At 38.9% G+C, this 144,179-nt stretch overlaps 3 protein-coding genes across 5 annotated transcripts; 2 read left to right on the top strand and 1 right to left on the bottom strand.

The window, feature by feature from the left end:
* The first annotated feature begins 43,897 nt into the window (after positions 1–43,897).
* On the top strand, positions 43,898–100,546 carry fam110b (family with sequence similarity 110 member B). Of its 2 annotated transcripts, none has more exons than XM_076293401.1 (2): positions 43,898–43,984; positions 96,997–100,546. In XM_076293401.1, the coding sequence occupies exon 2, from the start codon at positions 97,414–97,416 to the stop codon at positions 98,665–98,667; it is 1,254 nt and encodes a 417-aa protein (XP_076149516.1). In that variant the 5' UTR covers positions 43,898–43,984; positions 96,997–97,413; the 3' UTR covers positions 98,668–100,546. The 2 variants fall into 2 exon arrangements, with proteins under 2 accessions (XP_076149516.1, XP_076149517.1); XM_076293402.1 differs by lacking the exon at positions 43,898–43,984 and adding an exon at positions 92,486–93,024.
* LOC143134957 (zinc finger BED domain-containing protein 4-like) lies at positions 58,017–59,096 on the bottom strand. Its single transcript, XM_076295694.1, has one exon. It carries the CDS (start codon positions 59,094–59,096, stop codon positions 58,017–58,019), a length of 1,080 nt encoding a protein of 359 aa, XP_076151809.1.
* An 11,288-nt stretch (positions 100,547–111,834) lies between the features above and the next one.
* cyp7a1 (cytochrome P450, family 7, subfamily A, polypeptide 1) lies at positions 111,835–142,691 on the top strand. 2 transcript variants are annotated; one of them, XM_076293400.1, is made up of 6 exons: positions 111,835–112,196; positions 139,832–140,072; positions 140,367–140,974; positions 141,297–141,427; positions 141,745–141,923; positions 142,032–142,691. In XM_076293400.1, exons 1-6 carry the CDS (start codon positions 112,177–112,179, stop codon positions 142,332–142,334), a joined length of 1,482 nt encoding a protein of 493 aa, XP_076149515.1. In that variant the 5' UTR covers positions 111,835–112,176; the 3' UTR covers positions 142,335–142,691. The 2 variants fall into 2 exon arrangements, with proteins under 2 accessions (XP_076149515.1, XP_076149514.1); XM_076293399.1 differs by lacking the exon at positions 111,835–112,196 and adding an exon at positions 139,307–139,386.
* The last annotated feature ends 1,488 nt before the right edge of the window (positions 142,692–144,179 follow it).

The following is a 144,179-nucleotide window of genomic DNA, read 5'->3' as shown; positions in this document are numbered from 1 at the left end:
ATTGATCCCCAGGGGAAATTCAAGCAGTTCAAGGTAAGCAGGTGGGAGAGCAGATGATTGTGTTTGCACAGGCCCCTTGCCATCTTCGTCCAGCTTAATGTTTGCCGAAGTTTTGAGTGTTTGTTGAGGTCCAAGTTTATGCAGAGAGCTGTGGTGTTTATCGCGAACGGTGTGAGCTAGGCCTAGCGTACATAGCGTGAGAAGCTGAGCATCGTGTACGCCACTGTTTATGTCTCCCGTTTCATAGTTTCAAAGCTTACTGCGTTGTGTGCATCATATCGGTGTGCGGGTGGATTATATTATGGTGAGGCCCATCGGGCACTAGAGGGAACCTTATTGCAGTAGGTCTACGTGTTGTAATTGTTTGGGAGCTTGTTGCTGTGTGTGCTACATTGTCTGACCGAATGTTGTTACGATTTGATGTGTCTCTGAATAAATTGTTTATATTTCTATAACCTTTTATATCCTGTCTCCGGCTTCGATAATAATAATAATAATACCTTGGACTTATATAGCGCCTTTCATGGTACCCAAGGTCGCTTTACAACACATGGATGGGGCGACCTCACTAGTAACCACCACCAATGTGTAGCACCCACCTGGGTGATGCACGGCAGCCATTATGCGCCAGAACGCTCACCACACACCAGCTTGAGGTGGAGAGTGAGGGAGTGAATGAGCCAATTACAGTGGGGGATGATCAGGGGGCCAGATTGATTGAGCCAGGTTGGGAATTTAGCCAGGACACCGGGGAACCCTCTACTCTTTACAATAAGGCCCCGTTTACACGAAGGGAAGACGCAGATATTTCCCTGCGGTTTGGCCTCTCATTTACACGAAAACCCCGTTTTTAATCACAGAAAACGATTATTTCTAAAAACTCCGGCCAAAGTGGAGATTTATGATAACGCCGGTTATGTGTTGTCGTGTCAACTGGGAGAAACGGGGTTTTAGGTTCTCAAACGTCACATTACGTGCCAGAAAATGCTTAATGTCATGTGAGTGCCCTATGTTTACAGTTTGTTTGGCTACTGATTATGGATGCTATTAAGGTGGTACACATTTTTACGTTTGTGCAAACGCTTTAGGCCTGTTTGCATTGGCAAATATCATTCAAAAGAGAAATAGGAAGTGATTTGTTTCTGTTGTTGCTAATTTCGGGATTCTGATTGGCTAATGTGGGATTGAGCTTCTCCTTACACTGCCACCGACAGGTTTGGCATGCTCTTGACGGCATATATACACGGGGAAACTTCTCTGAAAACTGACAGGTGTGCATGATGTTATTTTTGAAAACGGAGAGGGTGAAATGTCCGTTTATGAAAATAGCCGGCCATGTATAAATGTAGCCTAAGTGCCATGGGATCTTTAAGGCGAGACACTACAGGTGAATAGGGTAAAATTGTTAACAAGCAGATATCACTATGAAACTTCCCCAGTTGATTACTTACATTAATATGAGAAAAAATGTATTACAAGTTTTCTGTAATTTAATGTTTACATATGCAAATTAGGCATTATCTAAGGCGTGTCTCGCCTTAATGACCACAGTGAGTCAGGACCTCGGTTTAACGTCTCATCCGAAGGACGGCATCTCCTACAGTGCAGTGTCCCCGTCACAGCACTGGGGCATTGGGATCGATCTTTTTTGGCCAGAGGGAAGAGTGCCACCTACTGGCCACCCACCAACACCACTTCCAGCAGCAACCTAGTTTTCCAAGGAGGTCTCCCATCCAAGTACTAACCAGTGGGGTGTACTACGAATCTCGATTAGTGAGTTAGCGAGGTATGTTGCGCTCAAAGCCAGGCTATGCTGTGACATGAAAGTGGATCTGTTTTAGTGTCGCTATATCACCATTAGTCCATGAGCCACAGGGGGTCGTCACTACCACTTGGGGGGGGCAAATTCTCACTATATTTTTCTGAAAGCTACATATCTCTGGAGTATAAAATGGTATGATAGCAAGTTGGGTCTTGTAGCTTTGTGGCTGTACAGGCCTTCAAAGTTGACCTCTGATTTGAAAAAAAGGAAATTCCGCCTATTGGCTTTTTTTGTTAAACCACTCATAAGAGCCCAGAAAATAATCCAAACCTTATTTTTACTGATGCATATGTGGTGTTTGATGTTGGCATACATATTTTGAATCATTATGTGATTTTGCTCTTCATTTGGGTTGATAAAATTCAAGATTTATGTGCAAAAATAAGCTAATTTGAGTTTTCAGAGCAACATGTTACGGCAGTACCTGAATGCAGACCTGATTGATCATTACTATTCTACCTTCCTTACTTTCAATTGCAAGTTAAAATTAATGTTAAATGATGACATACATAGGTCTGCAGTACAAATGTTTTTAAACAATTGTAGCTGAAACGAGTACAAAGGATCTTTAATCTATTCATTGAATTCATCATCGTCAGAACAGGAGCACAGAGGATGCCATCTCTATGGCACTTCACTCTGCCCTGTCCCACCTTGACAATAGCAACACCTATGTAAGAATGCTGTTCATTGACTTCAGCTCAGCGTTCAACACCATCATCCACTCCAAACTAATCACCAAACTTAGTGAACTGGGCATCAATACCTCCCTCTGTAACTGGATTCTGGACTTCCTAACCAACAGACCTCAGTCTGTTAGGTTAGATAACCGCACCTCCTCAACCATCACCCTGAACACCGGTGTACCACAGGGATGTGTGCTGAGCCCTCTCCTCTACTCCCTCTTCATCTACGACTGCACACCTGTACATGGCTCTAACACCATTGTCAAATTTGCACGTTTGCAGATGACACTTCGGTGATTGGGCTCATCAGCAACAGCAATGAGACGGCCTACAGGGAGGAGGTCCAGCACCTAACATCGTGGTGTACTGATAACAACCTGGCTCTCAACACCAAGAAGACCAAAGAGCTCATTGTGGACTTCAGGACTACACACACACCCATTCTCATCAACAGGACTGAGGTGGAGCGTGTCACCAGCTTCAAGTTTCTGGTTGTCCACATCTCTGAGGACCTCTCATGGACCATCAATACCTCTACCCTGATCAAAAAGGCTCCCCAGCGTCTCTTCTTTCTGAGGTCCATCTGTCTACTTAGATCCTGGTGAACGTCTACCGCTGCAACATCGAGAGCATCCTCACCAACTGTGTTACAGTTTGGTATGGCAACTGCTCTGCCCACGACTGGAAAGCACTGCAGAGGGTGGTGAAAAATGCCCAACGCATCACCGGTTCCTCACTTCCCGCCATCCAGGGCAAGCGATGCTTGCGTACGGCGCGCATCATCAAAGACTGTTCTCACCCCAGCCACAGACTGTTCACCCCACTTCCCTCAGGGAGGCGTTACAGGTGTCTCCACATCCGAACCAGCAGGCTCAGAGGAAGCTTCTTTCCTGCGGCTGTCACCCTACCGGACTCTAGCTCTGCACCCCGGTGACAACCAACCAACTAAGCCCCCATCACCCCCCGCCCCTGCCTGATGCCTCCTTGCCTGTGCCTGTTAAGGTGGCCAAGACCATGGCAACCTTGACAGAGACAAGGAGGCAGACATCCCCTAGCTCCCCCCCCACAACTGCACTACCCTATCCCATCCATAGTGTCTATTTATTTACAAATGTACATACTATAATTACACTTATACATAGCCATATTCTACTGCTCTTCATACTGCACATACACTTATTCTTAATACTATTATAATGTTACTGTCTCTGCACTAAAATGGTACACTGCACATAGTTGTACATACTGTACATATCTGTCTATATGGTTCATACTAAATATCCATATTTATTCAGTTTCTCTGTAATATATTCTGTTAATACACTGCATATCTATATTGTTCTTACTACTACTATAATGGTACCGCCACTACATTGCACATACCATGTTGTTCCTACATTGTTCATATTACATAGCCATATTTATTCTGCTGTTATAAGGCAACTGCTAATACACTGCACATATTTATATTTAATTTATGCTACTCTAAACCACCTTCTGCAAAACAACTGTATACTACTGTCTACACTGCACTATATTTCTTGTCCTGTCTATGCACCACCTGCCTGTACTGTGTATATCACATTGCACTTTTCTGCTTTTTTGCACTTCGGGTTAGACACAAACTGCATTTCGTTGTCTCTGTGTTTGTTCTCTGCACAATGACAATAAAGTTAAATCTAATCTAATTTAATCTAAAACAAATATCTGCCTCTGCTTTCCTCTTTACGGATCATGCTATGAATAGCAGCAGCAATGTCTGCAAAAGTTGAGACATTGTTATGGACCTTCTGGACCAGAGACATTCCATCAATGATTGTTGCTGTATTATATTCATCTGAGATTATCTGATAGTGATGCAAGTTTCTGCAAATGCTTTGCAAGTGCTGCTTTAGAGGTTTTCCTTGGGGTCCCCTCAGGTGTCGTCAATGACCATGGTTAAGGTCCAAGAGGGTGACAAAAGACTTCTCTCATGTCCAGTCTTTAACATGATGGTCTTGCCATGTTCCTGTGTTTTCTTTTTTGACTCATGCTCGTAAATGTCTTTAAATTTTGCTTTGTCAATGTATCATGGAATTTGTGCTTAGGTGTATCTGACTCCAGCCTCTATGTCTTGAACTTGTGTCTTTGCCTGTAGTATGAGCCTGAATCAGATCATCCCTAACCTCTTGTGTTGCTTTGCCTGCTGTAGATATGCAAATTAACTCATGTTCCTCTGAAAATGGATTGATCCAATTTCAGTTTCTGTCTCATCAGATCTAACTGTGTAGAATTTTTAAAACTGTTGTAAATGTCTGTAGATCAAGTCTTGGGAAATAGTTATTATTTCTTTTCAATGGAAATGATTTTAACATCAGCTGAAAGACAATTTTAAGTATGATAATAATAATAATAATAATAATTGTATATACCGGTAATGATAACAATGCGTAAAGTATGAATATTTTCACCAACCAGTTCATCTACATCTCATTCCCACATTCTTACTAGTCAAAAGTACAACTGAAATGTATAATGTAGATCATTTTAGCACCTGTGATGCAATTACCGTAATTTCCAAACTATTATTATTGGGCAGCCGTGGCCCACTGGTTAGCACTCTGGACTTGTAACTGGGGGGTTGCCGGTTCGAGCCCCGACCAGCAGGCCGCGGCTAAAGTGCCCTTGAGCAAGGCACCTAACCCCTCACTGCTCCCCGAGCGCCGCCGTTGTAGCAGGCAGCTCACTGCGCCGGGATTAGTGTGTGCTTCACCTCACTGTGTGTTCACTGTGTGCTGTTTGTGTTTCACTAATTCACCGATTGGGTTAAATGCAGAGACCAAATTTCCCTCACGGGATCAAAAAAGTATATATACTTATACTTATTAGCTGCAGCTTATACATTGTACATTTACAAATAGTAAATAGAATAGCAATGCAGACCTATGTAATAATTTGTATTTCAAGTCTCTGCTGGGAGGTAGGAAGGTAGAATACATTGATTAATGAGGTAGTGGGCATTTCAATTAGTGCTGCAACACGTGTCTCTGAAAACGTAGATTTTCACATTATTACACATAAATCTTGAATTTTATCAACCAAAATGAAGGGCAAAATCACATAATGATTCAAAATATGTATGCCAACATCAAACACCACATATGCATCAGTAATAATGAGGTTTGGATTATTTTCTGGGCTCTTATGAGTGTTTTAACAAAAAAAGCCAATAGGCGGAATTTCCTTTTTTTCAAATCAGAGGTCAACTTTGAAGGCCTGTACAGCCACAAAGCTACAAGACCCAACTTGCTATCATACCATTTTATACACCAGAGATATGTAGCTTTCAGAAAAATATAGTGAGAATTTGCCCCCCCAAGTGGTAGTGACACGCCCCTTTTTGGGCCTGTGGCTCATGGACTCCGCCTCTACTAACATTTTGAATCTCGAATGTGCTTTAATAGTGCTGTGCGTGCAAATATCCCACTATGGACGTGCATACCATACAACAACTAATGACAATTGATTTATTTGATGTTATAGGTTAGACACAAAAAAATACCGCAGTGTAGATTAAGCTATCGATCATGAATGCGGAAGTAATTGTTTTTAAATAGAGGCGGTCTTGTGCGTCTCCACGTTTCACGATTGGCCAATGTCATCCCAACACCGAGAACGCGCACAGATCTGAGCTGAAAGCCTAGTTTGACAAATATATCACATAACTGCAATCGTAGTATCACTTAAAGAAACACGCCACCCAAAATCAGTAGTAATATATGTTCTTAACTTAACTTTCACAAGTTGAGTCATACCTCTCCAGCGCCGGTAGGTGCACTCAAACGCTCTGTCGTGCAGCGTGAATGTGTTAGCATGTTGCTATGCTAGCGGGCTCTGCCGTGGCCGTAGAGAGAGGAACATAGCAGTAATCAAACACCTCCACATTTTCCCTACTTAAATACAGTTGCACGAGTAGTTGATAAAAAATGTGTACGTCACACAACATGAAACGTGGCGATTTTCCAAGCGAATAAACAGGAGAACTACAATGTGTGGCGCAATAGCACTTGGGAGTACTTCGACCTAGCGTGGTAAAATTATTAACACCTAATTGTAGATCCTATCCACCACAGAGTTTAGAATCCATGCTGGATCGACCCTCAGCCTCTCCCTCCCCTCTGAGCTAGAGAGAGGCACACACACTAGAGATGCGCTGATGGGCTATTATTTCAACCATAACTGCATAGCAAAACTTATCATCCATCAGCCATCCATCAGCACCAAAGTTTGTTGACCAATTTTCAAAACCGTACAGTCGTAGGCTACATTGGCTAGGCCTATCCCCAGAATATCAGCAGCAAACTCAGTCTCTGTCGCGCAAAACAGTCTCCAAATAAAACGCACATCGGCCTGTTGCCTATTCTGCCAGCTTGTGACAATATATCGTCCAAAATGCTTGATTGCATTGCATTCTCCACATTTTTAGCTACATTTTCATGTACCACATCAGCATTTTTGTTCAGTGAATCTTTTCGAAATTGCTTTACAATTACCGTCGGGCCCTTGTCAGCAGACTTCGGCTTGCCTCTTACCACTATTCACTCCTCGCATGTCTTCCGATGTAATTTCTGAGTCATCTACAGATGTTTACACACATTCACCTCCCTAAATAGAACCAACTTGACGTTGACTTCAACCTGTGTTATATCCTAGATGAGACTGCCTGGGTTATTTTGTTTAGATATTAGCCTATATATAAAACACATAATTGTAGCCTATACCATTCAGGGAATAGGCATTTAAAAGAGAGACAGAGAGTGATATGACTCAGAAATGACATCGGGCGATGGCAGTGCGAGATGTTCAGAACGTAAGAGCTAAAACTTATACAAACTCAATAACATCCACAGCGGAAAAAGAAGGTAAGAAAAATAGTCTTTGTGTAAGGCAAGCAAGCAAGAAAACTTTGTGTAAGGCAAGCAAGCAAGTTTGTCGGTTGTTACTAAAAATTTGAACATGCACGTTGCACTGTTGTGCGGTGGACTTTCAGAATGAATGGAGTCGGAGTTTCTTTAATATCGAGGCGTCATATTTGTCCGATGGCCTGCTATAAAATGAATTGCGATGTCTGTCTGAAAAAGACGCGCTCGTGCAGTCAAAATTAATGGGAGTCTTCAGAACAGGCTTGTCAGTCAACCTGACAACAGTGTGTAAAGTAGCCTATAATGTGAATGACTTGTTATTTTATCAAGGATTTCTTTCTTTTTGCAAAACATAAAGTACAATAGGCATTAATTAGTAGGGCAGGAGCATGCTGAAATTATGTGGCAAATTGCGTTTTTTATTACAATGATAAAATTGTAAAAGGATGTGACCGAAGCTGAGGCAAGCCAGGCAATAGGCCCGACGGTAATTGTAAAGCAATTTCGAAAAGATTCACTGAACAAAAATGCTGATGTGGTACATGAAAATTTAGCTAAAAATGTGGAGAATGCAATGCAATCAAGCATTTTGGACGATATATTGTCACCAGTGTTGGGGAGTAACGGAATACATGTACCGGCATTACGTATTCAGAATACAAATTATGAGTAACTGTATTCCGATACAGTTACAAGTTAAATAGTTGGTATTTAGAATACAGTTACATTGTTGAAATCAATGGATTACATGACGATACTTCTCTGTTTCATAAGTTTGTTCACTCTCTAAATAAATTAAAGCAACTCCATTTCCCAGAAGCTCCTGAAAGCAATCTATGATGAAATTGTTTACATGTTTAAATCCAAGCCCCGCCGTCTTGCACTAGCCTCAAAACGCAGCCAGCGCGCGCGCATTATGGACGCATCATCGGAGACCCTGAAATGCACAGCAAATTAGGAGTAAAGTAAGTGGAGGTAACTCCTGTTCCTCACTGATCGTGCTTCCTGATGTCTGTTCAAAGGATATTTTCCCAAGTATTAATAGCTCAGGCTACTTCGGCCAATCGGTTACACAGTTTGCTAAGCAATAGGCCTAAGCAAAGCCTAGTTCAGACCAATCTCTAAAATAGGCACTGCATTCGACGTTTTTTATTCTAACTTAAAATAGCTTTATGGATTATTATTTTTTCTAATTAGATCTACATTTACGTTTTAAAATGAATTATATGGTGCAGCCTCTGAATAATTATTCTTGTGAGTAGGCATAGCATATTTTAACGTGCGGTTTTTGATTGTCATTATTACGCGATCACGTTCATTTTGAGAGCACTGATATACAGTTGCCCATGTTTACATTTACAGGTCATTTGCATTCCACCTGTCATATGCGCCCCTCACTTGTACTGGGTTGATGCCACCGAAAAATCTCACAGGCACACCTTAATTATAATTTCTGGCTACGCCCTTAAAGTAGCCTATTTATTTTGTTTGTTTTAATTAGCCTAGTTGCCTGCTGTAGTTTTAGTCCTTGCTATTTTAAAGTTGTATCAGGTAGCTTAGTTGACTTTACATTCTCCTATGTGGGCCTAACACTTCAGCCATTTGGAACAGAAGAACACACCAGAATAGGCCTGTTTAGTAGGCCTAAGCAGGATTTGATGGCCGCATTCCTACACTTATAAAATGCAATTCAATGCGGAAGTAATTTAAGTATTCAGAATACGTTACTCAGATTGAGTAATGTAACGGAATACGTTACAGATTACATTTTTGGGCATGTATTCTGTATTCTGTAACGGAATATGTTTTGAAAGTAACCCTCCCAACATTGATTGTCACAAGCTGGCAGAATAGGCAACAGGCCGATGTGCGTTTTATTTGGAGACTGTTTTGCGCGACAGAGACTGAGTTTGCTGCTGATATTCTGGGGATAGGCCTAGCCAATGTAGCCTACGACTTTGTACGGTTTTGAAAATTGGTCAACAAACTTTGGTGCTGATGGATGGCTGATGGATGATAAGTTTTGCAATGCAGTTATGGTTGAAATAATAGCCCATCAGCGCATCTCTAGTGTGTGTGCCTCTCTCTAGCTCAGAGGGGAGGGAGAGGCTGAGGGTCGATCCAGCATGGATTCTAAACTCTGTGGTGGATAGGATCTACAATTAGGTGTTAATAATATTACCACGCTAGGTCGAAGTACTCCCAAGTGCTATTGCGCCACACATTGTAGTTCTCCTGTTTATTCGCTTGGAAAATCGCCACGTTTCATGTTGTGTGACGTACACATTTTTATCAACTACTCGTGCAACTGTATTTAAGTAGGGAAAATGTGGAGGTGTTTAATTACTGCTATGTTCCTCTCTCTACGGCCATGGCAGAGCCCGCTAGCATAGCAACATGCTAACACATTCGTGCCGCGCGACAGAGCGTTTGAGTGCACCTACCGGCGCGGGAGAGGTATGACTCAACTCGTGAAAGTTAAGGTAAGAACATATATTACTACTGATTTTGGGTGGCGTGTTCCTTTAACGTATATCCCTGAGTCAAGGCTTTGTCAAGCCTCAATATGTCTACATAGCCTAGATATGTCTAACGTGCTTCGTAGTATACCCCACAGGCCCACACCTGCTTAGCTTCAGTAATTCAGCTAAGACAAGGTATCTATTGGTCTGGCTGCTGGATTGCCTTCTAGACCTCACAGTTAACGTAGGCTTTAGTCAACAATCCAGGAGGTAGTGGTCATGCATACAATATGGCTCTATTAAGACTGCCGTTAAGCAATTAGAATCCTAGGCCAGGTGGCCAGGCTATATTAAACCTCATCTACCTAGTTCAGTCATTCCAACTATTAAACCTCATCTACCTAGCAAATAATTTAACCTTTTAAACTGTCCACCTATTTAACTGTTCAGTCATTCCAACTATATTAAACCTCATCTACCTAGCAAATAAATTAACCTTTTAAACTATCCACCTATTTAACTGTTCAGTCATTCCAACTATATTAAACCTCATCTACCTAGTTCAGTCATTCCAACTATTAAACCTCATCTACCACCTGCATCAACTGCCAGTCTCAGGCTTTAAGCATACAAACTGGCCCTATTAAGACTACACATCCTGTTCAACTGCTTCCTCTGCCAAAAACTGTTTCAAAATAAAAGTCCTCACTACAATATTTCACTGTTAAACAATTTATCCCTTTAAACTACTGAACTTTTTAACTGTTCAGCCATTGTAACTGTTACTTGTCATCAACTATGACTCCTACCCACTGTAGCTAGTTAGCATGGTTAGCATAGTTAGCATGCTAGCATGTTAGCATGCTAGTTAACATTTTTAGCAAAACTGTTAAAAATGATTAGCTAAGTTAGCTAAGTCACATGGTTAACATAGTTAGCATGCTAGCATGTTAGCATGAGTGTTAACATTTTTAGCAAAATTGCTAAAAATGATTAGCTAAGTTACATGGTTAACATAGTTAGCATGCTAGCATGTTATTTAGCATAGTTAGCATAACTGTTAAAAATGATTAGCTAAGTTAGCTAAGTCATATGGTTAGCATAGTTAACATTTTAACATTGTTAGCATGCTAGTTAGCATAGTTACTTGGTTAGCATTATTATCTTTGTTAACATAGTTAGCATAACTACTAGCAAACATTAGAGCCATTCCAACTGTTTGTTATCGTCAACTATCTGCCTAAATAATTTAACCATTTCAATTATCAACCTATTTAACTGTTCAGTCATTCCAACTATATTAAACCTTATCTACCAAGCAAATAATTTAACCATATGAACGCATCATATTTTTGCATTTTCATGCACTATATTTCCTTCAGGAAATGCTTTTCTAGTTAGAGTGCATGAAAATGCACTCTACTGTTCTTCCTAGGCTTCTTCTTCTTATTCTTATTATTTTTCTTCTTCTAACGCAGTTAATGCAGCTTCAACCGTTTAACGTAGAAACTTCATTCAAACTGCGTTGCGTAGGTCTTACTTAGGACATGTGGGCTTTGTATTTTTCATCTTTGTAACTTTTATACTTTTTAAACTATTAATTAAAAACTACTCAAAATTTCCCCATAGACTTAACATGGGCTGATGACATCACAATGGACTAATTAACTTGATTTGCACCTGGTATCATCTTCCAGCTGCTCATCTAGGCCCCATCAAAGAATCAGTTCAACTGATTGCACCTGTATCAACTGCTTTCTACTGAACTAGACCAACTCTCTCTGTCTCTCCATTCTACAAGGATATAAGACACATTTCATCCAACTTTCTATCCATTCATCCTCTTCAAACCATTCACTCATCCACCCATTAAACTATCCATCAAAATCCATTAAACAATCTGCCTATCAACATCCATTCAACTTTCTGTCTATCAACATCCATTACACTATCTACATTTAACTTTTAAACTATATACTCTGTCTCAGGCTTTAAGCATACAATATGGCTCTATTAAGACTGCCGTTAAGCAATTAGAATCCTAGGCCAGGTGGCCAGGCCACCAGCATCAACTGCCAGTCTCAGGCTTTAAGCATACAAACTGGCCCTATTAAGACTACACATCCTGTTCAACTGCTTCCTCTGCCAAAAACTGTTTCAAAATAAAAGTCCTCACTACAATATTTCACTGTTAAACAATTTAACCCTTTAAACTACTGAACTTTTTAACTGTTCAGCCATTCTAACTGTTACTTGTCATCAACTATGACTCCTACCCACTTTAGCTAGTTAGCATGGTTAGCATAGTTAGCATGCTAGCATGTTAGCATACTAGCATGTTAGCATGCTAGTTAGCATTTTTAGTAAAACTGCTAAAAATGATTAGCTAAGTTAGCTAAGTCACATGGTTAGCATAGTTAGCATGCTAACATATTAGCATGCTAGTTAGCATTTTTAGCAAAACTGTTAAAAATGATTAGCTAAGTTAGCTAAGTCACATGGTTAGCATAGTTAGCATGCTAGCATGTTAACATGCTAGTTAGCATAGTTAGCATAACTGTTAAAAATGTTTAGCGAAGTTAGCTAAGTCACATGGTTAACATAATTAGCATGTTAGCATGCTAATTAGCATAGTTATCATAACTAATAACAATGATTAGCTAGGTTAGCTAAGTAATATGGTTAGCATAGTTAACATTTTAACATTGTTAGCATGCTAGTTAGCATGGCTACTTGGTTAACATTATTATCTTTGTTAACATAGTTAGCATAACTGCTAGCAAACATTGGAGCCATTCCAACTGTTAGTTATCGTCAACTATCTGCCTAAATAATTTAACCATTTCAATTATCAACCTATTAAACTGTTCAGTCATTCCAACTATAGTAAACCTTATCTACCAAGCAAATAATTTAACCATATGAACTCATCATATTTTTGCATTTTCATGCACTGTATTTCCTTCAGGAAATGCTTTTCTAGTTCTTTTTCTTCTTCTTCTTCTAACGCACTTAATGCAGCTTCAACCGTTTAACGTAGAAACTTCATTCAAACTTTGTCGCGTAGATCTTACTTAGGACTCCCGGGCAATGTATTTTTCATCTTTGTAACGTTTATACTTTTTAAACTATTAATTAAAAACTAATCAAAATTTCCCCATTGACTTAACATTATGATTATGACATCACAATACGGCCGTTAAGCAATTAGAATCCTATGGCAGGTGTTCAGGCCACCTGCAGTCTCAGGCTTTAACCCTCTATACCCCGTAACGGCCGTCGACGGCCGTTCTGTATTCTCCTGTAACGGCCTCGGCCGGCCGCAATTCTTAAAGAGACATCTGCTACAGTATAACCTTCATACATGAAATAATACAGCGTTAGTGGGTACATAAACACCAGACTTTTATTTTGACACACTTAAATGGCTAGGTTGCTATTGACATTTCTCCGGTATTTTTGAGTTTAGCCTGTTGACTGACCGGCTGAGGACTTACGGTGCCTCTGGAGTTATGGCTTCTAACAAGCGTCCGCGTCTTTTCTCATTAGATGAGATAGTATTGATGTGCATCCACCATGTTTTGATGTAAGTGACGATCATATTGATGTAAGAAAATGACAAAATAAAAACATGAAAGTGTAATATATTTAACGTTAGCATCCTCCCGTTTGTCATGACTGACATAGCTGCCTCTCTGGCATAAAACAAATCGTATGGCTGTCACTGTGAAAGTTTGAGTTTGAGTTTAGCTAGCACCAGCAAAATATAGGCATAATTCAGTGATGGGTCATGGCCTAATTAACAATAAAGTTTATGATAAACCCATGCCAGGTTTATTTGCAGTTATATCTTAACACATAACATTAACATTACCCCTTTCTGGCATGTACAGTAAAGCTAACATTATCAAATCCCACTTACAGTTATTGCAAACTAGGCTACTATTATGTATGTCTCTCTCAATGAGTTTTTATGTTGACTAATAACCAAAGCGGGAACAACCGTTGTGTTTTCTGCTTATGGATGTTAGGAAAATGTATTTGTATACAAGTAGGCCAATGCCTCGTCATCTTTGTGATTACAAAAAAGCCTGCTAATTTGCTACCTTCACTGATGTAAAGTTAGTCTGAGACTCGTAATGTTAACGTTAGCACAGGATAGGTTGAAGGTTAGTGAACGAGTGCAACAGGTTCATTATCATCAACTGATCAAGTTTAGATAAATTATATAACATGATGTGCATGTAAAACAAAACGTAAATCCATGTCAGGTTTAACAGTCCCTGTTCTTGGTGACATGCTTATCAAATGAGTCATGATTTCATGCGCTATGCTTCTGGCCTACGTTAGTTCATATCCTCATCATTTTTTAGCTGTAGCCTAAGGCTTACTGTCCAGCTAAATCCCAAAGAAGTGCAAGATATGCCAGTCTATTTCAATGAAATCAGTACTCATATAGTATCTTGTTTCCCAGCTTCTAATACAGAAATATGTGAACCATATTTATAACTTTTTGTTAGTGAAAGACTTTGAGACTGTAAGTGAGTAGGCCTATGGCCGTCTATGGGAAACATGAATATATAATTCTTAATGGATCATATATCATTTGAAAGAGCAATTTCTAATCTTTAAACTGAAAGAAACTTACAATTGACACTTTTCATTAGATTTTTAGTTATTCTTGGTTATTTGAAATGTTTCTCAAATTGCCCTTTTCTCTTAGAATTCCCAGGAATCTGGGGCATTGTTGTAGAATTCCACTGGGGTATAGAGGGTTAAGCATACAAACTGACCCTATTAAGACTACACATCCTGTTCAACTGCTTCCTCTGCCAAAAATCAAAATAAAAGTCCTCACTAAAATATTTCACTGTTAAACAATTTAACCCTTTAAACTACTGAACTTTTTAACTGTTCAGCCATTGTAACTGTTACTTGTCATCAACTATGACTCCTACCCACTGTAGCTAGTTAGCTAAGTTAGCTAAGTAACTTGGTTAGCATAGTTAGCATGCTAGCATGTTAGCATGCTAGTTAGCATGCTAGTTAGCATTTTTAACAAAACTGTTAAAAACGATTAGCTAAGTTAGCTAAGTCACATGGTTAGCATACTTAGCATGCTAGCATGCTAGTTAGCATTTTTAACAAAACTGCTAAAAATGATTAGCAAAGTTAGCTAAGTAATATGGTTAACATAGTTAGCATGTTAGCATGCTAGTTAGCATAACTACTAAAAATGATTAGCTAGGTTAGCTAAGTCATATGGTTAGCATAGTTAGCATTTTAACATTGTTAGCCTGTTAGTTAGCATAGTAATTTTGTTAGCATTATTATCTTTGTTAACATAGTTAACATAACTGCTAGCAAACATTGGAGCCATTCCAACTGTTAGTTATCGTCAACTATCTGCCTAAATAATTTAACCATTTCAATTATCAACCTATTTAACTGTTCAGTCATTCCAACTATATTAAACCTTATCTACCAAGCAAATAATTTAACCATATGAACGCATCATATTTTTGCATTTTCATGCACTATATTTCCTTCAGGAAATGCTTTTCTAGTTCTTCTTCTTCTTCTAACGCACTTAATGCAGCTTCAACCGTTTAACGTAGAAACTTCATTCAAACTATGTTACGTAGGTCTTACTTAGGACATGGGTGCTTTGTATTTTTCAGCTTTGTAACTTTTATACTTTTTAAACTATTAATTAAAAACTGTTCAAAATTTCCCCATAGACTTAACATGGGCTGATGACATCACAATAGAGCCGTTAAGCAATTAGAATCCTATGGCAGGTGTTCGGGCCACCTGGATCAACTGCCAGTCTCAGGCTTTAAGCATACAAACTGGCCCTATTAAGACTACACATCCTGTTCAACTGCTTCCTCTGCCAAAAACTGTTTCAAAATAAAAGTCCTCACTACAATATTTCACTGTTAAACAATTTAACCCTTTAAACTACTGAACTTTTTAGCTGTTCAGCCATTGTAACTGTTACTTGTCATCAACTATGACTCCTACCCACTGTAGCTAGTTAGCATGGTTAGCATAGTTAGCATGTTAACATGCTAGTTAACATTTTTAGCAAAACTATTAAAAATGATTAGCTAAGTTAGCTAAGTAACATGGTTAGCATAGTTAGCATGCTAGCATGTTAGCATGCTAGTTAGCATTTTCAGAGAATGTCTAATAAGGAGAGAACCTTCACTCTCGGAACTCTTCCGGTGTGGTACTGCATCTAGGGGCGCTCACGGGCGAGTCCAGAATGAATGGAGGTCTATGGAGCTGTACCCCTCAAAATCCACTTTTCTCGGGATATAATTTTTTTTCAAGTAATTTGAATATTGTATTCGAAAGGGGAGGCAAAGACAATACACTTGGTTGAGTATTATATTTTTTAAAGTCACTTAATTGTTCTAAAAAGCCTTTCAAACGTGCCAATGACGTCATTCATTAGCATGATCATAGCATAGCATAGCATCAATGCTAGCGTGTTATGGGCAACAACGACCCAACCTGTAAGAAAACGAAAGGACATGACTCCCGGATTATTTCACTTTTGATTGAAAATCCATATCCATTTTGCGAAAAATAAAATAAAATCTGAGGGTTTCAGTTGTTAAATAGGTGAAAACAACAAATGTAGCCATGTAGCTCCATAGGACCCCATGTATTTTGGACTCGCCCGCGATCGCCATCTAGGTGAACTCTGGTGAACTGCAGCCAAATTCGGTTTGTATGGGATTAATAGAGAGTGGGGAGGATCTCCTTAGAAGGGCTCTGGCATTTTTAACAAAACTGCTAAAAATGATTAGCTAAGTAATGTGGTTAGCATAGTTAGCATGCTAATGTGTTAGCATGCTAGTTAGCATTTTTAGCAAAACTGCTAAAAATGATTAGCTAAGTTAGCTAAGTAATGTGGTTAGCATAGTTAGCATGCTAACGTGTTAGCATGCTAGTTAGCATTTTTAACAAAACTGCTAAAAATTATTAGCTAAGTTAGCTAAGTAACATGGTTAACATAGTTAGCATGCTAGCGTGTTAACATGCTAGTTAGCATAGTTAGCAAAACTGCTAAAAATGATTAGCTAAGTTAGCTAAGTAACATGGTAAGCATAGTTAGCATGTTAGCATGCTAGTTAGAATTTTTAACAAAACTGCTAAAATTGATTAGCTAAGTTAGCTAAGTAACATGGTTAGCATAGTTAGCATGCTAGTTAGCATAACTACTAAATATGAAAACATTAGCTAAGTTAACTAAGTTAAGTAACTTGGTTAACATTATTATCTTTGATAACATAGTTAGCATAACTGCTAGCAAACATTAGAGCCATTCCAACTGTCAGTTATCGTCAATTATCTACCTAAATAATTTAACCATTTAAATTATCCATCTATTTAACCGTTCAATCATTCCAACTATATTAAACCTTATCTACCAAGCAAATCATTTAACTATATAAACTATCCACCTATTTAACTGTTCAGTCATTCCAACTATATTAAACCTCGTCTACCTAGCAACCAATATAGTTTGTTTTTACTCTGTATGATATTTTACATCATATTTTTTGCATTTTCATGCACTGTATTTCCTTCAGGAAATGCTTTTCTAGTTACAGTGCATGAAAATGCACTGTACTGTTCTTCCTAGGCTTCTTCTTCTTCTTCTTATTGCATTGCATGTAAATGCAATGGTCTATTATCGCTGTTCTTCTTATAATTATTCTTCTTCCGACCAAATTCAACGTTTAATGCGACTGAAACCGCTGAACCGTCTGACCTCATTCAAAGACTCCTACAAAGCTCTTGTAACGGACAATCGTTCTATGTATTTTTCATATTTGTGAACTTTATACTTTTTGAGATATTTAAGATAAAAGAGCAAGAAATTCCCATAGAGTTAACATTGACCGCTGTGGCGGCAACTTTTAGCATTATGACGTGACGGGCAGGCTGCCTGCCAGCTGAAAGCAATCACCACAATCTTTCTCCCACTGGAGCTGTGAATATTCTAAACGTTTTGGACGTTTTCGCCTGCCATGATACTTTACTTGCTCGTAAAACTCTCCTTCAGAGGCACATTTCTCTAATTACAGACAAGGTAAGTGTTTTGGTTTTTGGTATTTGAGTCATTCATGTCGTCAAACGTTGTTTCCTATTAGACATTAATCTCTGGCTATAACGTTAGCATGTATGACAGTGGGTCACAAAAACTAACGTTATAACGTTAGAAAACGTTAACGTTAAGTTAGTGAAATAGTTAACGTTAGCACCTTATTACGTTGATATTTATTATGTAAGGAAACCCACTGTTAATCAACGTTAATGTCGTCGACTTTACAGTGACCGGTTAGCTGTACTGTAGGTTTTGATAGCTAACGACAGTCAAACGTAACGTAACGTTGGCTCCCAGCTAAGCACTAACATTACATTTCATTAGGCAGCAGCGTTTTAACTAGAAACGTAAACTCTGGTTCTATTTAACATTAGGTCACTTTCCACAGGTGTAGAATCAAGCACCTAGAATAGATTATGAATGCAGACTGGTGCTTAATTATACTGTGTGAAGAGACCTGATGAAACCCATCATGGTTTCATTCATGGCATGAATACTCATTGTTGATGGTCGTAACGTTATACTGTAGCTTCTACCGTTCATATTTTAGTTAAAGCTAACATATGCTCCTGTTTTTATTTACCAAACGTTGTACACCGATTGTTTGTGTAAATAGACCAGGCTACGTTTTAATTATACGCTGTTGATTCTTATGTAGCCTAAGTAACTAAATACGATCACGGTATGCTAATCATAGTTCGTTTTTTGATGGGTTTCATCAGGTCCCTTTCCACAGTTGTATACAATCAAGCACCTAGATAATGAATGCATGGTGCTTGATTAATACTGTGGAGAGGGACCTTATGAAAGCCATGAATAGGCTACTGTTAGGAAATGGACTATATGAAGTATTGTACAGAAGTTGTGCTATAACGTTTGTGTTGTCTACATAGGCTACAATAGTATGTTTGCTTGGCCTACTCATTTCTGCCTATAAATTAAAGTGTAGCCTGGCACGTGAATCGAGCTTTCCAGTTGTACATAGTCATTTGTAGGAAAAAATGTGTCTGACAGACCTAGCAAGCTGTTTTTATAGCAGTTGGTTATCAAGATACTTAGGCCTAGTATCAGAATGATGTCCTTACTCATATGATTATCAACAGCAACAACAAACCCATGCCTACAAAGTTTTCTAAGCTGCTTACGTTTTATATTGAAAAAAATATGATTAGCTATCAACTATCCTTAAACTGAAAACAATAAAACACAGAATTCTGCTTTGTTTGTAATGGGTCATTCCGTGTCAAATCACCCAGTGGCTGGCAGGTCACCCTCTCCCAAAAAATCTGAAAAAACTCACAGGTGTTTGTAGACCAAACCTATGCATAAATCTTAAATAGTATATCTGTATCACTAATGGTTCCAAAACTACAGCCCTTTGAAGTTTCAAGTCATTTTAAGCATCGTGGTGAACAATCCTTTTTGTTCAACTTCCAACATTATTGGCTCTTTTGGTATTTCACACACATTAGTGAAACTATGTGAATAGAAGTACATTTCCCTGTTGAATTTAACAATCCAATCAAATCAGGTGTATCTTGTGTAATTCCCCCTCTGCAAAGCTCTGAAAATGGCTATAAATTCATAATGTGAAAAAACATCACCACCTTTGAGGGCTTCTCATTCAAAAAGTATGTGACACAAATTCATCAGATTTTTTTCCCACTCATGTATGGATTATAAGGTCATGTCCATACATTAACTTTGGTTGTTAACATTATCACATTGTCAGAGCATTTTTATTAAATTGGGCTTGATTTTCAAAAAGCCCGTTTTCATCTTCTCATTTCACCACGTGGACAGTTAACAGGATTTTTTTTAATTTTACCATATATCATTCTGTATGTGAGGATCATCTGCCCAAAATGTGGGCTTGTTGCTGAGTTTCTTCATTGAGATAAGATTTTTTACAAATATTGTCTATAAATCCACTGAATTTGTACTTTATCTGCAGTACCACTTTGCACCACATGTGGTGCTCTTTTAATACAATGGAAGTCAATGGAAGAGTAAGAGAGTCACTTGTTTGCTGCACATATCCAATCTAAACACACAGTTTATGGTTCATATGGTTCAAGTAAAAAGGGGTTTCTAAAATTCAGTGCATTGTCAGATGCATAAAAATCAATACTAACGATTTATCATCTTTTTACAAATGCCTCTTGGATCCACGAGTCCTCAAACCTTGTTATGAATACTTGTGATGAAAACACACATGGTCATCTTCATCAAGTGAAATACCTTGATGAACTGAATTTTAGAAACCCATTGTTTCTTGAATATGTTCCTTTATGACATTCATTTTCCAACTTCTTTCCCAGATCACATGGAGACAAAGCACTGATCTCCATCTTGATACTCTTTGTCTATGTATCACAGAGGACTGCATCCCATGCATATGACGATGGATATAGACTTTGCCTAACCAGTTGGCTTGTAATTATTAAAGTACTCACATAGGCACTGATAGGTTAAAGCTGGTGTAGAAAACTCATTACAAAGATGGTAATTAAATCCTCTTGCTGCATGTATGATGACCAGTCAGTCTTATGTGTGTATAATTTACTTGATCAGTTTATTTTCTTTAAATAAGATTTATGTATGAGTAGTATGTTGTTCATGTTGCAATAATTATTTGGACCAATTCAACTATGAACCATAAACTGTGTGTTTAGATTGGATATGTGCAGCAAACAAGTGACTCTCTTACTCTTCCATTGACTTCCATTGTATTAAAAGAGCACCACATGTGGTGCAAAGTGGTACTGCAGATTCAGTACAAATTCAGTGGATTTATAGACAATATTTAAAAAAAATCTTATCTCAATGAAGAAACTCAGCAACAAGCCCACATTTTGGGCAGATGATCCTCACATACAGAATGATATATGGTAAATTAAAAAAAAGTCCTGTTAACTGTCCACGTGGTGAAATGAGAAGATGAAAACAGGCTTTTTGAAAATCAGGCCCAATTTTTAAAAAATGCTCTGAAAATATGAAAATGATAACAACCAAAGTTAATGCATGGACAGGACCTTATAATACATATATGTGTAGGAAAAAAATCTGATGAATTTGTGTCACATACTTTCTGAATGAGAAGCCCTCAAAAGTGATGATGTCTTTTCACATTATGAATTTATAGCCATTTTCAGAGCTTTGCAGAGGGGAAAGTACACAAGATACGTCTGATCCGATTGGATTTTTTAATTCAACAGGATAATGTACTTCTATTCACATAGTTTCACTAATGTGTGTGAAATACCAAAAGAGCCAATAATGCTGGAAGTTGAACAAATAGGATTGTTCACCACAATGCTTAAAATGACTTGAAGTTTCAAAGGGCTGTAGTTTTGCAACGATTAGTTCTCCAGATATACTATTTAAGATCTATGCATGGATTTGGTCTACAAACACCTGTGATTTTTTTCAGATTTTTTCGGAGAGGGTCACCTGCCAAATTGCGCTGAAATTGGGTGATTTCACACGGAATGACCCTCATTTAATATAGGCTAGTATTTAACTACCAGTAGCTTGATGGTGCAACAATTGTATTGTACTCTACCTTTTTTAATTGTCCTAGAATTGTAGAGAATTGTTTAAAAAGCTTAAACTGTTTACCATGGTATTCGTTAGGTTAAACATGTGTCAGCCTAATGTAATGTAACTTCACTTAAATAAATAAGCTGTATTGAACAATTGTACAATTGCAGACATTCCTTGTATTGTTTTGGTATAGCTGTTAAACGTGCTTGCTTTTCTAGTTTTATTCATCTTCTAAAGCTTTTTGTGCATTTAATACAGCTTCAACCGTTTAACTTAGAAACTTCATTCAAACTGCGTTGCGTAGGTCTTACTTATGTGACTTCAGCTATGTATTTTTCAACTTTGTAACTTTTATACTTTTTAAACTATTAATTGAATTAAATGAGTGATCCACTGTTCTAATGGCATGACCCTACAAGCGATCAAGTTCGAGGAGAACTGTTACTGTCTATGGGAAAACTACAGGATTTTTGACAGTCCACGGATTTGCGTGGTTGCTTGCTATTTTACACATGGATGGAAGGCATCGAGAAAGGTTAGCGGAGCTAAACCATTGACGTTATTGCAAAAACTAGCACAAGCTAGTCTTATGTTGATATGTATAGCCTAGCCTATGACTAGGCTACTATAATTAATGGGCCACTCAGGCTGATAAATGGTTTGTGGAACTCGTTGGAACTGTCTATATGTAAGCCTTTATAGGCCTACTTTAATCTACCTATTCAAAGTGCCTGGTTTTTCAATTATTTAATTACCTGTGTTATTAGGTTGACATTGTCTGTAGACTAGGCCTTTTTTCAATTTATACAGGCATCTATTGGAGTGCTATGATACCCATATATGTCCTTGCATGATGCTTGAAACATCCACTCACAAAGCTGTTTTTATACTGCACTTAAATATCTAGTTCCTTACACATTTATTGAAAGTTTGTGGTTGATAGGCTTGTTGATTGCATTAGCACTACAGTTACTTTCTCCAAATATAGCCTATAGCCTAGTATTTTAAATTGACATATGTGTGCGTGTTTGGGGGGGGGGGGGGGGTTCTGAGGCATCACAAGCCTCAAAGTTCATGTACTGTATTGTTTGCTTGTTTGGAGGTATAACTGAGATGTCAAGAGAGGCCTGACTGCAGCTGACGTCATCTTTTGAAAAATGTTGAACTCCACTAAATGATCCTTTGCTTATTAGTACTGGGATGGCAGCTAAAACCTTTTGCTCCAAGCTACATGTATTTTCAAGATCTGTTACAGACTCTGAACAAAGTCGCAGACCCAAGAAACATCCTGGATGCATGTCTCACTTCCTCCGCTGGCTTCTCATGGTTGGGACAGAAGTGTGATGGTGAAAGACACAGCTTATTGAAAGGGGGATAGCCCTTTGATCTGATCTCCAACACCACCCCTGAAGACCCCAGCAGACTTCACAGTGTCCTTGGGAGAGCTGCATTTGGAAGTCTTGTGTACCATTTCACAAAAGGATCTTGGTCAGAACATCACAAGAAAGATTGGATTACTTTACAATAGTGGACCTGCTGTGGGCAGAATAACCCCAAACAACAAGGATCCAAAAAGGCTCAGGTAGTCAAACCCTGGCCTTTCAGACTAGGTACAAATTTCTGTATTTTAATACTGGAAAGAAGAGGAACACAGGGTGTGGAGGAACGCCTCCTATTAAGCCAAGCACCGCCCTAGCACATTGTTTGCACACATATACAAATTCTAAATATTGTGCACCACATGAAGATGAACAACCCACCTGTGATTTTATTTTATTGCATTGTGGACCACAAGAAGAGGAGAAACTGGCTTTGGTTGCATTTTCTTAGCTATGGTTCTGATGTCTGTCTTTGTACTGTTGTTATTTTTATTTTTTTCGTTTTCCCATGATCTGTAACCTCCTTCCACACCCTAAAAGTCCTCTGTTTGTTAATAAACCGATTCATATTTTATGTGAAGTTTACTGATTCAGGTCTTTATGACTTGAAAAGGGGGATTTGAAAGTGTTGTGAATCAGAATCATTTCTGTAAATGTAATTTTACAGAATTACAGAATTGTATCCATGTGTATCTCTTGTGTCTTTGGTCTGTATTCAGAGTATCCTGAAATGAGGGGATCCCAAGTCCACGTACCAGGTCTGGACTTCATACATCAAAGCCTTGCTGAGATATGAACTCACTTCCTGCTTGGCGGCTTCACGACTGATTTTGATTGGCTGTGATGGGTGAACGCTTTCGAAAATCAAAAATCCTTTCCATAACTTTTGTGAGGCATGGTCTGAAGATCATGTACGTCAAGTTTCGTGAAGATTGGACACAATTTTTTTTGCTAAAATCAAAAATATGGCTGAAATCCACCGAGGTCCAAATTGCCGAAATAGGATGTGTTGAACTCGGCTTGATCCAAGGTTTCTAGCCTTCCTAGCCTACCTCATTTTCAAAAATTGGGCTTACGGGTCAGAGTTTACGTGCAATAACACAATGTCCAAAAATGTCAAAACGATTTGGCTGATTGCAGGGTTCTTGCAGGTTTCAGTAAGACAAATTGAAGACCTTTTTATATTAAGACATTTTAACACCATAAAGATTGAAATTTAAGACCTACATGATGCATTACCAAATAAATATTCAAATCAAAGAAATTCTGAAAAAATAATTTTATTTCAATGAATTCAGTCATTGAAAAAGCATTCATTTAATTTACTGATAAAGCAATCACATTAGTAACCTTCCACACCCAAAAACGTCTACAAACCAATTTATTTTATTTTGACATTGCTCACTTGTACTAGCCTTTACTCAAGGAAAAACATCTGTGTCACGTGCCAAATGCCCAAAATCTTAGGCCCAAAATGAAAATATACTACAAAACTCTTGGCCTCAAATACAATAGATTTAATTTCATATTTATTTACATTACTAAACCGAGAAGGACGTCTTCGCGATTACTGAATCAGGAAACATCACTTACAAGAGATCGCTAATCTCAGTATTGCCATTAAATGAGTGGCATTTAGTCACCGTGTGTAGGCCTAGTAGGTTGTTCGACGGAGGTGCGATGATATTGCGCTGGAGACCAGAGGGACCAGGCATTGAGGAGGACGTCGTACCAAATTTTTGTTTTTGCAAGTTTGCAGCGAGCCTCGTACCTGGAGCTGGTTACCGCTTGTAACCAAAAGCGGAAATCGCTGTGATCTAGCCATGTCTCGTTGGAAGTAGCCTACACTTTCCCATTTTCCACACGTAGCCAAGTTTAACAAACTTGGAGGAGATGCAGACGTATTTGGTGGGCAGGTATTGCATTTATCAAGGGATTTGGAGTTTTACCACCGCGTATGTACCAACACCAATATCCCCCAGAAACAGTGATGCCAGTAACGCGTTACTTAGTAACACGTTAGTCTATTTTGACCACTTTTTTCAGTAACGAGTAATCTAACGCGCTACTATTTACAAACCAGTAATCAGATTAAAGTTACTTACCTAAGTTACTGTGCGTTATCTATTTTTGTAATTTTCCTTAATAAAAAGATATATGGTAACGCTTTAGAATAACATGTGCTTATTAGGTATTAACAGTGCATAATAAGCAGTTAACAATTCATTACTAACAGTTAGTTAACTGTTGTTATCCTTTAATAACATTAACTAACTGTTAACATGCAGCTTGTAAGTGATAATAAGCAGCCTTTTAAGTTACTTACAAGCATATTTGTTAACAGTTGTAAGTGTTAACAAGCAGCTTGTTAATGCTTGTTAATGGTGTATAAGACAAAGAGGTGGATAACTAATACGCTTATAAGACCTTTCTTACTTATTTGTAGTAAATTTTGCAGCCCCCCAATCTAAAGCGAGGACCATGTAGCCTAAAGTTCCACAAGCCCAACCTTCTATCTCTCTATCTATCTTGGTTTAGCTGTGAGAAATACACCTTCAAAATTGTTGCAGTGAGCAGGAATCGAACCCCGGTCTCCCGCGTCAAAGAGTGCATCGCTACTTGTTGAGCTACACTACTGTTCCTAATTGGCTAATGGAAAATATTCTGATGTTCTATATCATACTAGCTATGCTTTTTACAAATATGTTTCTGATGGAAAAGTGGTGTTTAATTTCCATAATCTTTGTCCAGTGAACGCATAAAACAGTTTGTCAGTTTGTCAGCAGTCTAAAGATATGCCAGCTTTGTATATAGTTTGGTTACCTAGCAACCGAGGCTTAAAGACGATAAGTGGGTGCGTTCAAAGCTCTGGTTTAAAGTTGCAAACATAGGCGAACGTTCGTGATCGATTTGAAACATGTTTCAGTTTGCCTTGAACAGAGGCGAACATTCGTGGTCTGTTTCTGCATTAATTAAACACCACTTTTCCATCAGAAACATATTTGTAAAAAGCATAGCTAGTGTGATATAGCACTTCGGAATATAGAATCAAAATAAACAATTTCATCAGTAGCACAAGAAAAGTAGTGTAGCTCAATAGGTAGCAATGCACTCTCTGATGCAGGAGACCAGGGTTCAATTCCTGCTCACTGCAACAATTTTGAAGGTGTATGTAATGTAATTTTGAGGGAGGGCTTAATAACAGATGTCTTAAACGACTGCGGTACATGCCCTGATAGCATTGAATTATTTATAATCTAGAGCAAAACATTATCCAGAAAGGCGAGAGCAGTCTTAAGAACGTGAGTAGGAATATATGATAAATATATATTAAATGTTATTTGAGGTCTCATCTGTGATTCTGTGATTTTGCTATCTTTCAGCAATGGAGTATGTGTATTTGGTGAAACTGATTGGTTATTGATCTTATCTCTAATTGTTGACATACAATCATAATACTGACATACAATCATACTGTTAAAAATAAGAAAATAACTGTTTTGTGAACTTTATTCAACATAGCCAGTGATTTAGGCGAAATGTATGGTGTTAATTATAGTGAAATATACAAATTCACAAAAATAGGGTTAAAACAGGTAAAATGTCCATGTTCAATGACCTCTAAAGACAGTCCAACCACTCTCCAAAAATTAACATTTCAATCCCAGAGAAACCACATAGGCCCCCTGACTAGAGAGAGAGAGATGCACATTTCATCAGTCATTACTTTGAGTTTGTGTCAGCTAAACATGACAACATTAAGGTACATTGTACATTCTGTGCTGGCGACAAAGTGCTGTCTAGCTAGACACCCCAAGTCTCCCGAAGTTTTGGGAGTCTCCCACATATTGATAGCGGCTTCCTGACGCCCGCAAATTACATAAAATCTCCCGGAACCCAGAGCGAACAAGAGCACGCAAGCCAGACCGGACTTCAAATCAAAGATTCTAGAATCTTTGCTTCAAATCGCGTGTGCATAGCTTAATGCGCACACAACGGAGAGGGAGAGAGAGAGGAGTGGTGCGTTTGTGCCTGAAGCGCATCCAAGACAGAGAGCATCCTGGTCTGTTTTGCTAAATCAACCAATCAGTTTTCAGTGTAAGTGCTTATATCTCTTTTCTCCCAAACATAATTAATCAGTTCAGTCAGTGTATCTAGGAACAGAAGCGTCATGGCAGCGTCAGTGCCCCTCAAAAAGGAAGATTTAAGACCCATTTCACATCAGACTACACAAAAGTGTACCCAATTGTCTCAAAAGATTAAAACATAATGATAATCTTGCACACTGCACTGTTTGTAACAGCGACTTTAGCATTGCTCACGGCGGGTTAAATGATTGCAAAAGACTTGTTGAGGTGAGTTTAACAAGTGTAATTTCATTTGCATATTACTCAGGCCTATAGGCTACAAGATGGCTAGTTGCCAAGGCTACATGTACATGGAAAAAAATCTACATATTTTACTATAACAATTTCTATCAATAGGTCTTCCTTATTTGGTGTACTTAGACATTATTGAACAAACATCTGAATTTCAGTATCTAAGTAGGTTAGGTTGGGATGTCTGCTATACATTGCTGTTAAAATGCACTTCCAGTATAGTGAGTATTGGCAAAACCGGTTATCATTTTTATGTTGAGGCGTTGGGGGTGTTGTCGGCAGCTGCTGAAAGTAACTAATAAAGTAACTTGTAATCTAACTTAGTTACTTTTAAAATCAAGTAATCAGTAAAGTAACTAAGTTACTTTTTAAAGGAGTAATCAGTAATCAGATTACTTTTTCAAGGTAACTGTGGAAATACTGCCCAGAAAGAACTACAACAGAGAGGGTTAAAGCGGAGAGGATCTTTGACTACAACACACCGAACCAACGTTCTGAGGGCAGCATTGTGCTGGTTAGCAAAGACTCTAGGCTCCTCTTTGTAGGCTACGACTAGATACTTTTTTGCTACTTTGTAATAACTTTCTGCGGTCGGCGTTTCCCTCTAAATGAACGAGGGTAAAACCTTTTTTAGACCTGACTTGATGAAATTTAAGACCTTAAATAAATATAATAAAAATCTGGCCGTTTTTAAGGCGTTTTAAGGCCTTAAATTTAAAGTTCAGAATTTTAGACTTTTTAAGACCCCGTGGGAACCCTGTGATTGCAGCGCTCCCTAGGGGCTAAACGACACCAGATTTCTTGTGCATCCTCACAATGGAGTCCCAAGTCAGTGTACCAAGTTTGGTTTCGATAAGTGAAAGTGTTCCTGAGATATGAACTATTTGTTTGGCGACACCACCGCTTTCGTTGGGCTGACGGGTGAACGCTTTCGAAAATCAAAAATCCTTCTACTAACTTTTGTGAGGCTTGGTCTGAGGACCAAGTAAGTAAAGTTTTGTGAAGATCGGAATAAATTTGTAACCTATGAAAGTTTAGTGTCGCCAAACTGGCCAAAAAAGTGGGCTGAATGGAATAATAATAATAATATAGATAGGGAACTTAAGAACAACAAGATGCATTTCCGGAGGAACTGCGAAAGTGTGCTTGCTCTGGTGCGGTCACTAACGTGAGCAGGCAGTGGAATATGCTACGTTGAACCTGGCATGATCAAAGAATTCTAACAGTGCCTCATTTTTCAAAATCGGCGTACAGGTCAAAGGTTACGTGCATTAACATCAGGGCTGTACGCTAACTTTTTTTGCAAGTAGCACTGGTGCTACAGAGGTTAAACGTTTTGTAGCACCAGCCACAAATTCTGTAGCATCGATATAAAACCTCTAAAATCTCTAAAAACAATCACAAGTAGGGCACTTCATTACAATTCATCAATTGTGGTCGGGATCTAGGCCTACTGCAACTGGATTGATAAAAGGTCATGTAGTTGCAAACATCTCACCTGGCTACATTGTGTTTGAGATGAACAAAAGCTATCAGCATGATATATTATTTGGTTGTTGTGTTTTTGTAAAAACAAAAAAAAAACAATCCTTGACAGTTCCATGCAGTTTGACTTTTCCACGGGTATCAGGAAGACAGGTCATGCCATGGATTTTTTGTTAATTTTTCTTATACATATGCATTGGAAGTCAGTTCATTTATTTTTGAATAAGTAGAAGATAAGCTGAAGATTTTATTCCACTAAGATTTAATTAACGTTCAGTTCATATTTCTACGTTTTTAGATTAGAGTAGGCCTACATTCAACTTTATTGTCATTGCACGAATGAACTACCATTTTACATCTAACCAGTGGTGCAAATGAGTAGCCTAGGCTTACTGACATGTCAAACAGTGCACCCATGAAATGCATCCCTAGACTGTTCTGAAGATAGCTGAAGGTCTGTGGCTAACGCAGTCGTAATTAAAGTGTTAAAGTACCTTTAAAGTGTAAAGGTTTTTTTGGAACCGATCATGTTCTTGTATAGATTATTAACCCTTAGAACCCGATTGACGCAAAGTGCGTCAAAAAACACACCCTTTCTTCTCTGTTACATTGCTCCGGAACCGTTCATCGCAGCGAGATGAAACCTTTATTGCGTGACAGAGCAGAAGTGGGGCTTTCCAACGAGACTACACACTTGTCTGTACGATCAAGTATGAAAAGTTAAAAAAATCATGAAATTAAATCAAATTGCATCATATTAACAGTCTATACTTCTCTGCATTCACCTGCGCTCCCATTACTCTCGTGTGAATTACTCGCGAACCCGTGATCGCATAGATATGGCAAGCATATCAGATGAAAGAGGAGACACAGGGCTATCCATTGGTACCATGTATATCGATCCTTCTGGCTTATAAAAACAGACAATATGACTGCAAAATAATAACGTCATGTACACAAGACAATGCTGCACACTAATTACTCTCGTTTGAATTATTCGCGGACCCGTGATCGGATAGATATGCCACGCATGTCCGATGAGAGAGGAGACACAGAGCTATCATTTGATACCAAGTACATCATTCTGGGTTATAAAACAGACGAAGTGACAGCAAAATAATAACTTCATATAGCTGGACTTACCCCACGTTTTTGTCTGTTTTTGTGGCAAAGCATAATCCAACGCTATCGTGTGTTTCTCTATGGCAAAGCATGTTCATAATCCGGTTTTGAGATCCTAGCAAATTCCTGCATGACATCCAATTCAAGGCTCACATTGCATCCCAATTTGTTCAACAAAGAAACACCTTTTTGCCTTTACTTTCTTCATGGCAATGCAGTAATAAGTTGAGAATCATTATGAGTGCCTACACACCATAGCCACACGCAGGCTAACACGCAAACTCGGGTCAAGTCAGGTCAGATCAGTTCGTGTCACAGATATGGAGCACAGAAAGGTCATTTTTCATCACTAAATAAAAAATGGCATTTATTTCCGTAAATCACACACCACATATTTCTGTAAATTGCTCAGCCCCAGAGTATCCCTCCAACATGGCAATTATATTGCCTGATTCAGGACAGTCTGCCCTACACACACATGAAATGCACGTAGAGCTATGAGCTTGCTGTGGTGAGATACATGTCAAAATATAAGAATTTTTATAATATGCTTTTTGTATTTTAATTCTTTAAAAATCAAAATAAAATCAATGTTATTACTAATACATGAAATAATGGCAGATCTGAATAGCCTATAGACTCTGCTGAAAAAAACAATATATAATATGTGTGTGTGGCACTTACAATGACCAGAATAAATCCTTATGAATGAAGGTAGTGAAAATGCCCTAAAAACAGCTTAGGGTTCTAAGGGTTAAGCACTACTAAGCGAGACTATGTTGCGCATAAAGCATGAAGTGGGCTCATATTTGACAGATAGAAGCGAACGTCCCGGTGGACTTTTTTCTTCGAAGTTTTAGATCTGAATGGTGTTGTTTGGATACTAAGTTGTTTGTTTTAAACTGAACTAAAAGTGCAAAGCAACAAGGCGATTGCCACAAACTTCTACCTCTGCTTGCCTAATCTGAATTCACCTCAGCCCGGTCGGAAGATACTTTTGCTTTAGGCTAAACATATCCATCACTTGTTGATTCGCAAGGATAATTTGCAAGGTGTTGTTTGATTTGAAGTTGGATTGTTTGGATACTAGGCCTACAAACAAGTAGACATGCTTTTTAATCGCGTAGACTACCAAGTTGAAATCAAAGTAGCCTACATCGATTCCCCTCTCACAGAAGTAGCCTATAGCCTACACACGCACTTCAAACAAACAAACAAGCGTTTCACAGGAAGCCTACACCGGGCGCGTAACTGAAGCGCTCCGTTCGCAACGCGCAAAAACAGAAGACGGGTCTATTTGTTTTTAACGTAGCCTACGCGCCGCTATCACATCTGATGTAGCCAGTTGCGCTGATCACAGTAGAAGGTAATTGCTGTAGCCTCCCTGTCAGTCTCACACGCATGCATTGTATTGCCATAAGCAAAACTGTATCGCACCAGTGCTACATTGGTAAATCATCCATCGCACAAACTATTTTTTTTGTAGCACAGCCCTGAACATACATCCGAAATGCCAAAACACATTTTTACTAGCTGCAGCGACCCCTAGGTCAAAGGGCACCAAATTATATATGTGGCCTCACAATGGAGTCCGGAGTCCCTGTACCAAGTTTTGTTTTGATAAATGAAAGTGCTTAGATATGAGCTAACTTCCTTTAACTCTAGCACCCCCTAGTGGTCAAAAGTCACCAAATGTATTGTGTGTCTTCAGGATGGGGACCCAAGTCAATATATCAATATATCCAGTTTGGTTTCTATATGTGAAAGCATTGCCGAGATGTGAGCCTATTTCCTGTGATTATAGTGCCTCCTAGTGGTCAAATGGCCAAATCAGTGGCGATTGCTGCTCTTTGGAACTGGGGAAGCTCTGATAAAAATGGTCAATTATTAAATGAATATTATTAAGGTGCTATATTGTTCTTTGAGGGCAAAAATTATCCCAAAACCCTGAATAGGCCAAACAGTAGGCTATAGAGTTGGCATGGCAAACATGGCATAATGTAGCCTACACCGTTATATAGAGCGCTACCTAACTTAGCCTAAGTCACAAACTCTGTAACTCCACATTACAGTTTTATTTACAGTATGCTATTTACAAAGACAAATAGAACCGACTGTATTGCTCCCAAATTATTTGAGCTGCAACTTGCCTTGCCTCTCGACTTCACCTGCCAACACTAACGTCAACGCATCCCTTGAACTTGAACCACTTCCTGTCAGATCGCGACATACGCTGTCAATCAAAAAGAGTCCAGCCTCTATGACGGTTCTTCCAATCATCATACAGAAGCTCGGCGTCCGGGCCATCCCACTGTCCCATTCACTCCCAGAGACGCCGGGCTTCCCTGGAAATGACGATTTTGTGGCGCTTGTCCAATAAACGTGTAGCTTTTCTGCACTGAGATCAGCCCACTCTGTAGTGCCATTGAAAGTCCAGTGAAGCCGAGCGTCTATGGGTTTTTTGCATGTTTTTTTGATGGATCGTGTCGTCACAGCAATGTATTACGGGTGCAAAATCACGATAAATGACCGGCAAAACCTTATTGCTGAACAAACTAGCCATGAAGATGAACATGTTTTCAGCATGTTCTAGTTGGAATAATAGGCTAGAAGCTAATGTAATAGTGTTATTTGATGAGATTTTCCGTGATATTTTAAGAGGCTGAGCTTCCCCTGTAGTCTTAGAGCAATCGCCTCTGCGCCAAATGTTTTGTGCATCCTCAGTATGGGGTCCCAAGTCTATGTACCAATTTTGGTTTCGATATGTGAAAGCGTTCCTAAGATATGACCATACTTCCTGTTTGGCTATGCCACCAATTTTGTTTGGCTGTGACGGCAAACGCTTTTGAAAATCAAAAATCCTTCTGGTAATTTTTGCTTTGGGGCAATTCCATGGAAAAAGGACTTTTTGACACATCCATAACGCCAGTGAAATGCCTTGGCATTTGTATGATGTGAATGATAACATTAATTTTTTGTGCATTTTTTCTCATGTGCATTCTTCAGCCAAAATCATTCACATCATACCATACCATCACATTTTATTGTGTAATAAATATTGATTAGCCTAGTAGCCTAATGAAAGATACGGATTGATGTAGTATCTTTGTAACATTGTTAAATTAATCTGTTACTATGCCTATGCCTACGTTTGCAAAGAGGAGAACATTTTAATTTGATTCACAATAACGTTACATTTAATTTACATGTTGACAATGAGTAGCCTAGTTTTGGTTGTTGTTGGTGGCATTATTGCATGTTAGTTATGCCTACAATGCAAAATTGCTTCCTCACGATTGGAAGCTCCTGTAGCTGCATAGGATTTCAAAACATGGCGAAATGCACAAAAAACGGTTAGTGAATAGGTCTGTGAGTTAGGAGTCCTCTCGACTTCTTTTAAGCTGTCACAGCTGGTGGGAAGGTGTGATTAGGGCCAGATTAACCCCTGGGCACAAATGTCTGATGCCCCCCCTGCCCCCCAGCCAATGTGAATCGGGCGGTCAGTTAATAGGCCTATATCGTGAAGATTTTTCTTGCCATCTAAGGCACGAGTGCATCTGTGAGACCAAGCCTCACTAGCCCGTTTGTTTACAACTAACATTACATTTAATTAAACTGCTTATAGGCTATGCCGAAATAGTTTTCAACATTTTGAATATTAGTGTCGGGTGAATTAAGAAATGTTCTCAAAGTAGCCTTATGGCTGAAAGCTGCTTGGGATCCCCCCCTGTCAAGCAATACAAACACGCGGCCTGCACTCATTGTTTCAAAAGGAGTAATTTTGGCTTTGTCGGAACTGGCCATTGTAGGCTACGTAAAAATAAACTTCCAAAACTAACGAAAAATATTTATCTTCTTTCAGTTAATTCAAAAGTTTCCAAAAAGTTAAAAACAGATGACGTGATGCGCGTCATTGACATAATGCGCAAATAATATAGCCTAGATATTCCAATATATTCGAATACATGTGTTTATTTTAGAGGGAAAATTCGAACGTCATTTTTGAGCAATTTTGACAGCCCTAGGCCCAGTTTCCCGATAACGACGGAGACCACTCGGTGAGTTGCACAGTTTTGAAAACGAACGTTAAGGGTTGTTTTAGGACATGTTTGAGTAGCCTACTACAGTATGCCCATTGCCAGCCACCCTGAGAAGTGAAAAGGCGATTCAAAACGAGTCAGAAAATTCGAGACAGGACCAATCGTCAAAATTTCGGTGTCCACCACTCTAGTTCATCCAAAACAAACCAGAAAAGGGCCTTAAAGTGCTAAAAACCGGAATTTTCCTTTAAGAGAGTTTTCTACGATTCATCTTACGATCGTTTGTTTGGTTTTTCCGACTGTTTCCCGAACATGCTCGTAGCGTGAACGCGCGTGCACTGCTCTTAAGATGCTCTTAACTCATTGAGTTTCCATGCGTTGAGTGCCAAAAACGTAATATTACGTTTTTAGCTTTTTTTTTTATTACGAAACTAGACACTCTAACACACCTTATATGTGATTTTGGGAACTCTGTGATGAATGGAAATGAAATATATGACGTTCAAAAACTCATGAAAACGCACAATCTGGACATTTTATCTGGACATTTTATCATAACTCGGCTTTTGATGGTTGCCGCTTTGGGTTGAATCAGTGACGCATGCATGTCAGCTCAAAACCAGGCCATTTTCATGGGTCTGTCACTAGGTGGCAGTCTCGCCAGGTCTCGCTAGGTCACTTCCCGGAAACTTTACAGGCAACACTTCATATTTCATGAAACAGGGATTTTGATGAAAACTAGCCACTGTTTAGCTTGGGATTTCTCAGGAACAGAGGCGTGTAGAAATACACGGTTTGCACCCACTGAGCTTAAAGTCTCACCTTTCAAACGAGCCATTGTATGTGTTCATAGCTATAACACAGAATATGCTGTGGCTGTACAAAAATCATCAACAATGGTCTAGATTGCTGGCACTCTAGGACAAAGCTTCCGAAAAAAGCTTAGTTTTTTCTGTGTAATAGTTGTGTAATAGTTCTGGTGACAGCACATCACAGCTATAGGCCTACCATTTAAACTTCGGATCTACACATTAATTCACATCAATACGAAAATAGAAACACTTTGACATCTGCATGTAAGCATCCCAAGTAGGCTAGGTTATATACCACACACAGACATTGTAATTATTTAAGATTAGATTGTTGCACTAAGCAATAATTTTTCGCGGTGTCACTTAAGAACACGTTTGAAGATAAGAAAGAAGTCGAGTAAGAAAGTGAGGAAATGTGTAGGCTTAGATTTTGATGCAGTACAGACTAAACCACATGTTCCTTTCTCTGATTTTACCTCATAGGCCTAATAAATGATAGCCTTCACTTAGCAAAGACAATGGCAAACTATTCTGGCAACGTCTCGTTTCATAACTAGATTGCATTTTGGTCCGCTTTTCATCACATTATTATGACCATTAAATGTAGGCTTATACTATTTTGCACACTAAAATCTGATTCATCAGGTAAACACAATAAAGAATGGGGACGTAAATTGGATTATGTATTCTAAGTTGTAATTCCTCTGTATGTCCTGTTGGTGACCTCAGTGAGAAGTACTGTTAAGACGCTCTTGGCCGGTAACAAGACCTCTGGAGCACTCGTAGATCCTTAAGCTACGATGGTTTCGGGAAACAGTCGGCAAATCTTAAGACTTTCGTAAGAGGGACTTTACGACGCTCTTATGCTTAAGATGCTTTCGGGAAACTGGGCCCTAGTCCACTGTAGGCTACACCAATCGGCTATTACTGTAACACCTTCCACCTAGCCCCGATGAGTGGGGGTCGTTTTTTTAGGTTGGATTTTGTAGTTAGGCTACTGCAAATGTAACACCCTTGTTTCTATGAAACTGGAAACAACTGAACCAGGAGACTTTGTCACAAGACAAAACAGATGTCTCAAAGCCCATTAGATTAACGTGAGACTGTGGTTTAGATTTGTAAGACAAATATTTGGTTAGACTAGGCACTGACACGTAACAAGTATAAGTATAAGTATATATACTCTTTTGATCCCGTGAGGGAAATTTGGTCTCTGCATTTATCCCAATCCGTGAATTAGTGAAAAACACACAGCACACACACACAGTGAGGTGAAGCACACACTAATCCCGGCGCAGTGAGCAACAGCGGCGCTCGGGGAGCAGTGAGGGGTTAGGTGCCTTGCTCAAGGGCACTTCAGCCGTGCCTACTGGTCGGGGTTCGAACCGGCAACCCTCCGGTTACAGGTCCGAAGTGCTAACCAGTAGGCCACGGCTGCCCCTTCAATACATACAATGCTCTGAAGTCGGGGTCAACATGAAATCCAAAACTTTTTGATCACCAAGTTGAAATTTCCAGCTGAACCACAAATAATTCTGATTCTTTTTAATATCATCCAATAACTAATTCAATGTTGATTTAGGCTTATAGGCCTAACTCGGCCTACTTAGCAACACCATTGAACACCACTTAAAGGACAAGTTCGGTATTTTACACTTAAAGCCCTGTTTTCAGATAGTTTATGATTAAATAGAACGTTTAATATTGAAATTTGAACACATGCCGCTGTCCTGAGAATTTTCGGTTTCTGTGGTAGCGCCCCCCCTCCTCCAGAACGCTGCATAGGTGCACTGGAACAATCCTTCCTAAAACGCATTAAACTTTCGTTTACAAAGACGTGAAACTCACCGAGTGGTCAGGGGTGTTCACTGATATGCTCACACAAAAATCGCTGCAAAAGATTCTTTCCAACAGGTTTTATTGTAGTTTTTGTCCAACTCCATTGACTTGTATTGGATGTGCTGTGAGGTACGGGTATTACTCCGCTGCCGGAAACGGATATGGGGTTGTTTGTAATCTTTCTGTAGTCTTATGCAGTCGCGGTATCGTAGGCTACTACGCTATCCAAATTATTGTCATGTCCAACCATGGCTAATGCTAAAATGTCTTGGAACTTGCACGATGTGAATGATAGCCTACTTGACTCCACAGTCAAAAAAATTGTAAACGTACAAAATCATGTAGCCAAATTATTCATGTAGGCTAGGGTTAGTGTTAGGCTTATGATGTGAACATGACAGGTTATGGACATAACAAATAAGTTCATTTTCCGCTTGTTACAAACGTTACGTTACAAAATGTCAACCTTACCCCAAGTTCTTCCAACTCTGTTGTCCCAGGAGGTAATGTGGGAACCGCTGTATTTCTCAGGCGAAAGAGCTTTTTGACACTCAGTAAAACACAGTAAAATGCAGACCGCAGAGACACGGTGATCAGCTTTCTGCAGATTCTCAACAGGTGTGCTCAAATCCAACCCCAGAAATTCCAGCCACAACTTTAGCCTTTCTGGATCGTTGAAAGGAAGTCTGTGACAACTTTTTTTTGCTACAAATTTTCCCGCAATTCGGAACTGCACAAAATTGCCTCATTTTTAGCTGTCTGTTGCAAAATACTTCAAGACAGCGATCTTCTGCTTCTTCTGTGTATTCAATGAAATGCCAGTAGTTTGCTTGTAATTGGCAAGACGGTGTAAGGTGCATTATCGCCACCAACTGGGCTGGAGTGTCTATTATTCAAGCTCTCAACGGAAGAATTTACGGGTGTGAGGCGTTTGGAAAAATAGCTCCACAGTTTTACAACGCATGGTAAACACCTGTTGGAAAGCATCTTTTGCAGCGATTTTTGTGTGAGCATATCAGCGAACACCCCTGACCACTCGGTGAGTTTCACGTCTTTGTAAACGAAAGTTTAATGTGTTTTTGTTCCAGTGCACCTATGCAGCGTTCTGGAGGAGGGGGGGCGCTACCACAGAAACCGAAAATTCTCAGGACAGCAGCATGTGTCCAAATTTCAATCTTAAACGTTCTATTTAATCATAAACTATCTGAAAACAGGGCTTTAAGTGTAAAATACCGAACTTGTCCTTTAAAAGTTCAACGAAAAGTTGCCATTGCTGCTGCTGTGCTGAAGAGATGTGGACGGCACGGCAAGGCATGCCCAATGAAAATAAATTAACGCAACACAACACAGACCCCGCTTCTCTCGCGTCAGTCACTGAAATGAACGCAACACAGAACCCGCTTCTCTCGCGGCAGTCACTGACAGTAGCCTAGAATAAATGCATGGGGAAAAACACTTCGATGATAAGCGCCGCGCAGCAGCAGTTTGTGACGTTGTTTATTAGTGTAACCTCATGTATGAAAACTAGCTAGGCAATACTAGCCTACTTTGAAAAGTAGTATTGCCGTGGCAATACTGGTGACGGCGGCCATGTCCTGAAGTAGCCTAAAGCATAGGCTAATGATTCCTAAAACATATACGAAGTCCATTCTGTGGCTATTGAATTTTGGGTATATCGTGTTAACTTTAACCCACCCTCTGAAACTTTTCGTGACACATAGAAAATACTTTTTAATGAACCTGACGTGTTCTTCATTCTCTGATTCTAAAAATGTAATTTTTGAGTCATTAAAACTTAATACAAAGTGGTTTTGAGCCATTTTAAATCGCTGAGCATTGGATGTCAGACTGTGCGCTTCTCCGTCTACTGACAGCCAGGGCATATACATTTCTTCTACGGCTGCAACTGGGATTCACTCGCAGTTAACCAAATATTTCTTTATTAGGGCAAGGCAGGCATATTTCTGGCTATTAAATTATTTCTAAACCAGTCTGCTAAAGTCTGTAGTGAAGTCTGTGTAGGGTTTTCCAGACTCCATTTCTTTTTACGAGACACCCTGCTCACAAGAGCTATCTGCCGGTTGTTTGGGTTGTTGCAGCGTCGTTGCAGCGTCACTGGAGAAATACAAATTAAAGTCGCATGATCCCGCGTGATGTCACGTGCGAACCTCGAGGGAAACTGGCCAATTTGAAGTAATGCCCACTGTCCCTCTGTAAAGTGTGTTTTCCACTGCTGCTGCTTCAGCTTTCTCAACCGCGATTACCACAAGTTTGAAAACGCTCCCTTCCCTTCCGCTATTTGGGCAAGATGGCGTCCATTGAGGGCGAAAAGTGTCCAGCGATCCACACTCAGCTTTTTGACCGTTATGAGTGCACCATCCGGGGACTTGCAGCGCCCTTCGTGTGGTTGGAATTTTCAGTGAACACCCTCATGCACTCAAATTAGGTATTGTAAGTGCAGAAGTACACGATTTGAGACATAGTCACAGATGAAAGTTGTTAACGTTTATTAAAGCAACACCAAAGAATTTTTTGTACCTTAAAATAATGTTTCCAAAATTGTTTCCGTGGTTCATCAACTCGTAACAGGGTGAACGGCACTTCTGCATTCGCTTCGCGGCCCTCTATTGGCTATAACCGCACTATGTAAGTTTGCCAGATCGGGTAGCGGACTTGTAGTTCGATGGAATGAGACATAAAAAACTACACATTTGCATGATGTTGCAATACATAATACTTTCATAAAATCATGCAACATATTCTACCTTGTCTATGGACATGTAATTTGCAAAGCCGTTGCTGGATAAACAAATAGTGTGCGTGCAACAGAGGAAAAGTTCTTTGCCGTTGCTTTAATAACCTTGCAAACTTCCATGGGACATATGGGAGGTAACATTATTTAAACTTAATAAATGTAGTGTTGATACATAATATACATGTAGTGTTGCTCTTACTGGAAAGAGGATAACGTTAAAACAAATTAATTAACATTAGGCTAATATGTAAGTTATCTCACCCCCTGATTTAAGGAACTGCAGTTTAGTAACGTTATATCCATGGTCATTAAAGGAAAATTCCGGTTTTTAGCACTTTAAGGCCCTTTTCTGGTTTGTTTTGGATGAACTAGAGTGGTGGACACCGAAATTTTGACGATTGGTCCTGTCTCGACTTTTCTGACTCATTTTGAATCGCCTTTTCACTTCTTAGGGTGGCTGGCAATGGGCATACTGTAGTAGGCTAGGCTACTCAAACATGTCCTAAAACAACCCTTAACGTTCGTTTTCAAAACTGTGCAACTCACCGAGTGGTTATGGTGTTCGTTGATGTTCCAAAACAAGTAGCGTAGCGAAATACAGTTTCTGTCGTCTTTTATTTGGCATTTTGTAAAATCTCATTGATTTCTGTTGGAAGACTCATTGCATGCTGCGCCACTGTCTATATGCTTCAGGTTCAAATACGAATGATACATTGCGCCGATATATTTGCTTTTAATAGTCAACGAACTCCACTAACCACTCGGTGAGTTGCACATTTTGAAAACGAACGTTAAAGGCCGTGTTGCAGGGTTCATTTTCCAACGAATTTGCACAATTTTCTTGTTGATAATAAACATTTAAACTGTTATCCATTGTATTTGATGTTGTTGGGTATCACAAAACGGAATATAATACGAAAAAGCAGGTACTATTTCACAGCATTTGAAGTGATTCTCCTTTCCCCCACAATGCATTGCATTACGTCACCTTGGGGAGACTACAGACCTTGAGACCCTTGAGAGTAACGAGAGAGGAGTAAAGAGAGACGAGTAAGGGATTGTTCAGCAGTAGATAGCGCAGATTATAGATAAATAGATAGGCTATAGATAGCCTAGATATGTATACAGACAGATAGATAGCTAGATAGATCATGTCATTATGCTGGTCACAGGGGCTCCTCGACCAGCGGCCAAAATGCACTCGCTTCCCTAGTTACTGCAGCTCTCCACCACAGTTTCCATCGGGACGGCACAGCCCACACAAGCACCTGCAAAACTGCGACTTGCCCATATTTTCTCCCTCTTTGGTAAGCCGTACCCTGACGATGTCAATGGCAATCAATCACGAGCAGTAGTTATCGAAAATATTCATGCTGAAGACACGACCAGCCTAATCGGCGACGGCAAGAAGCTAAGTTATCTAACTGGGGTGGCTCACAGGTGGGACTAAAAAGTTAGCCCAGCTAGCTATCATGATGCTTCATATTCTGATCTTCTGACTAAGTTTGCCCGGTAGCCTACTTATCTGAACTAACGACATGATCACTATCACTAGATATAAAGAACATGTTGACTTTCATTCGGTGCTGTTCACTGACAGTAACAAAAAAAGTGTCGTAATGTTATAAGCATAATACATTGAACTGAATAGGTGCATTATGTAGCCTCATAACGAGGCCTCTCAAATTCAGAAAATTGCATTAAACTAAAATCGGAAGACAGTGTTATCTTTGTTAGACCATAGGGTCGTTGTCATATAAATGCTGTAACGAAATTCGAAGTGTAAATATACAAACTTTATGTTGAAAGTGTAACCGCGACCGTTTCCCATAGGAATGAATGTAAAACATACCCTCCAAAACGAGACCTCCCGAAATTCAGAAAAAATACTAAATTGATATCAGGCACCGTTATTACCATTGGTAGATCATAGGGTAGCTGTGATATAAATGCTGTGACGAAATTCGAAGTGTAAATATACAAACTTTATGTTGAAAGTGTAAATGCATTGAAATGAATGAAGCGCAGATCAAGTAGTCCCCAAAGTGACGTCATCACCGAATTGGGTACAAAAAACCCGCTAATGCTAAAAACAACAAAAACTGGCATTTAACACCATTTGGAGACATTTTTAAAATGATATACATATATTGAGTGCTTTATGTACCCATTAATCAACAGTGGTGTTTAACCTGCAACACAGGCTTTAAGGGTTGTTTTAGGACATGTTTGAGTAGCCTACTAACAGTATGCCCATTGCCAGCCACCCTGAGAAGTGAAAAGGCGATTCAAAACGAGTCAGAAAAGTCGAGACAGGACCAATCGTCAAAATGTCGGTGTCCACCACTCTGGTTCATCCAAAACAAACCAGAAAAGGGCCTTAAAGTGCTAAAAACCGGAATTTTCCTTTAACAGACCTGTCATATAATGGATGTGAATGTGGGCAAGTATGATGCATTTGGAGAATTTCAATTACCACTGGACATATCTAAGTGTACCCCCAAACTTTATTATGCTGCATATGTTGCACACGCAGAGAAGAGACAATATTCTTCAGTGCCACATATTTTATTTTTTTTAAGTTTGATCTGAAATCAAATAAAGCATCAAAACAAAAGTGCATGAGTGGCTTGATACTCGTTCGTCTCGTTGGCTCATAGATATATACACTAGATGTCGCCTTCTGCTTCTCAGCATGCGTCAACACCGCCGCCATCTTTGTACAGGGATCTGAATCGCTAAACTAGTTCTCCTGTATTGTCAGCGTTACCTATTTAGCGACGTTTGGCCATCCCCAGCGATAGAAAACCTTTTTAGCGATTAGCGACAAATTTGGGAACTTCTCACAATGATGGCAGATCGGCTTCTTTGTTGTTGAAACGTAAGAAAATCACCTTTCTCATGGCTTTGTCATTTATGAATTCAGCTACATCTCGTTTGCCCATGGCACTGACCCATGATTATAAAAGTAACGACTGGCGTAGCCTATGTAGTAGCAGAGGTAAATGTTCTACAGATCTACAGCAACTTCTGGTGAGATTACAACTTACATGAGTAAACGAGACGAGGGGTATGTGGCCTCAACCAGAGCCTGTCTACGAAGAGCCTGTTTACTTTCATTGTATCGAACCTGGTTGCAGTTTACTCATTGTTCCTCTAGGGGCCGCCGCTAGCTAGTGCAGAATGAATGGGAGTCTATGGGGCTAGACGGGTAAAATGTATCTTTATTATCGTCTTAAGCTTAGTTTTCTGTAGACTCAACCATAAATACATGCCTGTCAGTTGGAACAACCCAAAAAATTAGATAATTGCTTGAGATTTTGACGATTTATGGTGATTTTATTTTCGCTAGATCTTTGCCCAGATTGACGCTAATGCATTATAGAGGAGTGGATCACTGAAGCAAGATGGCGTCTCGATTGACGCATTCGTTCCAATGAACAGCAGTAGTCAAGGCGACATCTAGTGTATATATCTATGTCGTTGGCTTCGAATAACTAACCGAGACTTGCTGCTGGCTAGTGGCTACCTAATACCAGCGTTATCTCACAGCGCCACCCCATGACACTTTCCGGTACTGCATATTGTGAGTCTTAATTCTAAAAGACCAAAAATAAGAATGGGGGGTCTGACCAAAACAAGAAACAAAGTACTTAACAACAGCCACAACCTTCTATGGCGCCACACATATATTGTACAGATCTGCATTACTTCTAACTATTGCACCTGACTTGTAGGTTTGCTTTTATTTGTTACACAAGCTGAGTAGTTTGCATTAATTACATTCATGGACAAATTTTCTCTTTATATATAAACACTGGACATATCTGTACTTTATTAACTTAACTTTATTATGCTGGTTTATATTGTACACATCTGCATACTTCTAACGTCAATGTTTGATGTCATATTTATATTGAATTGACATCAAATGCCCACTGCACAGCACTATTGAACAATTTGTTCTACGATTATCCAACATCTAATCTTCAAAACCAAAATCCAATCCTTTCATAATTTTGCATTATTTTTTAAGTAGGCTATGCTAAGGAGGGTTTCTAAAGGGCATTCAGGCATTTCGCTCCGTGCAAAATAATTTCATAAATTTCGGCTAATTCAGTAGGACATGAGTCATGACACTACGGGTTTGGATTTGATTATTTAATTGTGTTCTCTTCAGGGTCAAAGTAAAGAGGCCATCCCAATTCAAACGGAACCACTCATCTACTAAATCACAACGCTGGGATCTAGTGTAGGCCTACACGGCTCCTTTAAAACATGGACCGAAATAAAATGTTCGCAGGGGAAGACAGTTTTATATAACGAAGGAATGTACCATTTAATATTTCAAACTATGATATGTGCAATTCGAAAGGTTTTCAACCGCGGCAGTAAAGAAGCTGCTCATAAATGATATTGCCCAACTTGCTTCAAACGTTTGAAACACACACATATGCCACTCTCCCCCACCCCATATCAGAAAAGGAATTTGAGACGATTTGGGAGTGAAGGTGCACTGCAGATTGAATTAGCTAGTTGGTGCTGTCCTCCACGAGCTTGATTTCTGTGACAACTCTCGACTAACGGAAAGATACCGCAACATCCATTGTCCCCGGGCACTGATTATCCAGGTAAGGCGTAGACTCACGAAAATTATGCATTCTATGAAAATGGTCACACTGTGTTGTGCGATAAAGAAGCTTTGAGTTAAGCTCTTTCTCTCCCCTATTGTTCAGCTGCAGACATACCGATTAGCAGAATAGGCTGTTAACGTTATGAGAAGCATAACGTTAAGAAAGCATAACGTTAATGGATTGGAAAGGAGATGTTCCTTGTTTGTTAAAGACAAGTAACGTTAACGTGAATCAGAAACATTTGCCTTTATTAACGTTATCGAAGTTTAGCGTTACGATGGGTGTGTATATTCCCATGTTAGATTAACACTTGCTATATACTGTTATACATATTTGAACAAAGCGTATTTTCTCATGTTTTATGTTATTAAGGAGTGATGTACCAAATTAACTAGAACGTCACGTTATCGCTACGTTAGTTGTCAACCAACAACAACGACAGCTAACAATAGCTAGCCGCAATGTTTGCTTACTTACTGCTACGACTAACGGTAACGTTAACATAAATTCGGATATTATGGCGAACACTGGGGGAACAGCTAAATCTGAAGCTCTGTAAGCAGTGTTCAAGTGGCCAAACGTTAATGTGAGTAGCCCCACGTATCCCTGTCAGCTCCATCACCTGAGCAGTTAACGGTGATGCCTGAACATCGTCATCTAGTTTCGAGGGCAGTGCCAAGTCGACTCATTACCCTTCGTTGTTATGCATGTCATGGTTAAGGATACATGAAAGCTAACGTCCCGTTCATCACACTGTTGCTTGCGTCAACATTTATGATTGTTGAATACAACAAAAATAGCCTATGTTGGCTAATGTTAAAGTTTAAACAACCATGGCGTTCAATCGAGAGGGCTTGCTGGGCAACAGGGCCTAGTTGTCTATCGTGCTGGATAAGGACAAGGGGTCCTAGACATACTTGATATAGTCTAGTAATATGGTTTCTTCTCATCTAAGATAGTCATTGGTTGTATTGCATTGAGAGGCAGCCTCATTTTTGTATCTAGCTGGCATAGATCTATTCCTTTGACATGTCTGAGCCATCTTATATTAGACGTGAAAACATGTTTTTAGCATAAAGTGGACATTTAAATGGTATTCACAATTAACTGCCACATCTGCACAATAACAGCTATAATCCATACTTTAACTTTAGAAGTTGGCTGCATACTCCTGGGCATGTGTGCAATGTGTAAAATTGCAGTTGGATTTGAAATAAAGGCATTTTCTTAGGAGGACTTAATGATTTGTGACCAGATCTGGCAAAATGAGTCACAGTGACCAAAAAGGACAAAATTGAGATTTTAGTATCAATGGGCAGAGGACGCAGTAAGCTTTAAAACAATATCCTGGTCAAAGTCATATCACAAATCGTTGTCAAGATACAGCTTTTGAATTATGGCAACCCACCATCTTTTCCCAATTGAAAAACTGAGAAAATCATGTGTGAAGTTACAGGTTACAGACAGGCATAGGTAGGATTTGCCCACTTGAATGTAACTTTTTGTAACTTTACATTCTTGTCTTGACTATGAAATGTAGGGAAATTAATTTTGAATGTCTCTTATTTCATATAACACCAAAAATGTAAATTCAATATTTTAAATGGTTTTTGAAGTAATCGGCCTATATCTCAAAATATGCGACTTGTGGCTAATTTTGTCAGATCGGGTCACATTTAATCAAAAACACTAGTCTGAACCCTCTGGAAATGGTTGCAGGAGTACAATATGGCAACATTTGCAGGAAGACATTCATGCAGGAGAAGTGTTCTTTAAATAAGGGACTGTGCTTTTGCCCTTGAAATGTATACCTGTAGGTCCCATATGTTAAGCCTAACACCTAAGCACCGTTTGCTGGCTATTGTAAAGTCATGTGCTTAACAATCACACAGCCTTGTTGTCTAGCCTGATCGGGCATACTGATAACATCAGTTGAGTTGTGGGTCTTTAAGTTGTGAGATGGATAATCCAAGTTTGAGTTAACTACTGTAGCTGGTTGAGAATCTAATTTTATTGTGACAATTGCAAATGTCATTAACTGCGTTTCATAATTCAATCCTTCGTCAATATGTGGTTAGGCCTCAAACTGCTCTTGATAAAGACAGCAAAGACACTAGTCACTTTTCCATGGGATGTAAGAAATGCTAATTAAAATACAGTAGAGAATATTGTCATTTCCATTGCCTTCACTTTTTAATAGACATTTTGATAGGGTAGTTTCAGTACATCATCTGGGTATTTAGTGCACTGTGTGCCATTATCTGTGTGCACTTATTACCCAGGGGGCAAAACCCCAATTTTTTCAGAAATCATGCATGGGATGTTGTAAAAGGTTATTGTACAAAAATGAAATCTCGGATGATCAAACAATGTATATCCCTTAGAGCTGTAATGATACGTATCAAAACTGAAATCGCAACAATCATATCCACGAACCTGTGTCGCGGTGTGAGAAGGCAGAATCGTGATGCACCCCTTCTAGGCGACTATTACTATTAAATCCGGTTAGCGTGTTGCACTATTTGTTTAAAACTGCATTCAAGTTACTGCATTCAAGTTGACTGATCATCTCAATACCAATGTTTTCCAAGACTCAAAAGGGCCTGTCCCAAGGAGAAAAAGTATTACCTTGAAACTTACACATGCGGGAAACTCAACAGTCCAACCAGTAGACTATGATCGCCCCCAGTTTTTCCTCTCCTCACACCCTCTGAATGGATGACAAGTTTCGCGGAATTCCGTTCACGGGGGGACCATATCAGCTACACACGTACGCAGACACTCATACACACATGCTCGCACGTGCACACACACAAACACACGCATGCGCGCACATAAACGCACACACACACACTGTTAGGATGTGTACACACACACACACACATACGCAGACAATCACACACACCCATGCACGCACGCACACACACACACAAACACACTGTTAGGATAGGTTAGGTCGCATGGTAGGGATGGCACTGACTTACAGGCGGGGCTTCAGTGATGTCACTACCTGTGGCTAATTGGGTAAAGGCCCACCTGTCTTTAAGAGACAGCCAATTGGTTTTGGGCCTGCTGTGGGAGCAGGGCCTTATCCCCTCTCGTTTCTAGCCACCTTTGATGCATGGGAAAACTGATATTTGGGCAAACCTTTATGGATTAGGCCTCTATTTTGGAATAACCACCACAGAGTAAAATAAAGCTGAACCTTACAAGAACCAACGCTTGAACTGGCCGTAGAGCTATCGCAGTACCGGGCAGGGAGCGCGAGGATGCCACAGGTATGTGACCGCTCTCTGATTCCCCTGCCATGCTGACACACATCACATTCACACACAGTTAAGACCTACTTCCAAGTCTGTGCACCACACGTAGGGCTAGCGTATAGGGTAGCTGTTAGGTCTTTCTGTGTTTGTTTTCTGTTTATGTTGCGTTGCGGGAGGCTTTTAGATTAATTTAACATACCCTGGACAAAGAAGAGTTTGGACCAGGACCGCCTCGTAACAATTGAGGACTCGTCCGAAATGGACTTTGTGTGAGAGATGCTTGGTTTTGAAATTAATGAAATTGCCATGTTACTAATGTTAGCGTTAGGTTTGGTAAACCACTTTTTTGAAGTTGGCTTGTCTTGTGCTGCTTTGCAGCTTTGATACAGCATTTTGGGGGTCATCAATCTGCAACCGTTTTGGCTGTTTTGGTGCTGTCTTAGGTGTGTTTGCCTATTTCGAGTGGCATACCTGTGGCTAGGGATGTAATGGTATGAAAATGTAACCTCGCGGTTATAGTGACCAAAATTATCATCATTATTCTAAAAGTGTGTTCAGAAAGCACTGATAGGCCTACACAAGCTGAAATAGTTTCAAAAAGTGTCCCGTTCACTTTTTTCTTCATGTTTAATTGGCTATGTGCTTATAGCTTAACTTACCCTACCATAACTTGGAGTTTGCTATTTCTGTTATTTGGATGCAATGAGTGAGACCAAAGTAAGTGTTCAAAATAAAACTTTAGGCTATTCTCCTGATAACGTGAGGGGAATGGATTTAATGTGGACGTGAACATAAAAAGACGCAGAGTGGCTACATGATACAGTGCACATTTTGCGGTGAAAAAGTTCCGCCTTTTAAAATCAGGAGTAGTCTAATACGAATCGTAAAACCATCAATTAGACAACAGAATCAGTAGGGTACCAGTTTTGTTTCATTGCACCAGGCCTACTGTATGTCAAAAGCAGGCTCGGATGAAGCTGGGAAGGATTAAACCCACGGTTTCCACACCGCGGTAATCAACCGTGATAATCATGCTATTTGAAATGAAAACGGTAATTGTTATCGTCAACATTTTTATCGCAGTTTACCATTATACCGTATAATCGTTACATCCCTACCTGTGGCAGGGTGCTACGTTTGTTTGTGGTTTGCTAAAACTTGATTAATGTGATGAATTGTGGCAATTTGTTTATGCCCGTTTGTTGTCACAACTCTTCAATGACTTGTGTAGTTTAGGACATTTTGGGGGCCCTGGTAAAATGCCCTGAGTTTGTGGATGCTACATCCGTGGAAGTTTGCCAATTAGCCTAGGTCTGTAGTAGTTCTGTGATATATGAGGGGGTGAGGTTGTGCAGGGCTTTGAATGTCATGAACAGGACTTTGAAGTTGATTTGTTGTGATATGGGGAGCCAGTGCAGTTGAATCAGCAGGTGTGTGACATGGTCGGTGGACTTGGTATGGGTGATGAGTTTTGGAGAAGTTGGAGCCGGTGGAGTAGTTTATTGGGGATTCCTTGCAGGATTGCATTGCAGTAAGCTTAGTTGATCCGTGAAGTCACCAGGGCATTGACAAGAACATCGGTGGAGTGATGTGTAAGTGAGGGACGCAGTCTGGAGATGTTTCTGAGGTAATAAGCCGTCCGGCAGACATTATTGATGTCGATGGAAAATGAAAGGGTACTGTCCAGAATAACTCCAAGGCTCTTTACCTGTTTAGAGACTGGTATGACATCCTCCCCTGATGAAATGTTGGATTTTGATAGTGTGGATGGAGTGCCAATGAGCAGTAGCTCTGTTTTGTTACTGTTAAGTTGGAGAACCTTTTTGAATGGTGGGTCTGCGCGTTTGCTTGAGGATGCTGACATTCGTGTCTGGGAATGGAACTGCTTGCAATGTTTAAAAAAACTGACATAGTGGTATGTCAGATTTCAACAATCTTCCACAAACTCACGTCTTGCATCTACTGATTTTGTCATTGTCTTGGTTGGAGGGATTTGCCCGCAGTGGATTTAGCTTTGTTCTTAAGTTGCCCTTTTGATTTCTATGGTCGCTATACGTATTTGCGAGTCAGGTCAATTATGTGTTGCAAACTTGCAAACTAGTTGTTTTCAGACTACTTTTTCTTTGTCACACACCAATCAACAAACTCAACGCATGTGAATATTTGAGATATTCACCCGGGTGATTCTCACAAAATCCAGATTTAGAAGGTGTCCAGCATCAGAATTTTTAAAATGCCCTTGAAGCCAATTTTCTTTTTGCACTTATAAGATTAAGGTATAAACTTACTATAACCATTATTTTCAGAAGATTTAAAAAAATATTTCCTATATATTTATTTACATTTTTTAGATGAAGTCCATAAAAAATTATCATTACCGCAACATAACATTACATTAATTATATGGTTAAAAATTTGTATTTTTGGCTAATGTTAAAGCAGACTCTTATTACTAATGCTCAAAGCTATGTAAAACTTTTTTTTGTAAAAATTATTATTTTTTGTCATTTCCTTATTTTCTCTCATTACTGAAACATACATGATGATTTACAACTTCTTTTATTTAATTGTTTTACTAAAAGATAACATACACATTTTTTATGTAGCACACCTTAAATAAGTAGTGTTGTATAATATGTATATACATTTTAAAACAAAATATGATCATCTAATTATTACTTAATTTGTAAAGAAGATAGATGTTTCGGTAATGAGAGAGCCGTTTCGGGAATGAGGATCAATGTTTCGGAAATGAGATTTAGTTCAATACATTCACTGTTGACAAAGTTGGGGCAGCCGTGGCCACTGGTTAGCACTTCGGACTTGTAACCAGAGGGTTGCCGGTTCGAGCCCTGACCAGTAGGCACGGCTGAAGTGCCCTTGAGCAAGGCACCTAACCCCTCACTGCTCCTCGAGCGCCGCTCACTGCGCCGGGATCAGTGTGCGCTTCACCTCACTGTGTGTTCATATGGGGTTTTCATATACTGAGCAAGTCCATATGCTGAAAACATCTTGTTTTATGTCTATTCTTTGACCATTTGAGTAAAAATGGTTTAAACAGCCATTATTACAGTATGGTAGAGTATAAAAAAACAAAAATACATTTTTTGTAAAATACTGGTTACACCAACTGACATAAATCGGTTACACCAACTGACCATAAAACATCTACAGCAATAGGACAAGGAATTGACACAGAAAATAGGCATCAAGGTAAACTGAATTGGATATTTTAATATATATTCATATCATTCATCATATTCCATTTCAAAAATCATTTCATAACATCAATGAAGAAACAGGATTAACCTGTGTTCTATTGGATTTCAATTCAGTTCTCATACAGATAAGAGAGATAAAGGGGCTGTGGGGTGTGGTCTGACACATGATCTAAACATCGTTGTCTTACACCATCTAAAAAACATTATGCCACTGACCAGGGAAAACCTTGTCTACAGCGAAAGGTGCATATGAAGCACAGCTGAAGACGCACTGTCACGAGATGTAAGCAGCAACTCCTTTGCAGGATAAATGTCCTTAGGTCTTTTATTCAGTCATTTGAACATTATTGGGGCAAGTGTTTATTTTATCAAGCTAAGTTTTCGATGGTAACCGATTGTCGGTCAATAGTGAAAGTAATTAACTGTGTATAACTGTTTTGTCGTTGACTATGACACCACGATGAAGTTAGTTTCACTTTGCCTATGCATTCAGATAACAAACGAGTGCAGATGTGAAGCCTATAATCTGCTAGGTTTTAGTAAGGCATGGTTTAGTGTAATACCTGTTTCATACGGTCTTGCATGCAAGCAGATTCCTTCAAATGCTTCGCTTACTATCAAAATACTGATGCGGTGTTTGAAGTTGCACTGCTTGCTGTTAAATGGAATGACCGATGTCATTCTCATTGGTTTAAAAGATGTTACACCCAAAACACACCCATGACTGATTAAGAAGCATAAGAGCTGCCTTTTTGTGCCAGGTGCCTGACATTTGATAACAAAACCACCCTGAATGTGGCCTGAACAAACCTCTAAATGTATTTACGCTATTCGCCAGTGATCATGCGTTTGAGATCGCTAAAATAGGGCCCAAAGTGTGTGTGAGAGAAAATAAGAGAGTGAAAGAGTGGGTATGATCATCATCATCATGCTCATTGAGCTCAATGCAAATCAAACCAGCTAATAGGCTAATTGAAATAACACCCATGCCAATCTCTAGGTATGGTGAAGGGTATGTGATGATGTGGGGCTATTTTAATTCCAAAGGCCAAGGTAACTTTATCAGGATGCACAGTATTCTGGATCCATGAAATAACTGGCCTTTAAAAATAAAAATCTGCCTGTCTCTATGGGAATTTAACATAGGGGTGTCAATACTTATGACCCCTGTATTTTAAGGAAGAACATTTATTTATTTATGATACATTATTCATTCACTAAGAAAATTGGTGTCCTTAAAGGTTAGATATTTCCTCATTTTTCACTTAAGGCATTAAGATCAATTTCCAAAAGATGATTTTATATTCCTCTTTTCAGTCAACTTTAGCATGGGTGCCAACACTTTTGGCCATCACTGTATAGAAAAGTTCTCGTGCAAGATCATGCCAGATTATTTTAGAAGGGATTTTGGAGAGAATTTCACATTTTTTTAAGCGAGTGTAATTATTTGGTTCATGTTTTTGTGGTTACACTATATTGACATTTTTACCCAAATTCAGTTAATATTCTCTCAAAATGTAATAAATCCAAAACTTTAAGATTATGGTTTGATGAAAATTATATTTGAAAATAATTTGTCAATTTATTTTCAAATTTTAACAATTTTAAGTAGTGTTAGTGTCTGAGTAGTCTTAATTTTACCATTTTCTTTACACTTCCGATACCTGGAAAAGAAAAAATGAATGAAAGGTGAAATGCAGTAAGCACTGACATAAATACAAGAGTGTGTGAGTGTAAACACGCACATACACATGTCTGTGTGTGAAAGAGAGTGAGAGTATTTGACTGTGTGAAAAAGAGTGTGTGTATAATAGAGCCCGACCGATTTATCGGCGGGCCGATATTATCGGACGATATTAGGCATTTTCCAAACTATCGGTATCGGCATTTATAATGGCCGATAAATGAATATTTTAAAAATAAAATAAAAACGGACGAAAAACCCTTCAACCATGTCTGACCAACCATGATAAGCAAGCTGACATTGTAATTATAAGGTAGCTTATAAGGCAATAGGCACTAATTATTACACACGCACACTCAAACATTTAGGAGTGACCTTTATCTTGTTTAATGATAATACAAATGATGATGATAGTAATAATGTCATCATTATTTTTTGTAATTATTAAGTCTTAGTTCAAAGTTATATTTATGAAGCTTACCAAGTATTTTAATACTGGTAACTTTGATTTGGTTGTTGTTGTTATTGTGTTTTTGTTCAAAAGACTAAGTTGCATATCTTAAGTTTCTATTTTTATTTTATTTATCAGAACTTTAATATATTTCGATGTTCCTCTGTTCCACTGTGACAATATTATTTAAAAATAAACAAGTTTGTTTTTAAAATGCATTATCATATTATTTTGGTCAATGCTCATAAATAACTACATAAATAACTAATAAATGCTCATAAATAACTACATAAATAACTAATAAATCTGTTAATGTTTTGTTGCGCGTTTCTGAAAAAAAAATATCGGAATATCGGATTTTTAAATCAACAAATATTTGTATCGGTATCGGCCTTCAAAATCCTTTATCGGTCGGGCTCTAGTGTATAATATATAATAATTATGTCAGCCTTTATGTTTGCATGTCAGAATCAGTGTGTGTGTGTGTGTGTGTGTGTGTGTGTGTGTGTGTGTGCATGTGCACGCACATGCGTGCATGTTTGTGTGTGTGTGTGTACTTGTGTTTCTGTGTATATGCGTGTGCATGTGTCCGTGAGTGTATGTGCAAGTGTTGGTCAAAACAATGAATCCAATGTTTCCCTATTATCACCCTGTCCCCTAACCTCTCTCTCTCCTTTCTTCTGTAATCCTCAAGTAACACTGGATTGCTGTATATCTTTTCCCTATGCTTTGCCAGCCTGTCTTTCGCTGATGCTCTTTACACGTTGTTTCACAGTAAAATGGTTTAATATTAAATAATATTACATTTATATTATATTATATATTATTATATTATATTATAAACATTTTATAGTAGGTGGCCTGTACTGCATTCACACAGTTTTTTGTGGAAGCACTACATGAAAATGAAAATCACCCCTGCTGGGGGGGTTGTAATAGCTATTTTGTTTACACAATCTGTTCAAGTGTTAAAGGCAAATTTGCACGGTTGAGGTTGTAAAACGGTAGCCTGACGTAGTCATACTCAATTCTAGTCAGAATTTGAGTCTGATACTGCTCCATTGAGCTGTGATTATGGGGCGTGTTTTAAACGAACCAGGAAAAAAAATGCCTCTGCACTCAATTGGATAGACCTACAACCAATCAGAGCAACGGAGTGTGTGACGTATGTTAAGCGACGCATAGTTGATGTCAACAGAACTCAACCACGCTGGAAGAAGTAGAAGGAGATGTGAGCGATTTTCACAAGTGTTGTAAAAATAATGTAAGGATACACAGAGTTCTTCAACACACGAACCTCATTTTTGAGAGAAACAGTAAAGGTGAATGCATATACGATCAAGTTATCCGTTTAGGATTACAACTCCACAACACTGCAAACAAATCGCATCGCATTTGTCGGTCCTGTCAGAACTTTATAACACGGTTGGTTGGAACGCGACATGCACGTGTTTAAAAAATGGACAGAAGACGAAGGAGACCAGCCTAAAGAACCGTGTCATCTGAGGCATCAGAGAAAAGAGACCGAGCCTACTCCTTCCAAGACGCCCTTGACTCTGAAGAAGTTCTGCCCCAATCTGTCAACTCCAACCGGTACAAAAACGCGAAGAAGCATTACAGAGGTAAGCTTGTTAATACATTTCTACTTCTTATGATATGACTATGAGAATAACCTCGATTGCCACGTTTCACATGAGTTAATAGTGAGTCGTGATTATTGTCTAATGTGATAAACACTGTGCATTCCCACACTCCTCATTTCCGTGAAATCTATCTATGATTAAATCATCTAGTCATATTTTGACATGCCTTGTATTCTGGAAGCCAGCCCGAATTTCAGTGTAGTGTGAGCAAATGTTACCAGGATAAACTTGTACCTGATGTGTAAGTTGGCCTCTGTCACTTTGTTAATATGTAGAAACTTCATTTTGTAATGGACTAGCATGTTATCCAACCCCCACTTCTGTGCTCTGCACCTCTGTGGGGGGTGGGCAGTGTTTCTCTGACCTGCTCAGCAATTGCATCTGGTGTCACCATATTTAACAGTCTGTATTTTCCAATGTATTGTCAATGCACGTTATACTTATTAGGCTATACTGTAATTCTTCACACTGATGTGTTCACTTATATTTCAGGTTGTCACCCATTTTCCATCCACTTGACCTCCACCTGGAACACCTAAAAAAATTTCTCAAATCATTTATGAGAGGATTGGGACCAAACATGTCAGAAATGTCAGCAGCCAGAATCAGTAGGTCCATTGGCATCGTCAAAGAGCTAATGGACAAAACGGACACAGAGCTGGAGCTGACAAGGCCGGCTGGCATTCATCATGTGGCCCGAGAACAGGACGTTTTAACACTGGTAAACGTTTTCAGGGAGACACAACTTTCCCAACAAAAATCACCCAGACAGGCAGTATCATGCATTCCCGAATTTCAAGAGAAACTTATTGGCAAAGCTGAATTACCAGGAGAAAATAATGGACTGGCAAAATGTGCCTATTTAAATAATTAAGTAAATGTAAATGGTGATGGTAATTTGTAAATATTGTTTTCATAAATGACAATGTAAATAATTGTGTTTTCATATAATAGTTTAGTAGTATCCACATTCTTGAAACCATTTTTCAAAGTTCAGCGTATATCTTCAAACATTACCTATTATGTGTAGATATTAAAAATCTTTATTGACATGTCTTATTGTTTGTCTTTTAAATGCAGAAACATCACCAACCAGTAGAGAAGTATAAACCATTTTAATTTGATTCAAAAATATTAATGTAACAGAGGTAAAAAAAAGGCATTTGCACAACAGGACCCTGAAGCTACAAATTTGAGCCTGAATTTGAAGCTAGTCTGAGATCTTCAACATTGACAAGCCTGATTCCAAGTTACTTGGTGATGATTGTATCTTATCATCCTCATCCTCGTCATCAAAGTAACCAGTGTAATCCATGTCAACCTGAACAACACAGTCATCAAACAAATTAGTTTGACTCTGTTTGATGTCATCAAAAACCTCATGCATAATTCATAGTATCTCTTTTGCATGTTCCAGCTTGTATGTAGGGAGATTATGGATAATGAAGTCCAGGTCAAATATCTCTGTGCACTGTTCTAAAACGGATCAATGAGTTCATCTGCAAAACCAGTGCAGGCTGTGTCGACTGTGTAAAGTGATATGTTTGTATGGTCCTGAAGTAAACTACTCCTGTAAGTTTGTAACAGTTCCCTGATCAAAAGTGTGCCCTCAGGTGTGACTATTCTGTGTTTGTGGTGTGATGAAACCTCCCCTTGAAAGTGTTCATATTTGGGGATTAGCTCCCCACAACCTTCAGGTTCACAAGAACAAACAGAATGGCAGTGAGTGCAGCACAGATGTCCTAGATCAACAGATGTGGTGTGTTCCTCAAAATGGCAGTACAAAGCTTTCCGCAGACAACTAGTGACTCCATTAAAGTACCGTCTTAACTGCTGGGTCAAGCTTTGTACTAACATCCCTCACAATCCAGTGTAGGCACTCCAGTGTATGGCCAGGTACTTTAATCAGACCCAGTCTGATGTTTGTTCTGTTTGGGCTCAGGGCCAAAAGGATTGGATTGTCCATCTGAAGCTGTTTCATAACCCTGGCTCTGGATTCCCGATCAGCAGAAGCGGTCAATGTCAGTACAGGTGTACCTGGAATATATAGCAGTACAAAAAGCAACCAATAAGTAACAGTAAAAATAAGAAATTATGAGTAGTATCATTTAATACTTTTAATGACTGACATCTAAAAAGAATACATCACTTATAAGGGGTACAGTGACTACCAATATGGGTATGGTGCTTGAGTACATAAAGCAACACCCAAATGCCCTTCTGCCCTTTTGCAGCCTGACCACTGATAGAAATAAAACAGTAGCGTAACCTACATTAGAATGTTTTAACAGCTAGTTCGCTACAATCACACTAACGTTATGATTGTACCAAGTCTGAGTTAGCGAACGTACAACGATACCTAGGCTACTATGTTTACAACATGGGATTCATATCACGACATTGGGAGTTATTTACTAAGTCAGACAGTTAGATTCTCTTACCATTTGTAAGTTAGATGAACTTCGTCCACGACGATACCCATTACGTTGGCTTGAAAAACATCGGAGCCTAGCATGTCCCTCCACTTGTTGTTCAGCAGCCAGGATTCCGGGCTTCAAAAAAGGATCTGGCAACGACTGGCTATATCCACCTCGTCGTGCACGCCGAGTTGCATCGCCGTGATGCCCATTTCAGTTGCTTCGGCAAAAAACATCTTTCTTATTAACAAATGCCTTGATCCCGTTACTCTGTTCTTCTTTTAAAATTAATTCGCTGTCGATATCTTCTAGAACAGACCTGATAGCAGAATCTACACATCTCAATTCTCCAGCGGCAGCCATCGTTGTTGTAAACGAATTCAACCCAAGCGCTCTTTGGTGACGTGGTTGATTACGTTACTGTTGAGCATCTGTCCATCATCGTATAAAGCCCGCCCTGACAATTTGATTGGCCCGCCAGCTTTTGGGCGAGCATACTCGCGCCACTATTGATCAATGCCAGACCGAACTTCCCGACCTCAAACGTTGTGGGCGGGACTAAGTTCGGAATGGCACCCAGGCTAGTAAAACGGCCCCGATGCGAAGCGGAGGAGCGGTTTAAACCTCGTAAGTATCTATTACGTAGGACAATGGGAAATTCAACCAAGCAGTGGAATAAAAGTTTATAATAGAGACCGACCGATTTGGGTTTTTCTAAAGCCGATGCCGATACCGATTTTTAGGAAATACCATTTTACAGATTTTTAGGGCCGATATGCTATCGTATTATGCTTAATTGGCATGCTAAAAATCATACTAGTAAGAGGAGGCACAACACTTGTAAACTTCACATGATTTATTGAAAATTGAACATTCAAAAATCAACATATGAATTAAATATAAAATAAATAAATACACAACTAGTGTGTTTGCAGCACTAATATATTTTTATTTCATATTTATTTTTATGTTGATTATATATTGAATATTTATGAAATAAAAATATATTAGTGCTGCAAACACACTAGTAACAAAGGGCATACTAGCAACATAAAAAATAATGTAAACAAGTTTCAAGTTTAACTATTTCACAGTTTCACAGGCATGTTTTATGCTTCTCAATACTGCCAGTTCAAGAAACGGAGGTTGTCATGCAGGAAACACAACTGTTCGGCATGTTCGCCCTTGAGGTTGCTCCTCTTCTTGTCATAAATGTTCCCAATCTCACTAAACACTCTCTCGGTGGGAACTGAGGAAGGGGGTGGACAAAGGAATTTTCTTGCTAGTGGTGCAACAAGGTGTAGAGGGGATGAATTTTGCTTCCACCATTCTAGCGGTTTACCAGTTTGCCTATCTCTGTAAGCTTTGCAGCATTGACTCTCGCAGAGTTTTGATCCCAATTGTGTTTGGCCCCTCTGTCTGAAGAATCATCTTCAGCACAGCAATGCTCGGAATGATGCAGGAGATGGAAGCCTCTGACTTGCTCACCTCAAGGGTGACTTCCTCCATAGGCTCCAATGTATCAATTAAATTGGAAACTATGTCCCATTGGTCAGGGGATAGAGTGGTAATTTTCCCATACTCTCGAGCGTAGATGTTCAGAGCTCTCTTCTGCTCCACCATTCTCTGCATCATATGAAGCGTGGAGTTCCAGCGAGTGGGTTCAGACTGGAGGATGCTGTGCTCTGGTAGGCCAAGTTCTTGTTGAATTTTGTTAAGCTTCTGCTTTGCAAGAACAGAGTGGTTGAAATGTTTGGCGATGTTCTTTAATTTGGCATTAATGTCCAGCACTACTCGCTGACTGTTGATGCCATCATTCACCACAAGCTGTAGGGTGTGTGCGCTGCAGCTGAGATCAGGTATTTCCGCCAGTCTGAGACCTTTTACCATGTTTGCCCCACTGTCACGGAGAACAAGTACAACCCTGTCATGGCTGATGTCCCAGTACTCCAGCAGACTGATGAACATGTCACCAATATACTCCCCTGTGTGGGAGCCTGACATTGTTTTCGCATTTAGGAGGACTTGCTTCCTGTCCCAGTTGGGGTCAATGAAATGGCATGTGAGACTCATGAGTGCCTCAGTGTCCCCAGACCAACAGTCTGTAGTGAAGGACAAAAAAGGGCCAGCCTCCTCTGAAATTACTGCTTTGATTTTTTTCTCCACTTTTTCAACTATGCCCTCAAGCATTTTGGTGCGGTAGTGCTTCTCCGATTTTAATTTGTACCTGGGCTCCAGTGCAGCCACCAGCCTCTTGAATCCAACACCTGAGACAAAAGCGAATGGCAGATTGTCTGTGGCAATCATTTCTATTATTAATGTGTCTATTTTTTTTGATCTGGTGTCTGAATTTTGCCATTTCCGATGGGCATCAAACATATCTGTTACGGTTGGCTGATGAGGTTGGGAAGTGGATGTAGAGGTTAGCATTTAATAGTGCATTCGAGGTTAGCATTTAATAGTGCCTTCAATGTTATTATATCACTATATGTTAATGAAAAAAATATTAATTTTATTTAGATTTTGGGTCAATGACGGATAAGGTTTTTCAACAGGCCAAATTTAAAATTCTAAAAATAAGAATTTCTGTTTCAATTGTTCAAACATTAAGAATGTTGGGTATATAAAAAATCCATATTAAAATTTCAAATAATGTGATTTTAGCGTTTTTTCATGAGAATGAATTGGTTGCGGCCTTAAAAAATGTCATGTGGTGCGACCATAGATTATCTTGTATTTCCTTAACATGCTTAAAAGTTTGTTTACAAGTTCTTAATAATATGAACTGTTTAGAAACAAAGTATTTACATTTCTTTACTTTTTGTGAATATTGGACTGATATTTTTGTTCTATATTGTCATTGTCACCTTATAAGATATATTTAGAACCCTTATTTTACCTGCAAGTTTTATAAAACTGATGGAAAAGTCTGAAAAATAGCATTGACTTAAACATACTATATGACTGATTAAGGCGAGACACGGCAGGTGAAAACATCGTTTTTTCATGCACTGGTCAATTTCGAGATTTTGAGCTAGTCTGTTACCTTAGCATGTGGGTGGATGACAAATAAGCCTGAAAAAAGGAATTTTAAAAAACTTCAAATATCATCCCTAAAAAGTGTTTATATGTGTTGCTGTATCTCTAAACTTGACTAATATACATTTTTTTTCAAAAAAAAAAAGTGAAATATATATTTATATGTGAATTTGTCATGTTAGTGCCTAAAATTGTCATATGGTGTGACGTGAAAATAATTTGAAATAAAATGAAAATTAGATACTTTTTTCTACTTTAATTTATGTCACTGTACATTTTAATTATGTTTGCTTTGATATGCAACATTTCCTTGTGAATATTTAGAAGAAAAACCTAACATTTAACAAGTTATTTTGTCAAGGTGGAGAATGCTCCTAAGTGTAACCAGATATTTTAGCTTAATTCTGATATTTCTTGTAAGAACTCACTCAAAATTCTTGAGGTTCTTGCAGATACCATTTCCTTTGTGTGCTATTGATGTTTTAATGATTTTTCAATTAAAAAGTCTTTTTTTGTGACATTATTTATGTCACACCAAATGACATGGTGTCACGCCATACGATGAACTGCACCACTCCACCATGTGTCAGAGCAAAACAGGGTTTTTAATGACTATAAAATCATTAACAACGAATTTTGAAGTCACTGTATGAATGGTGTATGCGTGTAACAGCAAAATAGATGAAAGTTTAGTATTTATTTTTTAAACTTACATCGCATGGTAACATAAAAGAAAAAAGTATGAGAAATATGAATTGTACAGATACATTTTTCCCAATTATCACAGATTTAACAAAAAAACATATAATATCTGAATTAAAAACATGTTTTTACAAGAACTTTTATGTAAAAATGCAATTTGGTCATAGGGTGTGACAGAAATGTCATATAGTGTGACTTTTTTTTGTGTGAAAAAAGCTGTCACACCATATGATGCAGCGTCGCACTATATGACATTTTGACAGTTAAGCTAATTTTCTAGACAGTTAAAAACAGCTAACTATTATTTAGCATGCAACTGACCACATGGCAGCAGTGCTTTTTAAGAATTCATGAAGAATATTTGTGAAAAATAGCTACTTTTTAGGCAAATGATGTCACACCATAAGACACTAAAATTTGGCCACGATTGATGATGTCCAATTCAAAGCTTTTTATATAAAAATCTAAAAAGCAGAACTCCCCTCTTGACCATGCCAATTACTCCTGACATTCTATTGTTACTTCCTGGTTAAGCAGTGTCCTCTTCACAATAATAATGTCCAAATGAATGCCCGGTCAAAATATACAATATAGTGTCACGCCATATGACAACCATTTTATGGACAAAATATATTTGATTATAACTTAGTTGGACAGCATGCATAAACATCAAAACTTTCTGTGGTTGTAAAAAACATCCAACTATTTTATATGCATGGTAAAACTTTAAAGTAATTATACTTTTTATGGATATACGCGCTTTTTAGGAAGTTCGCACACATGGTGGACAGTCACACCATATGACATTTTTTATGTTTGGATGATTATTTTAAGTCAAAAGTTAAATACAAATCCAATAACTTTAATATGACAGAACTTGAACCTACCAGACCTACAACATTTCCATATCAATTCTTAAAAATTGCCATTTTTTATAAGTGTGTGACACATGGACAGTCTGAATTCTGCTATTTGTCATCTACCCATGTATTCTATCACACTACTACAACAAAAAAGTCCGATTTACACATTTAGGTGTTTATTTCATTATATTGTGTCTACTCGCGCCTGTATATTTATCCTAAATTCAGCAAAAGTTAGCATTCTAACCTTGCATGCACTCCCGCGACTGTGACCCAAAACATATCGTGTGTAGTACCATTGGAAAGTTCTGTTTTTCCTGTATCACGCTAAGTGATCCATATATGGACACTTCCTTTGTATCAGCAACCAATCGCGAAAGTTCAAAGACGAGTCTAGGCTGAGAACGGAATCTCATTGGCTGTCTTTCAAGGCTGTTTTCTTAAAACGAGTTTCCTCTCCCACTCTGAGCAAGGAAACTCCACTTCAGAAGCACTTACATACACCAAACTTTCTAGACTTATGCCTAACTATATTTCGAAGTTATTTACAGAGGGGTTTGTTGATATATTATTCCTAGCCTGACTTACATGACATTTATGCCTAAAAACATGGCAAAAATCGATTTTTTTAGGGCTATTGACATTAGTTATCCTGTAAATCAGAATATAAAGTAGATATTCATGAATCCCTCTGTAAATTTTTCAACATCTATTATCTGAACACAATGAAAACATAATTTTGAACCTGGCTGTATCCAATGCTCAGGTTTCTTGTTTTAAAATGTATGCAAATTAGCGCATATTTAATTAGATAATGCCTAATTTGCATATGTAAACATTAAATTACAGAAAACTTGTAATACATTTTTTTCTCATATTAATGTAAGTAATCAACTGGGTAAGTTTCATAGTGATATCTGCTTGTTAAAATGTTTACCCTATTCACCTGTAGTGTCTCACCTTAATAATTTAACCACAGAAATTTTATTTTTCATTTTGAATTTAACACAGTTATTGCTATTATTGGTTGCACCACATGATGAGTGGTCACACCAAATGACTCAATGATCTCATATTGTTAAAAATAAAAGTAGAGAGATCAATAAACTGTTATATTTTCATTTCATGAGGGTAATATAGTGCTTGCAAAGCAAAAAAAAAAAAAAAATTAAATAAAAAATAAAAGTTTTACACAAAGTAAAAGATTTTTAAGTTGCTAATGATGTTGAACATGTCCATATATTGGTAAAGGTATAAAAAGATAAGCTTTGTGAGGGCATTTGAAATATAGAAGGTGATGAAAACAAACACACATAGAAAGAAACAAATAAGTGTAGACATCTTAAGGGAGAAAAGGAGGTAAAAGCGTGTGAGTGATCGAGGGGATAAACAGAAGAAATTCAGGACATAAAGTGAATGGGATTTAGCAGATGATTTTAAGAGATGGGGCAGGAGAAGATATTAAGATAGACAAAAGCATGGTTGGATGGAAAGGAAGAGATAATAAAAGATAAAGAAATTAAAAGATAGACAGACAGACAGACTAACAATGGCAGAATGAAAGCTTTTTTGAGTAAAAGAGTGAGACATAGAAGTTAGGCTAACTAGATGGGGAGGCTAGAAGACAGACAGATGATGGATAAAGATAGATAGATAGTATGATAGATAGGTAGTGTGATAGATTGATAGTGTGATAGATAGCATGATTGTGTGATAGATAGTGATCTGTGATTGATAGTGTGTTAGTGGGATAGTTGTTAGATATATTGTGATAGATACAGCGATGAAGAGAGTAATAGGCCTAGAGTTTAACAGATAGAGATAGAGAGAGAGTGAGTGTGTGTCTGTGTGTATGTGTGTGTGAGAGAGAGAGAGATTGTGTGTATGTGTGTGTGTGTGTGTGTGAGCGTGTGTGAGAGAGTGAGAGAGAGAGAGAGAAAGTGATACAGAAATGAAATTGAAAAAAAAATGATTAAACAAATTTGATGATGTTGACCAATCATCACTAATAATATAACAAATAAAAACAATAAAATAATGTGAAACAAAACAAAAATAATGGTAATAAAATCCTATATTACAGTATTAACGCCCCTCACCGCCACATACATAGTGATAGTCTATTTTTATGATGTTGATAATAAGTGAAATATATCTTTCTTGCTGAACAGAACACAGTGGGAGGGATAAATGATTAATAAATGTACATTTACCAAAGTAAACTTACATGTAAAATTATTTTTATTTACATTTTTGTCATTATAATGTACCAAGAGTAAATGTAAACGTTTTTTTCTGAAATATTTGAAAATGTACTCTGAATGTATAAAAATTGATTCCATATAACACTAAAATAAATTGCATAGGCATATAAATCCTAAATTAAATGTAAAACCACACAAAAAAGCATTTTGTAATTAGCCTGACTAGCGCCACCACTTCTCAATGAGACGTGGTCTGGGAACCAAACGTTCATTTTCTCGTATTTGAAAAAAATGCCCAGATCCGTTTATTGGGTGCCACGGATGTCTATCAAATGCGTCTGTGCATAGCTCATCATCGTCTTGCTTTCCCCCTTGTTCTGTGATTGGTCCTCTATCTCAGGCGAAAATTTGCTCCATGGTCTCTAGGCTGCCTTAGCAGCGTGAATCAAATCGTGCGCAAGGCAGCATGGGAAAACTTGTAATAGTCGCACCATATGATGTTTGGTCGCACCACATGACATTTTCAACGAGATCAAATTTACAGGCACAAAATTGACCACCTACTCATAACACATTTGATTCCTCTAAAAGGTCACTATTTCATTTCTAATCAAAAAATAAATTTGAACAAATAAATTCATATTCATTGTATTGTTGAGCTCATACCACATGACGTCCAAATTTGGCAACTTCTTGCCAGCTGTTATTTAAGCTATGTTTTTCCAAATATAAGAGATAATTACAAACTTGTTTGCTGCCCCAGTGGGTGCCTGGCAAACTAGTTTATGAATGCAACTTAAGATCTTTGAATTATTTTTAAAATAAAAGTCTCAAAATGGCAGTTTCTAGATGGTTGCACCAGATGATATTTGATTAAGTTGACATTTTCGGACAAAGTTGGTTTGTATAATAGGATGAACATAAAAATAAAAAATGCTGTGTCATTTTCTACAGAGCTACAAAACACTTTTGAAAAAATGCTAGATAGAGCAGAAAGCACATTTGAATAGATTCAGTGTAATTTTAAAGAAGTTTCCCAAACAGCAGTCATGGTCGGACAGTCGCACCACATGATATTTTGATACTTCACATAAGAGAAAATTTAAAAATACCTACAGATTTTTCAAAAGGTAAAGTGGTTACAAATATGGGAGTGCTCCCACATATATATGGTGTGTCTTCAGGCATTCAAACCTTTTATAAACTTAAAAAATGCTGTTGGACAGAAAATCTAGACGTCACGTCATTTATCCTTTTATTATCCATAACATATTTATTTTATTCATTATAAATAACATATGTTCTATATATGGGTCAATGACGTATAAGGCCTTTGAGAGGCCCATTTTTAAAATACTTGAAATAATAATATATTTGGCTATTTTCTAAACATTTGGAGTGTAGTCTACACATGCATGTGTGTGAAAACTTCAAACAAAGATATTTTAGTGCTCGTAATTTATCTTAAAATTAATAGATTTCCTTTACATAAGTTATATTTTAAGAAGTATCAGTAATTAATTGAACTGTTTAAGAAAGATATACTCATGTGTCCTTTCATTTATTGCAAATGATGTTAAATACATTTTTATTTATAATGGCAGTGTCACCCTCATAAAGCAATTACATATTTTTTACTCATATAATCCATAAAACTGATTTAAAATGTGTAGATATAGTATCCACTTATTCATGTTATACCAATGAATTATATTTAAACCAAAATGGACAGACATTATTTTTTTGAATTTACTACAGAATTGAATATGGTTGGTTACCCCACATGACAAGTGGTCGCCCCACATGATGAAAAACAGCAGGCAATTATGACTATTCAATGATTTTGATAGTTAAAACACATTTAATGAAATTTTATGAAGAATCAGCATATTGATTGATTTCATTTGACACATTTCATAACATTAACAGTTTCCTCAATATTTCATTTGACACATAACCATCATATTAATATTTTCAATACTAAAGGCCCGTACACACCGAATCCGATTTTTCGGACGAAATATTCGCACGAAATTAAGCAGCCTATTAAACACATGCATTCGTATTAGTCTGTACACACCGAGGACGAAATTCGTTACGATTAAAAACATTTTCGCAACGGTCTCATTTCATGCGAAATTTCGCATGCGAAAAAGAGCTGTTGACCAATCAAATAATGATTTTGCAGGGTTCCATTGATGTCACAATAGAACGAATTCTCAGGTGTTCAAGAGTACTCTTTCTTACTACTTCTTACGTAGTGCGAACTCCTTACAGACTCCTCCTTTCCCCACTTCTTACCACCGTCCCATTTTACACTCAACCAAAAAGAATGAAATCTCACTACAGCAGTGAACAGAGGACTTCTCACTGCACATATTTGCAATGAAAAAATACAACATGCATTCATGGAAATGGAAGTTTTAAGAATAGGTCATGATAGGCTATGCTGCTGACAACAGCATTATGTCCAGGGTTACCACTATCGTAATTTTGCCTCACATTTCCTGGTGCGTTATCTTTGCTTTATGCTTCATAACTGAAGTAGCCCAATGTGGAACTCTGAAAAACTTTCTGTGGATCTTATAAAGGTAAGCTAATAACTGGTAGGCTATCATTATTAGCTTTTGCTGTGTGTTGGATCATCGTCATACAAGCTGATCAATTTTTACCACTCGTTGCAGCAGTGCGATTTTGGGCCCTATCATGACATTCTAAAGTGCATCGTCACTCGTCAAAAGTCTATTCAAATTTAGTAGGATGTCCAGTTCACATTGGGAGGGGTTTCGTTCTCAAAAGTGGAGCGCATAGCGTAACAAGGTGTTCCTAGGTCTTTTAATCAGTCATATGGGTGTGTTTGGGGCGTAACATCATTTTAAACCAATGAGAATGACATCTGTCATTCCCTTTAACGGCGCAACGAGCGATATGTCAAATAAATGCATCGGTATTTTGGCATTCAACGGCGCATTTGAAGGAGGCTGCTTGCGAGACTGTATGGAATAGTCATTCTTAAACCATGCTTTACTAAAACCTAGCATAGCCTTCACGCATTTGCACTCGTCTATTATTTGAACTCATTGGCAAAGTGAAACTAACTTCACCAAGGGGTCAGTCAACGACAAGACAGTTATATGCAGTTACTTTCACTATTGACTGACAATGGGTTACCATCGAAAACATAGGCTGGAAAAAGCAACACTTACCCTAATGTTGCTCAAATGATATGGTATAAAATTCTCGCCAAAAGTTTTCTGTACCTGTACCAAAGTTTTGTGCTTGTAAGAATATTTTGTGCTCGTAAAAAATATTTGTGTACATGTAAAAATAATTTGTATCTGTAAAAATATTTTGTGCATGCAAAAATGGTTTGTACATCTTCAAATCCGTTTTGTCACTGTGTAGAAAAAATGTTTGTGAATTTGCGAACGATTTTTGCACGCACAGATTTTCCATTTGCAAGTGCGCATCTGTTTTCTACAGACATGAAACAGATCTACGGGTACGAAACGAATTTACAAGTACAAAACTTTTTTACAAATTTTCCCAAAACAGCCAATCACAGCACTGCTTACTGAACGGCCAGTCAGCCGATCAGCTCACTTCTTTAATTCTGAAACGCTGGACATCTCTGGGTACATCCATGTAAACACTACAGTCAGAAGAGGTGAAACAAGCATTGGCTGGGCTAAGCTAACGTCAAAGATACTGCTTTTATCAACTGTCTCTGCTAACGTTACGTGAAAGCACCGCACATATACCATGGGAAATACAAAGGGAGGGAGGGAAGGGAGTCAGCCTAAAGCCACCCTGAACTTTTTTGGTCATGTAGCAGTAACTGTTATGTTCTAGCTAGCTTAGGTAACAAGCTAACTTAGCTAACAAGCAAACAGCTCAACTTAACTCTATTCCTTCCCTACTATGAATCTAATATCATTAACTAGAACTAATAAACAGTATAGTTTAAAACGCGAGCACTGGATAGGTAATTACTAGGTAACAATAGGTAATGGCAGCTAACTGGGCTAGTATTGGCTGGGCTAAGCTAACGTCAAAGATACTATCAACCGTCTCTGCTAACGTTACGTGAAAGCACAGCACATATAACGTGGGAAATACAAAGGGAGGAATGACTAGTCGGAAAACACTAACACAATAACTATACAGAACAATTATATCATTAATAATAATACTAATGATCCGAATTTTATTAGTTCTAGTTAATGATATTAGATTCATAGTAGGGAAGGAATAGAGTTAAGTTGAGCTGTTTGCTTGTTAGCTAAGATAGCTCTTCTTTTTTAAGTGTTTCACCTCTTCTGAACTGTGTTTACATGGATGTACCAAGAGCTGTATTTTCTATGTCCAGCGTTTCAGAATTAAAGAAACGAGCTGATCGGCTGACTGGCCGTTCAGTAAGCAGTGCTGTGATTGGCTGTTTTGGGAAAATTTGTAAAAAAGTTTTGTACTTGTACATTCGTTTCGTACCCGTAGATCTGTTTCATGTCTGTAGAAAACAGATGCGCACTTGCAAATGGAAAATCCGTGCGTACAAATATCGTTCGCAAATTCACAAAAAAAAATTCTACACAGTGAGAAAACGGATTTGAAGATGTACAAACCATTTTTACATGCACAAAATATTTTTACAGATACAAATTATTTTTACATGTACACAAATCATTTTTACGAGCACAAAATATTCTTACAAGCACAAAACTTTGGTACAGGTACAGAACACTTTTGGCGAGAATTTTATACCATAAAATGACTGAATAAAACAACATTTATCCTGCAGAGGAGTTGCTTATATCTCGTGACAGTGCGTCTTCAGCTGCTCCATATGTGTCTCTCGCCTCTCCCCTAATCACTTTTAACCGTCATTACCAATTTGCAAATGATGGTGAATAACTACTCATCATTAGATGTACAGTATTTCGTAATATCTTTATTCTAATTATGTTTCCCATTGTAATCGTGCAATTTAATGCTTTGCATGGACGTGCGCTGGTGTGCGTTCATGAATGATAGAAGGATGGTGCGTGCACCTGCCAATATGACTGTTGACATGTGCTCTTAAAATAGCATATGAACAACTCGCCATTGACTTCTGACCAGGTTTAGGTGGTGTATGATAGCGATTTTTAGACAATGCGCGAGTCCCCTCCCTAGGTTGTTAATTGCCACACCCCTGGGCGCAATGCTTAAAAAATTAACTTGCAAAATACCGAATTCAACTTTCCGCGGGTGAATAACGAGTATTACGCCAATGCGCTGGTGACCTAAAATACAGCCCTTTATCCCATGCTCATTTCTACAGGCTGTCTCTGTGCCTCCGCTCCTTAGCAGATACATTTTGACGTAGCCTGCGTGTGAAATGGTTTCGTGAGATGTACATGATATAGGCTATGGCCGTTTTATAGCGTGTTGGCGTATAGCATTTTGGCATGTTACATTTTAAATGAGGCCTTGCCTATCCTACAACTTGTTAGTCCGCCCAAATACCTCGAGTCCAATATGTGGGCACCCCTGGCTGCAGCTTGCAGATCGGGGCTGGGCTCAATGTGGGGCAGAGCGCAACGTGCTCAGCCCAAAATCAGCTCGTCATTCCGTGCTGACCTCTCTGTGTCCGTCTATTTACCCGGACTCGGAGTTCAAATTTTTCTCAAGGAAGAATGCTTAACTCTATAAAAGCGTATCCTCCTTAAACTACTGCCAAGGTTAATCATGTCCCTTCCCATCTGGTTGCGTGTGTGTTGTGTAGTGGGGTGGGTGTATGGATGCACTATAGGGCTGTAACGATTTACGATTCGAAACCGAAATCGTGACATTCATATCCACAATACTGTGTCGCGGTGTGAAAAGGCAGAATCGCGACACACCCTTTCTAGTGTTTCACGCAGTGCTTTGCAGCTTATGCGGCCGCAAAAGCAACCCACAACTCCCGCTTTACTTATCGGTAGCCTCCGTTGTCCAAAAACAAATAAATAAATAAATAATAATTTCATACCTCTCCTTGCTTTCATTGTAGACTATGTGTGCAACTTTACCAAACAGTAAAGAAGAAAACCCCCTCTCCTTGCCCCGCTCTCTCTTGCGCTCCCTCCCTCTCCTGCTCAATGAACACGCGCGACTTAAATAAAACATTCACAATCGTGAAAGCAAGGACGCATAGAAGACGACTAGCTAAATTACTATTAAATCTGCTTAGCATCATTAGCATGCTGCACATATTTGTTTAAAACTCATGCATTGAAGTTGACTGATCATCTCAATACCAACGTTTCCCAAAAGGGCCTGTCCCAAGGAGAACAAGTATTACCTTGAAACTTAAACACACATGGGGAAACTGAACAGTCCAATCAGTAGACTATGATAGGCTAAGATATGCTACTTTGTTTACAATATTTCCAGGCTTCAACCAGACAGCTGAATTAAAGAGGTAAGAGTTGTAATAAAAAATAGTAGGCCTAGGCTATAGGCTAATCTGCATAAAGTGTGCTGTCATAAATATCAGTCATTCAGAAAAATATTTTTATATCAGGATATAAAATAATAGATATATTATATTGTAATCCTCTGGTGTTCTAAGGGAGGCTATTAAAATGTTATTTAATAAAATGTCTAGCCCCCCCCCCCCCCACAAAAAAAAAAAAGAAAAATCGAGATTCGTATCGAACCGTGGGTCAAAAATCGTGATACAAACCGAATCGTGAGTAGTGCTGCCGCGATTAGTCGACTTAGTCGACCTAATCGACCATGAAAATTAGTCGACGGCAATTTTTTTAGTCGAAGAGTCGTTTTATTATTGACCGCCTATTTATTTTTGGTCTCACATGGCTGTAATGTTATATTAACTCTATGTTATTAACTCTTGAAAAGTACAATGACTGTCTTTGGATGTTAAACAGGCTACTAAGACTTTGGCATGTTTTAAACCCCACTATGCACGCAAGTGTTAACGCCAGCAGCAAAGCTGCGTGCCTGCCTGCTTTCAGCGCAATTAATTATTAGGCAGAGCTAAGTGGGGGGAGCTAAGCTAGTAGGTTACGCTAGTCCAGACTCTGACTAATATAGTAGCCTATTGTGGAAATTGAAATAAATTAAGTGAAGTGTCTCACGTTGACAACGCAACGGCGTGTCATTACTGTAATTCATAAAAAAAAAACGTTAAACCGAACATGCCGCCGCCCGTGATATCAACAATCAAGGTGCGCGTCATTTCCCATGGTCAATAAGTCACGACGCATATTTTTTAGCGTTCAAGCCAACTGATAAAGTGAAGTAAACTATGTTGTAAGACGCGCAAAGTGCCTGTAGCCTACTTGTTTGGAACATGCTGATGTTAGGCTCATTTACAAAGTCCTCAACTCCTGTCGCCTTTCAAAGTCCAGCGTTTCTCAAACTATGTGCCGCGCGGACCAGCACCGGCCGTAACGTGGACATTGCTGGTCTGGAGCCGCGGAGTGAAATTATTCCCGGGGCTTCGTCTGATAATTTGCTGCGCAATTGATCAAGGAACCGCGGACCGACAGAAAAAGAAAACAAACTTTTCTGCAATCAGTATGAATTACTTGCTAATTTGGTGTCATCAAACATAGAGGCATACAATTAAATGGTGGTATGAGTGTTCATTCAATGCGCGAGAGAAACTGAAACCACTTGATAACGTTGGTAGCAAATCTCCAATTCAACCTATTGGAAAGCTATTTAATAGAACAATGTGGATTTATGCAACTTCCATAAAAACAGCGCACAGACTATAATACACTATCTAGAGTATTGTATAGTCAAATTTCAATAACGTGGCCAAAAGCTTGTGGCATAATTAAATATGTAAATATTCTTTCCATTTGCCTACCAGTATATGATGCTTGCATGAGGGAAAAATCCCAAAACGATGACACCCATATAATTGCTGTTGTTTTGAGAAGTATTTATCATGCAACCATGCAAAAGCAATGGAACTATTCTAATTATATTTTACATTAGTAAAGCAGTCCTCTGATGTGCATGTTTTCAAACTTTTTGTGAACAATGTTAGCACTTTAAACACTGGCTGCTTTGAAGTGCATGTATAACAATATAGCATAACAATAATAATTGTGATGTGATATAATGATAATTTGATGGGGGGTGGGTTCATGTAGGTGGGCCCTATGACCCCAAAGTATGCCATGACCGGGCCTCAGGTCAAAGAAGTTGTCTATGTCGATGGCAACACTGGCATACAAATAAAGTCTATCAAAGGTCTGACATTACTGTAGATCTGAGGTAGCATTTTAAATGGGTGTTTTTGAACAGTTTACTTACAGTAATACAGCTTCTAACAAAAGTAGGGTGATATATATTTTACGTTTTCCCTTTAGTTGAGTTCAAAATAAAACGTACACAACAAAATAACAAACACTTGATTTAAAAAAAAAATAGTCGTTTAGATTAGTCGACTAATCGAAAAATTAGTCGAAAGACTAGTCGTTAGAAAATTAGTCGTTAGTGGCAGCACTAATCGTGAGGTTGGTGTATCGTTACAGCCCTAGTGCACTAATGAGCCCAACCAACTTATGTGTTCCATCAGTGGTTCGACTGCACAATTATCACAATAGCACAAGTAGAATAGACAAGGGATGGCCGTAAGCTTTAATTTCCCCAGCACCTCTCAAGCCAATGCACGGTTCCATTAATGATCGGAATATGATTCCATGAAGGCTATAATCTGTTTCAAATCTTGATGATTTTATGAGTTCTCCCTGCTTACTGAAAGTCGCTGTGTGAACCTGCGTGACGTGAGTGCGAAATAGAATGCAAAATATTAAAATAATCGCATCGGACTTGGTGTGTACACTTTGAGTGCGAAAATTTCGCACACGAATTTTTCGCATTTTCGCACTGTTATTTCGTATCGTATCTGGTGTGTACGGGCCTTAATGCATTAAACCAGGGGTGGGCAAACTTTTTGGCTCAAGGGCCACATTGGGTTTTGAAAATTGGCCGGCGGGCCGCAACAACAAAATGTGACGTATACACTGCAGCAGTTTTAAAGAGGATTTGTTTGTAAAAATGAGAGTGACTACTCACCTGCTAGTTGTCTCTGTGGGACCCTCACCATGAGGCTGGCTGATGCAACATCCTCTTTGAGATGATTGTCAAAATAAAAGTCCCTTAATTGTATTTTCTTGATGGTCGCCCCAGATGATATTTCAGACAATGAACATCTTCGGACAAGATTTGTTTGTTTATTATGATTGAAATGTGTGTACAAATGTTTCATAACTTTGTCAATCAATGGAAAACAAGTTTAAAATTATGCCAAATAGGGTAAGGATTATGTTGTTGACATGATGTTTTCACACTTCAGATGGCAGAAAATGGCCAATAGCCAATTATTTTTAAAGAAATAAGAGTGGGCACATGTATAAGGGAGGTGGTAGACATGTTATAATTTTATTCATTTTAATGTTAATTGGTAAAAAGTTCAGTCGGACAGAAAAAGCAAGCGTCACGACTTTGACCCATATACACTATATATTTATGTATATAGTAGAAATATTATGTAGGCTATTATATAAAAATGACTGTAGGGGCCTACTCATCGATTCATAACAACAAGAATTAACAAATGTATGACTTCTTGCAGTCTGTTAGTCTATTAATTATTAATTTTAATATGTTTAACATAGTGCAAGAAGACTTCCATGATGTGACAACTTCAGATAGTTACTTCAAAACGGCAAAATACATGTTCAGGTTATACAGTTTCACTGTGGAACTTCTATGCCTTACCACAGACCTAGGTTTCAACAATATTAAACTCCATCTCCCAGCATGCTGTGCAGGAAACCGGAAATAGGAACTAGAGAACATCCGTTTGATATTCAAATCAAACATGTATACATCGCGAAAACAAATTGACACGGGATGACAATGTTTTAAAACGTTCACTTGTTATTTGTGCGTCCTCTTTTTGTTAACATTTCACTTAGATTGTCCGTTACTTAAGTTTAGATCGTTACATAGCAGTGACCAGCGTTGAGGGCGGGGGCTTGCATAGTAGCCACACTCGTAGCCACAACGCTAAGCAACTTTCATTTCTTCTTCAACTCCGATGCAGTTGAAAACAAATGGACATGGGATGACAGTGTTATAAAGCGTTTACATGTTAGATTTGCGTCCTCTTTTTGTTAAATTTTCACTTAGATTGTCCGTTACTATAGTTTAGATCGAAACATCACGCTGGTCACCAGGGGTGTGCTTCTCGACAGTGTCGTTGCTAACTAAGTTAGCAACTTACTTGGTTGCAATGCAATTTCCCATAGGCAACCTACTAAGTTGCTAACTGGTTAGCAACAATGCTTTCGAGAAACGGGGTCCAGCATTGAGGGGGCTTGCCGGCGCATTCCCAACGCACTTTCGGTAAATGAAGCAACATCACAGATTACAACCATAAGAGAAATCATAAGAGAAAATATATGACTTTGGAACACTGGAATGTAAAAATTGATGCCTTACCTGTAGACAGTCTTGCTCCTTCTTGAAACCAAAGATTTTCTTAGTTCTAAATAGACCGTCTCTTTTAAAACCTCGCGCTGTGTTCCAAGTAGCTGCCCGCAGATGTGCCTGACTTAAAATCGGCGCGGCCAAATAAGAAAATCGGCCGATGCCGATTGATTAAAAAATAGCAAAAATCGGCCGGCTGGCCGATCGATCGGTCGGTCTCTAGTTTCTAACATCTTTGTAGTTCAATGTATTGCTGTTCGGGGTCTGATAGTCAAAGAACGATGCCAGTGGTGTTGTTAAATGAAATGGGTCATGATCGCAAATGTAAACTAGTTATTAAAACTGGTGGTAACAGCAAGGGCAGATAGCTTCTAGGTCGTAATGTTACTGTAATTAACATTACTATAAATGAACAACCATAAGTATTTCTGGACTAAAATATTGCAAAGTGATTTGGTTACTTTATTTGTCATGCTTTTACCAGTTGTAACATAGTCAAAACGTTAAGAATATCATATCAGAACATGAAATAATAACTTCAGCTGCCATACGTATTAGAAGCTATCCTAGCTAACGTTTATCGTAGCTCATAGTGCTAGGGCTGATGTAACTCGTCAGTTTGTACATTGCCCAGCGAATAAGTGAGCTTACTTCTTACATGTCTTAAGTTAAAGAATTAAGAAAAAGGAAATAAAGAAAACGCTTGAACGGTATTATCAGGGCTCTACACTAACATTTTTTTTCAGGAGCACTTGTGCGCCCAAGTTAAAAAATTTAGGAGCACAGACAAAAATTTGGGCGCACAGTCAGTTCTGTACTTAACTTACACATAATCTAACATTATACTGCAGCTAACAGTTAAACATGCCAGTGCACCAATTGCGAATATTAAGAATGACTGACAACATTTAGGCTACAGGAAACAGGATTTTAAAGATCAGTGGCTACTTTATTTTCAGTCTGTTCTATTTTCCTACATTTTGTTAATGTAAAATAATATAATACATTGCCATATTTGCATTTAGCCTGTATATCAAGTATCCTGCCAAATGTAGGCTAATTTATTTATTTGTGAATCCATCTATAGCTAAATATGCCCATGGTGACCTATCTGACAGCATACTGCCTAATACTACTACTAAAACAGTCAATTTTCTCTTCAACAAAACTCAACATAGGCTAATCAAGGATATATGTTTTATACTTTTAGTTTTTATTTGAAATATCTGCATTGATAGGGGCAGTAGGCAAATGTTAGGCCTACTTTCGTTTTGCACTTCAGCTTGTATTCGGTGTAAACAAACAAGCATGCGTGGAAGCCTGGAGTTGTCAGTAGCGTTCTACCTTTGAATAAAATGGGAGTATTACGGGAGGCTACGTTTGTGCCGGTTCGCTACAGCTATATTTTGCATATAGCAGCCAATACGTCAACTGGGCTAAAAGGCATGTTAGGTTACCTTTCCTTCTCTCACTGCATTCTCAGAATCTCATCCTGTTCCTCCTATATCCGATGAATTCGGTGGATAGAATAACTAATTTCTTCAATCTTTGCATCTTGGCTGGATAGTCTAACTTTCCGCTTTTTCTGCGCGCTCTTGGATTTGATAGAAGCGACTACTCACAACGCGAAACTGCTAACGTTGATGGGAGGTGTAGTTTTTATGCTGCATTCGCGACGTGATTCTATGGTTTGCACCAGTAATGTTTCTCGATGTTGCGGTGTATTTTGTAGACAAACATTGACATGGTTAGAAGTCATTTGCACCAGTGCGCCTAAATATTTTTTTGCACTCGCACGGCATCATTTTTACTCGCATGTGCGAGTGAAATGGGCGCACTGTAGAGCCCTGTATTATCCATTTACATTCAGATCTTGCCATAGACTTTGCCTAGCTGCTAAGTGCTTGCTTGGTAGTCTACCATCCTGTTCAGAGTCTATGGTTGCTATAGCAACCGCTGATGTGCGGTTGAAATACTCCTGAAACACAAAGAAAACAAAACAAAATATACATCTATGTAAGAAAATGGGATGTTGTATTCCAAACAATAAGCCAGCAGTTGTGGAAGGGCATTACTACGGTTAAATCTCACTATAATCTCCAGCTGTGCGATATGTCCCATTACAACCCATTGATTTGATTCGTTTTCTTGCCGTCCACTAGGCTATTTTGCTGTGGCACGAACAAAACGTGACGTCAGATGCAAAGGGTGAATAATTACTAGGTTACGGAACGCGTTTAACTAATGTGTTTCGGTCATGGTTTAGGCAGAGACAGTCTTGTATGTTTTTTGTTTTAAAGTAAACTGAAATAAAAGTGAAGCAAGTAGAAAAAACGTCTGTTTATTTAATGTGTCAATAGAATAATTCCGTGCAATTCCGTGTTCATAAGAGAATTCTGTTTTCATGTGTAGATTCTGTGATTCCATCCACGTTTTCTGCATCGCGGAAATCATAGGGCCCTACTGTACTAGGCTGTTGGTTACACACTGTGCCGTAGGCCTATGCTTGGCCTATGAATGCCCTAAATAAAATGAGCTCCATTTTATTGACATTCTACTTGACACCTGGCCTGCTTATAGCAGTCACCACTTCCAACTTTGAAGCCAAATTGCAAAAAAGAGAAAAACACATTTTCTGCTACTCCTTACTTTAACCAGTCAAGCCCTTTGTTACGTTCATAATATTTTTTTTATTGAGTACCAATCACATTTGACAATTGGCAATTTTCAGCCACTTCCTTGGTAACTACATAAATATTTTGTCAAATGAGAGAGAAATTTATTGATTTGTGTGTAGGCCTATTATTCAAATCAAAAGATTAATTTTATGAGCTTGCACACAAAGCCAAATCTCGTCCTTTAACAATTGATTTTCCTAATACCATGTCAATCTATGGAAAATACTTCGATTTTGGTGGGCTTAATGAGTACATTTACCAACCTATTAGAAATAGTGTGAAAGAGAGTAAGGAATAACCTTTCTTCAATTCTAAAGTGACAGGTGAGCGGGTCTTCCAGTGTAGGGGGTGGAACTCCTGCTGGGACTTCCTGTTTTGTAGGTGGGATTTCCTGTGTTGCGGACTTGTCATCACCAGCTGGTGAATTTGACAGCTTTTGAAATTACCCCTGGGCAAAGCATGTGAAGGAGGCATGGGTTAAACATACCCATTAAGCCCAGGCACCATTTAAGCCCACTTGCAACTTTGAAGTCTTTTTTTTTTTTTTTAAAGGGGGCTGTCCTGTGCTATTCATTTTTTTATCCAATCTAACAATTTCTTAGTAATTACGGCGTTACTTTTTTCAGTAACAAGTAATCTAATTGATTACTTACATAATGAGTAACCTGACTCCGCCAGATGGATTGCTTCGTATTTGCTCCGCATATCCATCTGGGAACTTTCCGTTGGAGAATGTTTGGGAAGGAGCGAAAATATTGGTTAGCTGATTGGATAAACCATCTGTCTATCACCACCTATGTTGGTGATAGACAGGCCAAATCAACCAATCAGATCAAGGAAGCGTTCTTCTAATGCCATCTTTTAACATAGGTAAGTAGCTAACGTTAACATTTGTAAACTTTGTATGTGACATGAACCTCATCAACGACAATCCCCACCAAGTTTTCATGGTAGGCTACACTTCTGAAGAAATTCCTTACCAAACCAAACACTAACTGGAATTGGCCGTGGAGGATGTCTGTGTTCTTCATTCCTCCCAGCTACATTGCAGAGACTCCTAGCTTCCCAAGGAGTACTCGAATGTTCGGATAAAACTTCAGCGATAGCTATGCTCATCTCATCCATGGACGTCGCCATGTTGTTTAGCTTGAACAGTAGCTTCTCGTTGCATCACACCTAAACCCGTCTCAAAACCAACACTGATTGGACGTTCGTTTGGCTTACTGCTCCAAATTTTCTCTATCGGAGAGATGCCAGACTGATCTGCGAGTGAAAATCTGAAGCTCGCGAGATCAGGATGGTCTCACAAGGCTACATTATGAGTGCCTTGGTCCTGAAAACACAGAATAATATACCAGGACCTGCAGCCCAATTCACTCTGGGGCACTGCTGTAATGCACTGTAATGTAATGAGACTGCAGAGTTTGGTCAATAAAAAAGCATCATTCTTGTTATAGGCTAAGGCGTGCTGTCATGTTTTCCACTGTTTCGAACAAAATGTGAGGAGTGCTGTATAATTTAGACTGAAAAATTCCTGCAGGGTACTCACTCAGAGTACAGGAGATTAGGAGTAATTAAGCATTGGGCTGCAGAGGATCTTGGTCAGACCGGCAGATTAAAGCTGACCCAAATCCTCTGACCTTGGTGGGCAACGACATGGGGCCCCAAAAATTTATTATTTTTGGGTGTTGTCTGATTATTCTTTTCATTGTAGGTGAAACCAATGTAATACAGCCTCAATGATTACTTGGAAATTGCAGTGTCATTATTATGCCCATTTGAAATGGTGGTGAATTATAGATTAATATTGCACACTGAAAAGTTGCAAATGAGTTTATTAACACTCAGTGTGTTTACATGATACTGGAAAAAGCTAATTATTGTGTTAGTCCAACCGAAGCCAAAGTTTTGAAATGCATGTGAACATATTAGCTCGGCTGAAATCGGAGGGAATCGAAGCTCTTTCGGTCGGACTAACACACCTAGATTCGAAATTATCAGTTGTTGTTTCTAGCCTATTTGAATTGATGCTTCTGTTTTTTGTTCTCGGGAATAATACAAAAACCTATATAGAAAACATATTTAATTACGAAAAGAAACGATAGAAGTCTGTGATGAATATGGCAGTTCACGTTTAACCACTTGGTGTCAGGCAAATGTTAAAAGCCAGCCTAATGTTACTTGTTGGTTAGCCTAATATTAATGTTACATTGTTGTTGGTTAGGTAGGTAAGGTAACTTTAGCACATTTTATTGCACAGAGTGCAGCACAAAGCGCTCCTAACACAAACAGCATAGACGGAATGGTGAAGTCGCCAGCGTACCTGTTGTGTAATAAATGTGGTAGGCTACATAAAACACACATAACACACAGATACATAACGTATATCAACAATTAATAAAGTCCATGGTCAATGGTGACTCGAACGGCAGCAGCGCATAGGATTTATAGTGGTCGCCATACAGTGTCGGAAGCACAGATCAGTCCTCCACAAATTCTCCAGGCAGACGCCGAAAAAGCCAGGCTGCAGACCAGCAGCCCAGTGGACAGTGGGACACAAAGCAGCGGCAGCATCGCTGGCCACCAGTACAGCTCCGGAAGGGGGTCTGAAGTCGCAAACTATCTCCCGACAAGTAGCTCACTGGACCCGAGACGGATGTCTCAAGGCAGATATCAATATTATATTCTAATCCTCTGGTAGGTTATTGGAATGTTAATTAATAAAATTACCATAGTAGCTTTATTTGCCACCATGGCTGGCAGGGTAGATTTCACATACAGTAATGTAATGTTGATACAGTAGGCAAATGTGCTGATGACAAAACAAAAGTACCACATTTTCTTTCAATAAAGACAGAATCAAATACTGAATTGTGTTTTAATGTTGCCACATACAATTATTGTTTTCTCTACATTTTCGAGGAGACATTGTCTCCCTACTGTACTCAAGTCTGTAGGTGGAGCAACAAATAATTGTTCTGTAAGTCCGAGTCCATTACTTACACTTATTTACTTAAGGGTCATTCCAATATCGGGGTATCATGTACATAGTACCTCTCAGATTTTGCTGAAAAGCTGTGAAAATATGCCTTACTGTATGTTATCAACAAGGGAATCTGAAGTTTCAGGTCAATATCACGGTTTGCCTTTTTTCAGTAATAAGTAATCTAATTGATTACTTACGTGGCGTCCATCTGAATTTTGGGTGCCACGGCCCTAATTGACACATTGGAATTTCACATTTCATTTTTTGGCATTTTTGGAAGCCCATAACTTCTGTTCTAATCGTGGTAGAAGGCTGAGAACTGGTGTGGTAGTTCATTGTAGCCTGTACTACACAATTCTGCAGGCAGAATCAACATTCCTTACTTCCTGATTCAGGTATGCTACACAATTCAGTAAATGTCCACTATTTTCATGCTTTATCATCACTAAATTCTCCCTGATCTACATTCCACACTTCTGGAAAAAATGTCCAAAATGGTGCATTATGAAGAATAAAATTCATATTGTGGAGCTTCATAGTCAAAAATTTTATTTCTTTAAAAGAAAGAACAAATATGTATCTTTATCAGGTATAAATCCCATTATGATCATCATGTGCCCACATGGTCATTTGGGGGTCCAAATATGGGGTTCCTTTATAAGACATAGGAATATGGATAGGAGGGAGCATGAAGTGTGCATCGATGCTGCCCTCAAAAACGACCGTTCAGGAAATCTAAGATATCTTATAAGGCAGCAAAAATATTTTTTCCAGTTTCGAACTGCACTTGCTGCCTCGCTCCCCAGTTATATATCTTTAAAGGCAGCAGTTTTTCCCGTTTCGAACAGCCTATGACTGATGGCCACTGTAGGTAATGAATGGTTTCAGCAGTCTCTGTAGCTCCTCTATCCTGAGTCGGTCAGGGGTTAGTTCAATGCTTTGTCCCTGAGGGCTAGTTGGTGCTTTGATTCTTTGGCACGCACATCAGTGAACAGATTAACATTTTCTGTCAAATGGCTACAAAGGGTTACCACTTGGATTGAAAAGCATTACAGTTTTCTCTCACATCTTGTATCTTAGACATTCATGATAATAATGCAATTTACTGTCATTTGATGCTATAAAGATCTAGCAACCACAAAATTGTGAAATGTTGGGCAATACATCCTTGATAACTGTTACTTCCAGAACAATTAAGATACATTTAATATTGTTGTTTTATAGTATTACTTAATGTTAATTTAGTGAGATTAATGTAGTTTATTCATAACTTGACATACAGTATTAAGGTCAGCTATCACTTCAGATTGACTGCTGATCTCACAGTGGCTCAGTATTATGATTTAATAAAAGGCTGATTTACAATAGGCATTATCCATTACATGTTTCTAATATATATTTTATACAATAATTATAATTTAGGTGATATTTGCTAGTACGGAAGTGTATTGTTTGCTAACCAAATGGTCTGACGTGGTTTGACCTGTGGTTTAAGCGGTCCATCAGACTGTATTAGGCTAATGGAATTTGACAGAGGTTTCACCCCTGTGTGCTGCTTTCTTGGTCTACTTACCCTGATAGTCGTATGGAGCAGGGTTGTGGGACTCCGTTCTGGTGCCTTGGAATGTTGGACTGGCATTGCAATGAAGCGTGTCAAACAATGTGTACTGTGATCTTGTGTTTCCTCATACGACAGCTCTGGAAATGTGTTGTCACTGTGTGGAACTCAAGAGATGCCTCTTCACGTAAGTCTTTGGTTTTAATGCTAGGAGAGTGTCAAACTTGTCTCCCTAGTGCCATAGCTCATAGGTTCACTATACTTAGTGTCTAAGTACCTAGTGCCTCAAATTTACCTTTAAATTAGAGGAAAACAGCCTGTTTTGACCATAATAGACACTACATACGAGCCTTCTCAACAAGTAGATTGCTGGTCCACGGAGTCAGTAATTAAATTTATTAAATTAAATTTACACTTTAAATTATCAATGTGAAAGTGTTTAGATTGTTGTTGTTTTTTTGGCCCATATCGGTTTCCTTTTTTGTTACTTGTATGGTGTTATGTGTTGTACATTGTGTGTTTTAAATGCTGCCTTTCTTGGCCAGGGCTTACTTAGTGCTGCCACTAACGACTAATTTTTCGATTAGTCGACTAATCTAAACGACTAATTTTTTTTTTTTTAAATCAAGTGTTTATTATTTCGTTGTGTCCATTTTATTTTGAACTCAACTGAAGGGAAAACATAAAATATAGATCACCCTACTTTTGTTAGAAGCGTATTAAGTAGGGTTGGGTACCGAAACACGGTTCTAATATGGCAACGGTGCCAATGCAAACGGTAGTAACTGCATCGAATAACAACGTGGATTTCGGTGCCTCATTTCGGTGCTTAAATAGCGTTTTTTTTTTTTTTATACGAGGCATCACTGCATGTCATGCGCCATCTCTAACGTCTTGCTCTGATAGCAACACATCCAGATACAGTTAGCTAACATATGATAAACACTGGATGTATAAACCAGAGGGGTGCACCACATAGGCGAGTGGACAGTGTTTGACAGCTTGCGTGAGCCCAAGTAGCTTACTTTAAAGCGATATCGCGAGCTCCTGTCAAAATCTAGCAGTGGGCCTAACTACACAAAAGCAAAAGTCTATGAAACAACATCAACAGTAGGCTAGCCTATACGTTACATAATATCCTTGCTAATGCGCTAATTTGAAATGTTATCAGCAAAGTTGTAGGCTAAGGTGAAAACTTTATTTCACGGTGTGTTAAACAACATAATGACATGATATTAATCTTTCATGTGCATGAGGCCCATATAGCATCACAATGAATATGAAGATCATGTTAAAAGTTAGCTGGCAAAAACATAAATAGGTTACATACCTGATGTCACTGAGCTGTCAAAGAGGCTACGAAACCATCTCCATACGTTATCGCTAATTAAACTCAGCTGACTGGTGTTAGCGCATAGCCATAGTTGCTGTTAAAATGCCTACTAGGCTAGTGCTGGGAATCTAAACACTTCAACACCGACATGTAGCCTAACATGTTGAGAACTACTGCATGTTATGTGTTAAGACATGACATTTCTTGAAGCATTTGGGAACACACTGAATTAACTGGAAAGTAGAGTCCCTGTTAGATTAGCTTACTTGCAAATGCCGTTGTTCATGACCTGGCAGTTTTATGGCAAGCGGTTTTAACATACCTTATGGCAAACCGCCTACACTGGGTAAACTTGAAAGCAGAGCTTGCCATTGTGTGTGCATGCATGGCAAGCTGTTTTAACATTTAAATGTATTATTCGTAGGAGCAATGAGATATTGATAGTAAATTGAATATAACAGTTACATTTCATGTTCAAATGTGTCTTATCAATAAAAAAAAAAGCAATTCATGCTTTAGACCATTTTAATTTAAAACATTTTAAAAACAAAGTACCGGTTCAGGCACCGTTTCGGCACTGTTTTAAAAGTATCGATTTAGCACCGGTATCGGATAAAACCCTAACGATACCCAACCCTAGTATTAAGTGAACTGTTCAAAAACGTTATGTGTAAAAAAAAAAATCACCCATTTAAAATGATACCATCAGATCTAATGTCAGACCTTTGATATACTTTATTTGTATGCCAGTGTTGCCATGGACATAGACAATGTTCAATGTTTGTCAAACTTCTTTGACCTGAGGGCCGACATCACATCACAATTATAATTGTTATGCTATATTGTTATACATGCACTTCAAAGCAGCCAATGTTTAAAGTGCAAAAAGTTTGTGAAAACAGAGGACTGCTTTACCAATGTAAAATACAATAGTTGCATTGCTTTTGCATGGTTGCATGATAAATACTTCTCAAAACAACAGCAATTATATGGGTGCCATTGTTTTGGGATGTTTCCCTCATGCAAGCATCATACACTGGTAGGCAAATGGAAAGAATATTGACATGATATTTAATTATGCCACAATAGCTTTTGGCCATGTTATGCAAATTTGACTATACAATACAATGCTAGATAGTGTATTAGTCTGTGCTCTGTTTTTATGGAAGTTGCATAAATCCACATCGTTCTATTAAATGTTGTTTCATAATTAAATAACCTTCCAATAGGTGAATCGGAGCTTTGCTACCAACGTTATTGAGTGGTTTCAGTTTCGCTCGCGCACACGCATGCATTGAATGAACGCTCATAACACCATTTAATTGTATGCCTCTATGTTTGATGACACTGATTGCAGAAACGTTTGTTTTCGTTTTCTGTCGGTTCGCGGTTCCTTGGTCAATTGCGCAGCAAATTATCAGACGAAGCCCCGGGAATAATTTCACTCCACCAGCAGTGTCCACGTTGCGGCCGGTGCTCGTCCGCGGCCCAAAGTTTGAGAAACGATGGTCTAGCCAACTTTGAAAGGCGACAGGAGTTGAGGCAAATGTCAGCATGTTCAAAACAAGTAGGCTACAGGCACTTTGTGCGTCTTAAAACATAGGTTAGTCTACCTCACTTTATCAGTTGGCTTGAACGCTAAAAAAAATATGCGTCGTGACTTATTGAACATGGGAAATAACGCGCACCTTGATTGTTGATATCACGGGCAGCGGCATATTCATTTTAAAGTTTTTTTTTTTGTATGAATGAATAAATGACACGCCGTTGCGTTGTCAACGTGAGCCACTCTCTTCACTTCATTTATTGCAATTTCCACAATACTATATTAGTCAGAGGCTAGACTAGCGTACTAGCTTAGCTCCCCCGCTTAACTGCCTAATAATGAATCGCGCTGAAAGCAGGCAGGCGCGTTTCCACTTGCGACCTTAGCAGGGTTTAAAACATGACTGCCAAAGTCTAAGTAGCCTGTTTAACATCCAAAGAAAGTCGTCCTTTTCAAGAGTTAATAACATACAGTGAGCAATTTGAGACGGGAGACCAAAAATAAATAGGTGGTCAATAGTAAAACGACTCTTTGAGTAAAAAAATTGCCATCGACTAATTTTCATGGTCGATTAGGTCGATTAAGTTGACTAATCGCGGCAGCACTAGCTTACTTGCAAAAGAGGCTATTGTATCAATGTGACTACCCTGGTTAAATAAATGATAATTTTTTTTAATGGAAATTGCGACACTTGTTGTAGGCCCAACAGTGCTAAATATCGTATCAAATAGCCTATGGCGATGGCAGCTTTAAAAACATTTATTTTACTCGTCATGTTAGAGTGAACACATAATGTGGGCTGTTGCACAAAGAAATGACTTAGGGAGATAAACTGCATCTCTGTTAACCATAAGCTATAGGGATGCACGATATATCGGCGGCCGATATATTATTAGCCGATAAGTGAAAAAATGAAAATATTATTATCGGTCCGATAACAGAATTCTGCGCCGATATTTTATGTCCTAATTTAGGCCTACATAAGGTCCGTCTGGCTAAACTGAGCTACTTGAGCTTGGTTGGCTATACTTTTTCCTCAATATAATGTCAGCGGTGTGAATGTATTTCACCACTCTAACAAAATCTGTGGATATGCGTTCATTTGGGAATCTGTGCATCTCAAAATCCTCTCGTGAATGATCCGCCATTTAACCTTACCAGAGTGGAGCTCAGCCCTATCTAGAGCCGTCTTGTGCTGGTGTGTTTGCACATTACCGCGCTGGTCGGGGAAACAAATAAACAAACTCGTTATGGGACGAGTACATAAGTAGGCCTAGTTCTAAGTTGTGTTTTAGTATTATATTTGCATTACTTTAGCTTGGGTTTTGTATTATTACCTAGAAATATGCTAACCATTCGTGCTTCAGTTCCAGACAGGTCATCATAATAAGTTATTAAAACCTTCGGGGCTAACGCCTTTCATTTCTGCTGCAGCAGGTTGTGCGCAACAGAGTAGACAGACATAAGATACAGTCTGAGGAGTTGCAGCTTTATTCAGTTACCCGCAGTTGAAACTAAACCTAAGTTTCCCTCACAAACTCTGATTTGGTCGCTATACTGAAGCTTATTCCAAGCTGAGCCGTTTATGAGCGTTTAGTCCTAAATGAAAACGATTCAAACTCTCTAGCCACTCACTCGCAATTTACTGACGTCAGGTTCACTTAAAGGAGCCACACATACTGTAGGGCTAGGCTACTGTTATGTTGTTGACTGCTGTACTATTGAGGACTATTATGAGTTCTGTCCATCATTTGGTGGTAGGTAAAATTACTGCAATAAAATGATGCTTATTAAATGCTTTCCCCAAATCACTTTTCAAATTTTTTTTTCAAGAGTAATATTATCGGTTATCGTATCGGTATCGGCCACAACAAACCAATAAATATCGGTTATCGTTATCGGCCCTAAAATTCCATATTGGTGCATCTCTAATAAGCTATCGTTTTGCTAACATCTCCATTGTTAACGTGAAATGTCTCCATGCAGGGTAGCTTAGTATCAAGCAGTGAAGTGATAACCTTCTGCAGGTAGCCAATGTTCACGTCACATCGCTTTCTCTGTTTTCTGCCCTTCACAAACTGTTAAAATTGTGTATTTAACAGCCAGAATTTCAATATTTTCCTGGGGGAGAAACCCACAAACCCCTGCTATATCATCCACATCCCCTCTCGCAAAATACAACCAGCTTCCCTACCACTGGTCCGAACCGATCAGAAATATGACAACTGTTGTCTGGTCCGTGTAATGAAAAAGGTTGGAAACCCCTGGTTTTGAATACTGTGATAGATCTGTCACGATTTTGCTTCTTACAGATAGCTTATTTGCCTAAACAATGAGCTGACAGTTTAATTTATAATACAGTGTCTTGTTCCTGTAGGTTACATGCTGTGTAGAATTCTTCCAATCCTGTTCTGTAATTTTATGTTTCCTTAGTGATGTTCACATGTTGCTATAGGCTACTATGCCTTCCTGTCTCCTAAGCTATACTATAGCCTACTATGCCTTCCTGTCTCCTAAGCTATACTATAGCCTACTATGCCTTCCTGCCTACTATGCCTTCCTGTCTCCTAAGCTATACTATAGCCTACTATGCCTTCCTGTCTCCTAAGCTATGCTATAGCCTACTATGCCTTCCTGTCTCCTAAGCTATGCTATAGCCTACTATGCCTTCCTGTCTCCTAAGCTATACTATAGCCTACTATGCCTTCCTGTCTCCTAAGCTATACTATAGCCTACTATGCCTTCCTGTCTCCTAAGCTATACTATAGGCTACTCTTCCTGGTACATAGACGTTGTGAATGGAAATGCCCATTTTACCTTTACTCTTTCTGGATCAAACCCAATCATGTGCTCCCACCCTAAGCCATTCTGTTGAGGCTTCACTCATGGAAACCCAAACAAGAATGTTAAGGATTTTCTGTAAGTACCAGGACTAACCTTGTCAGACCTGAGGTCATAGAGGATTAGCTACTATATCAGACACTAAGGACATTTACTATATGGCTAGATAGCTAAGTGCAGCAAATGGTTCTGTTTAAAGACATCATAAAGATAGCTGGAAATTCATTCCATCCATCTCCTGTCTAGAACAATGGAATTAAGACCGTCTTTAATTAATAAATCTGTTGTAAGGGTTAAGCCTGACAAAAACCTTTTGAGACCGGGTAAAGAAAAACCTATTGTCCTATTCGCTATGTATTTTAAGGTAAGGAAATGACACTTGGTTTGTTTCAAACTGCTTTAAAGGTGCCCTGCCACACACAACCATTTTTACTTGTATTTTTTTAAATATGTTAGGTCCATATGTGTTTGTGCTATGTTGTGAATGTGAAAATGAACAGCTACCTCCTCTGTCAGCTCTAGCCACTGAAAAGAAATGAGCGGAGAAATCAGGCCAATTGCAAAAGCTCTCCAGTTTGACGTGGAATTGATTGAGCTCATTACTATTCATGAGCTTGCCCAGTTGAGACTGTGCCCACAGAATTCGTCTAGCTCTGACAGTTTTCATATGTAAGGATAATAATGAATGTCAACGGGCTTGTGCGCTATGCACGAATAGAACTTCAACAATGCATTTTACCCAAGAACACAGTGGACAAAATTGAGTTGAGGATTCAGTGCATGTGGGTCGTTGGACAAACTGTCTGCGGCCCCCATCCACTGAATTCAAGCCACAGTACACTGTGAAGACAGCAAAGCATGGTGGTGCACAATTCGTGTTATGGGGATGTTTCTCATACTGTGGTGTTGGTCCTATTTATCGCACACCAGAGATCATGGATCATTTTCAAAATAAATCAAAATATTTGAAGGTCATGCTGTATTATGCTGAAGAGGGAATGCCCTTGAAATGGCTGTTTCAACAAGACAATGACCCAAAACACACCAGTAAGCGAGCAAAGTCTTGGTTTCAGACTAACAAGATTGACATTATGGAGTGGCCAGCCCGATCCCCAGACCTCAATCCTATAGAAAACTTGTGGGGTGACATCAAAAATGCTGTTTCTGAGGCAAAACCCAGAAATGCAGAGGAATTGTGGAATGTAGTTCAATCGTCCTGGGCTGGAATACCTGTTCACAGGTGCCAGTAGTTGGTCGACTCCATGCAACACAGATGTGAAGCAATTCTCAGAAATAATGGTAATGCAACTAGATATTAGTGCAGTGATTCAAAGTGAAGCAAAATCTTGAGACATTTTTCAGTTTATACAGTAAATGCAGAGTTTGTAACGAAAAATGCAAACACTGCTATTTTTTGAACAGCCTAACACAGGGGTGTCAAACTCATATTAGGTAGTGGGCCGGATTTGTTTGAATGAGACCTTGTGGTCTTTGTCATGGTTATTAAAACACACTGCTATTATTCTAAACATAACTGTATTTGCGCAGCATGGTCACGAGGCTAAGCGGACTTAATAGCAATTTAGCCCGCCATTTTCTATGCAATGCTTCTGTGTGGCAACAGCAATCCTTAATGTTTTGTTAAATGCACATGCAGAAGAGGGGCAGCGGCGCAGCGGGTTCGTTACGAGATAGAGCGGGGAAGGGCAAGGAAAGGCTGAGTGAGTTAATTAATTACTATTAATTTAAATAGTACAACATAGAACATTAATGTGTGGTGACCGGTTTTAATTTAATTGATGGTTGATCTTTCATTGATGGTTGATTTTTTTTATTTTTTTAAAATTTCCTTAACAGTTTTCCTAACTAAAGTGGGACTTTTCAGCATTTATTTGTGCATTGGCAACTATTACACTTGAGAATGTGTGATATGCCCAGTTTAGTTATAAGGGTTAACCTTATTCATATTAAACAAATCCAAGGCTTGCTGGAAGCCTCTACATTGAGCAGCACAAGGTGAGGCACTGTGGGTGGGTGTGGGACTGCCAGGAATCTCAGTTATAAATAGTCTTTCATACTGAGTTGCACTGAGGGATGCTGGCATTGCTCAGAAACTTCTCTTCAGAACGGTGCCCATCAGAATTTAGGCTCTATTTGGAGAGAGATTGTAACTGGGGGCCAAGCAGTGAAGCTGCGAAGCCCCATTGTGTTTCTACGTTTTCCTATTATTGGGGGCCAAGCAGCGAGGCTGCATAGGCACCCATGGTGTTTGTACATAATCCTATTGCGCTTCTGCCATGGGAGTCTATGACAGCCCATAGAACCGTCTGGTAAAAGGTTGTGAAATTTGGCACACTGATTGAGGACAGTCCCATGGTTAATTTCACTAAGTTTCGTGTCGGCACCTCAAGCGCTCTAGCGGCACCAACAGGCCAAAGTTGGACGTGCGTTCATGCACGTAACTTTTGACCTGTTGGCCTGATTTTCAAAAATGAGAGATCGTTGTAATCCTTGGACCAAGCCGAGTTCAACACACCCTATGACGTCGATTTCCGCCATGATGGATTTTCCGGCATATTGGATTTTAGCAAAAGTGAAACTAGATTTTCACAGGTCACAAATTTTGTCCGATCAACACCAAACTTGACACACATGATCTTCAGACCAAGCCTCACAACAGTCATGCTTTTTGTCTCTAAAACCTTCTGCCTGTTCAATCGAAATTGGCGGTAAAGCCACCAAACAGGAAGTGAGCTCATATCTCAGCAACCCTTCCATGTATAAAAAAAACAAACTTATTACATGCACTCATGACCCCATGGGGAGGATGCTCAAGAAATTTGGTGACCCTTGACCTCTAGGGGGCGCTGTAATTAGCAAAAATACATTTTGGCCTATAGCTGTTTATGTGTTTGGAATTTAAACTTAATAGTGGTGTCTGGTAATACTGTGGGAGGTCCTTGTGATAGCAACGTAATTGATTCCTGTCGCCATATTGGATTTAATCACTAAAAAGTTTTAGCAGGTCACAAATTTCATCTGATCTTCACCAAACTTGACACATGTGATCTTCAGACCAAGCCTCACAAAAGTTGTGCTTTTTGTAGCCATATCTAAAACCGTTCACCCGTAACAGCCGATTTCCGCCATGATGGATTTTCCGCCATATTGGATTTTATCAAAAGTGAAACAAATTTTTCTCAGGTCACAAATTTTGTCCGATCGTCACCAAACTTGACACACAATATCTTCAGACCATGCCTTCAGACCATTACTTTCTGGAGCCATTTTCAAAAGTGTTCACCCTTGACAGCCAATCGAGGTCATATCTTTCATGTATTATAACCAAACTTATTACATACACTCATTACCTCATTAGGATGCTCAAACATGTTGGTGACCTTTGACCTCTAGGGGCACTGCAATTAGCAAAACTGCATTTTGGCCTGTTGATGTGTTTGGAATTAAAATTTACTGGTGGTGTCTGGTAATACTGTGGGAGGTCCTTAGGCTGACACATGCACACTTGTGACATCAACTTAATTGATTCGACAGCCATATTTTATTTAATCCAAAACACTAAAAAGTTTTCACAGGTCACAAATTTCATCTGATCTTCATCTGCACACCCATTACTCTCGTTTGAATTACTCGCGGACCCGTGATCGAATAGATATGCCACACATATCAAATGAAAGAGGAGACACAGAGCTATCATTTGATACCAAGTACATCCTTCTGGGTTATAAAACAGACATAACTTCATATAGCTGGACTTACCCCACGTTTTTGTCTGTTTTTGTGGCAAAGCATGTTTATAATCCAACGTTATTGTGTGTTTCTCTATGGCAAAGCATTCACAATCCGGTTTTGAGATCCTAGTAAATTCCTGCATGGCATCCAATTCAAGGCTCACATTGCATCCCAATTTGTTCAACAAAGAAACACCTTTTTTGCCTTTACTTTGTTCATGGCAATGCAGTAAAAAAGTTGTTGTAGAGAATCATTATGAGTGGTCAAGTCAGGGGTCAAGTCAGGTCAGATCAGTTCGTGTCACAGATATGGAGCGCAGAAAGGTCACTTTTTATCACTAAATAAAAAAAATGCCATTTATTTCTGTAAGGCGCACACCACATATGTCTGTAAATTGCTCAGCCCCAGAGAATCCCTCCACCATGGCAATGATATTGCTAGATTCAGGACAGTTTGCTCTACACACACATGTAAGGCAAGTTGAGCTGCCATCTTGCAGTGGTGAGATAAAATATAAGAATTTTTATAATACGCTTTTTGTATTTTTATTATTTAAAAATCAAAATGAAATCAAGGCAAGTATTAATACATGGAATTGTGGCATGAGGTTTGTGTAGCCTAGACTCTGCTGAAAAAAACCCCAATATCTAGCATGTGTGTATGGCACTTAAAATGACCAGGATAAATCCTTTTAACTAAAGGTAGTGAAAATGCCCTTAAAACAGTCTAGGGTTCTAAGGGTTAAGCTCTGATTTTTTGGTTATCCTGGATGAATTTAGCCTTGACTTGGTTTCATAAAAGAGTTGGCACATAAGTTACCATGGGGATTTATTCTCTGCACCTAGCCTGGTCCCGACCAGGCTAACAGACAGGCTTAGTTAATTCTAATGGTAATTATGTTGTCTTATTTGTTCAGATAGTCATTCAAATCAGACCTCCGTGTAAATTTTTAAGGAGCTGTATTCCATTTACAGTGCTGGCCAAAAATATTGGCACCCATGCTAAAGTTGACTGAAAAGAGGAATATAAAATCAACATTATCACATACCCTTCACCATACCTAGAGATTGGCATGGGTGTTATTTCAGTTAGCCTATTAGCTGGTTTGATTTGCATTGAGCTTGAAATAAGGAAGCAATCACACGTGGGTGCATACATTGGCATGCAGTTGGTCTACCACACCTACTCCTGCTCTTTTACAGAAATAGCCATGAATCCCCATTCAAAAAAGGAAAACTTTACTTCATTGTTGGTGTATCAAAAGCGGTTGTTCACTTTGTGTGAATGACGCTATTTTCGGCCATTTTTTTTATTCTAACCGTGGGCTCTTTGGAGCAGAAACGAGAATTCGCACACACCCTGAATTACTTACACCTGGCTTGACATAGTCGCTCCTACTCATACTGGATTGGTGTTAGTGAAATGAGTTGAGCTAGGATGACCAGACAGCGCTATGTCAAACCTCGCTTTATCACTTATCTTGGATGTGTTAATTCTGCCTTTGTGAAATACCCCTCTGGTATTGTTCTTCTACAGTATGGGTGTGGACATGAAGTTCCAGAAGTATTACAGAAGTTCTATTATGTCTTTTGTAGGCATTATGGCCTGTGCCTGGTCAATGAGGCTAGCCCCTCATAAAATGACCACGACACAAGGGCCCTGAATCAAGAGACACCTGAATCAGTCATTTCCACAGGTTTTCTGACTAGCTTTACCACTAGCTTTTAGTGTAATCTCTCTCTGGAATACTGTTCTCTAGTTCTATCTTACTGATTATATTTAGTCAAGATAAAGAAGTGATAAAGAAGGAAGGCTCTATTGCACAAATAAACATCACAGCCATGTCCCCACTCATTGATATGTTATGCAATCTTGCAGTTGCCATAACTGCACAGGGCAGTATATAGAACTGAAAATTCTGTGAACTCCTGGTGAGAACACAAAGGCCACACTGTGTCATACAAAATCTGACTGCAATTGAGGTCAATTTGATCAGTAAACACTGTTTTGGTTGTTTTTATCTGATCCAATTAGATACTCTGACTCGCCTTTGATTGTTTTTACCAGACAAGGCTGTTTTTTTATCAGAGTGAAGGAAAAAGTCACAAAAGTCCTGTGTACAAAGTGTCACTGTGCACTTTTGTGAGTTTGTGTGAAGGCATAGCTTGCCCTCTCTGAATATATTTATTTTTCTTCTGCAGGCATCACCCCTACTGATAGCCTCCAGCAGCTTGAGGAGAAAGGGGGATTAGAGGGAAGTAACTTTGAATTATCTAAAGCATGAGCACTTCAACTATCTCACTTAAAACATTTCAACAGCAGATCAGTGCTTGAGGAACAGCTCACATTTTGCTACAGGTATGAATCCATGTCTCAAATCAACCTACCTATCCTTCGATTGCAGGTAAAATAATTTAGCCTAACTGTCCAGTAGGTTGGCTCAAATTGTAACAAGCACCTGCAGATACACACGCACACACATACATACAGGTGGTTGGTTTTGCACATCATGAAGCCATGAGCTGTTCTCCCTGAGATCTTGTCTCTGCTGTGGTTTAAAATGGCTGATTAATTACAATATCTCACTTTCTCACAAACGCAAATGCACTCATTTGTATCCATATGATGTCCACTCATGCTGACACAATACAGAATTCAGTATGTTTATCCTTACTCCAGACCATTTAAAAACAGGTAATCATACCCAAATATGCACAACAGAGTAGTTATCATTTTAATGCTGTCTCCATGCCTTTTGGTGTTCATGGAAGTAGAATCTTTATTTAATTTAAGACGGGTTTAGAAAAGCCTGCTCTCAGTGTGTGTGGTGTATTTCAAATAACCAGGTGCTTCTGTTGTGCAATACCCTGTGTTTCATTTCTCACAAACTTTCTCTTTGTTTTTTTGTGCCATGTGACTTTGTGACCATGTGTTTTGAGTTAAATGGGGAAATGTCTGAAGATGCCAACATGATTTGTCTAGTAAAGTGTAGTCTCTGACTAATCTCTCATCTGATTTGGAATTAGATTTAGGTGTATTTTCACACCTATTTATTTTCCCCAGCGATAAATAAACAAATATGGAATGCAGCTGATGCTGTGAGATAATGCCTAAGTTATTTAAATCTTCAAAACATAGGAAAGATTATGCTGTACATAGTGGTACTTTCTCAAAGTATAATCAGCTGACAACAGAAATGCTCTGAAACAAACAATATTTTGTCTTTCAAGGTGTGAGTGCAGTGTAGTCTTACACAATCCAGTTAGGTCATGTTTATTTTTAGAATAAAACAATATCCGTTCAATATCCCTAAACATGGCATTGGTTTGATAAAATTATCAATATGTTTGGAAATGTAGGTAAATGTAGCCATCTTTTAAAAAGGCAGGCTTCCAAATGATGTTCATACCATTCTCTCCAAAGTAGTTTGGACTTTTCCTTGTCAAGATACTGGGCATACTAGTACTACTACTGGCTGCCATGACTATAATATATACTATAATCAATAAAATATTCAGGATACTGTTTCACTAGTTTCTTTTAAAATTATGAGCTATGACAACAATTGGGTGTGAATGTTATATATTCCATCCCCTGATACTGTTTAACAGGTTTATTTTACAAATATTTTCCCCCTCATTTTCATTGTTTATTTCATTAGGCTATTGATTGAATTGACATTGTTGTTTATTATTGCTATTCTCCTTATTATAGTCTGACAAACATTTTAATCTGTTCCCTGTTAAATTAAAATATTATATATTGTTTTGTATTTCTATGTCGCTTTGGACAAAAGCGTCAAATCCCATAACCATAGCCATAAATAATCTTGATGGACCTGCTCTATAAGCACCTTATGGGCCCTATTTTAATGGTCTGAAACGGAAGTGTCTTCGCGCAAAACGCAAGTGACTTTGTGGGCGGATCTTGGGCGCTGATGCTATTTTACCGGCGGGATATTGACTGTTGCGCCCGACGCAAATCTAAAATGGGGTGGTCTGAAGTAGCTACATTAATCATGGGTGTGGTTTGGGCGTAACGTGCAATAAACCAATCAGAGCGTCATCTCACATTCCCTTTAACAACAGGCACGCTTGTTCCATAGCTGATTGCTATTATGGTGGCGTATTTGCCAAGCGCAGCCAGGAGCGTTCACAGCGCTATAATCACTGTTCAGTTGGGAACAGTTAGCTATTGATTTTTCATCTTGACAAAATGTAATACAGAATTGTCACAAAGACATACTTTCCGATGTTTTGGGATCATTCTCACTGAATCACGAGGTTATGAATGCATGGTGATATATTTGCAATGTACAATGTAATCTAACATTACCTCTCTATAGACAATGCATATCTTCCGTCAGTTAATCTCTTCTCTCCCGTGCTGCCGCTGGGGCATTTGGGTTAAATGGCATCGGCATACAGTTCAACATCACGTCTCCTTAAGTCCTCTAACATTTCCTAATTTATGTCATCAACACATCAGTGATTCGTGAAAATGTGTACGCTAGATTTATGCCTATTTTTTCACATGGACACCACACTGATTTCCCTCGAGTGGTAACATTTTTCTTTGAAATTATGTATGGTTTACAGAAATGGGAACTACATTGTATAGATGAGAGGAGCTAAGTGTGCGTTGCGCAGCACAGGCGGCCAAGCAAGGGCTTCGTTTAAGTTGACCTAACTTTCAACTCTGCACAGTATCCCATTAACTGCGTGACAGTAGACTATTTACAATATTTTCTGTAAAGCAGAGTTTGTAAACACATTATCATCAACTTAATTCACGCACAACATTTATTTGAGCAGGAGAGAGATGTCTTTGGCTAATGATGTCTTGACCTAAATTGATTTAATGTTCCAGAACAGATTCTACCTGCAGATACAGGGACCTGCAATGGGTTTGCCAATGGTACCCAATTATTCCAACTTGTTTATGGGAAACTTTGAGCAGGATTATATCTACTCAGATAATCCATTCAAACACATCTGAATGTGTGGTACAGGTATATTGATGATATATGTTTTATATGGAGAGGAACAAAGGAGGAGTTGGATGCTTTTAATGATTATGTCAATACTAGATTGCCTTCCATTCAATTTACCTTGAACTCTGACCATAGTCTTGGCCTTTTTGGATGTATTGGTTAAAAAAATGGGACAAAATGGGATGAAATTTACCGAAAAGACACGGACCATAATGCGTTTCTGGATTACCAGAGCTTTCATCCGCTGTCACTGAAACATAGTTTACCATGTAGTCAATTAGTAAGGGTACGCCACATCTGTGACCGCAAAAAGACATTTGAAAGACAAGCAGGGGAGCTATGCCAAAGATTTGCAGACAGGGGATATGATCATACATTATTGCAGGGTTGTCTTGAGCAGGTGCGCAATATCCAACGCACAAACTTAATGACCGGTAGACCGACTACAAACACAAACACCCCAATCACTTTTGTGTCTACTTATGGACACATATCCAACTAATTAAAACTGCGCAATCTGCGCACTCGTTCACAAAATGTCCTGACCTTGACTGTCCCTCATGTTAGAACGGAATTAGGAAAAACAGCTTTTGAATTTTATGCTGCCAAAAAATGGAATGATTTACAACATGCACTGACAATGGAAACTTTGGTTTCCTTGGAATGTTTTAGAAACCTTATTAGCGGCGTTGTGCAGACTGTTTAGTGTGAACTATGATTGTTGGTTTATATTGTTGTTGTATATTGTGTATGTAATCAGGGCATCATTTGAAAAGAGAGCTTGCTCTCAACTGACCCCCCTGAATAAATAAAGGTGAAGAAGAAAACATATCGTTCAACGTCATTGGCATATTTTAAGCAGCAACCCAACCATTGGTCAGGCTTTTCAAGATCCCCTGTGGTTCTGCTACAAAAGAGCATCCAATTTGAGAGATTGCCTGGTGCAGTCATATCTTCCTGCACCAAGTTTGCCATGTTTTTCTTTCAAAATACCAGAGGGTAACTTCAAGTGCTTTCATTGTGTAGTATGCAATTGCATGCTCAATGAAAAATCATTTACACATCCAAACACACACAGGATGTTTAAAATAAAAGGCAGAATGACCTGCTAAACCTAATTTGTTTGTCCATTTATTGATGTGTCCTTGTGGGCTACTTTATGTGGGCAAAACAAAACGTCAATTACATTTTCAAACATAAGTATGCCATTAGAAAGAAGTGTGTGTGTGTGTGTGTGTTTTTCTCTTCCACTGGTCAGCAGCCCGACTATTGTTGCTAGGAATGTAATGTCACAAGATCCGTTGACAAGGTTGGTCCTTTTTTCTCCTGTGTTACAGATCCACTTGGCCGTCGTCCAGGAACACAGGAGGAGATAGACTACGCCGGCCAACTCCTCTCATCCACCCACATACCATCCCACAATTTTTTCTCTGTGCTGAGATGTGCTCAGCACAGCATTGTTGAAGCTGACCTCAGCTCAGTGCCCTCCTTTCCCTCCCTTTTCTCCTCTTCTACTACTATACTATTTATTTCTACAGACCCAAATTGGGGTGCTAGGGGAGGTTGAGGCTCTGGAGTGTATGGAGCTCTGACTTCAGAGGACATGAGGCCCTGCTGCTGACAGCTAGAGACGCCCCCGATGCTCTGTCATTCCCTGGCTTGATGTTTGTGCCTGTGGTGCACAGCTCACAGCCCCTTCACCCATCACGGCGGCCATTGGGAGACCAGCCCACCCCCACCTTCGTGCTGACGCTATGCCCACTGAGACACTGCAGCCTGACGGCAAGTCCGCCAGCCAGGGGGCAGCCTACGCCTCAGCCGTACCACTACGCATCCTCAACAAAGGGCCTGACTACTTCCGCAGGCAGACTGAGCCCAACCCCAAACGTCTGAGTGCTGTAGAACGGCTTGAGGCTGACAAGGCCAAGTACGTCAAGAGTCAGGAAGTGATAAACGCCAAGCAGGAACCGATCAAGCCCTCTGTCTTGGCTAAACCGCCAGTTTGCCCTGCACCTGTCAAGCGGAGCTCCGGTGGTGGTGGTGGTGGTGGTATGAGCAGCACCAGCCTCAAGGCCTCAAACAACAACGCCAAATCAGACACCTGTGCCACCACCGCCAAGCGAGAGAACCTCAACTTGGAGATCCTCAAGAACATCCTTAACAGCTCTTCATCGTCTGATGGTCCTCCTGTCAGAGGAATGGCTGCCCACAAACCTGGCAGCCGAAGTTGGGCTCCACATCGAGACTCAACAGAGTCCTCTGAGTTTGGCCGACGATCCTTTGCTGAGTCACTGAAAGTCCCAGGGACATCGTTGGGTGCTTTGCAGGGGAGGCGTAGTCCCCAGCAAGGGGGAAACTTAAACCTGAGTCGGCGTTTGCTGGAAGAACAAGCGGAGGGGCAGCGTTGCTCGCTTCTGCATGCCTCTCATAGCTCCTCTGACATTCGCCGCCTCTGCAATGGAAAGCCACTGCACACAGCCTGTAGCAGTAGCAGTTCTGCCCCACCGTTACCCCCCAAACCCAGGCCCCAGGCCCTGGCTGGTTGCGACAATGTGCTTAGCTCCACAGAGAGGGAATCTCTCCCACTCCCTCTACCCACCACTAATACAGACTTGGAGCTGGAGCTTGGCAGCTCTGTTGCCCGCCGGCCCTCCCTTCATCGCTCCAAGTCAGATCTGAGTGACCGCTATGCTCGGGCCGGTGCTGATGTGGAACGTTTCTTCAACTACTGCGGGCTGGACCCTGAAGAGCTGGAGAGTGTAGGTGTGGAGAGCTTTGCTCGTGCCAACTCTGATATTGTCTCACTCAACTTCCGCAGTGCCAGCATGATCAGCTCTGACTGTGATCAGTCACGGCACAGTAACGAGGACCTGACAGATGAGGAGGAGGATGGTGCTGGTGACCGTGTGCCCTATGGCATCTCGGCTGTGGAGCGCAACGCCCGTGTCATTAAATGGCTCTATAGTATAAAGCAAGCACGAGAGTCTCAGAAGGTCTCTCACGTCTGAGGAGACACTGAACCTTTTTCCAGACTTCAAACTTTGACCTTTACTTTATTTGTGTTTTTGGCAATCTTGGGCACTGTCCTTGAACCTCCAGGTGGGGTTAATCAAAAAAGCCCTTATAAAAGTTTGACTGCTGTTACATTCGGTTGCTTATATGTGCATTCAGTGCATTTGTTGTCCTTTGAATCTGCATGGTTCTTTAACAACCTCCAACTCCTTCATGTGTGGCCTGGTAATGCAGCTGATTTAGGTCATCCAAAACACAAGACCTGTAAAAATGGCTCCTTCTTTCTGCCATTAATCTTCAATGCAGCAATTATTTCCTTTCTCTTTACAGATATTTCCTTTTGGGTTTTGTATAACTCAAATTTAGTGTGACAATGGCAGGTCTGTATTAGGTACATTGCTCATTTTCATGATTCCAGCACACTGAGCCAATGAAGCCATATCAGTGTGAATGCAAAGCTGCAGTGTGTTTCTTGATTATTCTGTCCTTTTTCACTTGTTGGGAATCTCTCATCTCTGATCTATATAGACTGTGTGTATATGGGAATGCACTGCGCATAATTGACTGCAAAAAGCATGTTTCAGCTTCATGCTCTGATCCTGTGCTCTTTGCTGCGCTCAGCCTGTGTTGTGCCCACAGCTACCACTTCAGTTACATTGAGACCCATTTATCTTAACAGTATGTGCTTTACTTTTTCACACTTTGTTGCCCATAATATTTCCTATGAAGGACTGTTTTTGTGGTACTTTTTTTTCTAAATGTTGTACATGCTGTAAGAACATGTATATAATTTCAGCATTGTTTGGCAGGAGAAATGTCTAAAGAGTAACTTGCTATGTTCCATCCATAGCTCTCAATCTGTCTCTTATGTCATTTTGGTGTGTTTGAATATGATCACAATCAAATCTGTGTAACACTGTTATAAGAATGACATGTTGTGTATATTCAACCTGGAGTTGTGGCTTTAAAAAAAGTCATCAAGAATTGCTCATGATTAGTTATGTTCCAATAAATGGCTAATTTTGCCATCTTTTGCCATCTAAAGTTAAAGAGTCGTGGTGTGGTCTAACTGAAAATGAAAACATACGTGATTCTGATGGAAATTATAATACAATTACAGAACTGGACCAGAAAACAGACTGGAAGGAAACTTATGTTGATGGCCGCATGTGGCAATGGCAACTGTATTCTTGAAATCAATGGCCGTTTCAAAGGGTACAGTATGGTTATGCACTTCAGTTAAGAGGGCCATGGTTACACCCAATTAAGAGGGTCATATACTTCTTTCCAGGTCTTTAACCTGTTTTGCTCCAATGAAATGATTAAGAATGGATAAAAAAAACAGCTTCTCTGCTTTCTCAGTTGTGTCTGTATCACATCTGCTGCCCCTTTCAGACATAAGCTATACTCTGGGCATCAAATGGGCAGTCTGTATGTGTGAACACAAATGTATGAATTATTTGACCTAGAAATCACCGGGGTCTGACCCTACCAGCCCCCTAGTACTACGTTTGGAGTTTACCTAGGTCAGGGTATGTCTGAACACAAGGGTAAGAAGGGGGTTGATTCACACCTTCGCTGTGCGAAGCTGATGGTGTCCCCTTGGCTTAACTGTAGTTTATAAGGTTATGACTATGTCGTCATCAAGTGCATCCATTAATTCTTGTTCATGACAGACTGGCGCTCATTTGCAAAGATGGGAAGTTCCCATGTAGGCTACTGTTCTCCCTGTGTGGTTTGCACATCCACTATGTAAACACAGTTAAAAAGCAAGCCAAACTTTGAGACAAGAAGACCATTGCATCGCGATTTAACTATACATATATACCTATACCTATAATTCTGCCGTTAATTTACGCCCAGATTTCAACATTATTAACCTGTTATTTTAAAATACTGCACTTTGCTGTCAAATAAAGACAAAATGTTAAATTACACTCTGTTCATTGTTGTTTAACAAAACTTGAATGTTTTCTCTTTCCTGTTAACCCACGTCCAAACAACATTATCATACAGTATTTTGCATTCTGGGAAGGCATAAACCAGCCATAGGAGTGCACTCTATGTAGATTATAGGTCTTCAGGTCTTGCATCTTTTATCTCAGGATTAACTGAAACATTACACTGTCTTGGGTTGTGTGATGGTTACACAAAATGACATTCGAAACAGTTTCTACAGTCATTGGTCAATGTGCATGTGTACCGGCCGAATGATCAACTGATGGTAACAGCCTATGAAATGTGACCTGATTTTACTCTTCTTGTTTATTCCTATTAATCCTACTATGGATAGAACCTCATATCACCCATTTATTATTTTTATATTACACCCCAAGTGAAGTTGTGCATAAAATGAAGTTATAACCTTATTGTCTAGGTCTAGTCGTACTTTTAGTTATTAGTTTATGTTTGTGCCAGAGGTAAACTAGGGGAACTAAATTAATTTACACTACATGTACTTTCTTCAATAAGCCTAACCATTGAACTGCAGATTACATTTTCAATGGTGAGGCTTAAAAGCCCCTTTCTTGATTATATGTATATGCATATGCACATGTTTACAGTTCTACAGTCGTGGCAAATTGTGTTGGTACCTTTAGCTCATTTAAAGAGTGCTTAATTATTTCCTGAAAAGTAATTAAATGAAAGCAATTTTCACTGGTATAACTGCATACCTTTAGTTTAAAAGAGTAAAGTATGGTGGCCAACAGGTGCAAACGGACTGCATATTAAGAAAACACATGGAAATCCACAAGCAACTTAAGAAAACGGATTCATCGATTTAACAACACATGCACAGCATTTAAAAAATATGCTGCAAATTCATACAACACTACACAGTATAGACACAGTGCAAATTCAAATAAAAAAAACATTACAGAAATGCCCTGCAAATTTACAACACAAACAAAATTGTTGAGAAATTGATATATGGATGTTAAAATGTACTTTTCAGCTGAGACAAAAGGCTGGACTGTCACACACACACAAACAGTCATAAACTGTCACACAAACACATGCATGAACAAGCGCTAAACAAACAATTGCCATAATAATGCTCTACCACGGCGCGTCGGGGTCCGGTTCGCCCTGTTGGGACTTATTTTCCCAATAATGACTAATGACCGGCGTACATTATCCCATACTTATTGCTGCATTGCTGCATTAAATTATTGTTTAAAGTAGACCAGTGGTGTGCACAACACAATGCCCAGGTCAAAGATTTACCCCACAAACATTTTTCAAGCCTATGCTGCCACGCCGCTGCCGGTATATGGCTCTACCTCCATTGGTTCAATGTCAGACCACATGATGGCAGAAGAGAATACGTTTTATGTGGGGACCTCACTGTGCGGGGAATGGGGATAGTTGTCTGCCCTGTTGGCTGTCTAAACCTTTATAACCTTTACATTTATTTTTAGCAGGTTGAAAATAACATTCAACACTAATACATTTACAGCACATAAGGTGGTCATTAGTTTTGCAGTCTGCAACCAGTTTGTGTAATTGTGTAGAGCAGATGTCCAAACTTCACTCAAGTGTTAAACACTTCTGTTTTTTTATTTTTAACATTTTTTATTTTATTTTAATTCCTTACAGTTCATATGATACAATGCAGTATTTTGGATATAAAAAATGGCACTGAAACAACATTGTACTGTCAATGTCAATGTCAATGTCAATTTTATTTATATAGCGCATTTACAGACGGCTTAGCCACACCAAAGTGCTTCACAGTAAAGTGCAATAAATAAATACAGGAAGGAACAAAAACAAAAAGGGCTGCAGTTAAAATAAATTAAGAAATTCAGAAAAAGGAACATTTAAAACTAAACACTGGGGCATAAAGGGAGACACTAGCCAAAGGCAAGTGAAAAGAGGTGGGTCTTTAAAAGGGACTTAAAAACATTCAGAGACTGAGCTGTACAGATGTGAAGGGGGAGGCAGTTCCAGAGTCTATGGGCTGCCACTGAAAAGGCTCTGTCCCCCCTAGTTTTCAGCCTGGCCCTGGGTTCTTCCAGCTGCAGTTGGTCTGCTGACCGTAGTGCTCTGGATGGGGAATGGTGGTGGAGAAGATCAAACAGGTAGGTGGGGGCCAGACCATGGAGAGATTTGTACACAGACAAGAGGAGTTTGAAATTGATGCGGTAGCGGATGGGGAGCCAGTGGAGTGAAGCCAGAACTGGGGTGATATGTTCACGTTTTTTTAGTGCAGGTGAGGAGTCGGGCGGCTGAGTTCTGAACCATCTACAGGCGGTGATGCTGGGATTGATCGATGCCAGTGTAGAGAGCATTACAGTAGTCCAGTTGTGATGTGATGAAGGCATGGATGACTCTCTCAAGATCGCTCTGGGGCAGGTAGGCTTTGTTCTTAGCTAGGGTTTCTGAGATTGAAAAAGCTCTTCCTAACTACTGCACTGACCTGCTGTTCGAACTTGAATTTGCTGTCAAAAATCACGCCCAGATTTCTGATGTTAGAGGCAAGGGGACCCAGGGCATTGGTGGAGAAGGCCGGAGAGGTTTTGCCAAAGGCAATCAACTCAGTCTTGCTCTCATTAAGGTTGAGGAAGTTTGCACCCATCCATGCCTTGATGTCAGCAAGACAGTCACGCAGTAGATGAAGTGCAACCTGCCCATCAGCCTTACGGGGGATATACAGCTGGGTGCAGTGGTGTAACAAGCCAATGGTAGGCCCAGGTGCGAGAGCGCTAAGCGGGCCCCTTACCGATGAACTTTGGCCCAGGATGAGTTAGCTCTGATACATGCAATACACATTAAGGGTGACTTCAATTGTTTATGCAAAGGGCCTGAGGCACCGAAGTAGTTTAGTAGTTACAGATTACAATTTCAAATAAAAAACACACGACTACATATCCATTACATGTAAAAACATTAAAAAATAATTTTATTAACAGCCTGCAGGCCAGGATAATCTAATATTACTGCATTAACATCAACTCGCATGGAATTATGGGAACACTCAATGCGCTTCTTCAACCCTCTGCTGAAACTGCAAGCGTAGATTGCTTGCTTATAAACTCCCACTGCGCAGAAACAAAACTTAATGTAGCCTAACTTATTTAACCGTCCAGAAACCAAATAAAATCATTCATATGCATACAACCCCCAATATGCGTGAATTAGGCCATTAGAAGAAGGCCATCTTACGAGCCTTTCGTTGTGCAAAATCGTCAACAGTGTTCCCAATATTTAATGCTCTGGCTCTCGTATTTTCAATGGACAGGATAGCTAACCCACGGAGCCTCTCCTGCCCCATGCTGCTTATTAGGTATAGGTCTTAATAAGTTTGAGTTTGGAAAAAGATCGCTTAGCTGTTGCCACAGTCACAGGCAATGTCAGAAACAACATGAGTAGGCCTACACACTTCCCCGAATGTGGATGTTACACTACCACCAGCATTTTGGCAAGTTGAAAAATAGATGACTTCTGTGAAATCTCTGCTTTAAAGCAAGACCTGAATGAGAGGAGTTGTGTTGGGAATGTCGGTGCAATGTCCCTGCTATAATGGTCTGACAAACGTCTTGCCTTTTCAAGCAGTTCATCATCACCTGCGAGTTGAAGGGTCATAGGACGTAAAGACTCAAACACATGACAAGTTTCCCGCATACTTGCAAATCTTTGGGAGAGCTGACTGATTATGATGTCCAGAGTTGCATTAAATACCTGCACTTAAGTATCTCTCTGCATCGGTTAAGCGCTCATCTTCCGATAGATCGTCAAAGTGACGCTTCACTCTCCGTGCTCTAAAATTCTAAACTTCTAAAAAAAAAAAAAAAAAAAGGAGGCAGGGCGGGGCTAGCGACGGGCCCCGGGATGTCACGGGCCCTGGTGCGACTGCACTTGCTGCACCTACAGTTACGCCACTGGCTGGATGTCATCTTCAAAGCAGTGGAAGGAGATGTTATGTTTTGCCAGGATATCCCCTAGGGGTAAAATGTACAGTACAGTACTCACTTTACTTCAGAAATATAGTATTTTGGGCATTGTACCTCAGACAACCTTTTTTGTCCCATAACTGCAGTTATTTTTTGTAATTAGTTTATTGTAATAGTTTTTGTAATTATTTTTGTAAAAGCCCTAAGTACTGTGCAGTTATAGCCTACTTTTAGGACACCCTAAAAGTTTTTCCTAGAAGCAAAGAATATGTTGATGTTTTTTTTATTATTATTTTTGCACAATATGAATGGGTATGTTTTTCACTTGTATAGGCCCTACATCCTACCATGCTGTACTGTCATCAATTTGTCCCATATCTCTGTCACCATGAACTAATTGAGCAATATGACACAAGTGAGAGTGGAGTTGGTATAGGTCCAGGATATCCCTATGGCGCTATGCCTATGGTGATTCATTCATTATGAGTCACCACTAAATAATCAGTCCACTCGTGCCATCAATAATGGACACATGAATTTTCCCTTGGGGATCAATAAAGTATCTATCTATCTATCATCTATCTATCTATCTATTTTGGAAATTTGAATTAAGTCTGCTGCCTGCATTGCCTTATAATAGGCCTTGACATTTCAAATGATCTGTAAAGCAATTATGTTTTCTAGAGGAAGTGCCTGACACATACTGTAGCCTATCTAGATTAGACAAGAGTTCACAACCATTTTTTTATCAGTTTGTCACTTTCAAGGTAAACTGCATACTGTAATTCCCCTTTGTCTTAGACGTTTATGGTATTTGAGAGGTCATAGTGCATGCATATCCAGACAGAGCAGTTATTTTTTTTCATATGCTGCATGATCAAAATCAGCATGACCTTTTTTTCAGTTTTAACAAATTCATCTCTTTCAGATAGATGTGAACACTCCTTTGAATTAAATAAAAACAATTATTAGTCACCACAGTGGCATTATTTATTCATGTTATAATCAGTAAATCGACAATGCCATTTCATTTTTTTCATTTTATAGACCTATGGGGCCAATTGCTCTGTCAGTTAGCATTGCACTAGCTGCGCTGTGCTTTGAAACCGTAGGGGAGCGCGGGGCACAAAGTAACGCGGGGTTAAATGTAACACGGACTTTTTCCATATTTGCAGGGGGTTGATCGAGGCATGCTATTGGTCAGTTAATCACACTACTATGAGACGGTGTTCCACAAATTTTCAGTCAGTATGGACGTGTTTCCACGTAGATCTGCAGCAAAACGCCTTTTGAAGACATCAACGTAAATGTCAAGGTGGTACTTGTCTTTCCATTACTGAGTTGTGGGTGCAGCTCACTGACTCCAATCTTGTATCATCTTAATAACCGTCTTGTAGGCTAAAAATGAACACCGTTTTGAAACATGTAGCCAACTCATAGCAGGAGCTAGCTTATCTTATAACAAACGTGACCCAGCGGGGTTAGTTGTAACGCGCTGTTACAACTAAGCCACTCATACTGTATAATGATGTTGCAATACAAAAATATGCGCGTATTAGTGTTAGGGACCGTTCGTTATTTATAAACGGGGTCACCGGAGGAAAATAGGGGAGGGTCATGTCTTTTTATTCTTTGTTGAGGGGAGGGTCACCTAACTTTTTTTTGTCTAGGAGGGAGGGTCACCCATCTTTTGTATTAATGAAAACAGCAAAAAATCAAAGTGGCTTGTTTGATTGTTGATTTCTGTCGCCATATAACGTTCTCTTTCGTTCCATAGCTCTGTCAACATTGAACAATGAAAATAAGGGAGATTTCCCGGGTTTCTCACGCAAAATACGGAAAATGTCAACATCCGTCCCCATTAACGTTGGAAGGGTTGGAGCAACAGTAAAAGTAGCCTACTTTATTCACGCCTAACAGCCTATATCCATTTGGTCAACTTTATCCAGCCCTAAAAAAGCTAAATTTAACTTTGGTTTACTTGTAGTTTAACGTGTAGCCTAACTTTAAACAATGTGCATGCTTAACATAAAGCATACTTGTGCTTCATTCATCCACACATCCAGCTCCTAACGTTTTGACAAGCATTTCTACCAATTGACCTTGTTCCTGCCCATCTCTAGCTTTGCTGTCTCTATCCTTTCTGTTTTTGTTGCTTGCAAAAAAATATATAGTATTTATTGGTAACCAGCAACAAGTGCAATTTGTTAATCGCTGTCATTCTCTCTCCTGTCAACAAAAATGTGTTACCAAGTAGCAATGCGTAATTCTGCTTCATAAAGTTGAACAAATACATTTGGTCATATAAATAGCCAGTTTATGGTCTACAGTGTAGTTGGTAAGTTATGGTAGGCCAACTTGGAGTGAATATACAGGGGGAATTCTTTGTCTAGCTGCTGAGTAGCCTGGCAGGTGCGCACGTAGGCATAGCCTACGGCCGAACACTGCAAGCGCTAATGAATCGTGTTCTCACGACAACGTCGTTAACTTAAATAGGCACCGTGGTAAAGTTGGTTTTATATTGGACGTTGGATATTCGACACATTCGAAAAATCGATTTAGCACTGACTACGAGGGTCAAATTTGTGTCAAACCAACTTTAATGTGTTTAAACAAGGCCTGCCTATATTACACAAAGCTTCTTTTGTCCAAAAACCCATGTTTTGATTTTATGATTTTTTTAGGCTGATAAAAGATTTCAATCTATTATGCGGCTTCACCTTTTGACTTACCCATACTAAAACACATCTCCTGAACTCGGCTTACTGCCCTTTCTAGTACATAAAGCTTCTTTTTCCCTAAAACCTTCTCTTTGATTTTATACAATTTTTAATGTTAAATGTTTCAAATCTATTATGCGGCTTGCCCTTTTGACCTACCCATGTCAAAACACATCTGGTGAACTCGGATTACTGCTCTATATAGTACACAAAGCTTCTTTTTCCCAAAAATCCATTCTTTGATTTTATAAATATGTTTTAATGTAAAAAAATGCTTTAAATGCTTTAAATCTATTATGCGGCTTGACCTTTTGACCTAACCATGTCAAAACACATCTGTTGCACTCAGCTAACTGCCCTTCATAGTGCACAATGCTTCTTTTTTCCAGAAACTCACTCTTTGATTTTATATACATTTTTTACTATTCAAAAATGCTATAAATCTATTATGCGGCTTGACCTTTTGACCTACCCATGTCAAAACACATCTGGTGAACTCGGATTACTGCTCTATATAGTACACAAAGCTTCTTTTTCCCAAAAATCCATTCTTTGATTTTATAAATATGTTTTAATGTAAAAAAAATGCTTTAAATGCTTTAAATCTATTATGCGGCTTGACCTTTTGACCTAACCATGTCAAAACACATCTGTTGCACTCAGCTAACTGCCCTTCATAGTGCAAAATGCTTCTTTTTTCCAGAAACTCACTCTTTGATTTTATATACATTTTTTACTATTCAAAAATGCTATAAATCTATTATGCGGCTTGACCTTTTGATCTACCCATGTCAAAACACATCTGGTTAACTCGGATTACTGCTCTATATAGTACACAAAGCTTCTTTTTCCCAAAAATCCATTCTTTGATTTTATAAATATGTTTTAATGTAAAAAAAATGCTTTAAATGCTTTAAATCTATTATGCGGCTTGACCTTTTGACCTAACCATGTCAAAACACATCTGTTGCACTCAGCTAACTGCCCTTCATAGTGCACAATGCTTCTTTTTTCCAGAAACTCACTCTTTGATTTTATATACATTTTTTACTATTCAAAAATGCTATAAATCTATTATGCGGCTTGACCTTTTGACCTACCCATGTCAAAACACATCTGCTGCACTCGACTAACTGGCCTACATAGTACACAAAGCTTCTTTTTTTCAAAAATGCACTCTTTGATTTTATATTATTTTTTTACTATTCAAAAATGCTATAAATCTATTATGTGCCTTCACCTTTTGACCTACCCATGTCAAAACACATCTGCTGCACTCGGCTAACTGCCCTACATAGTACACAAAGCTTCTTTTTTTCAAAAACGCACTCTTTGATTTTATATAATTTTTTTACTATTCAAAAATGCTATAAATCTATTATGTGCCTTCCCCCTTCGACTTACCCATGTCAAAACACATCTGCTGCACTCGGCTAACTGCCCTACATAGTACACAAAGCTTCTTTTCCCCAAAAATCCATTCTTTGATTTTATAAATATTTTTTAATGTAAAAAAATGCTTTAAATGCTTTAAATCTATTATGCGGCTTGACCTTTTGACCTAACCATGTCAAAACACATCTGTTGCACTCAGCTAACTGCCCTTCATAGTGCACAACGCTTCTTTTTTATAGCATTTTTGAATAGTAAAAAATTAATATAAAATCAAAGAGTGAGTTTTTGGAAAAAATAAGCTTTGTGTACTATAAAGGGCAGTTAGCTGAGTGCAACAGATGTGTTTTAACATGGGTAGGTCGAAAGGGGAAGTCGCATAATAGATTTATAGCATTTTTGAATAGTAAAAAAATAATATAAAATCAAAGAAAGAGTTTTTGAAAAAAATAAGCTTTGTGTACTATGTAGGGCAGTTACCTGAGTGCAGCAGATGTGTTTTGACATGGGTAGGTCAAAAGGTCGATTCGCATAATAGATTTATAGCATTTTTATAAAGTAAAAAATTAATATAAAATCAAAGAGTGAGTTTTTGGAAAAAATAAGCTTTGTGTACTATGAAGGCCAGTTAGCTGAGTGCAACAGATGTGTTTTGACATGGGTAGGTCAAAAGGTCAAGCCGCATAATAGATTTATAGCATTTTTGAATAGTAAAAAATTAATATAAAATCAAAGAGTGAGTTTCTGGAAAAAAGAAGTGTTGTGCACTATGAAGGGCAGTTAGCTGAGTGCAACAGATGTCTTTTGACATGGTTAGGTCAAAAGGTCAAGCCGCATAATAGATTTAAAGCATTTAAAGCATTTTTTTTACATTAAAAAATATTTATAAAATCAAAGAATGGATTTTTGGGAAAAAGAAGCTTTGTGTACTATATAGAGCAGTAATCCGAGTTCACCAGATGTGTTTTGACATGGGTAGGTCAAAAGGGCAAGCCGCATAATAGATTTGAAACATTCAACATTAAAAATTGTATAATATCAAAGAGTAGGTTTTAGGGAAAAATAAGCTTTGTGTACTAGAAAGGGCACTAAGCCGAGTTCAGGAGATGTGTTTTAGTATGGGTAAGTCAAAAGGTGAAGCCGCATAATAGATTGAAATCTTTTATCAGCCTAAAAAATTCATAAAATCAAAACATGGGTTTTTGGACAAAAGAAGCTTTGTGTAATATAGGCAGGCCTTGTTTAAACACATTAAAGTTGGTTTGACACAAATTCGACCCTCGTAGTCAGTGCTAAATAGATTTTTCGAATGTGTCGAATATCCAACGTCCAATATAAAACCAACTTTACCACGGTCTGCAATTCTCTGCCACTCTCGCCGACAAGATAACTGAAAAGTTTTCCCTTGGTCTTTTTGTCGTCACGGTTAAATCCACATAAAGAATAAACTCTTCCCTCTTGGTTGCGCACGCATGTTTTCATGACGTTGCAAAGAAATCCATTACGTTGGTGACGTACATCGTTCGAGACGAGAGATGTAGTCCACTGAGTGGATTCGCACAAAACCAACATAACTTTTGAAGTCTATCGAACAACAGTACTTTCTTGACGTGAAAAATTATCTTTTAAATTCACACACATCATATGTGAAATTTGTGGCACAATTCAAACTGGACCAAAAAATAATTGTTATCTCTCCATTAACTCCCGTTCATAATTTTTTGAAAGATAGGTCCCATGGACCGGAAGTAGAAGGGGCGGGACTTCACCACCCTATACTTTATTAGTTTTCTCGGACATGTATTCACCTTATTCAGCCCCGCCCATTTTTAAAAATTCCACATTGTCTTTAAACTTCCGGTCGGCTAGCTACGTCTAGTTAGCTTCATTGGGATAACACAGCAGAAGAGGATAGAGAGGCTAACTTGGGAGGAAAACGACAAATGCCATCAGGAGGTCAGATTGCAATATTGTACTTTGCTACCCAAGGCTATTCACCCCTATGGAGTGGGTAGACGATATGCGGTAGAGTTTAGATTCTCTGCCCGCGCCCGACCCATATTTCCTAACACTATACTCGGGCCGGGCCTTTGATCGAGCGTTTGTGTTTTTTTTTTTTTAAATCATTGCTTTATTGGCCTAATCTGATGAGAAATCTATTCCATAAACAAAAATATAAGCCTATTGTTGCAGTTCACGTGTCTCCTCCACTCGCTCGCATCACACAACGGGCCTGCTGTGCTGTGCAGCTAAGGTGCAACATGGAGCCTCTAGATGTTAAGGATAAACTAAAAACAGGAGAATTAACTTTGAGCCAGTCTGGAGGAAAGTCTGAGGTATGGAACCATTTCAGACAAGTCGTGGGCAGTGACAACATATGTGTCGGCTTTGTCCAGTGCATTAAGTGCAGCATGCTGCTAGCCTATGATAGCAAAAAAACAGGGACGTCAACGATGAACAGACACATGAAGCAGGCTTGCATTGCCAAAAAGGATGATAGTCAGCCTTCAATGTCCTCTTTTGTTACTATACCAAGTATACCCATGAAGGCTAGGCAAGCCCTCACAGAGAAATGCGTGGAGTTTTACTGCAGGGACATAAGGCCATTTTACGTTGTAAGTGGCCAGGGTTTCCAGGCTATAGGCAATGCTTGGAAACGGTGCTGTGGTGAGGCAGGACGGACTGGGCCGACACACGACCATATGTAGCACCAACATTAATTAATTCTTGAGCTATAGCCTGGAAACCCTGGCCACTTACAACGTAAAATGGCCTTATGTCCCTGCAGCAAAACTCCACGCATTTCTCTGTGATGCATTGAGTTTTCTGGTCACCTTTTTGGAGCCATTCTATAATGCCCAGAGAGAGTTGGAGGGCGACAAATATGCAACCATAAACCTGGTCTGCCTTTGGTTTGAGAAACTGAAGAGACATTGCCAGCCCTCTCCCACCGACTCTCCGCAGCAAGCCTTTGTGCGCCAGAGACATGCTGAGTATTTAGTGGAAAAAATCCAGCTGAACATGACGCACAAGGTTGCTCTTTTCCTCTGGCCCAAGTTCAACAAACTGAGGATGATGTCCCCTGTAGAAATATCCGAAGTACATGCCCACGTTCGCACCCTACTCTTGTCTGCGGAGGAAGATGCTGCAGCGGCTGACAGTGCATCGAGCAATACTGAACCACCAGCAGCAAGGCCCAGGAGAGACCCAGACTTTGCAGAGTGGGAGAACCAAGATGATGATCATGAACCAGATGATGATGAAGTGGCTATGTACATTTTACAGAGGCATGCCATGGATGACGACAGGGAGCTACTGAAATGGTGGAAAGTCAATGGATTGGTGTATCCAAAACTAGCCAGGCTGGCAAGATCCGTCCTCTGCATTCCAGCAAGCAGCAGCAGCAGTGAGCGGGTGTTCAGCGCAGCTGGCCGAACGATAGAGCAGAGACGGACCGCTCTGAAACCAGCAACTGTGGACGCAATCTTGTTCTTGCATGACAACATGTAGAACCATGTAAGTAGGCTATTTCTTTATATAATGGTTACATTTATCTATAGCAGGCAGCATATAGGCTTCCTTTAATCAATCCCTCACAATTCATCTACAGGGTTCGGCTCAGGCTACCCCATACAAAAATGTGATATATGGCAATATATGTAAATCACATATATTATGTATATGTCAATGTATGCTTCACACATATAAGTCACATATATACACATACATGTCAAATATATTTCAAAATATAGCAAAATTGGCCGTTTTTATATATGTCACATATATTTTCCCAGATATACAAATATATTACAAATATATGTCAGTTGCATATATGTTAATATATGATAAGTTATGTATTTGTACGCATACTAGGGATACCAATATATTGCAAATATATGTCTATGGACATATATTTGCACTCATATAAGGTAAATATATTGCAAAATGTATGTAATGTTCTGCTATGTCACATTTATAGAAATATGTCACAATATACTGTATGTATCAGAAATATAACATTGTTGATGTTCCAAAGAAAACACACAAAATATTTGTTTAACCTTTTATTAAAGTTTAGTTTTTCCACACAAACAGTGAGTACACTCTCCAGGTAGAAACTTTTTTCCCCTTTATGGAAGTGGCACACATTGATTTGGCATATGCAGAATGTACTCAGTGTTCTCAGGGCAGCAGTCCTCACAAATCACCATCTGCAAACAGGGAACAGAGAAGATTAATATGCTGTAAAACACACAGAACATGAAAAGACCATCACTGAAGCACTACTACCTTCACATGCACCTTTAATAAACACACACCTTGGCACAAGTAAGCTTAAATAAGGGCTATGAGATTAAGAACATGTAGCCTAATGATCCATACATCAGAATACTTTGACAAGATTTGGGAAAGATTCTTGAAAGATTGATGTCTTTTAACTAATGCCCCCCATTCAAGCTTTACTCAAAAGACTATCTTTCAAGAATCTTTCCCAATCTTCAAAGTCTTCTGTTGTAAGGATGGCTTAACACTACCCTTCACAAACTAAAGATCCATTTAGGCCTACTTACATTCACATTAGCCTGCATGGTTATTAGCAGCCACTTTAAATATAAGTTAGCTGCTATAGCTAGGTTAGCTAACTTACTCACACCTGATATTTCATTCAAACTAAAACTTATATTCATAACGACATCTCAGACAGGCTTGTTGTTGGATATGATGTTAACTACCATTCTAGATATTCCACATAATGGTAAAGTTAGTTAAAGGGACACCAGGCAAGCCTGATGCTTTTTCTCTACGAAACTCCCCCTCGCTCGGTCTGAAGCTCTTTTCCTTTTCTTTGCGTCTTCTGTCAAGGTTTTTCGCTGCTTCTTCGCCGGCTCTGCCATTATACACACATTTGCAACAATCTCTAGCGTTTCGTTAGCCTGCCTGCTTCGGTCGGCGGGTAGGATACACTGAACTTGCAAGCGGGATATTCTTCCTACAGGCAGTAGGGGCGGGCGAGGGAGTCTTCATTCGCCCTGTAACGAGTCATTTAACCATATACCGACTTACGAAAATGAGTAATTAGCACGAAAACGTTGCCTGGTGTCCCTTTAATGGAAAAGTTAACATTAACAGCTAACATCGCTAACATTAGCAATATTAGCTCGCTAACATTATCGATAGCTAATTGATAACATTAACGTTAGCTAATTCTAACATGATGGTTAGACTGTTAACAAATGGATTTGGTTAACATTACATTATAAAAACAATATTTTCTAACTAATTCCCGTTTACTAAAGGCTTTCTTATCTTGGATATGATGACAGCAGAGTTTGTACAGCTTACACAGTTGGATGCATGACAAAAAGTGACGGTTGAAGTCACCGTGGTTGGAGTTCAAATGTCAGTCCAGGGTGGGGGATGGGTATTGCTGTGTGCGCATGCGCATATCAAGATGCGATAAGCATCCGTTATATTTAAAGTAGCTTTGGCCTCACACATTTTTCATGCACATAGTGCAACCCAAAGCGCTCCACACAAAACATTGACACATAAGGCAGCATAGTCGACACCATATCTGTGACGCCAAGACATAAACAAATATATTCACACTGTTCTCCATTTGGAAAATAAGTAATGTAATCTAGTGTATGGATATGTATGCCACCATATATGGAGACTACAAATATGTCTGCCACATATTCACACATAAAGTTCTCCATATATTTAGAAAATAAGTAGTGGAATCTAGTGTATGGATATGTATGCCACCATACATAGAGACTACATATAAGTCTGTCACATATTCACACATAAACTTCTCCATATATTTGGAAAACAAATTATTGGATCTAGTATATGAATATATATAGCATCTTATATGGGAAATTAAAATATTTTGTATGCATGTATGGACATATAGCTTTAAATATATGTTTGACATAAATATTTGAATCACATATATGTCCATATAAGTAAAATTATAAGTCCCTGTTATTTGACATATATGTTCATATATTGCCATATATCACATTTTTGTATGGGACCATCAACCTGGACTGTTTGAACCTGCCCAGTTTAATAAGACGTTTTTTATTTCTAATATAACATTAGTTTGTTAATTTTGTATTTTCATTTTTTGGGGGGTATTGGAGTGTTATTATTGTAGCCCACCCTGCATAATTAGCCTATCCCCTTGATCCCTCGATGTGACTCCCCGTTTTTGCAGTAGATATTGTAGTGAGGACTTTTATTTTGAAACAGTTTTTGGCAGAGGAAGCAGTTGAACAGGATGTGTAGTCTTAATAGGGCCAGTTTGTATGCTTAAAGCCTGAGACTGGCAGTTGATGCTGGTGGCCTGGCCACCTGGCCTAGGATTCTAATTGCTTAACGGCAGTCTTAATAGAGCCATATTGTATGCTTAAAGCCTGAGACAGAGTATATAGCTTAAAAGTTAAATGTAGATAGTGTAATGGATGTTGATAGACAGAAAGTTGAATGGATGTTGATAGGCAGATTGTTTAATGGATGTTGATGGATAGTTTAATGGGTGGATGAGTGAATGGTTTGAAGAGGATGAATGGATAGAAAGTTGGATGAAATGTGTCTTATATCCTTGTAGAATGGAGAGACAGAGAGAGTTGGTCTAGTTCAGTAGAAAGCAGTTGATACAGGTGCAATCAGTTGAACTGATTCTTTGATGGGGCCTAGATGAGCAGCTGGAAGATGATACCAGGTGCAAATCAAGTTAATTAGTCCATTGTGATGTCATCAGCCCATGTTAAGTCTATGGGGAAATTTTGAGTAGTTTTTAATTAATAGTTTAAAAAGTATAAAAGTTACAAAGATGAAAAATACAAAGCCCACATGTCCTAAGTAAGACCTACGCAACGCAGTTTGAATGAAGTTTCTACGTTAAACGGTTGAAGCTGCATTAACTGCGTTAGAAGAAGAAAAATAAGAAGAATAAGAAGAAGAAGCCTAGGAAGAACAGTAGAGTGCATTTTCATGCACTCTAATAAGAAGAAGAAGCCTAGGAAGAACAGTAGAGTGCATTTTCATGCACTCTAATAAGAAGACTTGGAAGAACAGTATAGTGCATTTTCATGCACTATAACTAGAGAATGTAATTCCAGGGAATTACGAGTGCATGAAAATGAAGCTAGGACACACATAGCATAGCTTAATAAAAGTTGATAGTTTAGAAGTAGACAGTTTAAAAGTTGAATGTAGATAGTTTAACAGTTGTTAATAGACAGATAGTTTAATAGACATATAGTTCAATGAATGTTGAAAGTTTAAAAGTTAAATGTAGATAGTTTAAAAGTAGTTGACAGACTGATAGTTTAATGTGTGTTGATAGACAAATAGTTTAAAGGTTCTATATAGGTAGATAGTTGACGATAACTGACAGTTGGAATGGCTCTAATGTTTGCTAGCAGTTATGCTAACAACGCTAATTATTTTGACCAAGTTACTTAGCTAACTTAGCTCATGTTTTCTAGCAGTTTTGGAAAAAAATTTAACAATGCTAACTATGCTAACCATGTGATTTAGCTAACTTAGCTAATCATTTGACTGAACAGTTATATAGGTGGATGGTTTAAAAGGTTAAATTATTTGCTAGGTAGATGAGGTTTAATATAGTTGGAATGACTGAACAGTTAAATAGGTGGATAGTTTAAATCGTTAAATTATTTGCTAGGTAGATGAGTTTTAATATAGTTGGAATGACTGAACTAGGTAGACGAGGTTTAATATAGTTGGAATGACTGAACAGTTAAAATAGGTGAATGGTTTAAAAGGTTAAATTATTTGCTAGGTAGATGATGTTTAATATAGTTGGAATGACTGAACTAGGTAGATGAGGTTTAATATAGTTGGAATGACTGAACAGTTAAATAGGTGGATTGTTTAAAAGGTTAAATTATTTGCTAGGTAGATGATGTTTAATATAGTTGGAATGACTGAACTAGGTAGATGAGTTTTAATATAGTTGGAATGACTGAACAGTTAAATAGGTGGATGGTTTAAAAGGTTAAATTATTTGCTAGGTAGATGATGTTTAATATAGTTGGAATGACTGAACTAGGTAGACGAGGTTTAATATAGTTGGAATGACTGAACAGTTAAATAGGTGGATAGCTTAAAAGGTTAAACTATTTGCTAGATAGATGAGGTTTAATATAGTTGGAATGACTGAACAGTTAAATAGGTGGATAGTTTAAAAGGTTAAACTATTTGCTAGATAGATGAGGTTTAATATAGTTGGAATGACTGAACAGTTTCTCAGGCTTATAGCATAGAATGAGCCTGTATGCTTAAAGCCTGAGAAACTGACAGTTGATCTATGTGGCCTGGCCACCTGGCACAATATTCTAATTGCTATGATGTCATAAAGCCTGAGAAACTCAGTTGATCCAGGTGGCCTAGCCGGCGTCTATCGTTATTCCAACCCAGTTTAGATTAACTTCCGCATGACGCGGCGTTCGTTCGCATGGAAACAGACATAGAGCGTTATAGCTGTCACTGGCTGCCACTCGCGGCTGTCATTAGAATTAGAATTAGACACTGGCGGGATTTTCTCACATTTTGATAGAGAAATATATGCGGTAGGTAGACGCTTTTCTCAGACATTTTGATAGAGAAATATTCTAGTATTCCAGTTCAGTAATTAATTAATTGCGATAACGACTATTATATATTATCTTCGTTGTGGTTTACATCACCTACTGTATTTCTGCCTAACTTAGCAGCTATAGGGTTGTAAAACTGAAATCAAAATGATGAACGATCACACATATGCAGCTCTGAGGTAACGTTAATAAGTTATAGCTTAATTTGCTGTTGTTACTTACAAGCCTACAGCTGAAATGTACAAAAAAATGTGTTTATAAATCTAACATGTATTCTTGTATCACATCTCCATTTTAAAGTCTACAAACAGACTCGGACATCGATACCAGCAGGTAAGGTCATGTTATGTTTCACGTTAACGTTAATAAGTAAAGTTGTCTGCAGTCATATCAAGCTAACGTTAGCAAACAAGGCATCATCATCAGTAGCCTACACTAGCATGTCACTCACACTAGACACAGTATGCTAGCATTGCAAACAAGAGACACATTTCAGAGATTTTCTAGCAGGATGACCTAAAAGACAGATAGCTTAACTATGCATGCACCTCACCTGAAGAATAAGTGAAAGGACATACTCCCATCATCACTCGGAGATACTTTGCCAAACTTCTCAGATGAGTCTTGTCTCAACTACTTCGCGAGATTCTTCGTGTATTTAGACAAAACGAAGCAATCCATTTGAGAGTACTGACACCTACTGACTGATTTGTGTAGCTACCTTACCAATTGGTTAAAAACTACAGCTCAATTTCTCAAGCTTTTCTCTCTTCAGAGATTTAGGAAAACTTCTATGCATTAACCCTTGTAAGGTGTTTGGGTCTGTGGGACTCGTTTTCAATGTTTGCTTAAAGAAACAAATATGCTATTTTTTATTTCTCCTAAGAACCCCCCCCCCCCCCCACCACCACCACCACCACCACCCCACCACCACACACACACACACACACACACACACACACACACACACACACACACATGGTTATTATGGTTACGCTTTTGCCCAAAGCGACATAGCCTACAAAAACAAAACAACATAATACTTAGATTTAACAGGAAACAAATTAGGATGTTGGTCAGACTATAATAAGGAGAATAGCAATAATAATATCCATTCAATCAATGATATAAAAACGATAACATGGTAAGACTACAGTAAGGAGAATGTCAATAATAAACAACAATGTCAAATTAATCATAATGCATAAGAAGTGCTTAAGACACATAACTATTACATATGAGGTGTTCAGGTCTACTGGACCCGAGTGTAATAATTGTAGGTGATATGCACCTTACATGTCCTTCTCTTAACTCGGCCTGGTGTGTGTGTGTGTGTGTGTGTGTTTGTGTGTGTGTGTGTGTGTGTGTGTGTGTGTGTGTGATATGTTGTATTTCTGCACCTGCTACTCTCACACAAAGTTACAAAATGTTTACATTTCAAGCACTTTCACCTGTTTTGATTAAGTTCTAAGAAATAAGCAGTATATTAATACTTTTTTGATTGCCTTTATTTCAGGCAAAGTGGTCGTCCGATCTGCTCTGGACCGAAGTCTACCAATCTAGACGACTATCCACAATTGAAGGTATGAATGGGGTATAGTCATGTCAAAGAAATCCAGCACTGTCCCACTCAACCTGACAGTGTTCGAAAAATTGGGACAGGGCATGTCAGATTGAGTGTGACAGGACTAAAGTTCAATGCATGTACACACATTTTCATGCTGTTGGTTAAAATGCTGTGTCTGAATATGGAATTTCAGGTTACATTACACATAAGATGAGAGAGAATAAAAAAGTCGTCACCGTACAGAGAACACAAAAGATGGTAGGCCTACCCATATAGAGGACGCCGCCCTTATAGAGAACACAAAATACCCGCACAGAGAACACAAAAGACGGCACCCGTACAGAGCACCGAAGGACCGAAGGAGAAGTGAATTAGTTACAGGAGAAGGAAAGAGCAGCTACGTAGAAAAAAAACTCAAGCAGTGGAGTGGAAAGAGAATGGTCATCCAGGAGGCAGAGGTGTGCAAACTTTAAAAAAAAAAAGGCCAGGAAAGCAGCAGGACCAGATCAGCTTTCCCCAGCTGTTTTTAGACAATGTGCTGATCAACTGGCACCTGTCTTCACTGACACACCTCTCTGCAGCAGTGTGTAGTTCCACAGTGTTTTAAAGCCTCGACAAGCATACCGGTTTCGAAGACAACAGAAACAACTGGGCTTAATAACTTCAGGCCTGTTGCCCTCACTTCGGTGGCTATGAAGGTGTTTGAACTTGTGGTACTCTCCCATCTGCAAACCACAGTATAACCGCTGATGGATCCAGTTTGCTTACCAGTCTAACAGATCTGTGGAAGATGCCATCAACCTAGGAGGAGTTTACTTTATACTGCAACACCTGGAGTCAAGCAACACATATGCACGCAAGATGTTCATTGCCCTTAGCTCTGCTTTTAACACCATTGATCCACTCATCCTCTTCTCTAGGTTACAAGCCATGAACATCAACTCAACTCTGTGTTAATGGATACTGGACTTCCTAATGAATAGGAATTCAATCAGTCAAGGTTAACAATACAACATCATGCCATGACTTGAGATCTCGTAACAAAGAAGGTCCGCACACTTGCTCTCCGTTTATTTTCTTTTATTTGACTTAAATCCCCATACACATGACGTTTCGAGCCCTTCGGCTCTTCATCAGACTTGAGATCTCACTATCACTCTGTCAAGGTATTGAAGTATGCAGATGACACCACCATCATCGGCCTCATTAGTGACAATGATGAGTCCCAGTACCACAACAGAACCCTTGTGGTGCTCTTCTACAAAGCCATCATTGAAAGCATCATCTCATTTTCAATCACCGTCTGGTATGGGAGCTCTGACAGTTGCACCAAGAGGTAATTAGAGAGTTGTCACCAAAGCCCACAACATCACTGGTTGTGACCTTCCATCAGTCCATTCCCTGTATGCTTAACGCAGCTTGAACCAAGCAACCAAGATCATCAGGGACGCCTCATATCCGAGCCATGATCTCTTTCAACTTCTGCCCTCTGGAAGACGCTGTAGATCTCTGAAGTACTAAGTTACCAAATATTCAAGACCTTTACAGTCAGTGCTGCAGGACAAAGACCTAGCGGATCCTCGCCGACCCCAGTCATCCCAGCCACAGTCTCTTTACTCTCCTACCATCTGGTAGAAGGTACAAGAGTATGTGGACCTCTACCAGCAGATATATTTTGTTGAATTGAATTGAGTAAGCCACCAGGATGCATTCTATTCCTCATACCTAATCAAACTCAAATCTCAGTTTTTTTTTTTTATTTATTTATTTTATATTTATTATTTTTCTCTCTGTCTCTTTTGCCCCCCCCCCCCCCCCCCACACACAGGTACCCCCCCCCCACCACCACCACCACCACTTAACCCCCTTACACAAATACTGTACCATTTTATCACCAACCCACCCCCCACCCACCCGCCCACATGATCTTGTGTACCCAACACCTAAATCCAAGAATTTCTCTCCACTCTTGTCTTATATTATGACAGTGTTGTTCTTTGTGGTGATTTTAATTTTCATGTTGATGACTCCAGTAATGTTCATGCTACTGATTTCCTAAACATTGTTAAATCTTTTCAATTTTGCCAACATGTGTCTGGACCCACACATAACCGTGGTCATACACTGGACCTTGTTTTCACTCTGGGTCTTAAAATATCCTCTGTTGATTGTTTTGATATGACTGTATCTGATCATAACTGTATAGTTTTTAGCTGTGAAACATCCATCATCAATACTGTCACTCCCAGCTCTTTCTGTTCCCGCATATTCAATGAGCATAGTGCCTCAAAATTCTGTGCATTATTCCAGAGTCAATGCCCTGACCTCTTAACTTTTAAAGACACTGAGACCATTATACAATATACATGCATTTATTTCTTCACGCCTGGATTACTGCAATAGTCTTTTTTCTTGTCTGAACCAAAAATCTATAAAGAGACTTTAAACTGTTCAGTATTCAGCTGCCCGGCTTCTTACTAAGACAAAGTACTGTAATCACATTACTCCTTTTTTAGCCTCACTGCACTGGCTCCCAGTAAGCTTTAGAATTGATTTTAAGATTCTTCTGATTACTTTTAAAGCTCTACATGGCCTGTCTCCCAACTACATATCTGACCTCCTAGTACCTTACACACCTGTGCGTACTTTAAGATCATCTGGTAGTGGTTTCCTTACTATTCCTAAGGTCAATCTCAAAACTAAAGGGGAGAGAGCATTTAGTGTCAGGGCATCTAGGCTCTGCAATGACCTGCCTGATGAAATCAGGTCAGCCAAGTCAATATGCTCTTTTAAATCCCTCCTTAAAACTCATCTTTACAAGCAAGCCTTCCTTAGTTTTGTTTAAGTAATATACTCCATTTTGTGTTAAGTTTATTAAGTTTTATTTCAGTGTCAAGTTTTATTTCAGTAAGTTTTATTTCAGTATCCTAAGTTTTATTTCAGTGTCAAGTTTTATTTCAGTAAGTTTTATTTCAGTGTAAGTTTATTTTCCTTTTTCAAATGTATGTTAAGTTCTAATTGAATTAGTATATATTATTTGATTATTATATTATTATGTCTTATTTGCATTTTCATTTATGTTGATATTGTACAGCACATTGTAACTTTGTTTTGAAAAGTGCTATATAAATAAAGATTATTATTATTATTATTATTATTATCCAATCAATAATTTATGGCTGGATTTTAAAAAGGGTTGTCTGTGCCCATTCCCTGTGCAACCTAACAAAACTTAAGCAGTTTTGTAAAGACAAAACTAGTAAAATTGCAATATCCAAGGGGGTGAATACTTTTTATAGTCACTGTAGTTTGAATTATTTATGTAATTAGTTGGTCAAGAAGAATCATTGTTGTAATGATTGATTGTATGCAAGTTTATGATACAATGACAATAAACAATCATGATTCTTGAAATGTTTCCATTATTTTTATAAATCATTTTACACAGTGTAGTGTCCCACTTTAGCTGACAAAATGTCTCACTCAACTAGATTGCTACCGTTTTCCAATTGACTCTTATTTCAAAGGGTTGGCTACCTAGTCAGTACAAATATCATGTCTGCTACCTTGATGACACAATCGAGTCATTGGGAGACCACGCTGCTTTTGATGCCACTGTGCGGGTGGATGTCGGCACTCCTGAACAAACCCAGGAGTGGCTAACCAACCTGAAGATGTCATCGGGGGTGACATGGAGAGTCGATGTTACTCTCTGGTAGGAGTATGGCTTAACCGTTAATATGATGCAAATAGTGTAGCCTGAGTAAAAATTGTTGAAGGTGGAAGAAAATATAGCAAAGACAGTTTTGCTATCAATGGAAGTACGTAGATTATGAATTTCAGAATCCAAAGGGGTTTAAGGATTTTCATCGAACTTCGTTAATCACTATAGGCTAAAGCAGGGGTTCCCAAAGTGGGGGTCAGATGTTATACCAACCTTTGTACATATGGGAGGTCTGGGCATATCTCCCTGTTTGCAGAGGCGTACAAAAACCTTTCTCCATACTCCATCTGGAGATCGTGTTTTACCACAGCAAGGGCAGATGTGGGGCTGTGACCATTTTCAAACAGCCCTATAAGGGTTTCCTGTACTTTCCCCCCCACATCTCGGTGACGGAGAGCATCCGCAACATATAAATTGTGGTTGTGATGATTAGAAATGCGGACCTCAAAAGGGAATTCGGGCATGTGCTGGTCTTTGGTCCTATGAAATATATATGTATACTACTGAATATTGCTTCAAAGACACACTAAAATCATGAATTACTGGATCAATAAACTCACTTGCTCATTTGCCCCCTAGCAGACTTCAGCAGGACATGTAGTTTTGCTGGACAGCAGGTGTTTTTTGATGTCCTGCTGTTTGCGGTCTTTATGTTGACCCTGTGCTGGCACTTGTAACTTGCCTTGGCAAATATGTAATACAGTTACATTAATGTTCAGAGGAAGGCTTAATGATAATTTGCTTTTACATTATTTTTGACTCTTACCTTAAAAAGCACACGGCGTCCCAACCTAGGTCGAGTAACATCGACTCTCCATGTCACCCCCGATGACATCTTCAGGTTGGTTAGCCACTCCTGGGTTTGTTCAGGAGTGCCGACATCCACCCGCACAGTGGCATCAAAAGCAGCGTGGTCTCCCAATGACTCGATTGTGTCATCAAGGTAGCAGACATGATATTTGTACTGACTAGGTAGCCAACCCTTTGAAATAAGAGTCAATTGGAAAACGGTAGCAATCTAGTTGAGTGAGACATTTTGTCAGCTAAAGTGGGACACTACACTGTGTAAAATGATTTATAAAAATAATGGAAACATTTCAAGAATCATGATTGTTTATTGTCATTGTATCATAAACTTGCATACAATCAATCATTACAACAATGATTCTTCTTGACCAACTAATTACATAAATAATTCAAACTACAGTGACTATAAAAAGTATTCACCCCCTTGGATATTGCAATTTTACTAGTTTTGTCTTTACAAAACTGCTTAAGTTTTGTTAGGTTGCACAGGGAATGGGCACAGACAACCCTTTTTAAAATCCAGCCATAAATTATTGATTGGATAATAATAATAATAATAATAATAATCTTTATTTATATAGCACTTTTCAAAACAAAGTTACAATGTGCTGTACAATATCAACATAAATGAAAATGCAAATAAGACATAATAATATAATAATCAAATAATATATACTAATTCAATTAGAACTTAACATACATTTGAAAAAGGAAAATAAACTTACACTGAAATAAAACTTACTGAAATAAAACTTGACACTGAAATAAAACTTAGGATACTGAAATAAAACTTACTGAAATAAAACTTGACACTGAAATAAAACTTAATAAACTTAACACAAAATGGAGTATATTACTTAAACAAAACTAAGGAAGGCTTGCTTGTAAAGATGAGTTTTAAGGAGGGATTTAAAAGAGCATATTGACTTGGCTGACCTGATTTCATCAGGCAGGTCATTGCAGAGCCTAGATGCCCTGACACTAAATGCTCTCTCCCCTTTAGTTTTGAGATTGACCTTAGGAATAGTAAGGAAACCACTACCAGATGATCTTAAAGTACGCACAGGTGTGTAAGGTACTAGGAGGTCAGATATGTAGTTGGGAGACAGGCCATGTAGAGCTTTAAAAGTAATCAGAAGAATCTTAAAATCAATTCTAAAGCTTACTGGGAGCCAGTGCAGTGAGGCTAAAAAAGGAGTAATGTGATTACAGTACTTTGTCTTAGTAAGAAGCCGGGCAGCTGAATACTGAACAGTTTAAAGTCTCTTTATAGATTTTTGGTTCAGACAAGAAAAAAGACTATTGCAGTAATCCAGGCGTGAAGAAATAAATGCATGTATATTGTATAATGGTCTCAGTGTCTTTAAAAGTTAAGAGGTCAGGGCATTGACTCTGGAATAATGCACAGAATTTTGAGGCACTATGCTCATTGAATATGCGGGAACAGAAAGAGCTGGGAGTGACAGTATTGATGATGGATGTTTCACAGCTAAAAACTATACAGTTATGATCAGATACAGTCATATCAAAACAATCAACAGAGGATATTTTAAGACCCAGAGTGAAAACAAGGTCCAGTGTATGACCACGGTTATGTGTGGGTCCAGACACATGTTGGCAAAATTGAAAAGATTTAACAATGTTTAGGAAATCAGTAGCATGAACATTACTGGAGTCATCAACATGAAAATTAAAATCACCACAAAGAACAACACTGTCATAATATAAGACAAGAGTGGAGAGAAATTCTTGGATTTAGGTGTTGGGTACACAAGATCATGTGGGCGGGTGGGTGGGGGGTGGGTTGGTGATAAAATGGTACAGTATTTGTGTAAGGGGGTTAAGTGGTGGTGGTGGTGGTGGGGGGGGGGTACCTGTGTGTGGGGGGGGGGGGGGGGGGCAAAAGAGACAGAGAGAAAAATAATAAATATAAAATAAATAAATAAAAAAAAAAAACTGAGATTTGAGTTTGATTAGGTATGAGGAATAGAATGCATCCTGGTGGCTTACTCAATTCAATTCAACAAAATATATCTGCTGGTAGAGGTCCACATACTCTTGTACCTTCTACCAGATGGTAGGAGAGTAAAGAGACTGTGGCTGGGATGACTGGGGTCGGCGAGGATCCGCTAGGTCTTTGTCCTGCAGCACTGACTGTAAAGGTCTTGAATATTTGGTAACTTAGTACTTCAGAGATCTACAGCGTCTTCCAGAGGGCAGAAGTTGAAAGAGATCATGGCTCGGATATGAGGCGTCCCTGATGATCTTGGTTGCTTGGTTCAAGCTGCGTTAAGCATACAGGGAATGGACTGATGGAAGGTCACAACCAGTGATGTTGTGGGCTTTGGTGACAACTCTCTAATTACCTCTTGGTGCAACTGTCAGAGCTCCCATACCAGACGGTGATTGAAAATGAGATGATGCTTTCAATGATGGCTTTGTAGAAGAGCACCACAAGGGTTCTGTTGTGGTACTGGGACTCATCATTGTCACTAATGAGGCCGATGATGGTGGTGTCATCTGCATACTTCAATACCTTGACAGAGTGATAGTGAGATCTCAAGTCTGATGAAGAGCCGAAGGGCTCGAAACGTCATGTGTATGGGGATTTAAGTCAAATAAAAGAAAATAAACGGAGAGCAAGTGTGCGGACCTTCTTTGTTACGAGATCTCAAGTCATGGCATGATGTTGTATTGTTAACCTTGACTGATTGAATTCCTATTCATTAGGAAGTCCAGTATCCATTAACACAGAGTTGAGTTGATGTTCATGGCTTGTAACCTAGAGAAGAGGATGAGTGGATCAATGGTGTTAAAAGCAGAGCTAAGGGCAATGAACATCTTGCGTGCATATGTGTTGCTTGACTCCAGGTGTTGCAGTATAAAGTAAACTCCTCCTAGGTTGATGGCATCTTCCACAGATCTGTTAGACTGGTAAGCAAACTGGATCCATCAGCGGTTATACTGTGGTTTGCAGATGGGAGAGTACCACAAGTTCAAACACCTTCATAGCCACCGAAGTGAGGGCAACAGGCCTGAAGTTATTAAGCCCAGTTGTTTCTGTTGTCTTCGAAACCGGTATGCTTGTCGAGGCTTTAAAACACTGTGGAACTACACACTGCTGCAGAGAGGTGTGTCAGTGAAGACAGGTGCCAGTTGATCAGCACATTGTCTAAAAACAGCTGGGGAAAGCTGATCTGGTCCTGCTGCTTTCCTGGCCTTTTTTTTTTTAAAGTTTGCACACCTCTGCCTCCTGGATGACCATTCTCTTTCCACTCCACTGCTTGAGTTTTTTTTCTACGTAGCTGCTCTTTCCTTCTCCTGTAACTAATTCACTTCTCCTTCGGTCCTTCGGTGCTCTGTACGGGTGCCGTCTTTTGTGTTCTCTGTGCGGGTATTTTGTGTTCTCTATAAGGGCGGCGTCCTCTATATGGGTAGGCCTACCATCTTTTGTGTTCTCTGTACGGTGACGACTTTTTTATTCTCTCTCATCTTATGTGTAATGTAACCTGAAATTCCATATTCAGACACAGCATTTTAACCAACAGCATGAAAATGTGTGTACATGCATTGAACTTTAGTCCTGTCACACTCAATCTGACATGCCCTGTCCCAATTTTTCGAACACTGTCAGGTTGAGTGGGACAGTGCTGGATTTCTTTGACATGACTATACCCCATTCATACCTTCAATTGTGGATAGTCGTCTAGATTGGTAGACTTCGGTCCAGAGCAGATCGGACGACCACTTTGCCTGAAATAAAGGCAATCAAAAAAGTATTAATATACTGCTTATTTCTTAGAACTTAATCAAAACAGGTGAAAGTGCTTGAAATGTAAACATTTTGTAACTTTGTGTGAGAGTAGCAGGTGCAGAAATACAACATATCACACACACACACACACACACACACACACACACACAAACACACACACACACACACACCAGGCCGAGTTAAGAGAAGGACATGTAAGGTGCATATCACCTACAATTATTACACTCGGGTCCAGTAGACCTGAACACCTCATATGTAATAGTTATGTGTCTTAAGCACTTCTTATGCATTATGATTAATTTGACATTGTTGTTTATTATTGACATTCTCCTTACTGTAGTCTTACCATGTTATCGTTTTTATATCATTGATTGAATGGATATTATTATTGCTATTCTCCTTATTATAGTCTGACCAACATCCTAATTTGTTTCCTGTTAAATCTAAGTATTATGTTGTTTTGTTTTTGTAGGCTATGTCGCTTTGGGCAAAAGCGTAACCATAATAACCATGTGTGTGTGTGTGTGTGTGTGTGTGTGTGTGTGTGTGTGTGTGTGTGGTGGTGGGGTGGTGGTGGTGGTGGTGGTGGGGGGGGGGGGGGTTCTTAGGAGAAATAAAAAATAGCATATTTGTTTCTTTAAGCAAACATTGAAAACGAGTCCCACAGACCCAAACACCTTACAAGGGTTAATGCATAGAAGTTTTCCTAAATCTCTGAAGAGAGAAAAGCTTGAGAAATTGAGCTGTAGTTTTTAACCAATTGGTAAGGTAGCTACACAAATCAGTCAGTAGGTGTCAGTACTCTCAAATGGATTGCTTCGTTTTGTCTAAATACACGAAGAATCTCGCGAAGTAGTTGAGACAAGACTCATCTGAGAAGTTTGGCAAAGTATCTCCGAGTGATGATGGGAGTATGTCCTTTCACTTATTCTTCAGGTGAGGTGCATGCATAGTTAAGCTATCTGTCTTTTAGGTCATCCTGCTAGAAAATCTCTGAAATGTGTCTCTTGTTTGCAATGCTAGCATACTGTGTCTAGTGTGAGTGACATGCTAGTGTAGGCTACTGATGATGATGCCTTGTTTGCTAACGTTAGCTTGATATGACTGCAGACAACTTTACTTATTAACGTTAACGTGAAACATAACATGACCTTACCTGCTGGTATCGATGTCCGAGTCTGTTTGTAGACTTTAAAATGGAGATGTGATACAAGAATACATGTTAGATTTATAAACACATTTTTTTGTACATTTCAGCTGTAGGCTTGTAAGTAACAACAGCAAATTAAGCTATAACTTATTAACGTTACCTCAGAGCTGCATATGTGTGATCGTTCATCATTTTGATTTCAGTTTTACAACCCTATAGCTGCTAAGTTAGGCAGAAATACAGTAGGTGATGTAAACCACAACGAAGATAATATATAATAGTCGTTATCGCAATTAATTAATTACTGAACTGGAATACTAGAATATTTCTCTATCAAAATGTCTGAGAAAAGCGTCTACCTACCGCATATATTTCTCTATCAAAATGTGAGAAAATCCCGCCAGTGTCTAATTCTAATTCTAATGACAGCCGCGAGTGGCAGCCAGTGACAGCTATAACGCTCTATGTCTGTTTCCATGCGAACGAACGCCGCGTCATGCGGAAGTTAATCTAAACTGGGTTGGAATAACGATAGACGCGGCCTGGCCAGAGCCATATATGGTGATCCAGGTGGCCTGAACACCTGGCATAGGATTCTAATTGCTCTATTGTGATGTCATAATCTAATGTTAAGTCAATGGGTGAATCATGAAGTGCTTTGAGCGGCTTGTCATGTCACATATCAAATCCATTCTCCCCCCCACCCTGGACCCCTTCCAGTTTGCATACCGAGCCAAACGGTCTACAGAGGATGCAATCTGCTCTGCCCTCCACCCAGCCCTCACCCACCTGGAAAAAAGAGACTCATATGTGAGATTGCTGTTTATAGACTTCAGTTCTGCATTCAACACCATAATACCACAACAACTCATCTGCAAACTTGACAAACTGGGACTCAGTACCTACCTCTGCAACTGGCTACTGGACTTCCTCTGTCAGAGGCCTCAAGTAGTACGTGTTGGCAACAATACCTCAAGCAGCATCACACTGAGCACAGGGGCCCCCCAAGGCTGCGTGCTCAGTCCGCTGCTCTTCACCCTGCTGACGCATGACTGCACTGCAACCTACAGCAACAATCACATAGTGAAATTTGCTGACGACACAACTCTGGTGGGTCTCATCACCAAGGGCGACGAGACTCAATACAGGTTGGAGGTCGACCATCTGACCACGTGGTGCAGGGACAACAACCTCCTGCTGAACGTCAGCAAGACCAAAGAGATTGTTGTTGACTTCCGGAGAGGTCACACCCAACACCTGCCACTGACCATCGACGGTGCTGTGGTGGAGAGAGCGAGCAGCACCAAATTCCTGGGGGTGCACATCAGTGAAGACCTCTCCTGGACCACCAACACAGCATCACTGGCGAAGAGAGCTCAGCGCCGCCTGTACTTCCTGCGGAAACTCAGGCGAGCAAGTGCTCCACCAGCCATCATGACCACATTCTACCGAGGCACCATTGAGAGCATCCTCTCCAGCTGTATCGCTGTGTGGGGCGGAAGCTGCACTGAATACAACAGGAAAGCCCTGCAGCGCATAGTGAACACAGCTGGAAGGATTATTGGTGCTTCACTCCCCTCCCTGAAGGACATTTACACCACCCACCTCACCCGCAAGGCGACCAAAATTGTGAGTGATGCAAGTCACCCCGCTCACAATCTGTTTGATCTACTGCCCTCTGGGAAGAGGTACAGAAGCCTGCGCTCCCGCACTACCAGACTCACCAACAGCTTCATACACCAAGCTGTTAGGATGCTGAACTCTCTCCCTCCTCTCCCCCCTCCACCCTCAGCTACATAACATCCTGGACATTGGACCCACAAATGGCCGCCTGCACCACTCCACTTGCACACTTGTACACTTTGCAACTTGTTGTTGTTGTCCTGGAAACACAACACTTCTGCTGCTCTTACATAACTTGCACCACTATGCCACTTTATTTCTTACTTAGGTCAAACAGAACTACCTCAGCCTCTTATTGGCCTGACTTTGCACTAGTATTTTATTTTATTGACTGTCTATGCACAATTTCAACCAAATTTTGCTGCTCTTATTTTTTCATTATATGTGCCCTCTTTTTTACTTATTTACTTACTTTTTTGTTTACTTGAATGTTATGTTTGTCTGTGGACTTAAAATTGTTAAAATATGTCTTGTCTCCACCGTGGGATAGTGAGAAACGTAATTTCGATCTCTTTGTATGTCTGGAACATGTGAAGAAATTGACAATAAAGCTGACTTTGAAAAACTTTGACTTTGATGGGGAAATTTTAGTAGTTTTTAATTAATAGTTTAAAAAGTATAAAAGTTACAAAGTTGAAAAATACATAGCTGAAGTCACATAAGTAAGACCTACGCAACGCAGTTTGAATTAAGTTTCTAAGTTAAACGGTTGAAGCTGTATTAAACGCACAAAAAGCGTTAGAAGAACTAGAAAAGCATTTCCTGAAGGAAATACAGTGCATGAAAATGCAAAAATATGATGAGTTCATATGGTTAAATTATTTGCTTGGTAGATAAGGTTCACTATAGTTGGAATGACTGAACAGTTAAATAGGTTGATAATTGAAATGGTTCAATTATTTAGGCAGATAGTTGACGATAACTAACAGTTGGAATGGCTCCAATGTTTGCTAGTAGTTATGCTAACTATGTTAACAAAGATAATAATGTTAACCAAGTAACTATGCTAACTAGCATGCTAACAATGTTAAAATGTTAACTATGCTAACCATATGACTTAGCTAACCTAGCTAATCATTTTTATTAGTTATGATAACTATGCTAATTAGCATGCTAAAATGCTAATTATGCTAACCATGTGACTTAGCTAACTTCGCTAATCTTTTTTAACAGTTATGCTAACTATGCTAACTAGCATGCTAATATGCTAGCATGCTAACTATGTTCACCACGTGACTTAGCTAACTTTGCTAATCATTTTTAGCAATAATGCTAACTATGCTAATTAGCATGCTAACATGTTAGCATGCTAACTATGCTAACCATGTGACTTAGCTAACTTAGCTAATCATTTTTAGCAGTTTTGTAAAAAATGCTAACTAGCATGCTAACATGCTAGCATGCTAACTATGCTAACCATGTTACTTAGCTAACTTAGCTAATCATTTTTAGCAGTTTTGTAAAAAATGCTAACTAGCATGCTAACATGTTAGCATGCTAACTATGCTAACCATATGACTTAGCTAACTTGGCTAAACATTTTTAGCAGTTTTGCTAAAAATGCTAATTAGCATGCTAACATGTTAGCATGCTAACATGCTAGTATGCTAAACTATGCTAACCATGCTAACTAGTTACAGTGGGTAGGAGTCATAGTTGATGACAAGTAACAGTTACAATGGCTGAACAGTTAAAAAGTTCAGTAGTTTAAAGGGTTAAATTGTTTAACAGTGAAATATTGTAGTGAGGACTTTTATTTTGAAACAGTTTTTGGCAGAGGAAGCAGTTGAACAGGATGTGTAGTCTTAATAGGGCCAGTTTGTATGCTTAAAGCCTGAGACTGGCAGTTGAAACAGGTGGCCGAAACACCTGCCACAGGATTCTAATTGCTGTGATGTCATAAAGGGCAATGTTAAGTCAATGGGGAAATTTTGATAGTTTTTAATTAATAGTTTAAAAAGTATAAAAGTTACAAAGATAAAAAATACATAGCACTCTTGTCCTAAGTAAGACCTACGTAACAAAGTTTGAATGAAGTTTCTACGTTAAACGGTTGAAGCTGCATTAAACGCGTTAGAAGAAGAAGAATAAGAAGAACTAGAAAAGCATTTCCTGAAGGAAATACAGTGCATGAAAATGCAAAAATATGATGCGTTCATATGGTTAAATTATTTGCTTGGTAGATAAGGTTTAATATAGTTGGAATGACTAAACAGTTAAATAGGTTGATAATTGAAATGGTTAAATTATTTAGGCAGATAGTTGACGATAACTAACAGTTGGAATGGCTCCAATGTTTGCTAGTAGTTATGCTAACTATGTTAATAAAGATAATAATGTTAACCAAGTTACTATGCTAACTAGCATGCTAACAATGTTAAAATGTTAACTATGCTAACCATATGACTTTGCTAACCTAGCTAATCATTTTTATTAGTTATGATAACTATGCTAATTAACATGCTAACATGCTAACCATGTGACTTAGCTAACTCAGCTAATCATTTTTTGCAGTTTTACTAAAAATGCTAACTAGCATGCTAACATGCTAGCATGCTAACTATGCTAACCATGTGACTTAGCTAACTTAGCTAATCATTTTTAGTAGTTTTACAAAAAATGCTAACTAGCATGCTAACATGCTAGCATGCTAACTATGCTAACCATGTGACTTAGCTAACTTAGCTAATCATTTTTAGCAGTTTTGCAAAAAATGCTAACTAGCATGCTAACATGCTAGCATGCTAACTATGCTAACCATGTGACTTAGCTAACTTAGCTAAACATTTTTAGCAGTTTTGTTAAAAATGCTAACTAACATGCTAACATGCTAACTATGCTAACCATGCTAACTAACTACAGTGGGTAGGAGTCATAGTTGATGACAAGTAACAGTTACAATGGCTGAACAGTTAAAAAGTTCAGTAGTTTAAAGGGTTAAATTGTTTAACAGTGAAATATTGTAGTGAGGACTTTTATTTTGAAACAGTTTTTGGCAGAGGAAGCAGTTGAACAGGATGTGTAGTCTTAATAGGGCCAGTTTGTATGCTTAAAGCCTGAGAATGGCAGTTGGTCCAGGTGGCCCGAACACCTGCCATAGGATTCTAATTGCTTAACGGCCGTATTGTGATGTCATAATCATAATGTTAAGTCAATGGGGAAATTTTGATTAGTTTTTAATTAATAGTTTAAAAAGTATAAAAGTTACAAAGATGAAAAATACATAGCACCCATGTCATAAGTAAGACCTACGCAACGCAGTTTGAATGAAGTTTCTACGTTAAACGGTTGAAGCTGTATTAAGCGCGTTAGAAGAAGAAGAAGAATAAGAACTAGAAAAGCATTTCCTGAAGGAAATACAGTGCATGAAAATGCAAAAATATGATGAGTTCATATGGTTAAATTATTTGCTTGGTAGATAAGGTTTACTATAGTTGGAATGACTGAACAGTTAAATAGGTTGATAATTGAAATGGTTAAATTATTTAGGCAGATAGTTGACGATAACTAACAGTTGGAATGGCTCCAATGTTTGCTAGTAGTTATGCTAACTATGTTAACAAAGATAATAATGTTAACCAAGTAACCATGCTAACTAGCATGCTAACAATGTTAAAATGTTAACTATGCTAACCATATGACTTAGCTAACCTAGCTAATCATTGTTATTAGTTATGATAACTATGTTAATTAGCATGCTAACATGCTAATTATATTAACCATGTGACTTAGCTAACTTCACTAAACATTTTTAACAGTTATGCTAACTAGCATGCTAACATGCTAACATGTTAACTATGCTAACCATGTGACTTAGCTAACTTAGCTAATTATTTTTAGCAGTTTTGCAAAAAATGCTAACTAGCATGCTAAAATGTTAGCATGCTAACTATGTTAACCATGTGACTTAGCTAACTTAGCTAATCATTTTTAGCAGTTTTGCAAAAAATGCTAACTAGCATGCTAACATGTTAGCATGCTAACTATGCTAACCATGTGACTTAGCTAACTTAGCTAATCATTTTTAGCAGTTTTGCTAAAAATGCTAACTAGCATGCTAACATGCTAGCATGCTAACTATGTTAACCATGCTAACTAGCTACAGTGGGTAGGAGTCATAGTTGATGACAAGTAACAGTTACAATGGCTAAACAGTTAAAAAGTTCAGTAGTTTAAAGGGTTAAATTGTTTAACAGTGAAATATTGTAGTGAGGACTTTTATTTTGAAACAGTTTTTGACAGAGGAAGCAGTTGAACAGGATGTGTAGTCTTAATAGGGCCAGTTTGTATGCTTAAAGCCTGAGACTGGCAGTTGATGCAGCTGGCCCGAACACCTGCCATAGGATTCTAATTGCTTAACGGCTCTATTGTGATGTCATCAGTCCATGTTAAGTCTATGGGGAAATTTTGAACAGTTTTTAATTAATAGTTTAAAAAGTATAAAAGTAACAAAGCTGAAAAATACAAAGCACCCATGTCCTAAGTAAGACCTACGTAACATAGTTTGAATGAAGTTTCTACGTTAAACGGTTGAAGCTGCATTAAGTGCGTTAGAAGAAGAAGAATAAGAAGCCTAGGAAGAACAGTACAGTGCATTTTCATGCACTGTAATAAGAAGAAGCCTAGGAAGAACAGTACAGTGCATTTTCATGCACTGTAATAAGAAGCCTAGGAAGAACAGTATAGTGCATTTTCATGCACTATAATAATAATAATATTAAGAATAATTCGGATAACAGTAGAGTGCATTTTCATGCACTCTAATTACTGAAATTAAAATGAGGTCGTTACACGTGTTACTCTGTTTATCTTGTGCGAAAAACGACTTAAGCAGATAAGATGGCAGATCCACATTTGCTGCTTCTAATCTAACATCGCCCAACCTAACAGTGTTTCCCGCGATTGTGTTTTGTGTTTCCAGATGCATTCTTTACATGTTAATGGCAGTCTCCTCCTCTTGAACGCCTTTCCCTTTTGTTTCCATCTCATAAACTGCAAGTGGTGCAGTAGGCACATTGTTGTTAATCTTTCTGCTCTTCTTTGCCTATATTACGCAAAAGCCTAATATATTAATTTTACAATCTTGCAACATAGCCACAACACAACACCAATATGGCACTTTACCATAATGACACTATATGAACTCTATGAACTTTATAAATAAAGGTTGAATTAATGAAAAATAAAATTGCACACTGCTTTATTACAAATGTTGTCCATATCCCCATAAATAATCAAGTATAACGAACCCACTTAAGATATTTTGTAAAAGTATAACAATATAATTGTTTTGAACATATTTTGGATGTTAATGTGATTGTATCATTTTCTTTGCATCTGCATTCAGTTTTAAGCACCCTGTACTACCAACAAATTACTTATTTAATGGATCAAGGATACTATGCATCCTGATAAAGTTCCCTTGGCCTTTGGAATTAAAATAGCCCCACATCATCACATACCCTTCACCATACCTAGAGATTGGCATGTTTTGTTTTTCAATTAGCCTATTAGCTGGTTTGATTTGCATTGATAAGATTTGTATTGGTAAGATTGTCCCATACTACCTGAGTTCACCCCCTAAATAGTTATTGCTTGTTTCATAATAGCTCCCTGGAATGCTCCTAATCAAAGTGACTGTTGAACACGAACAGGGTGGAAGTGGTTATCACCAGACAGCGGTGTCAGCAATCACATACACGGACTCTTGATAAAATACTAATCTGATTTCAGTAGGTCAAGGTTGTTTGTAATGTGAGGATTTATGCATCCATTATGGTGTTCTGACCAAAGGTGATGTATGATCTGTAAGTTTAGGATTAGTTAGATTTATGGTAAATAATGTGCATGCATATTTTATATAATCTGAAACACATTCACAGCATGTATTTTTAGGAGTAATACACATCCTGTATGTAAAAGATACCCTAGCAAGAATACTGAGAAAGACTGCCAGATTTTGATACACATTTCTTATGAAGTTGACATGTCAGTCAGAATTTTAAAGTGGATCCAAATTTCTGCATAGTGTTTTCTCCCTGCTGTTTTTTTCTCTCTCAGGGGTCCAAGCAGGGAGGCTGCGGGATGTTCTGATTATTAACCCTTTCAAAATATAACTTTTCCGCAACAAAACCATATCTGCAACCATAACTTCAATAGGTACAGGCACCAAATTTTCACCTTAGGTCCCAAATCAACGCATGATCTCAAAAAAATGAAATTACCCAAGTCTGTCCCCAGGGGGCACTATAATAAGAACATTTACATTTTTACTAATATCTCCAGAACCTTGTTCCTTCAGAGCTCCTGCATTTAATGAAGTCAGCCATGCCCACTTGACCATGGCAAATTTTCCCACATTTTCAAAAACCTCAAAAGCAAAACTAATCTCCTCCTAGACCGTTGATCCAATTCCAACGGAATTCGGTACACATCATCTACAGACCAAGCCTAACAGATTGGCTTTTCCCGTTTTTTGATTCATCACTCTCTTTTAAAGTTATGCATCAATTTTTGGAAGCACTCTGAATTATGTGGAATTTCAACCATAGGGGGTGCTACAGCTGCCACATGTTAACATTTAATTAGGTTAGGTTAGGTTAGGTTAGATTAGATCTATTTTATCTAACCTGTTAGGTTACCGTAAATCCTCAAATTATGACCGGGATTATATTTATAGCCAGACCTCGGCTAATAGCCAGGGCCATGGTCGATTTGGACAAATAAAGGCCGGCCCCCTAATACAAGCCAGGGTAATTATTGCCTACCAGTAGGGCTAACACTCCATGAGCACTGGAAGACATTGTTTCGATTTAACTCAATGAAATAAAAGAGCTCTTCTTAATATTTTATATATTGTTGGTTGATTTAATACTGTTGCCAATGAAAAGTCGTTGTCCTACACCAGGGGTCTCCAACACATCGCTCTCAAGCTCAGTCGCTTGCAGCCACCCCCTCAGCTTGCCGGAGGCTGAAGCACTACATTAAAACACAATTGTTCCAGCCTACATAATTAAAAAAATAACTAAATTTAGGCTACTTGGCTACGGAATAAGTTTTCCATTACGGCACAACGCACGTTCAATGAATGAGTGAAAGTGGCTGCCTTGTCTCGCAATAAACAGCAGGTGGAAATCCCGACACTCTTTTAACTATACATGAAACTTAATAACCATCAAATACCCCCCAGATTTTAGTGCCCATCAGTCTCAACATTTAGCAATATAATCAATCAGTCCAAAAGTAAATTAAATCCCAAACCAAAAATCTTCTGCTTTTGATAACCTACCGGTATTCCGCTCCAAATGGCATGTTTTCACAATAAAACATATGTGAGAAATAAAGGCCTGCCTGGAATACAAGCCTGCCCCAAATAAAGGCCTGTGCTTTGCACAGCCTAAGTAAATAAAATGTACCCAATAATTTGAGGATTTACGGTAGATAAACACACCTCCTCAACCATCACCCTAAAGACCGGTGTACCAACACTTCACCTACGACTGCACACCTGGACATGGCTCTAACACCATTATGAAGTTTGCAGATGATACTACGGTGATTGGTCTCATCAGCAACAACAATGAGACGGCCTAGAGGGAGGAGGTTCAGCACCTAACATCATGGTGCACTGACAACAACCTGGCTCTTGACACCAAGATGACCAAAGAGCAGCCTCCTTGCCTGTGCAATTTTGCTTGGACCCCGATAATTACTGCTTGCGGTTATATTTCAAAATAGTTTTTCCTGTATTATTCATTACCAATATGTTATATTTGCATTGTGTACAAAAACTGAAATAAGCAGCATTTCACAAATTCAATTGTTCTCTCATACGATTGGCTTTGCTATCCAGGAATCTGTTCAATTACAGCCTCCTGAATTTGAGTCAAAGTATGTTTATAGAGCTGGTAAACATTCCCTTGAACAGATTTTGTTTCAGGATTGATCACAAAGCATGACATCCAGTGTAGTTTATCTATGGTTTCAAGGCCAAGTGGACGCCCCACTAGTTCCACAAGTGTTAATAATTAAAACTACAGCAGATGACCTTCAAGGTCTTCCCTTATCATTTTAGTTGGCTCATCAATGTTGGCAGCGTCATAGGCACTGTGACTGACAACTGGCTCAGATAAAGTATTCTCTACAGGTGCAAGTGATTAAGTACAGGTAGTAAGACTAAGATTGTTTAATTGTTAAATTCTACTGTCACTCAGTGTGAGGGGAAATCAGAAAGAAGAGGCAAATTAGGAATGTGTGTTTTGCTGCCTCTAATTAAATAAAATAACATACAATACTTCGATTGTTCTTTATGCAAAGTCAAATCTAATCATCATAACATGCTATGTTTTCTTTGTATGGTACCTGTTCTTTACAATTGAACACACAAAACATTGCAGGAGTACTAAATCAATGAACCATGTGACCAACTGCAATTCATAACCATCAGTAGCCTTCTTAACCAGCAGTGCCCCTTGTTAGAGGCAACAAATCTAGGTTACTACAGTATACAGTCAAAGGCGTGTCAATGGCAGTTTTGACAGAATCAGCCCTATGGATTTGATATATGCAAATGACCTATTGATGCAAATATAGATATCTAAAAGTAAAAAAGCAACCCACTGGTTTCCTTGGTGTATGGAAAATATGTTAATTTAATTTATATGTGTGTGTGTGTGTGACATTTTGGAGGGGGTGGGGTGGGGGCTAACAGGGGGAGTTGTTGTGGCAGTGCATGTTTAGCACAACAGTCATATGTTTGATGTATTAAAACCATAGAACATGATCTATCATATGATTTTCTCCAAACATGTGTCTGCTGACAGATTTTGTTTCATCTCATATCTTTTGCAAGTGTAAATGTGGTATGAATACAGGTGTCAGACAATGTTATTGAATAAATACAAGGTCAGGTGAAAACATATGTTATCATGTGCATCTCCACTGTCCTTACCCTCCTCAAATCACATAAATCAAAGACCTTGAAATGGTTGGTTTCCCAACCTACAGTCGTAATCAAAGTACAGTCTGCTAGTCCACAGGTAGAGGTGTCCATGGACTCAGTTCAAGGCCATGTAGACTCAGACACACACACACACACACGTGCACACACACACACAGAGAAACCTCTGCACACACTGTGATTTCAAAGAGGCTTCTGGCAACATAATGCGACTACGTCATAAGTTGTGATGTGAACATACTATAAAACCTGAGACAGAGAAGAACGTTTCAGTGCATCCTCCAGGATAACATTTTCAGTGTATACCTCCTGTTTTCATATTGCAACAATGATGAGCATTGCATTCATATGGGCTGTTGTGGTGGGACTCTGCTGCTGCTTGTGGCTGGTTTTAGGGATCCGCAGGAGGTAAACATTGATTAACTGAAAGTATTATTCATTTAATATGAATAGATTTTTTAGCATTTTCCTCCTCATGTATTTATCATGTAGTCTCTCATATGTTATGCTTGCTATGGGACTTGTAACCAAAGCTGTTGTAACAATACAGCTGATCACAGGGTTTACGTCTCTTTTTACTATCTAATGGTGTTAAGCTCTTTCAGCTGGACAGTTTTAAAATGATAAAATTAATCTAAAAATATGTAAAAAAAACGGAATACCTGTCAGGACAATATGTTCCGGTTTGTTCTTCACATCAACATTTAAAATGTCGACCTAGTGTTTCCCACACCTATTGGGAATGTGAAGAAACCAGTATCCCTTGTTAGTCTGCCTACAGTACACTATGTACATGATGGAACTTGGTCATTTCTCTCTGTCTGATCTGTAATTGTCTGATGAATGTTTTTAGGCAACCTGGAGAGCCAGCAGTGGAGAATGGCTGGATCCCGTATCTTGGATGTGCCCTCCAGTTTGGTGCCAACCCCCTAGAATTCCTTCGCAGTCGGCAGAAGAAATATGGCCATATCTTCACTTGTAAGATTGCTGGCGACTATGTTCACTTCCTGTGTGATCCTTTCTCCTATCATTCAGTCATCCGCCAGGGCAGACACCTTGATTGGAAGAAATTCCACTTTAATGCATCCGTCAAGGTATGTCAGACAATCAGTTGAAGACACTAAAAATATGGTACATCAAACTAACTTGACATGAGTTTTTGTTCCTTCCCTTCAGTTTTTTTATATTATATACTTTTAATATATATATACTTTTATTACTTTTTCTGCTGTTAGTGCATGTTGTGTGTAATGTCTGAGACTAAGACCTCTACTGAGACCTTGAATTTCCCCTTGGGGATCAATAAAGTATCTATCTATCTATCTATCTATCTATCTATCTATTCAGTGTTGGTCTTTTGAGTCTGATTTTGATTGTATTTATTCTAGGCTTTTGGCCATGAGAGCATGGACCCAAGCCATGGCTACACAACAGAAAACCTGCACCAGACCTTCCTGAAAACTCTACAGGGGGAAGCTCTGCCTTCACTCATTGAGACCATGATGGAGAATCTACAAACAGTCATGCTACAGTCTGACACACTCAAGGTCACCACCTCCAACTGGGAGGTCGACGGTATCTTTGCCTTCTGTTACAAGGTTATGTTCGAGTCAGGTTACCTCACATTGTTTGGAAAGGAGCTGGGAAATGGTGACAAGATCCAGGCTCACCAGGATGCCCAGAAAGCCCTTGTGCTCAACGCCTTGGAGAACTTTAAAGAGTTTGACAAGATCTTCCCAGCGCTGGTTGCTGGTCTGCCCATCCATGTATTTAAGAGTGCACACAGTGCCCGTGAGAACTTAGCCAAGACCATGCTTCGTGAAAATCTGAGCAAGAGAGAAAATATGTCCGATTTGATTTCTCTTCGCATGCTCCTCAACGACACCCTGTCCACATTCAACGACATCAGCAAGGCCCGCACCCATGTGGCTCTGCTTTGGGCGTCTCAGGCCAACACCCTACCTGCCACCTTCTGGGCCCTCTTGTACATGATCAGGTACAAGCACAACCCTAATGTATTGCAGATAATCAGGGAACCATTCAGTAGGCACAGATAAATGCTATCAACTCATTCAGTGAAAGCTGCTGATAGTAGCTGGTGTTGATTGCATTATGAGTGATAAGGGCTACACAATCATGCACAGATGAAGTATTGCGTTAAGGGGGAATGTCATAGGAAGTTATTCTAATACTACATAGTACAGAGCAAGTTTTTGCTGCTTTCACAATTCTCTATAACTGCACCACATATTTAGAGAGTTGACAAACACAAATGTGGTCAGTAATCTTGTTTCCTTCGTACATGTCCTTGTCTACAGGAGCCCTGAGGCTATGAGAGCCGCTACTGCAGAGGTGAAGAGTATCCTAGAAAGTTCCCACCAGAAAGCAGATCCAATGAACCCTCAGCTCGTTCTGACCAGAGAGCAACTGGACAATATGCCTGTCTTAGGTAAAATAATCTTCACACACTCTTAAAACGGATGTGTTGAACACAACACAGCTTGCGTTGTTTTAACATATCTCTGTGTCCAGATAGGGACAACGCAACTTTGTGTTGTTTCCTTTTTTTTAATTTGTTACACAAAATGTGTTGAAAATAACACAACTTGCGTGGAAACCAACACAACTTGTATTGTTTTTTTAAACACATCTCTGTGTCCAGGGACAACACATTTGTTTTAAGAGTGCACCAATGTTGTAAGTTTCAAGTTGCAACAATATATGGATATATGCAGATGTTATAATTATTTGTTCTCTGCTTAACAGACAGTATCATCAAGGAAGCCATGCGTCTGTCAAGTGCTTCTCTCAACGTTCGGGTTGCCAAGGAGGACTTCCTGCTCCACCTGGACAACAAAGAGTCCTACCATATACGCAAAGATGATGTGATAGCACTCTATCCACAGATGCTTCATTTTGATCCTGAGATCTACGAGGATCCTCTGGTTGGTGAAATTAATCTCATTGCCTTATCCTTACTAGGCTATATCAAAAGTAATAAGAATATATCATTATTCTAACACAACTCTCTAAATTCCTTTTTTCCTTAATAGACCTACAAATATGACCGGTACTTGGATGAAAATGGACAGGAGAAAACAAACTTTTACAGAGATGGACGCAAGCTCCGCTACTATTATATGCCTTTCGGGTCTGGGGTAACTAAATGCCCAGGACGGTTCTTTGCTATGCATGAAATCAAGCAGTTCCTCTCGCTTTTGCTTGCATATTTTGATATGGAGCTGCTGGACTCTAGTGTTAAAGTCCCCCCACTTGACCAGTCACGAGCTGGTTTAGGAATCCTCCAGCCAACATATGATGTTGACTTCAGGTATCGATTGAAGTCTCAGTTTTGAGAGCATGTTTTAAATTATTGTCTTTAATGTATATTGAGATTATTTTTTTTACCACTGACTGATGTGCATAAGAATAGATTTTTGTTTAGAAATAAGAATTGTGTGTAATCATACTGTAAATGGTGCTGTTTGTGACAGCAGGCATGTTTTTGATTATCTTGTGTTGTTATCAGTAATATTTACTGCATATAGTTTCCTGGTAGACTCCTAGAACACTGAATGATACTAAGCTTTCATTACAGAATGTCTGCCAAGGAAATGACAGAATCTGTACTGTACAATCACTGTGAATTGTGAATTATTTCTTATTGCAATCACAGATGTAAATAAGTCTTAAATATTCTGACCAATACATAAGTCTTACATATTCTGATGAAATAACATGTAAACGTGTCCCCATCATTAAAATGATGTTTTGTTTTGTATCCATTTTGTTCAACATTTATTTACACATTGGTTGACTGCACAGCCTCCGGTCATACTGGTCTTCCAGGCATCACTTTCTGCCATTCATCAAATATTTTTGCTTTTATAGGGTGAAATACTCTTTGTCTTTTTACACATCTTATGGCAAGCATGCGTTATGTACATTTATTTAGTTATGATTGCATAAGGGGGATTTCTACATCAAAACATAATGTCCTCTTACCCTGCATTTTACCATTTGTTTTATAATGGCACAGCATAATATTCTAAATATTGTGCTCCTTAAAATATGCAACAAAAAATGCAATGCATTCTGCATAGCAGTAAATACACCTCAAGAGACAGTCCAGAAAAAAAGTCTTCAAAGACAAAAAAATGAAATGTCACAGCAATAAAATTTTTCAACAGTGAAAACAACAGTGGCAATGTAAGTGTTCTTAGGCTGTGGTCACAAGTTAAAATCACATTTGTAAACATTGTAAAAAAATGCTGATGTATAACCTCACCGGTTTATGACATCTCCCTCATGTAACTACTGACAATACATGAGGTGGATAAGAAAACTTAGTAAGAGCACAAGTTGGATACTGTCTGTCCACTAGCCACTTTTTACCACTGTCTTTCTGCCTCACTGCGTGCTATATTAGCACATATGCATAACCCCTCCCTCCATGCCACAGCCAAACTGTGGCCACACTTATACCTTTTCTTAATATAGTTATATATATAGATATATAGATATATATAGACTATATTCTTGCACTGTTGCACTGTTGGACTTACTCATTTGCACCATCACCATGACACTCACTCACACAGAGCACCTTACCTTACCTTACTATGCACAGAGTATCACAGGCTCAGTCCCTGCCTCAGTCATTGCAAGCGCCTCTTGATTGATTGATTAATCACCCACTATGTGGATACTGTTTTTAGAATTGATTTAGATTAAGTGTTATTTAGTATAATTTGTATTTTAGTATATTTAGTATATTCTTTATCTTCTACTGTCCTTATTGCTTAGTTGTGTTTTTTATATTATATACTTTTAATGACTTTTTCTGCTGTTAGTGAATGTGTGTGTGTTGTCTGTATGCTACTGAGACCTTGAATTTCCCCTGGGGATCAATAAAGTATCTATCTATCTGTCTATCTATCTATCTATCTATCTAAGTCCAGGGACCACAGATGCAAATTAGCTAACTAGCTAACTCTGGTATAGAACTAGTTCTGTACATGGTCCCTGTCAACTAAACTAATAAACTAAACGAAACTAAGTCCAGATACACAACAATTCAAGTGACCACTGATGCACACAAGCAGGCTGCCCAAAGCATTTTCAAGTGGCCAGAGCAAATGTCTAATAGACCAAATTCTCCTCCAAGAAAACCTTTTGGAAAATGTAAATACAGCACATCA

Source organism: Alosa pseudoharengus, unplaced genomic scaffold, assembly GCF_046254945.1.
Source record: "Alosa pseudoharengus isolate Yale_2024_CS ecotype anadromous, Long Island Sound unplaced genomic scaffold, YU_APseudo_1.1 YU_APseudo_1.1_scf_2, whole genome shotgun sequence".
NCBI lineage: Eukaryota > Metazoa > Chordata > Actinopteri > Clupeiformes > Clupeidae > Alosa > Alosa pseudoharengus.
The sequence above is the reverse complement of the archived record's forward strand: the minus strand, read 5'-3'. Positions and strand labels throughout refer to the sequence as shown.

Bases quoted from the DNA above. Each gene is read 5' to 3' on its own strand.
- LOC143134957 (XM_076295694.1), bottom strand. From the start codon at position 59,096: ATGCTAACCTCTACATCCACTTCCCAACCTCATCAGCCAACCGTAACA.
- fam110b (XM_076293401.1), top strand. From the start codon at position 97,414: ATGCCCACTGAGACACTGCAGCCTGACGGCAAGTCCGCCAGCCAGGGG.
- cyp7a1 (XM_076293399.1), top strand. From the start codon at position 139,307: ATGATGAGCATTGCATTCATATGGGCTGTTGTGGTGGGACTCTGCTGC. The intron at 139,387-139,831 runs GTAAACATTGAT...GAATGTTTTTAG, and splicing joins GTTTTAGGGATCCGCAGGAG to GCAACCTGGAGAGCCAGCAG. The intron at 141,428-141,744 runs GTAAAATAATCT...TCTGCTTAACAG, and splicing joins GGACAATATGCCTGTCTTAG to ACAGTATCATCAAGGAAGCC.